The 144,179-nt window shown below is 35.5% G+C and overlaps 1 protein-coding gene across 6 annotated transcripts; it reads right to left on the bottom strand.

The window, feature by feature from the left end:
* Window positions 1-230: 230 nt before the first annotated feature.
* CNOT2 (CCR4-NOT transcription complex subunit 2) lies at window positions 231-111,955 on the bottom strand. 6 transcript variants are annotated; one of them, XM_032645842.1, is made up of 17 exons: window positions 111,824-111,866; window positions 69,866-70,008; window positions 55,973-56,030; window positions 45,677-45,799; window positions 33,998-34,064; window positions 22,966-23,113; window positions 22,034-22,216; window positions 19,697-19,776; window positions 16,942-17,067; window positions 15,045-15,169; window positions 13,910-14,030; window positions 13,661-13,817; window positions 11,161-11,222; window positions 11,022-11,071; window positions 8,954-9,054; window positions 7,255-7,399; window positions 231-1,374 (listed from the first exon to the last, which is right to left on the bottom strand). In XM_032645842.1, exons 3-17 carry the CDS (start codon window positions 55,991-55,993, stop codon window positions 1,288-1,290), a joined length of 1,596 nt encoding a protein of 531 aa, XP_032501733.1. In that variant the 5' UTR covers window positions 55,994-56,030; window positions 69,866-70,008; window positions 111,824-111,866; the 3' UTR covers window positions 231-1,287. The 6 variants fall into 6 exon arrangements, with proteins under 6 accessions (XP_032501733.1, XP_032501734.1, XP_032501731.1 ...); XM_032645843.1 differs by having other exon boundaries at window positions 69,866-69,938; window positions 111,824-111,863; XM_032645840.1 differs by lacking the exon at window positions 55,973-56,030 and having other exon boundaries at window positions 111,824-111,955.
* Between the last annotated feature and the right edge of the window lie 32,224 nt (window positions 111,956-144,179).

The raw sequence follows: 144,179 nt of genomic DNA on the forward strand, positions 1-144,179 counted from the left end.
TCATTTAAAAAATAGTTTTCTCTGTTCTGAACTTGGTTAATACTAAGAATGTCTACATTTTTAACCTACAAGTGAAACGGTATATGGTTCCATTAAATAAGCTGTCAAAAGCTGGAAAAAAAAGACTACGTTTTAAATTGTTTAGTCACACTGTTCAGTTGTAAAACTTTAGGTTGTTTTTCCTGTTGAAGAAATAATTTCACAATTTCAAATCAAAGTCAACACTGCAGTGAGGAGAGCTTTTCTACTTTATTACAAAGAGAAGAAGCCTTTATGTGGTCAGAAAATACAAGATTGATCTTTTTTTCTCTTCCTATGAAACGCTGCTGTTCAAACAGCCAGAGTGAATTGTCTCAGTTCACTTCTTTAAGTCCCATCACATTCACTTGGGTATGGATGTCCTTGGCTGCTGAAAATCTGGCCCTTTAGTGCACAGGGCGACAAAGTCCCCTGACCAGCAGTTCCAGAATGTCCCATTTTCATATATTGCATCCATGCACACCTCCTAAAAATGAGGTACAGCAGGGCAAACATTTTCCAAAATAGATGTCATATATATAATATATACACATTCGTACATACATACCTTTATTCATGTGATGTCCAAAAATTTAAAAAAAATGTACACATTTATTACAAAATCGTAACAAAGACTGGACAGTGTTTTGCTCATTCTGGAAAGATGAAGCTCAGTAATAACACAACCCTGGAAACCATCCAGAGATTGTGGCAATATCTTTCTTCTAAACAGTCATATATTCTTGCGTTAAGCTTGGCGAAACTGCCTTTCAAAAACAGAAGGGGAAGTAAAATGAAGGAAGCAGACCTTGCTCATCTTTCCAAATGAAATACGAGAAGGATCTTCACATAAAAATGCACAAACATTTGTTATTTTATTACCAATAGTGCTACAATGAACAATGCAAATTTTGTGGTCTAATTCTGTTGAGTCTTTTGTGGGTTTTCTTTTTTACATTTTAGAAACTAAATGGTAAACTTCTTTCAGTGTACTTGCTTGTCTTTACAGACCCAAGTCTGTCTGCTGGCAAAAAAGAAAATAAATGAAAAAATTCAGACCCTGCTCGAACTAGAGAAAAACAAATTACAAATTTAGTTGTTGGGCAGCACATAATTAGTAAGGCAGGACCTCAAATGGTGACCCTTTGCGTAAGCCAATTGCCAGATCCTCAAGGAATTAAAACCAGGGTGCCTGAGCCACATCAGTTCTGCAGTTATGTTGAGTATTGTGCTGAGACAGCCATACCCCAAGAAAAGGGAAGTCTTTTTTTAGAAGGCTTGCTGAGCAGGGTTGTAGTTGAAGGTGGATGGCAGGTGAGGCCGTTCTTCTAATTTGTCATATTCCAGATGGAACTCCTATAAAACCAAATTTAAAAATTTAGATGATTTCCTTTCATTTGATCTCACATTTTTGTCAAAATATATTTACTATATGAACAAATAAAATAACTACAGGTATGAGAACGAACAGAGATATTAACAACTTTTTCCCGCTAAGTAAAATATAGCTTGAAGAAAGATAATATGCTGTAGTTTCTATCTGATAAGTACAAAAATGTAGACTTTCTGCATAAAAGCCAAAGACTAGTCATGAACATTTACTTTATGACACAAATTCTATGCATTTTTTTTTGCTCAAAAATAAAAGTTTGAAGGGAGCAATTACTATATCACTAATAAAAAGCATTGAAAATTATAGGATATTTAAAGTAAAGCTACCTTCAATGAAGTATAAAACTTAAAACTTTTCCATGAAAAAAGTTTAGAAATAAAGGCTTTTCCAATTTGTCTTATCACATGTTTTTTTTTTAAAAAAGCAAACAAAGTTACTCTAAACTTGCTATCTCGGGAAAACAATGAACTTAAAACTCACACATCTCCAGACTTCCCATTTCACAAACCCAAAAACCCTGAAAAGATGTAACTGCCACCCCAAACTAGACAGTGGTTTTGCTGTAGGCACATCTGAAGATGAACTATATAGCTCATTTTAATTAAACTTTCAAAACACTACATGAATTTTAAAATTTAAGAATGGTGAAGCAAATTCTTCATGATACTCCAAGATCAAGAGGTGCAGAATACGACTTTGTATATTAAAAAAAAAGCAAACAAAAACATACCTTTTTAAATCCAAAACCTAGAGGTTCGAAAATTATTAATTCTACAACCTGAATTCAAGTAGCACAAACTATCTCAGTTAATCCCATTTAAAACACTATGAACCATAATATGTATTATGTACTAAAGAAAGCCAACAAGTAATGTTAGTACCATGGCTTAACATATTTCACCTTATTTGTCTTATTTCAAATTAATCCCACAGTAGATGTTTCCATTATTAAATTAAGTGAAAATTTCATTATTAAATTAAAATGAAAACCTAGGTCATGATTAAATTTTGAGATATAAAACCAAGTATTTAGAATTTAAGGATATTACAATAACAATTACAGAAATAGCAGGTATAATTTATCAGAAGCCTAATATGTGTCAAAACTAGAGACAAAGCTAAGTTTATTCTCATCTTTGTAAGTCTGTAAAGTAGATATCGTTATCTTCATATTTGCATTGGAGGAAAATGAGGCTCACAAGTAACTTGCCCAAGTTATACAATAAATGGCAGATCTAGGATTAGGATCCAAATCTGTAGTACACCAAAGCACATGATTTTTCTAGTATAACACATTATTTTTAATATTTTTAGCCCAAGATCCAAAACCAAAACTACTTAATTACACCCCTATCCATAAATAATGTTGAAAAAATTCAGTCCACTGACAAATGTTGATAAAGAAGGCACCCTGTGATGACTTTTAAAAAGTTCACTTTAGAGTTAACTAAGGCACAGAGCTTCTTTGCTTATCAGTAAAAACTAGCAAACACCAGAATCACCATCACAATCACCACAGCCTCCTTAATGCATTGTGCAGGCACCTCTCCCTCTCTCCCTACTCTGTCCAGGCTTTGAAAGAATTTTATTGCCTGGCTGAAGATAAATATCTATATTAGTGGAGGAAGTATCTTCTTGCTGTAGCATTCTTTTATTAAAATTGGCTAATTTTAGTTCTAAAGTATGTGTAGTTATTGGGTAAAAAGTCTATTTGTAACTGACAAATCATATACTCCACTAAGTTATATTTATATAAATTAAAATTTTCTTCAATTGTTTTATCCTCATCATTGTGCACTGGTAAACTACACTGTATAATCAGAATTTAAACTAGAGTAACTTCATCAATGCACACATTTCCCCCCGCTACATATTAAAAAAAAAAAAAAAGATCAGTTTAAACCTAGGGAGCATAAATATTTTAATATGATAATTAAGAAAATCTCAGACCTTATATATCAGATTCAGAATCAAATTTTGTCTCCCATTTTTTTAAATCATTTTTTTCTCTTCTATGTCTTCTTAAAAGACATAAAGCTTACAATCTCTTTGTTCCCTAACTCTGATTACTGATAGCATCTTTTTTACATGTTTATGTTATATGTACACACACAACACATACCACACACACACACACCTTTGTAAAATCTGTAGGGGCAAGAAGTATGTCTGTTTTGTTTATCACTACCTACTACTGAGAATACTACTGAGCTTCCAGGCTCCCAGAGGGTGTGTAATTAATGGCTGATGAATCAATGAACCCAAGTTTTCTTCATTTGTTTTAGGAACAGAACATTAAAATTTTTTAAATATTCCAAGATCAGGTATTAGAAGTTCTATGTATGTATTTGCTTTAATGGAGAAAAGATTTTTAGATTACAGTTTAATCGTTTAAAGGCTAGAAAGAGTTCTAGGTATAAAAAATCACATTTATAGCAGGTTATGATATGATAAAGAATCCTAAGCATTAAAAATCCTATTCAGTGTTGGACCCACAAGGTGAAGTCAAACTGAAAGAGTTCTGAAACTTTTAAGTCTTTAGTTTGAGAAAGCTATTGATAATGGGGGGGGGGGGCCTTCTATCACCTAAAAATTCTCTGTGGATAAAATTATTTTAAAAATCTTACTCACTGAGACTATATATAACAAATTTTTAAGTTAATGGGATAGTGAATTATTCTAGCTAAATTACATATAGGATAGACCACACAGTCTGCTGACAAATCAAGATTATCTAAAAGAGAATAAGCAAATACAGTGTCAAAATTTTTATGTACATACAGGAAATTCTTTATATAAATAATGGGCTGAATCCTAGAACTCACAGAATTTTTAGGGGATAAGGAATACTTCTGATTTAAATAATCTAATCCCTTACTTAAAATTACACTTCTTCAATTCTCTGAAAATATTAAGTTATTTGCAAAAGTGAAAGAAAGAACCTCATAGAAGTGAGATTAAAGACCTGATTATGGTCTAGATCAGTTCAATACTTTTCAATGATACCATAACATCAAGTTATTACTTATAATACTAATTCATACTGAAGGCTTCTTATGAGTTGAAGCTATTAAATGCATGTTCTTTACCTGTGAATAATAAACCACAACCACTTTACAGATGGGGACTTTGACTTGGGACATGGCACGTCAATGGATTTTCTGTAGCTTGATGAAGTCTGTTAATAAATATACTATGGAACTAAATTTCTTAATTCCTAATCCAATTTCTGGAAAAACACTGAAAACATCCTTAAAAAACAAAACAAACAAAAACTCAGAAGCCTTTGTGAAAAGTTTATTCTGTGAATATAACACAACTTAAAAGTTTTAAGTCCATGAATTCTTTAAATATAATCAAAAGAAGTGAGCTGCATATTAATACTTGATAGAAACCAATATTTCTGCTTGCTTTCATCACTATGAAATGTTTGCTTTCATCACTATGAAGATAATTTTGTTGAAGAGTATCAGCACAAGTGGCCAGTAAATTACCTTAAGATTTTTCAAAAATAGTTTAATAATAATATTTCTCAAATTTTATTTTCCAACTTCACAGCTAAAAATTTTAAAGGTAAAAGTTAAGACAAAAGCTCAACTGTACATAGGAGAGATCAGATAAAATTAGGTAAAATTATTATTTTATGCACACACACACACACACACAAATAATTTTCTTTAACATGACATTTACCTGACTGAGGAATTGCTTTTGTGGGAAATCAGGGGCCTTACTGATGTTCAAGTTGTTTCTGAATATTTAATTTTATGGGGAGAACTTAGTTCTGGGAAATTGATTTTTTTCACTTAAGTTGATTTCTTCACAGATACCAAACTAAAATTCAACTAAAATTACACATCTATCTATTATTGCAAATACCTATTTCTTTTTGTACATATGTTTGGAATAATTGATGATATTGAGCAAAAAGCTTCAACTGAATAGAGAAAACTTCAGTCATTTACTATTAGAATTCTTCCCTTCCAAAGATACTCTTTCTCTCCTGAAGAACCAGGTTCTCAAACTATGAAGCCAAAGACCAGCATGATCACTGGCATCACTTGGGAAGTTGCTAGCAATGCAAATCCTCAGGTCCCATCCACAGACTTGCTGAACCAGAAACAATGCAGGTATGACCCAGCAATTTGCGTTTTAACATGGCCTCCAGGTAATTCTGATGCAAGCTAAAGTTTGAGAACTACTGACCTAACCTAACAATAATCAGAATTTTTCCATCTTGGAAGAACAGTAACAAGCTGTAATAATAATGATGATAAAAACAACAGCAACAAACTACCACAACTACTCTCCTATATCAAATACCCAATATATGCCAAGCACTGTACTCAGTGTATATGTGTGCCTGTGTAATATCAATTAAGCTACATGATAAATCAGGAGGCAAAAATCATTTTGACTTAAAAGATAAGGAAGCAGACATGGAAAGGAAACTTATACAAGGTCAAAGTATGAATAGCAGAAACAGGAGTTAATTTCAAATCCTGATACAAAAAACGAAGGTTTTCTACTTCACTACACTTCTTAAAGAACAGGTAACATACACAATGTCCTGTATACTATTTGTAATTAATTACTTATTACTTATTTCATGGATCTACCTTTTAAAGTCAAGACATGCATATTAATTAGAACTGTTAAAATAACTCAAATACAGTGTAGGGTGGTATACAGACTTGGTCTGAGAAGCAATGACATTTACCATTAGAGAAACATGCAAAAGTAGTAATAAAAAAAGATTTAACCTTTTGTATGTGTCTTCTTTTGGGCGTTTTTGCTGGGCTCATCCCTTCTATTTCATGTTTTATATGAAGTCTTCTTGTGATGTAAAATTTTGTAATAGTTATCTGGTAAGCATTTTACACTATCTTTTTATAATGTTTTACTCTTTTATCAGTTTTGTAAAGCTGATTTAAAAAAAACAAAAACCCCAAGCCAACAACTAAAAAATTACCCAATGAACTGTCAAGAAATATTTTTTTTCTGTTTAAACTTAATAAAACCAACAAAACTAACTCTTTAGTTTTTAATCCTAAGACCTATCAATGGAAAAGGCATTCAGAGAAATCCTGGAGTTATGAAATCTATGTGAGCTATATTTTCTTCTAGGTAGACTAAGTACATACATAAGGAACTAAACACAAATGTGTAATATGCTATGACACTGATGCAAACTGTTCACATGGGACAGTTAGAAAGGTGTTTTTGTGAGGAAAATTTGCAAACCAAAACAACTTTTTCCACTGGCCTCTTTCCCCAGATATTCAGCATACTAGTCAAAGGAACAATCATGATTAATGCTTGCGATTTTCTTTCTTTATATCACTTGCAAATAAAAACTCAAGCACATTTCCTGCGAAGAGTGCAAGTGTTTAAAAAGCCTATATACTGGTTTTATATGAAAAAAAATATATATTACATAAAAAATATATAAAAATATATTTATACTGGTTTTAGGACAAATCTCATATTTGCTTAAAGTAATAATAATATAAGAATACATGACCGGGATTGCAAGAGGGTATCTTTATTTTACAACTGAGTAGACACAAAAATATTTCAAGTGTTACCAAGGCTTGTGAAAAATTACAAAATTTCTTACCAAATTCAATCATTTTCCTAAACTACAGGTAAAATGAGCTGTTTCCAGATACTCTCCTAGAGTTTAAATCAAGCCAAGGAGGTGGAGACCTTTTAAAAGACTCAGCAAATATCTGGCACATTATTGGAATGGATGTACTGGTACATATAAACAGATAAAAGAGGACACTTCTTTTTAAAATCTAGATTTATAGTTACACATTTGCACATGGAAAAAAATATACCTTAGCTACTTTCCTCCAGTTAAGACAGTCAAAGAAGTAATATGTTCCCCTCTCATATGTATTGGTTTTCATTGTTGGCTCCATGCCTGGTGCCCTGGTAATCCATACTCGTTCTTCTTTGTGGTATCTCCAATCACGGTTAAAACTTCAATTTTTAAGAGAAAAAGACAATTAATTTTTTCCTGTGGCTCACATCAAACATTTTCTACATTTTGTAAAGCATTTTTCAGAAAATAGTCACACATAAAATACATAAATATTGATGCTTCTTTTCCCTGATTTTTATTGTTATTAAATACAACCTAGTAAAATAAATATAGGAAAAGACTTTCTTAATTTGCCCAAAAACCACACTCTTTAATTAACACACACATCTTTATTTAACTGAAGAATTTTTTTATGCAAACAAAACGAGATCTTAAAAGCTCTATGAGCAATGTGATAAAAACTTTGGCAGACCAAAGATCACTGTGTTCCAGAAACTTCACTCCTTTCTTGTTCTTCTTAATATTCAATAGAAATTAAGATACCTATTAAAACAAACAAAACCCCCAACTATTTGTATTATTTTGTAAGAAACTAAATACAAAGCCTATTTGAATTAACTACATAAATTCACATAAAATTTGTAACTATGCTGAAAAACCTCCATGCAAACAAATACCTCCCTATCAATACAACGAGGGGTTATTTTAGACATATATTTTATATATATTTATAGTCATAAATAAGATATGAGACAGAACTGCCAGTGATGAATGAATGAATGACTGATGAATTTATTTACTTATGAATAAATTAAAACGAACAGGTAACAATTGCTATCTTACAAAAAATGAGGGAAAACATGGAAAAAAACATTCTCAATTGAGAAATAAAAAATCAATTTATTAACAACACAGTGAATTTTACATTTTAAAGTATCTGATCCAAGGCCATTTATAGAAATACTATTAGGAATATTATAAAATACTTATTAAATCTATAAAAAGGTCTCCCAATCATTACATCGTAAGTTTTTAGTAACAATTCACTCTACAGTAAACATGATTAATAGAATAGTCTATTGGTAACAAAATGTTACCACCTGGACATATAAAAAATGACACAAAGTTTTTATTCTTAGAGCATTAGGTAAAAACAAAAATGCTCAGAAAAACAATGTATTCAATGGACCAATTTCTTAAGACTTAATTTATTTAAGTTGGCCAATAGGCTTCTGATAACGAATGTGGACTTTATCAGTATTTCAAAATACACAAGAAATATGCACACTGCCTTGCCCATACAATGCTTAATAAATATTTCTTAAATGATGAAATTCACTGTTATTAACATATGTGGTTCCACAAGGAGTAAGATGAACCACAGGTATGAACCACACCTTATACTTTATATTTATAAAAATTAGATTAATCATACCCATGAATCAAATTGATTCCGTCTTCTTATACATTTACAGTTATTTAAATTTGAAATTGTTTTTATGTATACAGTGATTATGAAGACATGGTAATATAAGGTTTCAATCTAAATTAATTTTTACTAAATATAAAAAACTTAGATTTCTTGATGAAGAAATAGTTCCATTTTAAAAACAAAGACAAAAACTACAGCCACCATCATTTTAAAAAAGAAGTTTTTAGAATAAACAATATCCACTATAATACAAAAGTTTTTAAAAATACTTTGAACATACAGCTCTACTGCAGCTAAAAGTTGTAATACGTCTCCTCCATTCATGTAATAGAGATAGAAGAGAAGGTCTTCTCCGTATCGACCAAGTTTTATTGCAGCCAGCTGGAAAAGAAATAAAATTATTCTGAAATGTAAAATGAGCTTGAAAATCCTAACATATAATTGATTGCACTAAAGTAAAAATGGAAAGATAAAACAGAAACCCCTCTTTGTAGCAGACAACTGTTATTACATGATTACAGAGGTATTAGTTATATAATTCTAAAGGGAAGTTTTATCATTTAAATGACTAAAGTCATTTAATAATTATTTCTGATACATTTATTTTAGGTACTAATAGGGGAAAAAAGCTAAATAAAAACTTCTAAGTAAGACCTAACACTGTCTTACTCGAGGTGTTTATTAATACTCAACGTGGCAATAGTGGAACACTGTGTTGCTCAGAAATGCAGGACTTACATTCAAGTCTTAGTTTCATTACTGACTAATATGACCATATCCAAGTTATTTAATGTCTCTGAACTTTCAGTTATAAAATGTAGTCAATGACACCTATAAGGATTACTAAAAATGTATATGAAATTAGGTGACAATGTGAATGCACCTTCTGTAGAGTGCCTCACAGAAGACTTAAAAGAAATAGTAACTGAATCTACATCTGACAGTGATTCACAAATCGATCATGTATTTTTAGCAAATCACAGTTAAGTACAAAAATCATAAAGGGATACTTCTTTGTTTAAATGGATGATGAAAAGATGACTGCTTTACATGTCGCTCCACAAAGCAGAAACAACTGCCTACCAAACTATCAAACACAAGTTCAATAGTCTCAAATTGTCACAGTAAGACAAATCTTTATTAAAAGCTCACTGAAATGAAAACATTCTTCTCTTTACCTAGTCCTGTATCTAAATGTTTAACTGTTGTTACACACTCTCTGAATGTTACTTTTCTCTCCATTCATATTATCCCCATTCAGGCAGCAGTCTTGAATGTGACAAATTCTCCTAAATTATTATTTCTTAAGCTGGCATAAGAAAAGGTTCTGGAACCCTCAGATAATTGGAGCAAAAAATGAGTGCTATAGTGGAGGTGGCAGCAAATCATACAGTCCACAGACAGAAAAAACTAGCTCTATCTCGTACTTCTTGTTTTCCATCTACTCAAGTATTAAAAGACATGTCGAGAAATACGTGTATCTCTTTAGTTGCCTGTCCACAACATCGACAACCGTTTGGCTACACAACTGCATGGCACAGACGCAGAACGCTGTCATTTATATATATTTATATTACACATATTTATGCACGTAAGTATAACACAAATATATCATTTTTAACAAACTGTATCTATCCTTTCACATAACCAAAATCTAGATACCATTCTAACAAAATTGAACTCTCAGTGCTTTCCCCTAAAGCAAAGGTGTTATTTTCTTTCTCAGGAAAAAAAAAAAAAAAAAACAAAAGATTAAAGTTCTAATCTGTTAATATTATTTTATAACTAGAAATTCAGTACATAGAAACATAGAAAAAGATTACACAAAAAAGTCAAAGATTACAGTTTTAAAACATGTATTTTTTCATTAAAAACATTTTATCTGTAAACATAAAACATAGAAAATTAAAACATAGAAATTAAACACAGAAAAAGATTACACAAAAAAGTCAAAGATTACAGTTTTAAAATATATATTTTTTCATTAAAAACATTTTATCTGTAAACATAAAATGAGAATATCAGAAGGAAATTCATCAAATTTTCCAAGTTACTTTATTCCCATGAACTGCGGTTATGATTGTACCGTTACTAATAACTATAAGAAAGATTTTACTGGTCCTAACATTGTTTTTAAAATATTTTTAAAATATAACCCAGACCTCATCAAAACACAGGATTATAAACAAAAATAGAAATTAAACTATTACATATAACTGAATGGACATACAAAAGCATACCCCTGAGACCACTGTTAAATATTTCAAAAATATTATGCTGTCTGAACTGCAAAACAGCACCTGAAAATAGATAAGTTCATGCTGAGTAGAATAATAAACTACACTCACCTTATCCCTAATGTGAATGTTCGTTAAGTACTCAGATGGAACATGGAAGTCTGGATAATAAAATGAAAAAAGCCTTATTAACTGATTCTCAGTTACAAATATATTTTTTAAAGGTCTGAACAAAAATAGATTCTCCTACCTATGTCTTGAGGTCGACAAGGTGAAGATGCCCAGGGTGATGCAAATTTGGGGTAGAGATTTCTGAATGAGGGAGAAAAAAACCATTCTGAAGTCCAAAGTAGGAAAAGAGATTTCTAATTTTATTTCAGCAAATCAGGAAAAACAATGACTTCAAATGTAAAATGAGCATCTTTAAATTACTAATATCTTTTCTTGGTTTTACTATGACTTATACAGCAGGAAACTGAAACAAGGTTAAAAATACATAAATACACACACATATCTGTATATGAATTATTACTTCAACTCAGAATGCTTTAAATTCATTAATACAATGAATTAAAGTACAATTACTTTCCTATTTATATGGCCAGAGAAAAAATACCAGCAATTATTAAAAACCAAAGCTCAAATTCAGCAAACATTTACTGAGTGTCTATTATTATATGCCTGGCACTAGCATGCTTATACATCAGCAAACATAACAATGATCACTGATAACGTGAAACTTACTTTCTGGTTGAAGATGGTGGATTGGGAGGGAGGCACACAAAAACAATTTACGTAATACATAAATAATATTCCATGTTAGTGGTGGGGTAGGGAGGGAAGATTAGTTGCATAATTAAATAGGGCAGTCAGGTTAGGGCACATTTAGAAGGTCACGTTTGAACAAAGATTTGAAGGATATGAGGGAGATAACCATATCTGTTATCTGGTAGAAAACTACTCTAGTCAGAGGGAACTGCTAGAGCAACTAATGCAGAGTTATGACTGACATGTCTGACGTACAGCAAGAAGGCCAGTGAAACTGGAACAGGGTGAACAAAGGGAGAAGCTGTTAAGGTGTAGGTAGAGGAGAGACACAGATCATGCCTGTACAGATTAGTAGGCCTATCAAGATTTTGGGTTTTTAATCATAATAAAACTGCAAAACCTAACTGTGTATTGAGCAGAGAATGACCTTATTCAAAAAGGATTGTCCTGGCTGTCATATGAACAAAAGATTATAAGCGGCAAAGGGAGAATCAGGGACACCTGGTGATTGGCTAATGGAGTAATCCAAGCAAGAGAAGATGGTGATTCAAACCAGGGTGGAAGCAGTTAAAGGTAGTGAGAAACAGGGAATTCCCTGGCAGTCCAGTGGTTAGGACTTGGTGCTCTCACTGCCAGGGCCCTCAGGTTCGATCCTTGGTGGGGAACTAAGATCCCACAAGCTGTGAAGTACAGCCAAAAAAAAAAAAAAAAAAAAAAGTGAGAAATAATGTAGCACTGAATAGGAGATACAAAGATGGCTCTCCTGAGGAGTTTTGCTCCAAAGGAGAATAAAGAAATTGGGGTGTGGGGGGGCAATAACTTATAGAATAAGCTGGATCAAGAGAAGGCATCTGTTAACATGGAAGAAGTAACAGCATATTTGTATGCTGATGGAAATGATGCAACAAAGTGCAGAAAATTGTTAGATCCATATCTTTGAGTTTTCAAAGGTTTTAGGTAGAAAGCATGGATCAGCTATGGTAACAGGGTGGAAGACAAGAGTAAGGTAGGTGCAGATGGTTGTAGGTGACTGATTTCGTGGCAGGACTACACTGACACTCTTCTGATTGCTTCCTTCGTTCTTAGTAAAGTAGAAATAAAAAGCAAGGTCACCATCTGACACTAAGCACAGGGGAAAAGGTATTAGAGGTTTGAAGAGGCAAGTGTAAAACAGTTGCAAAAGAGAACAAAAGAATGAATGGAGTAGGCATGCCAGCTTGATTATGGCTGGCAGAATTAAGGGCTCATTCTTGAGGTTCCTGGCCATGAATCTGAAGTGAGACCAGGCAGTGAAGTTGTGTATTTTTCTCTAGCCAGGCTTAGTAGCACAGGTCAAGAGTGGAACAGGCAGATATAACCAGGGTTGTAGTTTTTGCCATGCAAGTATGACAAAGCAAGAGAGGGGCAAAGCAGTCAGGGGTATATGTAAACAAGCAATCATGACTGACCACAGAATTTAACTGGAGAAGAAGGAAGTGAATTCATCTAAGGGGAAGAGAGACAGGGATGTTGAGGAACAGTAAAAAGGTACAAGAATCAGTGGGATGAAGGTCCCAATGGAATCTAATGATTACAGGAGCCCGTAGAAGAGGGAGAGAAATGGAAAACAGGAAGTGGCATAGCAGTACAATCTTACAGAGAAACTGAGGTCACCAAAAATGACGAAGTCAAAGGGATGACTAAAGAAGTGAGCAGCTGAGGTATGATGAAGGGTACGATTTTTGGAGGAGAGAAATTCAAGAAGCTAGGATTTCAGGATTTAGGAAAGACCATATATGTGTATATTGAAACTGCTAAATTATAAGAGGAATATTACTATAAAGTGAGAGTGATCCAGGAACTAATATAAGAGGGAATGACCCAAAGAGTCAGCAAATACCAGCAACAATGAGTGGCAGCAGGTGATATAATTTGCAGACATGAAATTAAAAACTGCAGGGAGGTACTATACACAAATGTAGGGAGAAAAGAAAGAAACTTACTCAGGAGAGTTCAGATTGAGGCCTAATGTTGTTAAGTCACTTCCTAATGCAAGATGTACCATTCCTGGGTCTGTCTCTGCTGCCCTGATAAATGTTAACAGGCCAATCATTCCAAACTGGTCTGTCACCATCCCTTGGGGAATGTTAGTAACCCGACCTGGATAAGAAAAACACAGTCATTTTTATCTTTGAGGAAAAAGTTAAAAAATGAATTCTATAATATCTTTGATATATTTTATAGAGTCCCACCATCAGGTAACACCTGGATCCCTTTTTTCTGCTGGTTATTATTTTGTGTTGTTGAACTTTTATCTCCAGGGAATTTGGGTCCATCTGTACTTGAAGTTGTCTTGCCAGATGTATTCAAATTCTAACATGAAAAAAATTAAATGTGACATTAAAATTTGTTATGTATAAAAATTTCAAGTTCATATACTAGTACTTTTCTATTCATTTTTTATTATATTTAAGTTGGTAGTAAATTATTACCTGTTTTTCAAGTTCTACATGAAATTTTTTGTTTCCACAACTGTGCCATGGTATACAAATAAATCCTGTATTGTACATATTTGAGTACTTAAAGGACAAGAAATATATGGAAAATATTCTTATTTATCTCAGATCTTCAGTCACAGACAAAAAAAGCCTCTCTATCTCAGAACTTTTCATTTTGGGATACTCTTGAGTTACACTCCTCAATACTTTATTAGTATTTTTACAAGTATATTTTAGAAGTATATTTAGAAGACAAACTAAATATAGTACATTACCTAAAACATCACCATAAAAACCTCCAAGTTAGAAAATACGAACTTTTTATTTTTTAAATTTTAATTATGAACTTTTAAAATTCATATTTATTTTAATTCTTACCCAATAATCTTCTTTTATCAATTATTTTAACAATATACAACTCCCATCACACACACAAAAAGCTATTTTCAGTGAAATGTGGAAGAAATAAACACACTCGTTAAGTCAGAAAGAGGAAGCTGGGTTGGCTGAATCAACACAGGAATAAAAATGTGTATAAAGATTCTTCAAGGAGAAAACTTACTCAAGAAAAACACAGCTCCTTAGAAGGCTATAATATCAAACTTCATGGGATCCAGCTGACAGGGACTACAATAAAAGTCTAAATTAACTCTGAGAAGTTCAACAGAAATTTGCAAACCTATATGAAATAGGGAAAAAAATAGGCTATCTTCTAAGTTATAAAGGTTTTCCACATTCTTCAGAAGTTAGGTTATTACAGATATTCAAGACAAACAATTTCATAATAGTACTTAATAAGTCCTTAATATAGTGTACAAAACTGTTAATATAACAGAAATCTGAAGGGAAAAAACGATATAACTCACATACATAATTCTCAGTTACTTACAGATTTACTGTCATCATTACTTGATGTTGGATCTTTATAACTGGAACCAGGTAACGCGGGAAAATCTTCGTTGTGTATTGAGAAGTCCTGGGATTGCTCATTTGCTGGTTTTGTTACCATTCCAACTATGTAATGAAAATAATCCAGAGAATTGCAATTGATATTTATGATATTTTGCTACAAATTATAAAAAGTTAACTTTTCTCACAATAATATACCAAAAGGATTTTTAAATTACGCTATGAAAGCACACTTCAAAAAACTGGTGTTCTGGGTAACAATGAATAACTAAATTCTTATATACTGATTAATAGCTAAATATACAAAATAATACAAGGGAAATAAGTGGTAATCTTATAATTCTAATCTAATGTCATATACAGATGCTGAAAAAACATAATTTGATATTGGTAATAATTATGAAAATTTTTGGTTTAAAAACTTGCTTTAAATATTTGACTAGTTATTATAAATGCCAGTTAATTGTCAAATACAAATGAACAAAATAAATTTTAAAGAACATGTCAGTATTCTACTTGAAAGTGACTTACAGAGTGAGCAAATTGCAATCAATTATAAAACAACTCCATATCATATTATTTCAGATTTTCTTGGACTCCATGTAATAGATGTAAAACATGCAAGAACTGGGAAGTAATCCTCCCACTATACTTGGCATTAGTCAGGCCCTTATTGGAGAACAATATCCAGTTTGGGGCTCCACAATTCAAGAACGATATGGAGAAACTAGAGATGGTCCAAGGAGAGCAACGGGAATGATTAAAGGGATGAAAAAATGGACCTATGAGGAAAGGTTAAAAACATTAGAGTCTGAACTGAGAATCAAGTAGCTAGGTACTCAACTTCCAGGGCAGATCATTTTTGTTTTTTTCTGGGGGGGAAGGCTAATTAGGAAACTCTTAATGTGTATAATAATAAATTTTTCCCTTCTTCACATGTTGTTATTTGTATTCATATTTTGAAAGTCACAGAAATCCCTCTTGGTTGAAAATGGGAAAAATGGTTATCTTAGAAAAGTGATGAAATGATCCCTCTAAGTTCATTGTTTCTGCTACTGGTCTGTATCTGATTCTACCAAAAGCAAACAAGTATGTGCAAGGGATAAAAAGAATATGGTTATATTCCTGTTATATAATTTTCATGTCTAGTTCATTTAGCATCTATTAGCCAACTCTCTTATTTATTAAAGACAGTGAAAAAGGGTATTAATGGTGACCAAGAGTCTACATAAACTATACATGACCCACGGCAGTTCTCAACAGGAGGTAATTTTTTTCCCCATGAGACATTTGTCAAAATCTGGAGAGATCTGTGGTTGTCACAATGCGGGGGTGGGTGGGTGGTGCTACTGGCAGCGAGTAGGCAGAGGCCAGGGATGTTGCTAAATATTCTACAATGCACAGGACAGCCCCTCATTTACAAGAAACTACCTACTCAAATGTCAGTAGTGTGGAGGTTGAGAAACTGGCTTAGAAAAAATTGTTAATATATGGTTAGTCATTATTAATCATTAGGAATGTGGGAATGTATTCTTTTAAAAAATGTGTGATGAATTGAGAAGAGGCAGACCATAGAATCATTATTAAGGTGAATTAAGGCAGAAATGCCAGAAGAAAATAACTTCTGAATACCAATGAAGACTTCCTTTTGGGATTTCTATACAAATTAAGTTTTCCCATTTAACTTTGCTATCATGGTATCCTGGGAGAAAAAAGCACCTTGCATTTATCAACTCTGACAACATTACACTACTCTGATTAGAAAACACATAAATACATGTGTGTACACACACATGCATATACGTACACATATATATGTGTAAGTGCGTGCAACAGAAAGTTTTCACTGGCCATAATTAAAAAGCTTAATTAATTACCATAAGGAGCTCTTCCAGCCAAGGGGTTTATTAATGGAGTTGGGTTACCACTTCCTTCCCTTCTATTTCGGTCTGCTAATGCTGGAAAATCTGAAAGGTCCAATCCTGTTACATTTTCACTTCCATCTAAATAATAAGAAAAAACACTAGTTACTGATTCTACAAACATTTTAAAGAGGTTATTAAAGACCAACTATAATAAAGTTTGAAATAACAGTGCCTTCTTCCTAAACAATGTACAGCACTGTACTTGACATATGTAAATGTACAATAAATATTTGTGGATTGACTTCATGTGAAAGAATTTTATGAACAATACAGCAAAGCAATATGTACTTATTAGCATAATAAATCCCAAATCCTAGAGACTTAACAGAGAATAAGGAGTAAGGTGATACACTATTTCCCCTGTGAAAGATGGTACTCAAGTTATACGTTGTTAGTTAGCAAGAGGGGAGACTGTTGCGATAAAACTACTCTTTCATTGTATCCAAAAGCAGAGGTTGTATCTGGAATGCTTGGAGCTTCATTCATAACATAGGTGTGATAATGACACTGCCTCCTGCAGATAGCCTGAATCATATTTGAGGCATAGGGAATGGAAGCAGAAGCCCTAAGGACTTCTTTTTTCCTGTGGCCTATTAGTCCCATACACAAATGTGTATGCACGTGAGTGTGTGAAATGTGTGTGCGTGTGCACGCGCACGTGTTTTGCAGCTGAGGGTATAAAGTAGGGTGGAGAGCGTAGGTCAATGTAGGGTTCCCATGTCTAGTGAGTGAATTGTATGAGAATATGATACAAAGCCCAGAAGTTTATATTACCTATTACACAGTAGGCGCTCAATAAATATATAAGGAATGAATAAAATTTATTTTTGTTCATTTTGAATTTTAAAAAATCAGTTTCTTTCCTTTTAAAAAATAAATTTAACCCAACATTTCTACTTTGTCTATTTTAATCGTCACCTTGATCTCTTCTCAACATTTATTATTCTATTATTCTTAAAATCTTATACTCTTAATTTTTGAAGAACTTATTTTCTAGCTTAGCTTTACCCTGCACTATACTTTTTCTTTAATCTGTTTCATCTAGTTTATTATAACCATTTTCAATTTATTTTGCCCCCTTTTCCAGTTAATTTTTCTCTAAGTTTCATAATTAGAAGAATCTCAGAAAGAAACTATTAACTCAAGATTACTTTGTTGATAGGAAATAGTTACATTCCAAGTCAGGTGACAATTTAAATTTATGAAGGGTAAAAGATAAAATCATTCATACCCATTGTTTTTAAAGAAATTGCAGTTCATGAATTCTGAATTTTAAAAAGGTATTACTATATAAAAGGGCAACAATAGACATTAACAATTTATATAGTGCTTTAATTTAAAAAGCAATCTCTTGAATTACTTGATTACAAATTAACTAAAAACTTTCAATAAGTATTAACTTTTAACACACTTCTTCAGGTCCTCTAAGATGGAGTTTAAAACTACCATATGTTATTTCAGAATAATTTTAACCTAAAAATAGTATTAACTCACAAATTTTTATTTTTAGGGTTAAGACTTGGAAACAATTTTCCTAGTGTAAAATATACTTAGTTAAAAATGACTTAAAAATAATTCTAAAATTTACAGAAGTGTATAAACCATAATTCAGAATATAAGATGGCACTGTGAGACACACTGTTACTTTATGGTTCATTTAGGGGGAAAAAACCTCGCTAATTAAACTATGATATGCAGCCTAATTTCAGAGATATTAAAATATGAAAAAAATCTGCATTTGAGGAACAATGAAATAGGGTATTTCCCATTAGAACGCAAAACTTTAAATGCTAAAATTTGACATTTTAAAGTCTCACTTGGTCAATCTATGCTACTATACATACAATAACACTGAAAAATTAAAAGCCGATAGCCAGAAATGTCATTTCAATTACTAAATCTTCTCGTGCTTTCACGTATGCCCCATTTCATTGATCATTCTTTCACCTTCCACTTCCTTCACGTGTATTTCTCTCTCAACAATCATATTCATCTTTGCTCCTATGACCATAAAACATCCTTTATTTCCTTTCTCAGGAAAGGGTTTGGAGGCAAGGGTGGAAGAAGGTGAAACCTGAAGCAGAATAGCAACAAAGCCTCCTGTTCTCTTCTGTCTGAAGCAGCTGATAAAAGAAATAAACCAACAGACTGCAAGAATTCTTTACTGTCAAAATCAGAATTGGTTTTCCATGTAATTAAATTCTGAATTTTACACATAAAACTAGATTAAAAATTTGTAAGAGTTAAATGCCAAAATTAGTATTATTAAAACTATTAAGAAAAAATTGTAAGTGCTCCATATAATTTTAAAGGTTTCTTCAATCTGGGTCTCTATAGCCAGAATGCCATACCACTCAACCTAGTTTAGACTGTAGTGACAGGACTGAGATAGGAAAAGCTCTTGAAGCAAAAAAGATTCTGAGGCACAAGTACAGACTAAGTAAATGTTTACGCTTTCTCCAGATGTTAAGGAAATAAATCTGATGTTATAACACTGTGCTATTAACATGCCAAGTGAAAAAAATATATTTAACTATCTTTCAACTGTTCACTGAATTAAATCCTATTTCCTGTCAAATTCTCCCTATATTAAGTTCTATCATCTTAACACAAAAATTCCTTTAATATTTTGACTAGTATGTTGAATTGCTTTATATTTCAAGATCTATCGTATTTTTATAGGGTACTGGCTCCAGAATAAGCTTACCTGTTCCATTAAAAATGTTACTTGATAAGGAGTTATTCATTCCAAATGCCTGATTCCTGTTCATTCCAAATCCAGACATACTGGGTACATAGAAAATAATTTTAGATATACAGTAAGAACACTAACTTTCAGATGAAGAAAAACAAAAGTGTTTACTTTTGATCTCCTCATATAAAACAACATGTTTAAAAACAAATACTAATTTTTTTTTGAGTTGAATCTTTATTGTTACTTAAAGCTTCCCTAAAGTCCTTTCATGAACAACTGAGAACCAAAACATCTTAAACAGATGAATTAAAAAACAAAAAGCAAAGAATTTATATACGCCTTGAGGAAAATAGAGATTAAGGGTATAGTTTTGTATACTTGGAGAGCCAACTTACTGGATATAATGGAAGAAGTAATAAACCTCAAAAATAGGCAAATTAGTTTAAGACTACTGTTCCTGAATACCTGTTTTTCTTCCACTACTGGTAAAATGTGCTATTATTACTTTTCATAAAAGATCTTTCATACAGTCTGTCTTTCCCAACTAGAACATAAACTCCTCATGGACAGGGTTCATGTCATATACTTCTTTGCATCTCCTGCCCTTAGCATTCAGGAGGCTACAAAAGGCACTCAGTAAATGTTCAGCTGACGTGAATTAAATGGTGCTTTTCTTTAACTGAATTCAGTGTTCTAAAACACATCATCTAGTTTATCTTTTAGCTACTTAAAAATAAAAATCTCTCCATAGTGCTCTTAATTCTAAAGTAAGGTACTTGGTAAATAGTTACCACAGCTTCCCTTTTTTGCACAAGCCTAAACATGGGAAAACAAACAAACAAAAAATAAGGCTGAATTTAAAGCAAGGGCCAGAGTAATTAAGCATGTCAACAAGAATCGTTAATGCAAATTCTAAAATGAAAGTATGCAACTTTCACATCAAATAATCTGATAAAAGACAGTGTATTACTGTTATGAGTAAGGTTAAACTATTTGAAGATGACTGGGTTTTTAATTTTTTGCCTAGATTTATAAAACTAACTATGGCCAAACAATATTTTAATAAAATAATGCAGTTGGTGAAACACTCTAGAGAAGAGCAGAAAAGTCAACAGAAACTTCTGTTTAATAGCATGTTAGAACTGCTGATGATATAGGTATCCTCAAACACTGAATAAGTAGTAAGAGATGAAAACATTCCATAATACATACAACTTATCAATAATAATAAGCAGGGCTTTAGAGACCCATACTTCACTGACAATTTATAAGCAAAGTATTTTTTAAAAACTAGAATGTGAAAAAATATGGAAAGGCAAAAAATTTAAACATACATTCAATGAACGATACTACAAGAATGCAGAAAGATGTGTTAAAGCCCAAGAAGTATTATATCATTAGGAAACGTCAAGGAGATGAGAATTTTGATAACCCTTTACAAAAATAACTTCTGTAAAAATTAAAAGAGCAAATTATAAAAGAAGTACTCATAAGTCTAAATAAAAGTAAGAATTGGAGGTTATGGGATGAAGATTTAAAAGGAAATGTGCTAATAACCTATTTTAATTCAGAATTTACGAGTATTAGATAAAAGAAAGTGAATTAAATGGCTCTGATGATAGCAACATCCTTTCTCCCCATATTCCCCATTAAAAAAAATGAACAATTAAACTAAAATGCTTTTTTTTTACAGTAAAGAAAGCCCTATTGTAGACATAACTCTCATATAAATTACCTGAATAGCTTTAAAATCCTAACAAAATGGGTAACTGTTTTTCATATTGTTAACTATTATTTGCATAGCAGTATATGCAATGACCAGTGCAAAAAGGAGTGAAAAGCGCAAATTCATCTTTTTAAATCCCAGGACATGACACTATTTTCAAATACTACAGATGTAGTCTTCAAAAAGTCTGTCATTAAGTCTCCAAAGAACAAAACTGAAATTCAGTTGAAAAGCAACTTAACCAAAGCATAAATGAAGCAAGGCAGTAATAGTCAAATATGTCTCCAGTCCTATTCATAGGTATGAAGTTCTTACCACACAAGTGACCAGCCTCATTTAATAGAGGAAGGACATAACAAAAATTTGCCGGTTGGCAGCCTAAGAACAATCCTTTTCTAACAACAGTAACAAAAAAGCAAACTGATTTTCAAAAGAACATGTCTTTAGTTTGGGAGGTTAAAGTTGTGATATGTAACAGAAAGAGCAGCTTTGGTCAAAATATATGATGAAACACACTTATGAAACGGAAGCCAAGACTCAAGAACAGAACGTTGAATATGAAAAGGCAAATTTGAAAATACCCAGAAAGAACAATTAATACACAGTATCAATAAACATCTTACCTGTTCACAGTAAAAGGCTGTCGAGAAGGCTGCTGCTTTGGCATACATATTATGCTTGGCGAGCTTCTGTTGGGGCTACCTAACCCTGAACTGCTCATGCTATTTGTCCTGCTAGGAATTCCAATGCCCTGACCAACCTGGGAGTGGTTCATCATATTCCTAGGATTCATAGGCAAAATACCCCTGAAAAAGAAGTCCATTATACTAAATAAGCTCTCTACAATCACTCATTAAAATTCTCTGTAAATAATCAATTGGCCTAATCCTAGAATCTCAAATATACTTTCAAATTGCATTGCTAATTTTTATTCATTTAACTCTTTTGTCTGGTCATTTGAAAAGAAAAAAAGCTCTTTGAAAAGCCAAAGTAAACAAACCAACAAGAAAGGGCAAATCACAGAAGAATATATGGTGATATCGAAGATGAGAGAACTATTGGTGTGACTATGACATAAAATACAAATGCATTTCACATATATATTCAGAATAATTTCATTCCAAATGTATGTCATTCTAGCTTCTTCAAACTAATATGCACCATTTTTGTAAATCTGTTTTGTTTTATTCTCACTAGAGCAATGGATGTGTGGTGAGGGAGCAATAAACAGAATTATCTGAGGAGTGATCTGAAATTGCACGTCCTCCTTTGAGGAGGAGAGCATGCTTTTGAAAAAAGCCCCCCAGGTGGTGATTAATCCTTGATACCCATCCCAGCTAATAACCAATACCCTAGCTGCAAGATAAAAGCATCTTACACTATACTTATCAATTTGCAATGAAATAAAATGAGCACAGGGTATCAACTTTCTTTTCCTCAGTGAAAGGCACTGAACCAGAAAATCAAATAATTAGTTACCTTATTAAAAAACTAAAAAGCTTGCTTAATCTACAAAGATACATTTTGAGAAAAATTCTGGTCCATCAATAAATACCTGCTTGGAGATGGAGGCGTGTGAAGTGACATTGTTGGTACCCCTGTTGTTGGCGTGACGTGGCTCGGTAACTGAGTGCCTTGTGATAAGCTGCGATTTAACTGAGGGGTATTGTTGCTCATCCCCCTCATTGGAAGGCCTAGTGCACCTATTAAAAAAATTCAGAAGAAGGAAATTCATTGCCATCAGGAATGAAATTGTTATCCATCTTCTGGAGTTGGTAATTTAAAACATTAAAAACTGATCTAACGTTAATATAATATGCAAATTTTAAATGGAAATATTCATTTCACTCCAAATGGACTCTGATTTTAACAAAAATGTATGTCTGAAATTTAATATTATGAATTTTCATATTGCTTCCATTATTCTTTCGTATTTCTTCTTTGCTTTCATATTTCTATCTTCTTTGCATATTTCTATTTTACAATAAACTGTCTACCAATGACTATAACAAATTAGATGACTTATGTTTCAGAATAAAAACATTTTGTACAAATATGCCTTTAAGAAATTTGCAATCTTGTGTGTTTTTATGTTTTAAATCATAACTGAGGTACGCAGACATTTAATCCCCACTTTGCTGAAGGAGCTTTAATTTTTATATGATCCTTTTCAAATGCATTTAAGAAGAAGTCTCTTTATTACTATTTACACATACATACTTCTCAACATTACAATTTTTTACAAACCCAACATAAAATGTCAGCAACTGTTAAAAACTCAACCTGATATAGCTATAAGAGACAAGAATATATAACATTTTAAAAGATTTCAAAGTACAATGAATGACCTTTATTTGTCTAGTATTTCTGGGGCCAGATGTGGGAATGGATGTGTTCCAATATGTGTATTTTTCAAAACCTACTGAGGAATTTACTATTCAGAAACAAAACATTAAAAAGAAAAATTAACCATCTGGGATAAACTTATTGTTTCCTGCCTTGTGTTAATATGAAATATAAATTATTATTTTGTTAATGATTCAGAATAATTATTGTGGATATTTAATGTTCTGGATGTTTTTTCCCCCTTTTATCCCTCAAAGCAAGTTTGTTCAGCTATCACTTATTTTGTCATCACACCTGCCTATGGATGTCAATATGCCTCCTTGCCTCCATCTTCCTTACTCACACATTTTGGTGCCTTCTGTTACTAGTCTGTTGTGGAATGGCACATCAGTCAACCAAACATTCTGAACTGGAGGTTAAATAAAAGTGGTAAGATAGAATGAGAGTTAGTGAATAAGTAGAGGACTTTTACCGATAGGGATTTAAAGTTACTCCCTCCCTACTTTTTGGTCTAGTTTTAGGCCCAAGAATTTCAAAGACCTGAATATTCTGAAACTATGACTTCCAAAAATTGGAATATATATATTATGTTCTGAATATTTTCCTTAAAATATCTCTGCAAATTTATCTTTTTGCATAACAGTAACCTGTTTGTAACAGTAACGCTTTGTAACCTAGGGATAACAGTGAATCACAAAGATTTCACTGGAATCTGCCAGCTTCAGTACTCAGCTTGCAGCCTAACTGCTTCTCAACTGAACAAAGCCAATAAATCCAACTCAATATAGCTGTTATAGTCTATGTGTACTCATATACCATGAAGACCTGAGCTTGGTTCTGCATTTCTTTAAGTCACACAAAAGGAATTGATCTAGATCATATGTTGGTTTAGTCATTATATGTATGTCTGGTCACTACAAGTTTTGTGACCACGAGTATAGCGCTAGCTACAGCCACCTTCTCTGAATTTGGGACAAGATAAGGAAGAACAAGAGATTAAAAACCAGCCTATGTAAGATTTCTTCAGAAGATACCAGTCTTTTCCTTTTCTCAAGCACACTAGTTTTCCTCTAGGCCCTCTAGATGCTCCCGTAATGAACCACCAACATGACACTTTTCACATCACTTACTCAACAAACATTTATTGTGTGCCTACCATGCATCAAGCACTGTGTTAGCTGCTGGGGATACAACAGTGAATAAGATAGAAAAAGCTCCTACCCTCAGGGAGCTTACATCCTTTTCCCTAAATATGCTGTTCTAAAGTCAGCTATAGCTGCAAATTTCCCATAGGAATGTTTCTCACAGTTACTGACAACCAAGAAACCTAATCCAATGTTCACATTTTACAGATGCCTGAGCCTCAGATAAGTTAACTGACTTCTCCAAGGTGACACAAAGAACCAAGACTCCTAGTGTTCTTAATGGCAGCCCTATGGGAGCCCAATAAAACACTAAATGAGCACCCTTGTGAGTACCTACTGACTTGTAACACCTTTTATCTATTCTTTTTTTTCTCTTGCTTTCTTTTTCTGAATATGTTTACCTCAAACTTTTTCTAAACCAACATCTCTTATCTCTTCCCTCCATTTTCTTTCTCTTCTTCTCTATACCTGTCAAGTTTTCTTTTCCTCCACATTTACTTTGCCTTCCCATTCACTCTCTACACCTTCAACATTATAAACCATACATGTTCCAAAAAATTGCACCCTTTGGCTCTTCAATAAGCCCTTCTAAAGACTCATGAGATTTGTTTACTTCAACCCTTCATATACTTATTATTCTATGCTGTATTATGAAAATATATAACTTCAGAAATATTTTAGAGACTGGAGATTATCTGAACATCAGCAAAAAAATTTTTGGAGAAGGAAACAAGAATGCGTAAGGTAACATTTAGTCAATTAAGGATTGGCACACTTAATTTATAGTAAGGAGAGTAGAGGAAGACAATATGAAATAAAGAACTCAAAGATTAGCATTTACTTTTATTTTTCCTTTTAAAAAACACTTGATTTCATAAAAACAGCTAATAAATTCAAAAGCTCTGAGTTGCATTTTATTGAACCTGGTGGGTAGGAAAAAAAAAGATCAAAAGAGAAGAGAGGAATGCATCAATTTCAAACTGGATCATCAACCCTTGAATACTTCATAATTTAGTTATTTTAAATTTAATTTAAAAACTGAATTCCTTTAAAACATATAGAATTAATACCACTGAGTAGGAACAGAGAAAGATTTATTTCTAGGAAACAAAAATACATGGTCATTAAATTTGAGTTGCTTGAGTCAAACTATTACAACTGGGTACGGTCAAGGGAGGGAAAATTTTACTTTTACTAGTATAATTAGAAACATGATAGAAAATTATCTAAAATGTTATACCAAGAAGAAGACATGTAAGCTGAAAGGGGGAAGAGGGGGAATAAAAAAATTAGCTTAAAAAAAATGACATGAAATAACTACAAGTAGAAAAACATAAATATGTATGCCTGAGCTTGTGCACTGGAAGGGCAGCAGAATTAAATTTTATCAAAGCACCTAAGAAATATGTGAAGCACTATGCTACTTCATCTCCTTATAAAATATTATAGAGAAGGTATTTATCCCCTTTTTATAGACAAGGAATAAAAGAATGATCCAAAAAAACAGTTATAAGGCAGTTTAAAAGGTTACAGTTTTGAAGCAAAGTTTCCTTTCTATTTGACAAAGTGATAATAAAGGATAATACCATATTAGAAGGAATACATGAACATATTCTAAGTAGATTCCTATTTTCTATTTGGCAGGGTGCTAAACAAAGAATGAACTGAATTCTTTATTGATCATTTTTCAGAAATCCAAAAGAATGACCTAAGAAACGTTTCCATGAATTACTTCCACTGCACAAACTGATTAACAGCACATTCCTTAAATAGTTATGGCATGATATGCCATGCTTTATTCAATCTTTTGCTAAAGATTAACAATATTAATAATAATACAAGCTATAAGAAAAAAAATACCAGCAACCAAATCCTTGAATACTTAAATGAAGTCTCCTGAAATTTTTAAGGAGAAGGGAGACAATTTTTAATTGATGCAAGAGGGCTTAAAGTATCCCCCATTCCATTCCCAAAGCAACTACCTTCCCTAAACTCACTGTCTTGCCCACACATAAAGGGCAACCATTTTCTTACCTCCAACCTGTCCCCATGTCTTCTTACCTCCAACTTGTCCTGAACCTAGCTGGTTAATCTTCCCTGTAACACTATTTCATTATACAATTTCCTTCATTAAAATCAAAGTATTTTAGAGACAGAAAAGTCTCCAGAGAGCATCCAACCAAGTTACAGATGAAGATCATTTCAACTTAATTATAGATGAACTAACATCAGGCATTAAGTGATTTGCCCAAGATCACAAAAAATGAAGAATAAAAACCATGATCCAGGGACTTCCCTGGTGGTCCAGTGGTTAAGACTCTGCGCTTCCACTGCAGGGGGCATGGGATTGATCCCTGGTCAGGGAACTAAGATCCTGCATGCTGCTGATACAGCAAAAAAACCCAAAAAAACAAAAAATACAAAGCAAAAAACCACACACACAAAAACAAACAAACAAAAAAAACCATGATCCAATTTCTTGACTCTCATTTCAATACCTTTTTTCAACCAATCACACTTTCCGCTTCTTGAAGTAGTTGCTAACCTTCACATCACGTGGGAAACTTTAATATCTGGGTCCCACACCCAGAAACTGTGACTTAGTCAGGGTCTGGGAAATTCATGGGCAGTGGGATTTTTTAAACTCTTTAGGTGTTTCTAGAAGGGCAGTCAGGGTTGAGAATCACTGTTCTAAAATTAAATCCAATCACAGTGTAGTCTTTAATATGCTCTGTCAAGACCCAAAAGATTCTTCTAATCTTTATTTTTCCCAGCTTTATTGAGATATAACTGACATAATACTCTTCTAATCAATTTTAATACTTTACTCACCCTGATACAAACTCTTTTTAGATACCACATACTTGACTGACAATCTTCTTTGTAATTTCCCTAGTCCCCTCCCCAAAATATGCCCCAGTATCTTTACTCATATCCTTCTCCCAACCTAGAATACTTTCCCTCCTCTTGTTCTACAGAGATATACAAGACTATTTAAAAAACAAAACAAAACAAAAAAAAAACCCAAAAAACAAACTGCTATGATCAAAGTGTTTACATGCAGTACATGTACACTGTACTTGGTGTATATGTGGGGCAACGCTCAGACATGAAAGCAGAATGAATCTGGGATCAGAACATGTTTCCTAGACAATACTGTACATGAACTGAATAATGAAAGAGACCTAGCCAGGCATTTGGTGGTGGTGATGAGGAGTCAGGGGAATAAAGATGTCACACCAGTTTGGTCTGAGAAAACTGCAAGATATATGAAAATGAGGACAAGTAATATGCCTGGAGGAAGAGTGGGCTTACCTTCTGGGTAGTAAGGATGTATGAGACAAGCCTGGATGGAGCTAACCTGGCTTCAAAATCCTCAACTATGAGAGGTTGCTGCTGTGTTAGAACCAGCCGGGAGTCCCAAACATCTGGCTGGATCTTTACAGCAGGTGGCACTCCATCTGTAGAACAGCTGTGTGAATCTCCTACATATACTTTGCACTCCTCCTCCTTAACCTAAGTTTGCATGATACATTAGCAGCACCCTTTCACAAAGTAATGCAGGTCTCTAACCTTAGAGATCATCCTTGATCCCTCCTCTTGCTTTCATATCCCACATCCCCAACTCATATTAGCTCTATGTCCAAAATATCCCAAATCTAACCATTTCTCAACACCTCCAGCACTAGTCCAAAGCCACCCTACTTTCCTGCCTGGACTACTGCACTAATTGTCTTTCTCTTTTTCTTGTCACTTGTCCCTCCTCCACTCAGTCCATTTTCTACACAGCAAGGTGATCTTTTAAAAATGAAACTGTATCTTAAAATCCTTCCCATTAAACTTAGAATAAATCCAAATGCTTTACCAAATCTTTACAAGACTCCATGACCTGACACCTGCTACCCATTAACCTTTCACTTTCTTTGTTCATTATACTGGCCCTCTCATTCATCCTTTAACACATGAAGTTCATTCTTACATTCTCATGAGTAAGACCATTTGTATTTGCTGTTGTTTGTACCTGAAAAGCTCTTCCCCAGATCTTTCCAAGGGCTTCCACTTCTCAACAGACTGGTTTCCATTCAAATACTACTGCCTCAGAGACAGCTTCTTTGTCTGCTCGAAAACTATTGATCCCATCCACTCATCCATTAACCTGACAATTTTTTATAGTACTTATTATCAGAATATTATTTATTTACTAAGTAAATAAATTTATTTGCATGCTTATTCTCTGTCTTCCTTCATTAAAATATAAGCTCCATGAAAGCAGGAACATTGTTATTTGCCATACTCTTCAATCCTGGAATAATTCTTCACTCATGGTAGGTACTAGATAAATAACACAATAAATCCTATCATAATGCCTTAGTCAGCAGACTCTTGGAATCTGTGGATTTAACATATGCAGTTTCTACTGTGTGCAAACTGCTTTCTAGGGTCATGACATTCAGTAAGTAATATGTAGCATCTAGGTTTCAAAGAAACTGCTGTTCTCAACTCATGTTCACATAGTAAAACTTACAAAGTAAGGCAATCCTGGCTCTACTACTTACTCCCTAGGCAAGTCCCTTAACCTTTAATCGGGTTGTTGTGAAGATTATATGGGTTTATATTTATATCAAGTACTTAACATAGCACCTGACAGAAAATATTAGCTTTTGGGGAGTGAGGGTTGGGTGGGGGGATGAAACATGCCTATGGAAAGAAAATCAACAGGTGGTCCTAAAGGTAAGATAAAATGAGATAGTCTAATGAAGTAATAATGGTTTTCACCTATAAATAGGTGTTTTCTGGGGGAAAAGAGTATGTTATAGCTGTGTTCTTGAACTTGAAAAGCAGCAAATATCTTGAGATAGATTCCATAAAATTGTGAAGATTTGTACTTCTTGACTGAAACCAATGTAACAGCCTAATAGATTTCCCTTGTCGTGATAAAGCAAACCACTCAAAAATTTATCCCATGCTGCAGATTTTGTTCCCACTACTAAAACAACCTTACTCATAGTCTCTTCAAGGACAATGTTAAACATGATCTCATCTGTAAATCCTGTCCTGATCATTTAAGGTATGTGATTACTCCTACCTTTCAAGTACCCAGAAAACTCTGTACTTCTTCCTCTATTTTGTAGGAAAAATAACTTGTGTATTTATCCTACTAGATTATATATAAGGACCATATCTTGTTCATCATGCATTCAACAAACATTTAGTGAGTGCCTATCGTGTACAGAGTATTGAGGATACAAAGGCAATGAAGATGTGCAATAAATAAACACAGCAACACCGAAGGCGTATCTACACTGTACAGAGATGGCATAAAAGAGAATGCTCTCTTCTACAACACATCTGCAGTCTCTAGCATGATGCAATATATATGGTAGGCACTCAAAAATATCTGTTAAACTCAATTCCTACCTCCTTTTTGAACCTTTCCCGTACCACTGTAGCTTACTGTGCTTTTCTCTCCAATCTGCAAGTCTGTCCGTATCATTCAACATGATACCTTTTAACCTATGGTATTTAACACTCTGCATATAAATATGTCTTTACCTCCCCAACTATAAAATGCTTCTAGAGACCAAGAACTCCCAGGGCATTCATTATTAATTCAAGTATCTGTTAAATGATCCTATTTCCTGAAAGCTACCAAAATGTGTCACATGCCTAACTATACTGTCAACAGCATTATTTCTGAACCATTCCACCTGTGCTCTGGTTCTCCACAAAACAAGTAGCTTTCATATATGTATTCTTAAAATAGGAGGCCAAAGGGATGTTGTTGAAAGCATAAGGCTATGCCACTGCTTTTAAGCCAGGAGTCTGGATCCCAGAAAGAGAAGTTTATTTCCTTTCCCAGCTAGTGGTCTGGGTCCTCTGAGAATTCAGATACAAATGTATATAATGGATTCATTCAGACAGCTAGCTAACCTATGTGGCTAGATTATAGGCATATAAGAAGTACTCCTTTGGGCTTCCGTGGTGGCGCAGTGGTTGAGAGTCCGCCTGCCGATGCAGGGGACACGGGTTCGTGCCCCGGTCTGGGAGGATCCCACGTGCTGCGGAGCGGCTGGGCCCGTGGGCCATGGCCGCTGAGCCTGCGCGTCCGGGGCCTGTGCTCCGCGGCGGGAGAGGCCACAACAGTGAGAGGCCCGTGTACCGCCAAAAAAAAAAAAAAAAAAAAAGTACTCCTTTTTCTCAAATCCTCCAAGGCCCTAAATCCTGTTGGTAAGAAAGAAAAAGTCACACCAACGATACTACCACTTAATTTCAATGCATTGACTATCCAGGGAAATTAATTCCTGGCTCCCTGTTCATTCTCATCTAGTACACAGCTTCAGGGAGTCCAGGGGACTTTAAACCTAGACAGTGTACTTAAAATCTTACGCAAAAGTAGAGAACAAGTAGAGAATATCATGCAACTTGAATACAAGATTCCATTCACCAGCTTCTACAGTTACCACTTGATGCACAGTAGTCACATAAACCCTTGATGAAAAGTTACATATTTGGATACAAGTATACTGTACTAGAACCCATGATCACACAAGCTCCTAATCCAGCATTTTCTGGGTACCCTTGTGTACTATACAATCACTTCCACCCAAATCTGGCGAAAAGTCGCTTTAAGCAGCTCGGTATCCATTCCAAGAGGAATTCCTTCCCTTGTTTTAAACTCAGTGAGTCTCAGTTTTGGAGAGGGCACTCTTCCTTCTCCACCTCTAATCTCTCTAATCATCAAGAACACAAAACAGATAGTAAACCTCCATTTTAATGGCTCAAATTCCTACTGAACTTTGCCAATCTGAATACAGAGTTAATGGTGGTACTCAATACACTTGGGGGGCAAAAGAACTTTGTAATGTCAAGCCTAATGCACAATTAAAGTTAGCTGCCATAAGAATAACATCATGAATCTATTCCCACCTACTTATTCTATCTCCCCATCCTTTATTAAATAAGGTCAGCCCCTCAAGTTTTATCTTTCTGACTTACTTATACTACCGAAGCCCTGACCCTCAAGTCCTACATGGTAGCTGGTGTTCTCCTCTCTGAGGTGTGTGTTCAAACTACTTACCAGCTGAGAGACTTATCTGGCCCTGTCAGTTCTATCCTAACAGACAGTGACTAGGAATTCAGGCTCTGTTTTATTTTATTTTACTAGTTGTAGCTTCTAGATCTGTGCACTAGAAAGGAATAATTGTACCCTGACTTGAGACATTTCAGTTTCAGTTGATCTAAGGTTCACTTTTTAAAATAAGTTAATACCTACAATGTCAGTTAAAAGAGTGAGCCATGAATTGAAAATGCTGGTTCATCAATGCTACAATAATAAAGCCATTTATTACACTAAACTCCAACAGGAAATATCTGTCATATGTAACTTCTTTTTAAATTACTGAACTTCAACAGGAAATATTTGTCATATGTAACTTCTTTTTAAATTACTAAGTACCTTAAAATACTTTTCCTAATGAAAATAACTTTCTTCATTTATTAATCTTTGTATATCCTTAACCATCAGCACAATCATGTACACAAATTAAGTCAATAAATGTCTACCTTACCAATGAAATAACTATATTCCAAACCTAATCCATTCTATAACTTAGCCCAATTATAACTTCACATTTGTAGGTTATTATATTGTAAAATAATTACCATTCTCCTTCATTAAATAACCTTGGCTTCTCAAATGTAACTTTTCTCTATTCCACTATCTACTTTCTGCTGTGATAAATTGTGGGCTTTAAAAAGAAAGGAATGTAAGTTCTTTGCATAGAAATAAAGGGTAGCTTTAAAATTTAACTAGATATTTCGAACGTAAGGGTTACCAGAAAGGTGAAAGTAGTAGGCTTCAAACAAAAACAGTCCAAACGAAACAAACTGCTAGCTAATAATATTCCCTCAATAACTAGAATGAACATTTGCTGATAAATAAGCAACATCTTTTTTGTGTAATAAAAGGCTTAAAAATGTTTTCTACTTAACTAGAGGAAAGCTAGTATCTGTAATTAATAATTTTCCTTACTAATTCTGTACTAACAAAATTGTGTTTCATAGCAAAAAGAATGCCACAAGAGGTAGAGAGAAAAAAAATAGATGGAAACTATATTTGTCTAACAAAATAAGTTTCTTCCCCTTACTAAATTTCAAAATAAAATTGAAGGGTAAAGTGGTATGACAAACTACTCTTATATCTATCAAAACTTTGCCTTTTATTATACTGGGAAACAGTTCCAAATCACATAACTGATTTTTATTTGAAGGTGGTTAAATTATTTGGTCATCAGATTGTCTGCTTCAGTTACCCTATTATTCTGTAATCTTTGATGGGAATTTACATCCCTTTTAGCACTCCCCTCCCACTACAGAGATGAGAGATCAGCAGCCTCTGACATTAAAATATATGACAAATCTTATTAATATATAAAAGTTTGGAAAATTAATTTAAAAAAGGAAAATTTTATAATTTAGTTTTATAAAAATTATGTCATAATGATAGTTAACATTTATTGAGCGCTTACTATGCGCCAGGCACTGTGCTGAGAGCTATAAAAGTATTACAACACATAAAAGAAATAAAATCTTGTATATGGAAAAAGCTTTGAACTGTTAGTGAAAAACAGAGATTGTATACCCAGACTGAGCCAACGTAAAAGAAGTATTTGCTAAACAAAGAGAACATTTCACAAACTGCTAGGTAATGGGCTTACATTAATAAGACCAAAAAACACAAACAAAACAACCTACTTAACTGACCAGTCAAAAAACCTTTAACTTCCTCCAACTGAAAACATAGAGAATGTCTATTTTTAATTTGTTTAGCAAATCTTCTTCAAAAATACTGCAAAGGAACATACACATACAAAAGATGAAGAAATAAATTTTGATCTACCCTGTATCCAAATAATCTTGAATTAGAAAGGTCTGAAATAATGAGGTTTTTCGCTAAGTAAAATAAGAAAAACTGAAAATTAAATACCTTTCCTTTTAAACCCTAGAATAAACCCACAAGGGCAGCATTATTCTTTATTTGGTAGGTATTTTTTTTTCTTTAAATAAAGTATCCCAGAATAAATACAAAATTCTTACTTTGTTGCCCGTATAAACTTGCCCCAAACTGAGACAGCTGACCTGATGTAGATGGTGATGCCAGCATCTAGAAACAAATTAATTATATTAGAGCATAAAGAAAGTACACAGAACATTGCACTGACACTTTACAAATCTGTACAACATATCATAATATGTGAGAATCAAATCCATATTTCCCAATCTTCAGAAAAACAAAAACATTGCATAATAAATTCCATGTTACTTAAGAGCGTATCACAATTGCATGACATCAAACTATGCAAATAAAATTAATTTTTGATCGCTACAAAGTTTTTTTTCCCCAGTTACTCTAAATGAAACTATGACAGCATCATTACCTCACTTTAAAAAAAAGCAAACTAGGCTAACAAATACATGAAGACAGTACTTCAAAAAGTCTAAATTTAAGTAAAATTACTTGATTCTTAAATAATATATTAAGCTAAATTCTAAATTCAGTTTATTAAAGTTGAAAATAAAATTACCTAAATAAAAAAGTTTTGTATTTTGTAATAGTTACTGATTTTTATATAGAAATGTGTATCAAATGGGTAGAAAACTCTAACAAACATACACACAACCAGGTACGTGGAGAGGTGATACAATACCAAAGGACAAACCCAAAATACTTACAAATATGTATAGACATGGTATATAATGTACATTGCATGTACATTCATGGCACTTGTGTACAATGCCTTTCAATTTTTTGCATCATCTTTTTTTCCTAGAATAAAAATTCTTTGAAGCCATGTTATATTCATTTTTTACTTCTTCATAGAGACTAGCACTGCATGTGGCAGTGCTATAAAAAACTAGATACTTAAACTGAGTAAATGAAAATGTGTACGTGTAAGTGCATGTCTGTGTATTCCCTGTCTTATATTAAGCAACCATCAAAACACCGTAATTAAATAAGATGAGCTACGTCATCAAAAGGGTTATAATCTAGTGGAAGGACAGAATGAATTACACAACTAATTATGTTCCAAGGCACAGTGTGGTAAGTGCTCTTAAGGAAGTATAAAGTATCACTGGAGGAAGATATTTCTAAAAAAGGGTGAGGTAACAGGAATACTTTGTAGAATGGTAACATCTGATGTGGGTACAGATGAGGGGTCTTCCAGTGTGAGACTATGCAATGAGTGCGATAAAAGTTAGTGACATGATTAGAATACAAACAAAATAAGAAACATCAGTGACCGAACAAAGGGTAATTAGGGAAGGGAGATAAGGCCTACCCTGCGCACACTGGGGAATAGAAGAATGGGAAATAAGAGAGTGATGGGACCAGATGCAAAAGGTCTTCTTAAATGTTATGCAAAGCCGGCTCTAACTATGGCGATAAAGAGAAAAAATAATTTTAAGCCAAGAAGTGACATGATCAAACTGTGCTTTGGGAAGATAATTCCAACAGCAAAACTGGATGGAAATGGTAAGATACTAAGCTAGAACAGGAGAACTGCGACTATGAAGTTCTATTGAAATGGTTGAGATATAGGGGAAAAGAGATGGGTGGAGAATCACCAGACAGGGAACTATCAGAGGCCTCTCTGGTTTCCAGTGAAGAACTGGGCTGACATTCACCGCAGTAGGAAAGCCAGGGGGAAAAATATTTAAACAGTAGAGGTTTATACAATACACATTTCATGCTATTTTCATGTCAAAATTCTAAATTGTTTTAATTATTCTGAAATTCACAGAAGTTTTTATACAACAGTAGCTTTAAACTAATGACATACACCAGACTCTTCTGGGGTTGGGCTAAGTTACTAAACACAGCAGTATTTAAATATAGTAACAAATTTTCTAAAAAAGCATCAAACCTTATAAATATTCCTTCTGAAATCTGGAGGGTATACAATATAAACAGTTAAATTGAAAGAATACACATTTTATGCCTGACCAAGTTATTTTGTTAGGTACAATTATCGTTAGTATTACCACATAACCGCAAATATTTTAAGCACATTAAAGGTTCATTTCTAAATTGCAAGAACAAGATCAAAGAACATATGTAACATACAATGAAGCTTTAGTTGGTGACAGAAAGTAAAATGTTTATAATAAAATCCCTTAACAATCATGATTTTCTGTTATCATTATAAGCTATAAACAAAAGTAAAGGAGTATAGTTTCCAAAGGCTTCACATAAAAGATGCTGGCCAGCATGAATCCATGACTTAGAATGATCCATAATGTGAACATTCTAGAATGGACCACTAAAAATTTTACTTTTCCCAGAAATGTGTATGTTTATTGAGCACATAACTCCAAAGAACAGACATTTTATAGTCTACTTTCTCACAAAGGTTATACATCCACAAGTGAGTTCTGGTATGCCAACATATCACTCCTCTCAGCACTGGGAGATAAAGTAGAGAAGATGACACAACATGAAGGTAAAGGGGGAATGGCTTCCTGGGCCAAATATTTGAGTCGAAGAGCAGCAGGGTGACCCATTTACCAGTATGACATATTAAATATTATCATTCTCTCTATGTGTGAGTACATGAAGGTTAGTAAACAATGCTTTACAGAAACATGAAAGCAGTTTGTTTAATGGTTTATAACCTTCAAACCATCCAAGTAAAATAAGCATTGATCAGCTATACAAACCAATGTCAAAATGACTGCTTCAAAATGTGTCAAAATGCAAATATATAATTTCTTATAAAATCAATCCTAGTGGTATATATTTTTAAACTCTGAAAGCATGATTCATGAAATATATCAGTGCTAAAAATGGATTTTAAAATGGATTTAACATACAATGAAGGATTATGGGGTAGAAATGCTATTTACAAGCGCAGAGAAAATACACAAGAAATGTACTCTGGCACAGAAATAACTACAATTAACAGACGATAGAAAATTTATATAAGTTTTTACCTGCTGAAAGTTAACTGTATAAAGGTAAATTTCTTAGAAAAATATAGAACTTTAGATCAAGAGATGTATTAGAGTAGGGAATATAAGCATAAGTGGAAAGAGCCCGGCTTTGAGTCAGAAAAAAAATCTAGGTTTGAATCCTGATTCTGCCTCTTACCTATGGGAGAGCCGAGCCTCTGTTTCCTTCCTGTAAGATGCAAATAACACTACCTACCTTATAGAGTTGAAGTAAAGATTAAATTAGATAAGATATACACATATTAAGTGTTCAATAAATGGTAGCAGCTGCTGCTAGTAATCTAATCTTCCTCCCAATGCAGGACTCTCATCAATAGCAATCAGAGGGGCAGCCTTAGGGGAATTTATTGAATAGTACCCTAATTTTATATTCATTTTTGCTTAAGAAGCTAAAGAAAGAAGTTTATCAAATGAATTCTAGATAAAATAAGGAGTAGAACTTGTGTTCTTAGAGGGGGAAAATAGTAGAAAAAGATTAAATGTCACACAATCAGTAGAATGCTGAAACCAATAAGCAGGTTACTGTGTTCCCAGTCTAAAACCGTTATAACAACTACATTCTTCCTCATTTCTCAAACAGTCTATAATACAACACTTCATTCAAACAACAATAAAGCAACTAGAAGAAACACTAATGTAATACAAGTTATTTTCCTGACTCAACAAAGAGCTCCTTTATCCTTTTGCTTAATATACAGAATATCAAGGAAATCAACAAGTTAGAAACTGTACTTCTAAAATATTTCCACTGTTACTAGATATAATTCTGAAATCCATGACCAAAAAAACTCTAAAATTATTTTGTTTTACAAAATGTATATTTGAAAAACTTAATAATAGGACAATCTGGCTCCTTCCAGCAATCCATTACAGGAAAGAAGTGTTAATTATTCTATCCCCCTCATGGTTCCCAATTGTGATCACCTCTCGCAATTATTCCCTCCAATAAAATGTACCTTCAATCACAAAATCTATTTCAAGAAACATTAAAATCAGTATGGTCAAGAAATAATTTTCTACATAAAAAATGACTTCAAAATGCAACAAAGTTTTATTAAATAAAAATTCCCTGACCACAAAAGCAATTTAAAAATGAAATATATAAGTTTTTAAGTGTTCCTTAAAAATTCATTGTACAATATACTTAAAGGTGGTGATAATATAATTCCTAGCATTCTGTTATTTATTCCAGGATGAAAACAACAAAGAAATACGATTTTGACTATATCATATCTACAAACAGAAAAAAAAACAAAGAAAGTTTTAAATCTAGACAGAATCTGAAAAACATTTAAAAATTAAAAACAGGGGACTTCCCTGGTGGCACAGAGGTTAAGAATCTGCCTGCCAATGGAGGGGACATGGGTTCGAGGCCTTGTCTGGGAAGATCCCACATGGCGCGGAGCAACTAAGCCTGTGAGCCATAACTACTGAGCCTGCTCACCTAGAGCCCGTGCTCTGCAACAAGAGAAGCCACCTCAATGAGAAGCCCGTGCACCACAATGAAGAGTAGCCCCCGCTCGCCGCAACTAAAGAAAGGCCATGCGTGGCAGCAAAGACCAAACACAGCCAAAAATAAATAAATAAATAATTAAAAAAAAAACCAAAACAGTATGGTTAATAAAATAAGAAACCACTGAAGTCAGAATGCAATCTAGTAAACAAAAAGAAAGACTATTAGAAGATAATATATTAAAAAGACCAAAAGAAGAAAGGGACAAGAGAGGAAGCAGGCAGAAAAACAAAATAGTAAGTCATAGGACCTGGTAGCTTATGAATCAGAAATCAATAACAAATTATGAGTTTACCAGATATTTCAAGTAATTTTGATTAAAACATTAAGTTTTCAAAAATAACATTTTCAGAAAGTATAATATATGTTGAAATAGTCAATGTAATTAATTCCTATAGAACATTTAACATTCAGAACATACTAAAGAAAGTATGGCAACGAAGATCTCTATATTATATTGTGTGAATCTTACGTTAGAGCCAAAGCACAAATTTAAAGGTATATTAAAGGCTCTTGATATGCATTACTAAACTGTTTTCTACAAAGTTTGTATTAATTATGCTTCCACAGCAGTTACTTCAATGTTCCCTCACAGATAATGGCTACTCTTCCACTTAAAAACAAAAACCAAAAAACCAACCAACAACAACAAAAACCCTCTTTGCTAGTATGAGAGGAATAAAATGGTATTTTCTGACTATGATTTTTTATGATTGTTATTACTGGATGAAAAATTTTCTAATTATTTTTGTAGATGTATCAAAATTTGTTATATCTTTTAAGTATATCATTTTAACTCCCTTTATAAATAGTTTATAAAAACTCCCTTTTTATCTTTAAAATACAGAGTTTGAAGATTATTTAAATGGCAATGAATTTAAGAGATTTTAGAACACTGCCTTCAAATCGTTTGACATTTAATTCTAATTTCTTTAAAGTCTGATTTATTTACATTTAACTCTATTAGGTTATTGTTGCCATATAAGATTTTGACATACTTACATACATTCAAATTAAAAGTTTTAAAGGTTATTTTTGAGTTTTTTAGGTAAACAATTGTATCTGCAAATAATATTAATTTTGTTATTTTCAACATCGATTCATTTCCTTCCCTTTCTCTAACAAAAAGACTCAGTAAGAGTCCACTATCTCCTACACCTTATAATAAGCTCTAAGAACACAGCAGTAAACTAGAGAGGCAAGGTCCTTGCCTTTGTTAAACGTAAATTCTAGTGTAGTACACAGGAGAATAAATAATTAATAAATACATACTTCAGGAAGAGATAGTTGCTGTAACTGTTAAAATGCAAGAAAGAAGTTAGGATATAGTAGTAGTAGTACTGATAGTATATACAAGCTACTTAGGAAAAGAGTGATCAGAAAGGCTTCTCGGGTAAGATAGATTAACAGATACCTGGATGTAGTGAGAGAGAATACCATGTGAAGATCTGAAAAAACTAAGCGCAAGGTCCTGAGACAGAAACAAATTCAATGAGCCAGAGAGTCAGCCAGGATGACTATGTAGTTAAACACTAATCATGAGGATGACAACAATAATGGTGATAGAAGGTATCCTTATTTTATACTAGATTTTAACAAAATATTTATTATAAATTGGCCTGAGAGAAATCCTAGTTGCCATAATTGCTGTAGGCTAACACAAGTATGAAAGTTAGGTACGAGCTGAAAATGGTTGCCATTTGTCAAAACAAGGAAGTAGTCTACTCTAATCAGTTTCATGAGTTTTTTTTTTTTTTTTAAAGTAAGGATAGGTGCTACATTTCATGTCTTTATAGCACATACTAAAACAAGGGAAAAGAGGTTCCCACAAGTTTGTGTGTCTAAAATGATTATGCTTAAGAATCACCAAATGAGTGCAACAAAGACTCAAAAGACTAGAAAATACATTAGCAATCAAAATACAGATATAGTTTTTAAGAAAACCCTAAAATTGCTTAGATTATACCGCTCCCAAAGAGTTGTCTATTGTGTCTTATATGAATGTTTTTCATTTTCTATAAGTCTCCAAAAAAAGATTATAATTAAAAATCACACAATTACATGATACACGAACTATCAGTATCCATGCTTTACATATAGATAAGGAAACCAAGGCACAGAAGAGGTCATATAACTTTCCCAAAGCCACAGAGCTAATAAATGACAGTGCTAAGATTCAAAAAAGGAAAAGGGAAAGGGAGAAATCAAGCCCACATCTGCCTACGATTTACTTAATCTTGTGAAAACATTTAAGTAATATATCTGTAATTTATATTACTTTTATACCTCAAAAACAGCAAATTCAGCATTCTTTTGAAAGACACATACATGTACAGGCATCTCTTGAAATAAAAGGCCTTGGAAAATATGAAGTAGCCCTAAAGAAATACTTAGCAATTTAATCCACACAATCTTATAAAGAACAGTTTACCAAATACTTCTACAACCATGCATATGATGAAGAAACAATTACGTTTTATGCTCTATGGTTAGTGTAAATCAGGAATTGGTTAGGTTTTGGGGGTCTTTTTGCTTTTGGGGTTTTTTTTTTTGATAGTTGGCTTAAAGATTCACTCAACTACTGGCCAGTTGTCCTTTATCGTAAATTACAATTTAAAATAATTTTCTCACTGTTGCCAGGAAGGAAAAGAATACAAAATTAACCCAGTCATTTTATTATATTTAAATTTTTTCTCTTTAAAAGCCTTATAAAGCACAATATAATCATTATCTGCAGATGATATACATAACTACTAAAAAAACCAAAAGAATCCATGGCATAATGTTATTATTATTCATTATAGTAGCAACATTTAATACTTACTATTTGGTCTTCTATTAGTTTTGCATACAGTTATCATTCAGTCCTTAAAACCACCACCCATTAGACATGTACTATTTTTATTTTATAGATGAGAAAACTGAGACATACAGAGACTGAGTAACCTGCCCAAGGACACAGCTAGTAAACCATGTGACTGAGATATAAACTCATAAAACAGGATGTCCAGAGCCCATACTCCCAATCAACAAAAACTAATAAAAAGAGTTTTGTAAGGTAGTTATAAAATAAATATATACACATACAAACTATTTCATATATCAGTAAAAACCAATTAGAAAAATGTAATGAAAACGGCAACCATAAAACCCTACTTCTTAAACGGCATAAAGAACAGAAACAGAAGAGAGACGTACTCTTCTGAAAGAAGGTAAACATCAGTATAAATGTGCAACAGTCAAAAACATTTTTGTAAAGGATGTGAAAGACCTTACCTAAGATGTGAAAATTGCCTATAAAGCTACAGCTATTCAACTATGTTGTAGTTCTTCCAAAGAATCAATATGATATACAGAACAAGAGTTAAGAAACAGGCCAAAAAAATCAGACATTAGTATATATATAAGGGAGAATTCCAATTAGCCATAAATGAATGGTCTAACTCAGGGGTGGGCAATTTACTGAATGCAGGCCAAATCCAGCACACTGCTTATATTTGTAGGGTACATAAATTAAGAATGATTTTTCACATTTTAAATGGTTATATAAGTACCTACATATTATCCTTTATTTAGCCTCTTGGCCCACAAAGTCTAAAATATTTACTATCTGGTTCTTTATGGAAAAGTCTTCTAACCTGTGATCTAAACTATAAAAAAAGTGTTGGGACAACTGGATACCAGATAACCTTATGGGGGTGGGGGGGTGGCACGAGGAGGGTAATCTGGCACCACAAAATTCACACCTTAATCCAAAACACACATCTAATGAATGTAAGTTATATGTGTAGAATTAAGCACAAAAATGCTAGAAGAAAGTAGGTGGGGAAAGTCTTCCTAGGTATGATCTCAAAAACTGAAAACATTAAAACCAAAAAACCCACACAAAACTGATAAGTCAAATTCAATAAAAATGATAATTTTATATTAAAAAAACCTAAAAGCAAAAAACTGAAAAACTACTTATGACAAGAGGTTATTAACCTTAATATATGGAAAACACAGACAAATAAACAAGACATCAGCTCAAAAGAGAAATAGAAAATGGCACAAAAACAGTAATCCACAAAGGAAGAAATAAAAATGCATATATGCAATGGAATATTACTGAGCCATAAAAAGAAACGAAATTGAGCTATTTGTAATGAGGTGTATGGACCTAGAGTCTGTCATACAGAGTGAAGTAAGTCAGAAAGAGAAAGACAAATACCGTATGCTAACACATATATATGGAATTTAAGAAAAAAAAAATGTCATGAAGAACCTAGGGGTAAGACAGGAATAAAGACACAGACCTAATAGAGAATGGACTTGAGGATATGGGGAAGGGGAAGGGTAAACTGTGACAAAGCGAGAGAGTTGCATGGACATATATACACTACCAAACGTAAGGTAGATAGCTAGCGGGAAGCAGCCGCATAGCACAGGGAGATCAGCTCGATGCTTTGTGACCGCCTGGAGGGGTGGGATAGGGAGGGTGGGACGGAGGGAGATGCAAGAGGGAAGAGATATGGGAACATATGTATAACTGATTCACTTTGTTATAAAGCAGAAACTAACACACCATCGTAAAGCAATTATACTCCAATAAAGATGTTAAAAAAAGAGGGGAAAAACAGATGATAGTAATTTTACTAATTACTAAGTTGAAATTAAGTATATTAACAATTCTTATAAATATATATGCACACATTATTAGATGTATGCAATATATTATATATAGTATTAGCATATATAGTATATAATGGTTTAGGTTACATGTAAAATTGTTCATTAAATGATCCTGAGGTATGTGTTGTTTGCTATTTATAAATAATATAATTGATTCTCACATAAATTAAGGGATTGAATCAAAAAAAAAAAAAGGCCATCTACACGGAAAAGACATATTGCCGTGTGTGTGTGTGTGTGTGTGTGTGTGTGTGTGTGTGTGTGTGTAAATTAAGCAATGTTTTACTGCACATTAAAACAGTAAGTTTCTTTTGTCTATCTGTAAAAACTTAAAAGCTGGTATTCTCAAGGGCACAGAGAGTGCTGATGAGAGTAAAAATTGGTGCAAACTTTCTAGTGAAAGACATGTCAATATGGCCCAGAGATTTAACTACTAATATATTTTGAAATAAAAATATGTGAAGTATAGAATCAAAATTTTAGCCGTAAATTATTCCCGACTAGCATTATTGGTAATTTTCCCCCTCCCCGACCCCACACATATTTTCTAAAGTTTGTGCAATACCCCTTACTATTTTGTAATGAAAAAAGTACCAGCAACACAGAAATTTATAAGTAGCTACTATATTATTATTCCCATTTTCAGAAGAAAAAACTGAGGCTTGGAGAAGTTCTTGCTAATAGGCAAAGCCAAGATCCAAACCCATATCTGTCCTGTTTTAATCTCCATGTCTTACTACCTTATTAATTTAAAAAAAAAGTTTTGTGAAACAAATCATTCTGTTATTTCTGTGACAATTAATCTGGAATAGTAACCAACATATGTATATGAGTGTATGTAATAATTCTGACTAAAAAATTCTGACATATAATACAGTATTTCTGTTCCCTAGAAGACAGACATCTCTGTCATTCATTCTCTGCACATACTTTATAAAGAATTTCAGTTTGAAGGCTTTGTATCTTCCTGATAAGAATGAATGCTTTTCATCAATAAGTAATATTCCACTACCATTTTTGCATCAATCTTAACTTGCACTGTACAATCACAGTAACACACATGCACATTAGTTTCTGCAATGATGCTACCGGAAAGACATCCCAAATTATTTAACTATAACATCAAATCTTAAACTTAGAAATTTATGTAAAAAATAATTCAGTTATAATTTACATCAAATAGCAACTAGCTAGAAAGGCAGTAAGATAACAGAAAATTAATTAGATGACATTATTCTGTCAGCTATTCAACTGCACAAGAAAGCCACCAAACACAAAATTTGAAAAGAGTCCTAATAATGCACTTGATAGTTTGTTGCCAAAACGACACAATTTTCAAATAAAAATAAAGGGGAGGGCTTCCCTGGTGGCGCAGTAGTTGGGAGTCCGCCTGGTGATGCAGGGGGCACGGGTTTGTGCCCCAGTCCAGGAGGATCCTGCGTGCCGCGGAGTGGCTGGGCCCGTGGGCCATGGCCGCTGGGCCTGCGCGTCCGGAGCCTGCGCTCCGCGACGGGCGAGGCCACAGCAGTGAGGGGCCCGCGTACGGTGTGGGGGAGAAGGGGAATATCACCAAAACAGGAAAACAAAACAAAACAAAACCCCACCAAAATTCTAACTTAAACCTTGAGTAAGCCTATGTGTGAAATTCTAAGACACAGGAAGTAATTTACTAATGATCAACTTTAATGAAAAATGATAGCATTTGTTACAAAACTTAGAATTTTAAGTGTTTTAAAACATCAGAAAGAATCTCATTAGATTAATATCTAGAGTAAATTGCTGTATAGACAGGGAAATTAGGAATAGCAAATTTATAAAAGTTTGAAAGGGGAAAAAAAGTTGGGCAGGTACAAAGAACAAGAATGCAACTGGTTTGACTACAGTATATAGCGTATAATTTAAAGTGGCTTACCAGAATTTGAAAACAACAATGGAATTTATTTTAAAATATTTTATCTATTTGCTAATTATGACTTGGCTGTGTTCTAAATCCTTTCATTCCAAAAGGGATTACTGAACTACTAACCTTCCAAAGCATTTAACTCATACTTCTATAATATATCATCTTCCATGTTTTTGAATACAGTTCTTCAAAACTTTTCTATTGTAGCATACCTATAGCTAACAGAGGAGAGATGGTCTGCCTATCTGAGGTCTAGGATTATAACCAGAATAACAGAAAGCAAAGGAAAGGTTTCATTGCAGCCTGACATTATATCTTTAAATCTGTACAAATCAGCTTTCTGCTCTTTATAAAAGTATTGTTTTAATATAAAAACAAGTTATTTCACAAATTAAAAAAACAATCGATGTTCTAGAAGTAATACCTTGTTTACCCCATGTCTTTTGAGTACTTCCTACCACAGTATTACCATATCTCAACTTGAGAATCATACAGTATTTTGTCTCCAATAAGAATTTAAGAAAGCTCATCATCTTTGTATCCCCAGGGCCTAGCACTATGCCTAAAACACAGTCACTCAACCAAAGGTGGTACTCTACAGTTCATATACTGCTTTTCAGGAATCAGAAAGAGACAGACATATACTATTGAGTAAACACAGCTTAACGGGTTAACTTACATCTTTTTCTGACCGATGCGGAAACATAGAAGACTGGCTGTAGTACATGTTTTCATCATGGTAGTCACTGTCGACCCCCTCTACAAACTTCTTTCTTGAAGCACCAAACATGCTGTTTGTCACCTAAACAAAAATATTACTTTTATCAAGAATAATGTTTTGGAAAATGTCAGGCTTTATCTTACTCCTATGTGGAAAACATAAAATGAAGGGAGCATTGCTAAGATAAAGAAACAGATCAACTAAGAATTAATGATACAGGTGAGAAAGTCATAACAATGTAGTAGTAAATGTTTACTTTCAGGCCCTGAAATCAAGAGGAGAAACTTAAAGTCTGTCACATGCAATGATTCCAATTATTTTAAAAGAAAAAATATTACTTATTCTTGAAAATTGGCAACCCAATATAATTTTCCCATACAAAGATTTTTTTAAAATTAAGTTTGGGTTTAATTATTCAAAATTTTCACATGCATCTTCAACATTAGTGTCTTTGTCATTGTTATACCTACTTTTTAAATTATGCTTTCCAGAGCATATCATCTTCACTTACAATCTAAGTTTACTGAGATATAGCACTTTTTGAGTCCATGTATAATGGCACACTGGAAATCTTATCTCAAGCCACAAGCTCTCACTCATGTAATAGTAGGATAATTTTTTCACTCATCATCCTGGTATAAATTTATGATCTCTACTACATAACCTGCTTACTCTTTTGCTTTTTAAGTCTTTACCATATCCAACACGAGTAATTTTGAGCCCTCATCAAGATAATTACTAAATCTGTGCTAATTTTTATTTTATTTTTTTCCATAAGGTGACCTGTATAAAGCTTCCAAAACTATCAACTGACAGGTTATTTAATTAAGGTCAATGTGTCTTATCCCTAATAGTACTCTGTAGATCAAAGTAAACTGAAATGTCATGATAGACTTGTAAAGACTAGAATACACAGTGACTATATTTTTTCACAAAAAAAATGGGGAAAAACTCATCAAATTTGACATCTGTCTGGTACACTCATTATGAATAAGGGTATTTTCTTCCACTGTAAGAAAAAAGGAACTTTCTTTTACTTCTCATTTCAAAATGAAACACTGTAGTTACTGCTGTTAATCAGTAGACATGGTGAATTGGTATACTGCAGATTTTAAGGCTAAATTTGATGTGCAAGTTTGTTGAAAACACCTATGTTACTTAATAATTGCTTTATATTTTAAGTTCCTTGTTAAATCTGTAAGAAACTCAAATATTTAAGTATTCTTCCTGTTGAAGTCTGAGAAAAAGCTATTCAGTTAAATATGAATACCAGTCTGAAGACAACTTAACCACTGCTTTGCTGTATGTTTTTAGGCTATATATCTCTTTAGGTGTGAAATACAGAAAGATATTTTCAAGGATCTATTAATTTGTTAGAACATACTTTATCTTCTTTGGGCAGTGGGCTCCCTGGTGAATCTCAGGCAAGGACTTCTATAACTCTGAATGTAATTTTAGGGACTAGGTAGGATCCCTCATGCCTAGCCTCTAAGCCCCTCTAAGTAGTCCCTAATAGGAAAGAGAGGTTTTTTAGTGAGTTTTATTTCAGAAAAGTAACAGTGGAAAAAAGCACTTTAGAGTCTGCAAATTAAGACTCTTTACACATGAGATTTTAAAGGTTTGTTTTGTAAAAGGATACATTTAATTCTCTTTAAAGGACAATTACTACTGAGCTCTAATTCTAAAAAAGGATAAACATAGGAAAATGGCATGAAACTTGCAGAATTCACTAAAATTTCAGGAGCGTACCAAGATATCTCTCATCAAATTTTATGTACATAAGTTAAGTCAAATGGATGCAAAGTGAACTCTTAACAATTGTGATGTAACATTCATCATCAAAACCAATTACAGACTCTTAGAATCCTAAAATTGAAATTAATTGTACTGAATAAAAAAACTTCATTCTAATATTGTGCAAAGAGGTTTTACTGTTTTGAAAGCAAAACTAAACACGTGAAATGCCTCAGACAGAGGAAAACAGAAATGTTCTCTTTCACCAATACCAAATTTTCCCAGACTCACTGTGTGTGTGCCAGAGGGAGGGAGAGAAAACACAAACATGTAGAATTTCATTTTTGTTTTGTGTGCTTCGACACAAATTACACAACACTGAAAATACTAATTATTTTTACATGACTTCAGAAAAAAAAAAAAAAAAAGAGGTAAGAGTGTAATACTCTGCCTTCATTTAAATGCAAGCCCCAGTCCCAGGGATTGGTACTGGTATGAAACAAAGAATTCTCGGATCCATGGCAAAATCAGAAAGAAAAAGGAGGACAACATAGTAAGTTTTACAAAAAAGCTAATTTTGGGCTTCTCTGGTGGCGCAGTGGTTAAGAATCCACCTGCCAATGCAGGGGACACGGGTTTGAGCCCTGGTCCAGGAAGATCCCACATGCCGTGGAGCAACTAAGCCCTGTGCCACAACTACTGAGACTGCGTTCTAGAGCCCGTGAGCCACAACTACTGAGTCCACATGCCTACAGCCCGTGCGCCTAGAGCCCATGCTCTGCAACAAGAGAAGCCACTGCAATGAGAAGCCCACACACCACAAGGAAGAGTAGCCCCCGCTCGCTGCAGCTAGAGAAAGCCAGCGCACAGCAACAAAGACCCAACTCAGTCAAAAAAAAAAAAGATAGTTTTATTTAATTTTAAAGGGTGTGTCTTGTATTCCATACAGAATGATGGAATGGAGTAGAAAAGTATTTTAGACTAGCCAGGAAGGGTGAAACTAGGAAAGTAACAATGAAGCAGAGAAGTAAAGGAACTAACTAGCTAAAGACAGGAAGAGCAGTCAGTGCAAAAGTGAACAAGGTCCTCAGTGGTGCGGCTCAAACAGAATGAATTCAGTGGAAGATGGCAGGAACTGAAGTCAGAGATACTAGTGTGAGCAGATCATGTGTCTTGCAGGCCTGGGGAACTCTGGATTTTATTCTATGTGAAATGAGAAGTCAAGAGAGGATTTGGGGGAATTCCCTGGTGGTCCAGTGGTTAGGACTCGGTGCTTTCACTGCCATGGGCCCAGGTTCAACACCTGGTAGGGGAACTAAGATCTCACAAGCTGCACGATGCAGTCAAAAAAAAAAAGAGAGAGAGAGGATCTGTGGGCAGTTTAAGTGACATAATTTGGCATATTTTATTTATGTATATATTTAATATGAGTGTAGCTACTCTGTAAGGAATGGACAAAAGAGGGGACAAGAGTGGAAGCAGGGAAACAGGTTGGTGAGAGATGGTGGCTCAGACTACAGTGATAGTGGTAGGGGATATGTCAACACTGTACTGAAATATATTAAAATTACTGGTTATATCACATATATTAAAGTCAATTTGATAAACAGAAATTTAAAATACTAATTTAAAAACAAAATCATACTTCATTCTACATTACATATAAAATTTGTTCAGATATTTGGTATATACAATTTGTCAGCTTTCTTCAAGCAAACATATAAAGGGCTTATATCAATTCTGTTAACTGACCACCTTCTCTCTCAACTCTCGTATCACATGTTTTAACAAAGGAGAAGTAAAAACTGAGATTTCACCAAGAAAAATACATGAAATATGTTGTACCAAAAGCAATGTTTCTTAAGTCTTTTTTGAATACAGATCTAAAACATGTAACTAAGACATTTAACACTTGCTTTGATTCCATAAGAACTAATCAGGATACACACACACATGTTAGCTTACACTAATTCTTTCTATTAGCCTGACAACCCCCCGCCCCCCAAAAAAGAGTTGGCCTCAAAATGTAGTAGAGAGGAATTAAACTGACAAGCAGAATGGAAGCACTAAGTTGGCTGGCTGTTCCCAGTAAACACCTTCATTACTTAATTAGGACTGGCTATGAGTTCCTAAGGTCTAACATTCTTAATATATAAATATAATATTTCAAAGCCAAATGCAGTAACTCAGAATACTCACAGAGAATTCATAAAACCTCAAACTTGAGATAATCTTAACCAACAACTTCAAAGATGGGTAAAGTGGTCCCTGATCCAGGTGGGATGAACGGTAATTACAAAAGGGAAAGAATAAGAGGCAAGGCCTGGAGCTTTTTAAATGGTCACAGAAACAAAATAGGACACTTTACAAGTGAAACTTCAAAAATAAATTTAGATAGATAGATAAATAAGTAGATAGATAGGTAGACAGGAAAGGGTGAAAAATAGATCATATCCAAGGCAGGATGGGCGGTATATAATCTTGCACAATTTTCCTTTAGCAAGACCTCTGGAGAGGAACTTACTCTAAAATCATTTATTGTCTATCATGTGGCATGCTGGCCCAGGCATGGAATCCTATTCTCAGGGAACAGAAACACATCCCATAGCAGAGCGGTCCTTTTCCTGATAGCAAACAAATATAGTTTGATTTTGAAATCTATCTCCAGTCTTAACGTTCCAGCAGCATATTTTAAAGTGCTGCTAGACATTTCTGTATGAGAAGTGCATTTTAATAAATGAAATCAGTAATATTTAAAACTGACTTTCCGAGTTACTTTCTCCTGTTCTGTTCTGCATTATCATCACATTCTAACCTTTCTTCACAGTGGCTTTCACATTTGTTTTTTGCCATTCTACCTATCACCTTCTTAGTTTAAGCTATGGACTAGATTTTTTTTTAGCCCTTTGACTGATCTCCCTTCACATTTCAGTGAACATGCTGAGGGTTTCCTATATGAATTATGCCAAAAACTGTGCTAATGAACACAAAAGCTGAGTAACAGCCCCAAGTCTTGAACAAGCTCACAGCCTAGTTAGGAGAAACACCTGTAAATAAACAATTACAGTATGAAAATCTGTACAGGTGTTTTGGGAACACAAATAAGGGAATATCTAACTCTATCTGAGGGAAACAACTGAAAGGTCTTATAAAGTAATATTTGAACAAATATTTAAATTTGTTAAAAAATTTTTTTTAAAAAAGAAGAAGAGTGTAGGGTGGGAGATGAAGCAAACTTTGGCATAAGAAACAGCAGGCATAAGTTCAGAAACACAAAACTTTTAATACAGCCAACAAGGAGGATGTCTGGAAGGACAATGATAGGTGGTAAGGATAGGTGGTAAGGAAAAATAGGCTAAATTTCAATGCCAGGTTAAGAGGGCAAGGATATAGACGGGAAAGCCAGGTACAAAAATCTAGGTGAAGACTTCCCTCAACTAACACTTTACTATGATGTCATATTCATAACCACTACAATGACTTTGACACTTTCCTACTCTCGTATCTCTTGTTAATTTCCCCTAAAGGATGCAGACCAATATTCCTGAGATCATGACCTTAACATAATTTTGCAGCAGTAATTATCTCAAAATCCAACAACAACCTTATGCCTCAGCTTAGTTTGGGTTATTCACAGTTGTTCCTGTACATGATAATCTCTGGAAAATGCCATCTGTAACCCCTGACATCTTCAACAATTAAAACTCAAGCTGAGCAGATTAACTCTAAATATTTATTGAAATCATCCATATCTTTCCATCTCTGTCATTTCTGAGAACAAGCATTTCCAATATCCTTCAATCAGGTCTTTATTAATCCATTCTCATTCCCCTCAAATTTACTCTCCCACATCAGCCAAGTAAATTTTTAAAATAAAAATTTAACAGCCATGGCTCTGCTGACTGAAATGCCTCATCAGCTTTCCAAATCAGTAATAAGGCTTATTAAGGCCCTATGTAACCTCTCTGACCTTAACTGTCTCCACAGGTCCCCTGCCACCACTAAACTACTGCCACACCTTCAGTTACTCAAACACAAGTTCTCTTCCACCTCCAGACCTTTGCATAGACTGATACCTCTACTTAGAATGCTCTTTCTCCCACTCTTTGAAACTTTCATACTGAATCAGGACCCCTGGCTTGCAGTCATTGAAAATACTTTATCATAACTATAATTATACAATAATAAGAAAAAACTTTTATTAACCACTTACTATGCCAGGCAATATACTCCAAATGTTTCAAAATGTATTTATATAATCTTCATAATTTACTTAGTAATAACTATATAAACATGTATGTAATCCTCATGTATTTACTTATTTAGTCTTCATTTTTAGATGAGAAAACTGAGAACTGGAGAAGTTGGGTAACTTGCCCAAGGTCACATATCTAATGTGCCCAAGATTCCACATCTGATAATTGACAGAGACAGGATATGATCCCAGACAATCTGTTAGAGTCCCTACTTTTAGCCACGATAGTACACTGACTCTCAGAGATACAACTAATAGTTTAATGTTTGTATTCTCCCCAAACTGTAAGCTTCATGACGGAAGAAGCAGTAAAGGGCAAAAAGGGGTACGGGGCTTACTTTGCAGTAAACAATGGTAAGCAGAGGGTGCCACATGAAATATTTGCGCATGTCAAAAAAAGATCTCTTTAGCGGAAGAATGAGAATGAACTGCCTGGACAGAGGTATGTGAAACAAAAGCTAGTCTCTACCAGACTGATCATATCTATTTTAGAGAAAGCAAAATTAATTTTAGAATAAAATTATGCTTAAAAGAAAGAACACCACCACTACACCAATTAAAAAGTAATTACTATTTCCATGTTCCAAATTAACTAATATTTTTACTTTCAAAATACAGTGAACATAATTTAATCATTCAAGGAATTAGAATGGTTATTACAAAACTCTAAAATTTTTGTTGTAAGCTACTGAAATAGACACTGTAGCATTAAACGAGTAGAATATGTTTACCAATTGGGTTAAAACAAGACCAAATCCCTGATGGCAACTTTTTCTTGTGATTCTATTTCTAAAGTAGCCAGGAGTTTTACTGTTAACATGCTGATACACGTGTCCCATCATAAAATCAACTCTTTCACAACACTGAAGTACGAAGACTTTTCTATAGCCAGCAACTTTTCATCTTTAGGAACAGAGTATGCATCCACCTTGTATTATAAAGGGTAAAGAGAACCAAATGTAGGTGGGGGTTGGGGGTGACAGGACTGCTCTTTTACTACTGTTTCCCTAATGGAGATTTTACTATTTCACTCTGATTGCTGAATACAAAATTTGACTTCTTACTTTTCCCTCCCAATTTCATATTCACTATCAGCAAACACTTCACACCCATACATATACACACAAGTTCTCTGTTGTTTATAAAGCAGGCAGAAAATTAATAAAAATCACAATTTCCATTAACATTTATCTGCCTTTATCAAGATGTAGTCAATCAAAATTGAAACCAATCATGAGAAGCCATAATACCTGAAGATACTCTGGTTATCTTTATTACTGACTTTTAGAGGGAAAAGCTGATAGGTCAAATCCACTGAAACACTGCCCAAAATCTATGGAACTAGAATACTGTACACCTATATCAAATATGATATACTACCACCTAGAAATATTTATAACCCAAGGAATTTGTTTTAGTGGTATTTTTTGGTAATAGGATTCTGAGCTACCAATCCTACTTCACAACTGTTATAAATAATCCTAATTTTATTTCGTTCCGGAAAACACTAAAAAAAAAAAAAGAAAGAAAAGAAAAGAAATGGGATTAAATAAAGGAGAGAAAGGCACTTACATTAGAAAATAAATCTAGCTCCTCAAAGAACAAAGAATTTAATATCTGGAAGTCTTTAGGAAAAGAATGATCTTTCCTCCTATTAAAAAACATACTACTCTTGAAGTCCTACTAGTTCTAGAATACTGTGGCTTGATATAATATAAATAAATGTATAATGAATAGTTTACTAATCTACTTAGTATGGATCTAAAAAAAGTGAAGATTTAGGTACATTTTAAATTGATAATTTCTAAATTCATCAACTTAAATTGATACGGAAATAAAAGCAATTCATTTCATAGTTTTAGTAAATGCAGACTGCCTGATAAATGAGCAATAAAAGGCTTAATGAATACTGAAAAGGCAGTTAACAGGTAGATGCAAAGGAAACTGACCGGAAATGTGATTCAGCAGGAAACTAGGGGCTTATAGGAACATATCAACAATCATTATTTTGGAGAGTAGTTAAATATTTTGGCACAGAGTTCTGTACAGGGGTTACAGGAATACTTCATAAGAGATATCATCCCCCACAAAACAGGGTAGCTCCCATTTGATAAAAAGATAGAGAGGGCATGCCAGGAGAGCGATGAAAACACATCACTCTTCCTAATCCAAAAACTGTTTACTGAAATCTGGTACCTGAAGCTGCTTTACTGAGATGACATTCCCCAAACCATGTACACCATACCTTAGGGTGTGCCCCCACCAAATCTACAAACCCTCTAAAGAGTATTACCAAAAGGCCTATCAGCGCTCCTGATCAGTCTGACTTTGATCTAGGGAGAATATGTTGTGCATGCTTCAACTTGAAGAAACAGATTTTGTGGTTTTTCAAATTTTTAAAGTTGCCTGTATCAATATGCCTCATACAGATTCAAACTTATAACCACCAACATATAAGCTTTAAAAGACACGTACATCATCCTAAAATCAAAACACTAATAACTCAAAAAGTGCTAACCGTAAAAAAAGCACACCATCATATATTAACTGAAGAACCAACTATAAATGGTATGCCTTATGACCAATAAGTTAGATTTGAGAACTCACACAATAGGGCCTAAAATTAAAATAAGCAATATTTTATCCTTAAATATTAAGATATAAATTTATAAATTACAAGTGGAAGAACATATAACAGTAGAAAGCCCATAAGTTTAGAATATAAAACAAATCCTCTAAGTATGAAGGAAATGTTTTTAATGAGGTTGACTATCTTACGCCAGTGTCAGAGGTGGGGGTGGGGAGCGCTCCCTAATGCAGAGGACAGAGGGCGGGAATCCATAAGAAACTGATGGATGGTCTGCTTTGCTGGGGGATATGGATTTCTACAAGCCTCCCAATAAATTTAAGAAATGCTCGAACTTAGAGGAAAGGAGAGAGAAACTGCTGAGGATTCTGTATTTTGAGGCCCTGCTTTGAGACTTGAAATGCCAAATATTTGGTGCCCCAATCTCTTTAATCCTGACATACTTTCTCTGAAGAAATGTTAGCCATCACAGGCTATATTCTATTTTTCCTGGGTATAATTTTGAATGTCTTGTTATGTGCAAAAGAATCTAGAAATAACGTGAATAAGAATTACATGGGATAGATCTGGGAGAACTAAAGAAACAAATTTTTTTTTTTGCGGTACAGGGGCCCCTCACTGCTGTGGCCTCTCCCGTTGTGGAGCACAGGCTCCAGACGCGCAGGCTCAGTGGCCACGGCTCACGGGCCCAGCTGCTCCGCGGCACATGGGATCCTCCCGGACCAGGGCACGAACCCGCGGCCCCAGCATCGGCAGGCGGACTCTCAACCACTGCGCCACCAGGGAAGCCCAAGAAACAATTTTTGAAGTCTTTCTGAGAAGAACCTAAAATGATAGTATTTATTTGTGAGCAAAGTAGTGCAGACCCAGGGCTACACTGCTATAGAACTATTTCTAAAAATTCTGCATTAAGAAAAAAAAATCTGTATTGTTAGATCATGATTTCGGATACAAGGAACACAAGCAGAAAACGACAGGAGTGTTAGCATTTTACACACACACACACACACACACACACAATTTGGGTGAGCTTGTTCACTCAACAAATGTTTGCTGAACTTTGTACCAGATATTGTGCCTTCACCGCTTCTATACTTATCTTTGTTAACCTCAAATCTAGAGATGGGTAGAAATGTTCTAGTCTTCCTGTCTAGATTTCAAGGAAAAAGATGTTTGAAATTTCTATTCTTTCAAATTTTAAAAATATAGCTACTTGCCTGAAACTTTGGGAAAGGGAAGAACAGCATGTCTAAAGCTAGTGGAAGGAAACTAAAATATGCCTCCTTCTGATACCAAGTTAAACGTAGCAAAATTTTTAGTCTATGGATTTATGCTTTCCCTGACTTTTTCTCTTAGCTTCTTTTCTGAACATGAGTTTTCTGGTCCTGCTATACTCTGTGGAGAATATGAAGTTTTAAAAAAATCTAACAAACTTCCTTTGTATTACAACATTAATGGTTTATTCAGTTTAAGGTTTTCCCTCTTTCACATCTAACTAATAAGAAATGAAATTATTTCTTAGAACACTAGGACTTTAATAATTTATGAGATAATTTTATGAAAAAAATAATTTATAAGAAACACTATACTTTTAAACTAACAAAATGGCCCAACATCCACCCTTAAAATACTGATGACAGCACCATTTTTCCCCCGGTCTTTCCCACCACCTACTTACCTGTGCAATTTCTTTCAACATTGGCTACTCTGGGGATTGGAAAGCTCAGGGCTGGAGGCTGAAGTGAAGAAGGAAAGGTTGGAGGGTGAGCCATGGCACCAGCCCCACACTAGAAGCGCCCCTGAGATACTACAGCAGGGTTGACACCATAGCTCTGAAGTTCAAACTCCAGCAAACGATAAGAAAGGAGTCCAACCAGAACATGATAAACGATGGGATTCTTCCGCTCTTTGAAAAATAAGGAAATCATGCTATAAAGATCTGAATGTCCAGTTTCAACATTATGACTCCCTGTTCACCTCTTCATCATTCCCCAACCCCAGATTCACCTCAGACTGATTCAAAGTGCTAATCAAAACAAAGAGGGTGGGGGGTGAATCACACAAGTAGAGCTTTCTATAAACTTGCACACAGAAAATGAGGATAGGGCTCACCTGGCCACCATAAAAACGTGCAAGACAATTATGTTAAAATACTCTGCCTATCTGCCCCTTGAATACTTTCTTGCTCTCCTAAGCACTCAACATTAAATCTAAGGCTCTCATACGCATTAACATTAATACCATCAGCCAGCAAAATGCCAGCTGGACTATTTGGATGTATTGATATTTAAATTCCTACAAGTGGGCCAATGAGCTTTTCAAAACCCAGGGATAACTTTCGGTATAAGGATATTCCTTGGGGGAATTTCCTGTCAAGTCCAGCGGTTAGGACTCCGCACTTCTGCTGGGGGCCGGGGTTTGATCCCTGGTCAGGGAACTAAGATCTTGCAAGCTGTGCAGCATGGCCAAAAAAAAAAAAAAAAAGTATATTCCTTGGGAGGAAACTAATTTTTCAAAAGTGTTCCACTCTGATAAAAGCAAATAAGGACCCCCTCAACTAAAATAACGTTAATCAAACTAGATGATAAAAAAATCATAGACTTTTAAAGAAATAAATCTAAATACAGGACTTAAACTGTGACTTTTATGAGAATGTGAATCCTCACTTTATAATATAAAAAGTAAATTACTGATTCAGAGGAAACTAGACTCTGATTATTATGACTACTAAAGCTAATAAAAATAGATGCTCATTTAAGTTATTTAAAGATAACATCTACTCAATAACAAATATTATTGGAGGTGGCAAATGTTTTAAAACAGTAAATTACATATAGTGAAGTATCAGAATCCTAAATTATGTTATATGAAGCAATTAAAAATAAAAAGTATTCCTTTAGCAAGGGAACACAGGACTTTTAAAATACTTCTAAACAGCTTGCCATATAAATTAACTCAGTAAACATTATTCAGTGAGCATCTACAATGTAATGCGCTAAATATATTTACATTTATACCCTTATGTACTTTATCCATTTGATGCTCAGAATAAAGAACATCACAAATCAAAAGAAGTAAAGAAGAAAACACACTTACAATGCTCCTGCACCATTACTCTGGCCTCCAGGCCTTAGTGAACTTACCCTTCATTACCTGCAATCTCCTACCATTTCCCCCTTCTCTTATTGTGTTCCTGCCCGACTGCCCCACTCCCCTGGCTATTCCTCAAACACAAAAGGCATACTCCTGTCTTCAGACCTTTGTACTTCTTGTACCATTCAAGAATGCTTTCTTTTTAGGTATCTACATGGCTTCACCTCACCATACTCATATATTGAGCCATCCTAGTGAGGACTTCACTGTTTATTCTATTTAAAAGTATACTGTCCTTTTCCCCAACCCCTTAGACACTCTCTATCCCCTTTCCTGTTTTAATTTTTCCTCCATAGCATGTATCAAAATATAATACACAATGCATTTTATTTATTTTATTTAATGTCCTCATATACTCTAAAACATCAGCTCCACGAGAACAGAATTTATTTATTTATTTCGTCTCTTTGTTCACTTCTGTCTCCACAGAATCTGGAACAGTGCCTGGCACTGAGTAGGCCCATAACATGAACGTGTCCTCCTCTTACTCCACACATGCTGTTACTTGAGCGTTATTTGACAGTAACCCATCACTGCAGTGCTTACAGTACATGTGAAAATTTTATGAGCATAACAATTATTTTAAAAATTAATGGAATTATGTCAAAAATTAATGTTAATTTTTGCATTTCTGAAACATATGAATAAAGTTGTTTTATGCCTTTTCCCACTGAAATTGACAACCACTTCCAAAATACCTAATAGACTAACAGACACCTTCAGTGGTTAGAATGTCATGCCACGAGAAGTACCAAATAAGGATTTGGAGATGAAAATTTTTTTTTCTATTTCCCAAACTTTTTCTCAAGTTAGATTACCTTTATAAAAAAAGTTATTTCACGAGTATTTCAGACTTAACAGTTTAATATGATGAGACAACACACATCTCTTTTCTATCAAAAAATCCCACTAGAAGAATTATACTACTTAGAGCCACTGGGTTGCACTGTAGTCCATGGGAATATGCACTCCTTGAGAACAGTGTACTACTAGAGCAGCCTAACACAGTGGGCCTGGTACAAATAAGCACTAATATGTGTTGAGAGTTTATCAAATGATAGGTACTACTCAAAGCACTTTATATATATTACCTCACTTAATCATAACAAAACCCCTGTAAGATGTACTTTTACCTCAAATTGAGGCACAGAAGGGTAGGGCCTATGGACTCTCATTAGATTGAAAATATTTCTCTATCACAGTTATCATGAAGAATACCCAGTCCCTGCAACCCCAGTAAGATACTAAAGATTTAATCTCCACAAAAACCCAAGTGGATAGACTCCAAATTTTAGAAGTTAGCCGAAGCATAGGTGAGGGTGAGGCATGGGCTTGAAAATTGAGAGGTGAAGACCTACATTCTGAGCTGTGGGATCCTCCGCTTTCTTTCCTTAACCTGCTTACAGAACACTGTCAGTCAGACTTAAGAACCACCCCTCTACCCTACCTCTCTACCTGTGGAAAAACTGAATTGCTCCGGAGAAACAAATGTCACACACTATCATATTTTTTTATCTTAGGTATTGGAATATCCCAAAGACCTGTCCTATTCTAGGATGTGATAGTTTAGGGTGAATATGACTTGACTTATGTTTAGAGGGCATGTGAAATTGAGAACCAGGTAGATTCATCTACTCTAACCCTAAAAGTGGCCCTAAAGTAAAGTGCTTGAAGAAACTAGATCCTAAAGATTATAGGTGGGGAATTTTTGAAGTATGTCATCAGTATGCCCATATTCAAGCAGAGATAAAAGAAGCTCAACTAAAAGAACTGTGGACTGGGACTTCCCTGGCGGTCCAGTGGTTAAGACTCCATGCTTCCACTGCGGGGGGCGGAGGTTTGATCCCAGGCTGGGGAACTGGGATCCCACGTGCCACGCAGCACGGCCAAAAAAAAAAAAAAAGAACTGTGGATTGACATGACAATTGTGGGTTAGGTAAACTTTCTTTTTTTATTTTTATTTTTTTATTTTTTTGCAGTACGCGGGCCTCTCACTGTTGTGGCCTCTCCCGTCGCGGAGCACAGGCTCTGGACACGCAGGCTCAGCGGCCATGGCTCACAGGCCCAGCCGCTCCGTGGCATGTGGGATCTTCCCGGACCGGGGCATGAACCCGCCTCCCCTGCATCGGCAGGCGGACTCTCAACCACTGCGCCACCAGGGAAGCCCAACTTTCTTTTTAAAGGGGCTATCTTGAAGATCATGACTCAGACTTTCAAGGAACTAAGGTAAGGTGACAGGCAGTGAAAGGAATCACAAAACGCAAAATTCTTAAATAAAAATTTAATGATTTTAATGTTGTCTATGTTACACATAACATAAAAAGCTTTAAAAAAATTTAAAGTCCTTCAAGTAGAAGGAAAATGATACTATAAAGAAAGAAGGGAAGGAAGGAAAAAAAAACAACCTCCTGGATTGGTAGTGTCTTAGGCACTGGCAAAAGCAAACACAAATCCCCTTGGGAAAAATGTCTTTTCATCTAGTCCTCAAAGAAGTCACACAGATTTCTAAGAAACATAAAATGGTAACTTACACACCTACAAGGAATCAAGGTATCATAAGTGAGAACCAGAAGAAGCAAAAGACATGAGAATGATCTGTGGCAACTTTCAGCTGCTGGATTTATCACATATTAAACATAAGCATGTATAAAATGATTAAATAAATAAAAGAAGATATATTAGAGTCGAAATCTAAACAAAATCATGGTAAAAATGTGAAAAATAATGATAAATATGTGGGTATAGAAGACAGACAAGATTAACGAACTTGATCTAATGGAAACAGAGCAATACACCTGCCAACTGGTCAATATGCATTTTGTTCAAGTAAGTAAACAAATAATTGATATCATACTGATCACATTCTCTAGCTACAGCAGAATATGTGAGAAGTCAGCAATATGAAGATAATTAGAAAAGCCTCATAAGTTTGGAAAATTAAAAACACTTAAGACTAAAGAACAGTAAAACAAACCCTAAGGAATAAAAGGAAATATCAATAACTTAAAGAGTATAAATTGATGAGTATAAAACAAAAAATAAATTTAAAGCAAGGGTGACAAATAAGATGAAAAGGCACACAGTCAACAATCTTACGGATGAAAAAAGATGCTAAAAAATATTTAAATATTATTAATATTTAAATATAAATATTTAATATAAATATTTAAATAGGTAGCATTATGAATAATTTCTTAATCCTGATAAAGAATATCTACAAAAAAAACCCAAAACCTGCATCAAACATCATATTTACTGGTGATAAAGTTTGTAAGACAAGTAACAAGAGAAAGATTCCTACTACTAACACTTCTACTCAACCTTGTATCAGAAATGAGTGCGTTCTGAAAAGAAACGCAAGTTATAAAAATTGTAAAGTATCAAAACTGGAATTTCCAGATGATATATTTATTTACATGAAAGAACCTACCCCACAAATAACCTACAGATAAATTATAAGAATAAAAATTTAGGGACTTCCCTGGTGGTCCAGTGGTAAAGAATCCATGTTCCAATGAAGGGGACACGGGTTTGATCCCTGGTTGGGGAACTAAGATCCCACATGCCGCGAGGCAACTAAGCCCGAGCACAACTACTTAGCTCACGCCCCTCAACCAGAGAGCCTTATAACCGCAAACTACAGAGCCCACGTACTCTGGACCCCGTGTGCCCTGGAGCCCGCGCACCACAACTAGAGAGAAGCCCGCACCCCTCGACAAAGAGCCCACACCACAACGGAAGATCCTGCATGCCTCAACGAAGACCCCGTGTGCCGCAACTAAGACCCGATGCAGCCAAAAAAACAGTAATCAAGTTTAAAAGTCAACTGTATGTCAATATAACAGTAACATCTATAAAATATAATTTTAAAAATACAATTTACCAAAAAAAGCAACAAAAGTACTTATGTATAACTCTGACTAAGATTTATAATTCCATTATTAAAAAAAGACAACTTTATTGAGAGAAAATACAGAAGACCTCAGTGTATGAATTCAGGGAGAGGAAGAATAACATAAACATATCATTTCTTCCCCAAATAAAAATGAAGTCAATAAAATTCCACTTGTAAACACAATGACTTTTTTTTTTTTCAAATTCTAAATCTGTCACTGAACAAAAGGCCAAGAAAGTGAAGACAATAATAAAGACCAAGGTGGAGAGACAGACATGAAGATTTAACACAAAGCTATATTAGTTGAGAATGTGGGACACTGGTGCAGGCAGAGACAAACACATCAAAGTAATAAAATAGATATAAGAAACAGACCCACAAATATAAACGAACTGATTTATAACAGAGCACTGCTGATTAGGAGGAAGAAAGAACAAAATCAATACATGAGGCTAATATAATTGATTATCTTTATGCCAAGAAAAGGAATTTGGTCTCCTCAAACCATATACAAAAATCAATCTCAGAAAGATTTAAACATGAAAAGACAAAATTAAAAATCTTTAAAAAGACATGAGAATATCTTCTTTTAATTTCAATAGGGAAATATGTCTCAAACAACCTCAATAAATTTGAAAATTTTTAAATTTGACATTATTAAATTTCAGATCAATATGAACACTGTTGATGGGACTCAAAATTGGTATAAACACACCTAAACATATTCCTAGAAGACCTTTTGTGAATTTAATTTTCATAAAATTTGAGACTACGACATGGTTCAGAAAACTTCTCTAACTTCATAAAGCTCCTTCTTCTGTTGTTTTCATGCAGTCTCTAAAAGTACAATGGCAAGTTTGCTGAGGTTTTCTTGGCTCTGTTCCCCTCTCCCACTTTAATCTGCTCCTTCTCTTTCCTCTGTCCCTGTTGTCCCTATCCTGCTCAATTTTGATTCCACTCCCAGAAACTTCTCAACAGGGTCTTGGAAGGGAGCACTGGTGGGTCAGTCTTGAGAGTTCAGAGCTAGGCAGCTCAAGTCACTTTAGGCCTCACCACAGGTCCCTTAACCCTGATCTAATAAAGTGGGCAAAACCTCCCCAATTTCAAATTGGTTAATCACACTTACCACTTTCAAAATGTCTCTTCACCACTTTGAGGTGCTTCTATGCCCAGGTCCATACACCCCAATGCTTCTATGTTCTCATGCATAAAAACTGATAAATTTAGGTCTTTTGTTAGACTTTCACCTGCTTATATTTTGAGGTTCATGGAGATATTTCATCCCCAGTTTTTGTTACAAATGTTTTCATGGGTTTTGGTTTTCTATCTAGTTGTTCTATTTTTATATGGGAATTCAGAAAAATTAAAAAAACAAAGAACTAAGCTGTCACCATCAGTGCAATCATCCCAGAATCTAAGTAAGGCCTGAGATTATATTTTAAAAGGTAACTATGCACCAGTGTTTTCTTAGGTCAGTCTCCCAAAGCAATAGAAATAAAAGCAAAAATAAACAAATGGGACCTAATCAAGCTTACAAGCTTTTGCACAGCAAAGGAAACCATAAACAAAATGAAAAGACAACCTAGGGACTGTGAGAAAATATTTGTAAATGATGCAACCGACAAGGGCTTAATTTCCAAAATATACAAACAGCTCATACAATTCAATAACAACAAAATCAAATCAAAAAATGGGCAGAAGACCTAAATAGACATTTCTCCGAAGAAGACATACAGATGGCCAATATGCACATGAAAAGATACTCATCATTGCTGATTACTAGAGTAATGCAAATCAAAACTACAGTGAGGTACTACCTCACACCAATCAGAATAGCCATCATTAAAAAGTCTACAAATAATAAATGCTGGAGAGGGTGTGGAGAAAAGGGAACACTCTCACACTGTGGTGGTAATATAAATTGGTGCAGCCACTATGGAAAACACTATGGAGGTTCCTCAAGTTGCCATATGATCCAGGAATCCTACTCCTGGGCATATACCCTGACAAAACTGTAATTCAAGAAGACACATGCACCCCCATGTTCATAGTAGCACTATTTACAATAGCCAAGACATGGAAACATCTGTCCATCAACAGATGAATGGATAAAGAAGATGTGGTACATATATGCAATGGAATACTACTCAGCCATAAAAAAGACTGAAATAATACCATTTGCAGCAACATGGATGCAACTAGAGATCATCATACTAAGTCAGGCAGAAAGAGAAAGACAAATACCATATGATATCACTTAAATGTGGAATCTAAAATATGACACAAATGAACCTGTCTATGAAAAAGAATCACAGACACAGAGAACAGACTGGTGGTTACCAAGGGGGCAGGGGCTGGGGGAGGGATGGAGTGGGAGGTTGGGGTTAGCAGATGTAAGCTTTTATATATATCGACATATACATTGATATATAGGTATATATCCAATAGGATGAATAAACATCAAGGTCCTACTGTATAGCAGAGAGAATAATATTCAATATCCTATGATAAACTATAACGGAAAAGAGTATTTTTTTTTTTTTGGAAAAGAGTATTTTTAAAAAAGTATATATATGTATAACTGAATCACTTTGCTGTACAGCAGTAATTAACACAACACTGTAAATCAACTATACTTCAATTAAAAAAATAGTAACTTTGCTTCTATATTTTCTGATTGATAGAAGTATCTACACTAATGTTTTAACTTTCTATTTAATGATGAACACATTCCATATTCATGATTGGGGCAAATTATTTAAATATAAAATGTATTTCTGAAAGAGAAAACAATATTTCACATGTAAAAGCCTAGAGCTAAGTTCCCAAAGGAGTACCACAGTGAAGACAAAAGGATGCCGCCAGATATTTTAAATCTTCTCAGGGAACACGTCAGATATCAGATATCTGTCAGATATCAGATACCACCTGAACTACGTAAGTGGTTTAGACCTAATTACTTAATTTAACAAAACTGTTAACATTTCTGTTGGCTCAGGGGCACTGTGAAAAAATTACTAAGATACTAAGGGTGCCGTAGAACCATGTACCTTAGTGAAACCTGCTTTGTGGAAAACAAATGTCATCTCATTTGATAATTTCAGAAGATGAGTAAAAAAGTATCAGAACATATAATGCACTCAAAGAAAGACCAACATTGTTAGCATCACGTAATAAACCAACCAACGAGGAACTTGGGAATTCATTTAATTTGATGTTTTTGGTTGGCCAGAGGAAGAAGAAAAAGATGAGCCATGGATGACAAATAAACGTCAAAATTTATTTGAAACAAATATTTAGGTCATGGAGTCAAAATAACTTTTGCAGCTGATAATACGATCGTGACATGAGCAGAAGCATCACATTTAAAGTGCAATTACAAAAGCGATCTCATTTTAGCAGGAATTGTATAACTGCGAGTGAAGACAACTTAACAGTCACCAATTTGAGTTTTTTTATTCCCCTTCCTTCATCCTGTGGCTACAGCCATGTTTCCAAGAGTTTCAAGAGCAATAAACTGTGAACCAGTTCACTGATTTCAGGTACTTATTTTTGAACAAATTCCTTCCTCAGCTCACTCTTGCTCACCTTAACCCAGGGCCAAACAGCAAGGATGTCTAAAGCCTCCGTCTCTCTGTTCTACGCGCTAGACCTATTCTGACAACTCTTGAATTGCTAAGTATTCATTTTTCAAAAATTCTTTTCCATTTTAAGTTTTCTTTTTATTATGCATCTTTAATGTACGTAATATATCAGATTCCAAGTGCTTTGATGCTGGTGCTGTTTTCAATCATACTAGAAGCTATCAAGAAAAGGTTATAAGCTATGTTACAACTATGACTCTAAGATACCATCAGTTGTAAAATACATCCTGATAGCAGAAAGATAAAAATTTTCAACAATGTGTTGTCACTTATAATAAAAGAAATGGGGTACTTCATTGCTTGTTTAAATTTTTACTGCAGTACAAAAGAAAAAAATGTAATTTGTATACAGTATTGTACAATACTCTTGCATACTGAATGGAAGCACACGTACCAGATGAATTTGTATGTGCACCACTGATTGTTAAATAATTAGGAAACTTGTGTTTTAAATGCTTTACATTATGCAGAATTGTCAGATATCTGAAATGTCAGATAGGTGTTGAGTGTTTTAGCAATATCTGGGAAATTGTTTACGGTTTGGGGTGGGCTGGAAAGTCATTATTTTTTTTCCTATTCAAAATAACAGAATATAGGGAACCACTTTTCAAAAAATTGCCACATGATACATAAAGATGCACCTATATACTGAAATATATATGTAATAAAAATATAAAAACAAAAAGAATAAAACAAAATTCAAACAACAGAGTACTTCTGGGGAAGGAGGCAGTGGAAGGGTAGGTAGGACATGGAAATACCTCCATTAAGTACAATACTCAAGCTGTAGAAAAACGCGTATTTGTTAAAAACAAAGACAACAAATCACATTTGCACCTATATAATCACTAGAAAAGATACACACTAAACTGTTAAAAGTAAAATTGTGAAGGTAAACTTTCACATTCTATAGCTCTGTAATTTAAAAAAACTAATAGAAAGGAAATAAAATAGTTAATGGCAGGGGGAGAGAGGAGGAAATAGCAATACAATCACTGCCATCATTCTCTGACAGGATACATTCCACAAAGTTAACGTGGTATTCTAGATAATGAGGTATTCTTAAGGAACATACAGACTAGGATGCATTAGATCTAGTTTATAAATAACATACACTGAACTAGCTAGCATATGATGTGATGACCTCAAAGTAGCATTCTAAAAATCTTGGAGATATATATATATGAGTGGCATTTTCCCCAGCACACTTTGCAGTTTCTTCCTGTCACCTCTTTCTTTGTTTTAATTTTATTGAAACAACATGCATTTGAACACCTATTATGTAACTGAAACCATGCTAGGTACAGGCAGTACCAAAATAAATATGGCTCCAGTTTTCAAGACACTTGTAACATACAGTAGCACTGTCTAATACAACTCTGTGCAATAAAGGAAAAGTTCTATATCTGCACTGTTCAATATGGTGGCCATTAACAGCATGTAACTATTGAGCATTTGAAATGTGGTCGATGTGACTGAGAAATTAAATTATTTTATTTTGTTTAAATGAATTTAAATACCACTATGGCTAGTGCCTACGGTACTGGACAGCACGGGGCTACAGCAAGACAAGGAAAAATAAACATAACTACATTGTATCATGGTACACACTAAACTAGAAGTATGCACAAAAGCTACAAAAGCAAGGAGAAGGAATGCTGAAGCCCATCACAGAATGGCTTCTGAAAGTATTGATACCTAATTCTTGCATCATGGAAGAAAGGTGAGGCATTACATGAAGAGGAACCCAAACAAGTAAAGGCTTAAAGTGTAAAAGTGCATAGCATAGAGATTTAAAAGCAGTTTTATATTACTCAATGGAAAAACTTTTCCATTTATATTACTCAATAAGCAAACAGAGGAGACAATGGAAATAAAAGTATGCGGGGTCAGAATGTGCAGAGATTATATGTAATGTTTAGGAGCTCGTCTGCATTATATAAGAGAGGGGAAGAAGGCACTGGTAAGTTAACTGGTAATTAATATGGTTAAATTTGTGCATGTTCATAGTTGGAATAAATTAGTGTAAATTAGAGAAAGAAAAGAAAATTCTAGCTAAAAACTGGAGTTACATTTCCTTGGAAGAAGCTTGACAATCTTTCTAAAAGAATAAACTATAAACCATTTACATAATTAAATTATCTCACCTGAACTAATATACCAGTCTGTCTATGTAAATAAACTTCAACTACTCTAGTCATACTCAAAAAACTTTTAACTGGGCTTAAATTCGTAGTGACAAATGAAACACACAAAGTAGATACCAATAGAAAAATCAATACTTCAACCAACACCCATTTGAAAGTCATTAGGTTTTAGCACAAAGCTGAGGGAATGCACCTTTCCAAATGAGTTCCTAAGTCTTTAATCAAGTCCACAATGAAAGGAGAACTGGGGAAATTTTATCCTTTTTATTAAACTCTGGACTATTAGCTTATTATTATCAGAATGCTTAAATAACACTATAAGACATCAAGTAACCTCCAAAAACAAAAGGCCTCAAAGATAAATTAATTAGTATAAACACAGCTACAAAGAAATCCTACTTTGTCCGTGAAAAACAACAAATAAAATTCCTCCAAAATGGAACTGTTAAAAATCCAGATCATTTCATCTCAGCATATACAAACTCTTAGTGCTACCAATATAAATATTAGTAATTTACCTACTACTCCTTTGAATTTCCCATATGCTCTTAATATACTCATCATAATTATCAGACAGGAAATTATATTTCTATACATGTATTTTTCAAAAGAGGTTTTCACAAATAATTTTACAATGGCAATTTAAACAAGTGTTTCCAAGAATATTTCAACATGCACTAACTGTAACTAAGTAACAAGAAAAGAGAAAAGGGAAAATATTTTCAGGCAGAAGAACCCTAACCAAGAATGCATTTTCAGGTAAGCTAAAAGACCTGGATTATTTGTAAATAATGTGACCGAAACAGTGTGACTCTAAACCATTTTTTTAGAGTAGAATGAACAGGAATTAGGAAATCTCTTCATGTATAAAATATAATCTCCTTTTATTCCTTTCTTAAGTGTAAAATTTGGAATTCTTTATTAATATGATTCCATAAAGTAAATTAATCATACTGTCTGGTCATACAAAAGTTCTGCTTACGCTTTACAAACTGGATTATAAACACTGAAAAGCCACACAATATAGAATCACGACATTCTTAAAATAATTTAGCAGAATCTATCAAAAGATACAACAACCCAAGTAGTGTAACCAATTAAAATCCTGAGTCAAGGTAGTTGGAAGTGGTTGTGAGGCAGGAGTTACAGCAAGTATAAGTAATGAACAGAGGCCATGTTGATTAATTCTATAAAAACAATTCAGAACAGAAAAGGTCACAGGGAGAACTGATTCTGCATAGCCACAGCTTACTCTGGCTTATTAAAATTATAAAAATCTGGCAAGAAACTTCAGACATAAAATTAGGTCAAATTCTAGAAAGGTTAAATATGACACCACTTTTCATTATGGACAGTGCCCAAACCAGAACCTAAGTCTTGTGTTCAAAGGCTCTTTGTTATCTCACCATGAAGACCCATTTACAATTTTCTCCAATGTTCACTGTTCCAATCTGAGGGAAGAAAAGACTAACTGGGCTAAAATAAATGATTAGAAGATAAATGGTTAGTTAACAAAAGCTGCTGCTATCACACTAGTTGCCTTCACAGCCTGGAGGGAACAAAACTTTTGGGTGGAAGGGAGAGAGGGAGGCTGGATATATATTTGTGAAAGAAGCCTAAAGCTTATTCCTACTTAACTATGAACTACTGTGTATTCTGAGTCATTACATAATTTGATATTAAATTATTATCAAATGAATAAAGCAGATTTTCTTTGAAAAAATTAAATTCAAATGTAAGAGTTTTTAAAATCACTATTTAATAGCACTATCTTTATTTTTTTTGTTTTTTGTTTTTTTTTTTTTTTTTTTTTTTTTTTTTTTTTTGCGATACGCGGGCCTCTCACTGTTGTGGCCTCTCCCGTTGTGGAGCACAGGCTCCGGACGTGCAGGCTCAGCGGCCATGGCCCACGGGCCCAGCCGCTCCGCGGCATGTGGGATCCTCCCAGACCGGGACACGAACCCGCGTCCCCTGCATCGGCAGGCAGACTCTCAACCACTGCGCCACCAGGGAAGCCCAATAGCACTATCTTTAAAATTCACCTTCTTTTAAAAGCTCAGAAAGAAAACAGGAATATTACACCTCAACCATCCTTTCAGCATCCTTACATATTTCATAGGGGATGGATATTATTAACTAACTTAATAAATGAGAAAACAAGAATCTAACATTATAAGGACAGCAAGCTAATGACAAATTCAATAGAATTGGGGTCTCTGAGTACCCTGGGATTTTCATTTCTATTTTTTCTATACTCTAACCAACTTTGTCTACATTCCTGTGATGCTCTAGTACCCCGAATAGATCCTAAGACTTCAGATTTAGTCTTCCAGAAATAATATGTATAAAAGCAATCAACATTTTGTTTTATGGAATACTAGCTTTGAATCCAGCCATGAAGTCATAAATTGTGTTTTAGATAATCTAAGTTTTGACACAGATATATACACCAGAAAAATTATGTTCTGACACTAAAAGAATATACATTTATTATAATAATATATATACATTATTTATAAGAATAAATATACATTTATATTATAAGCATGCTTTATTCTGAAAAATGTTCCCACTATTTCAACTGTCAAACCCAACATATGTATTTTTAAAATTATAACCCCAATTTTTCAAACTCAGGTGTATCCAACCTGATTCCAATTAAATACAACATGTTAAACAGTTCATGTAACTATATGACCAACAGAAAAAAGGAAAAAAATTTTTGATCTTACCTGGTAGTTTCTTTTCTCAGATAATGTATGTCCATCAGTCCTCACCATAGAGTCGTGTCCTTTCCTCACAGTACTGGAGGCAATCAAATAGAACTGTCACTCAAGGGTCGTGTCACAGGAAGGACCGCCCACCAGTTCTCCCTCTAGAGTGGAATTATCCAAAAGCCGTCAAAATTACTAACATGTAAACATATGAACAGCAGCAAAAATATCCAATACGATACATAGAAAACAAAACCAAAAAGTACTCTTTTTATATCTTAATTGATCTTCCTCTTAACCATCCAGGGAGGGCTAGACTGGCAGACATTTTATTTGAGATAGAAGTTATTAAATATGAAAACCTTTCCCTTCCAATTAAAACTGTCTGCCAGACCTCACACATAGAAAGAAACTTACAGTGAATAAAAATGGAGTGGACAAAAAAGTTCAGCCCTGAATTGACACATTTTTTTCCTTTTAAATAAACATCCTCCTGTTAGTCTCAGAAATGTTCAATTAATTCAGATTCAGTCATCTAATTTCAAATCCCTCCCCTCAAAATGCTTATTTATACAGCCGCTATTCATTCAGTTTATGAGGTTTATTCCTATGCCATAAGATGGGAATTCATCCTATAATGTTAGGATGATTAACAGATGAAAACCTAACTCAATATTCTATTAAAATTTACTCCAATGAAGAGTAGCAACACATGTCAACTTTCTGGAAGCCTTTGTCCTTCAATCCTCCAATTTCATGCATGCTCTAATAGAATGTGCTTTTTTACATTAGGGCAGAAAAATAATGGGGCTTATTTCTTAACCTGGACAGAGCTAAATGAGTCCAAAATGACTAGGCACTGTAAACTTCAGGTACAAAAAAAAAACAATCACCGAAGCAGAGGTAATAGTCTCTAGAGATGCTAACTCAAGAACGTAAATTGAAAATGAAAGACCAAAAATTCAAAAGTGGTATCTACAAAGAATTTGTAAATAGTCGTTTTTAAGACTAAAGTCTTACTTTTACTTTTACCTAACTTTTAGTAAAATGTTTACCCCAGGAAAGTAGTAAGTTAGTATACCTACTGAACTAACAATAGTTGCTAACCACTAAAAATTACATTCAAATTTAGAGCAATTATTTAATATTAGACAAAATTTACTTTCAGAGAGGATAATAAAAACATCTAATTTAATTTCATAAGAAGTATGAATCAATTTTACTAAAACCAACAAACATGCACATACACATACACATGGATTACGTCTAAAAAGCAATCTAGTAAGAAGGTCAGAAAATTTTTCAAGGAAAACATTAAAAATTATTAGATTTAAATTTTAAAAAGAATTCATGTACTGAAAACCTACACTCCACCTCCTCTCTTATGCCTGATCACAAGTTAGTGGGTGCTATATACTTTTACCTAATTTTGACCATCTTGCATTGTAAATGTTTGGCTGAAATACTTCAGAGATGCCTGGCTCTATGGCAAAAATGTAAATGTGCATTACCAAATTTATATGTACTACTGGAATTAAATACATCTCTCTCAAAAGTAACAAAGGAGAAAGGTTTTTTAAAGCATAAGTATATTTACTGCTATAAGTATAATCTAGCAAGGAATTAGGTTATTCATAAAGAAAAACTATCTACTGAATTGGATGTTCAAGAATCGTTAAGTGACATACATTTAGCTCCAACTTAAATGTTCATGACTGTCACAAAATGAGAACAAACCTATTTATTATGCATCCTCTGAACAACATTAACCCTGTTTTAATGTATTTCATAATATTAAGAGAGTTTAAAACAGTATTTGCTTCACTATTAACATGTTCATGACAAGTCTGAATTCAATGGACAGTAAGTGTAAAATTTCAGTTTTTTCTTAGAAAATAAGCATGTTTTCCTTCCTAAATAAGTTTAAGAATAAGTTTAAAGTCCATGCACTATCTTCCATTTGTACCAGTTTCATCAAAAGATATATTAGAAATCTAAAATCAGGCAAGGCTATTCTATTTTCAACAGCGTAACATTATATATATATATATATATATATATATATATGAGATAATTAGGACTGTATATGCTAAATAATATAATTAAAAATATTTAATCTGTACATTTACCAGATTAAAAAAATATTAACTTTGGAATACTATGGATTTAGTACAAAAGTAAAGCTTGTTTTGTTTCTTTTGTTTCCCCATCTTGGGATAACTTCAAGTATTTCATGGCTTAGGGTTTCAAACAACAGCCACTATAGGCATACCTCCAAGATATTGCAGGTTCAGTTCCAGATCACAGCAATAAAGCAAATACCACAATAAAGCAAGTCATACAAACTTTTTCGTTTCCCAACGCATATAAGTTATGTTTACACTATACTGTAGTCTATTAAGTATACAATAGCATCATGTCTAAAAAAACAATGTACGTCCCTTAACTAAAAAACACTTTTTTGTTAAAAAATGTTAACCGTCACTGGAGCCTCCAGTGAGTCATCACCTTTTTGCAATACTAACATCAAAGATCACCGATCACAGATCACCAAAACAAATATTAGAAAATGAAAAAGTCTGTAATATTTCAAGAGTTCCAAAATGTGATGGAGATGCGAAGTGAGCAAATGCTGTTGGGAAAACAACACCCGCAGACCTGTCTGATGTAGGGTTACCACAAACCTTCCATTTGTAAAAACACAATAGAATAATAAAGCACAATAAAGCAAAGTGCGGTTGTTAAGGGAACCACCAACAGAAACCGCCTGCCCTGGCCAGACACGACAGTAACCACTTGCTTGAGTTATCTTACAACAGGAGGTCCTGGTAAGGAACACAGAACTAACAAGCTACCACCAACCGGAAGAATTCGGAAAAGGTCAAAAGGAGAGGAGACACCAGTCCATATGTCCTACCAACCTCCCAGAATCCTCGCTGGAATCCATCTTGGCTGAACGACGCGTGCACCACCAGGAAGAACCCTGAGTCAGAATGATTGGCCAGAGACAACCCGGAAGCTAACCCCATCACCATAAAACCCAGAGACTGCGAGCCACGTGGTAGAGCAGTTCTCCTGGGTTCCCTTACCCTGCTGCTCTCCACATGGGCGCCCCTTCCCAATAAAGCCTCTTGCTTTGTCAGCCCATGTGTCTCCTCGGACAATTCATTTCCGAGTGTTAGACAAGAGTCCACTCTCGGGCCCTGGAAGGGAAGGGGTCCCCCTTCCTGCAACACAATGAAACAAGATGTATGCCTGTATGTGTTCTAACCAATATAGGAATCAACATTCTATACTGAACAATAACTAAAAATCATTATCTCCTTTCAGTAAACAAAGGGAAAAAGAAATTAAGGCACTCTTATTTTCTTCTGGGTAAACATGAAAAGCTAACATTTGTCACCACTATCTTATATTAAACAAAGATGTTCAATAACAGATTGTGTTGATACTCATATTAGGAATGAAAGGACAGTGAATAGATAAAGAAGGACGTGAATATATGTGTGACACAGAGAATATGTGAAAAGAAGAAAACATGAGAGAGAACATGCACCCTAGGTACCTAAATTTATTAAAGTTTATGCACTGCTTTTCCCACAAAGTCCTATAAATATTTAAAAACTCAGAAAAGCCAAATATTTATAAAACTAAAATGAAATTTTCTATAAGGCAGGGATACCTTCCAAGACAGAAAAACAGAGACTGTATTTACCTTCCTACCTTAGACAACTAGAAAACTAGAAAAAAGTGTATGAAACAATGATTTTCAGACATTGAACACCATCTCAGGACAGAGATCATTAAGAGGTTAGGCGATGGAACCCAACTGGAGCACAACAGTCTCACTGAGTTAAGGAAAAAGAGTTCAGAGTTAGGGGAAACACCAAAACACCTAGAATTTGCAGGGCAAATGGGGAGAAGGAAGCTGCAAAGAGCGCCAAAGATATGGAGAGAGATTCCCCTCAAGGTTTTAGCTAAGCAATGATCTGTGCATGCATGTGAAAAAACTACTGAATCTGAAGAAAAAGCCTCTGAAAAGGAGTAGTCAGAACAATCCCCAGAGCTCATGTTCCCATCAACGAGAGTGGGACCTTTTAACACACAGGGTACTGAATAGAGTTCAGAAGGTAATGAAAACCTCAGTAATGAAACCAAATAAGCTTTAAACTGAAGTATGTTCTTGACCAGCACTAACAGAGCTTAAAACCAAGCCTCAAAAAGATCAAAAGAATTCTAAGTACCATAACTGTACCCCTAAACAAAGCCCAACAATATTTAAAACAATACAACAAAACCATCATTAACTAATGTAAAATTAAATGTTTGGCATCCAATCAGAAACACTAGCCATGCAAAGAAGCAGGAAACACAACCCATAACAAGGTGAAATATAATAAATGGAAATAAACCTGCAATTATACAGATGATAGAATTAGTGGCTTAAGGAGGTATTGTAAATGTATTCTATACATTCAAGCAAATAAAGAAAACTATGAATATAGTACCAGAAAGGTAAGGTATCCACCTGCCAATGCAGGGGACACAGGTTCCAGCCCTGGTCTGGGAAGATCCCACATGCCACGGAGCAACTAAGCCCGTGCGCCGCAACTACTTAGCCTATGCTCTAAGAGCCCGTGAGCCACAACTACTAAGCCCACGTGCCACAACTACTGAAGCCCGTGCACCTAGAGCCCATGCTCCACAACAAGAGAAGCCACCGCAATAAGAAGCCCATGCACTGCAAGGAAGAGTAGCCTCCTCTCGCCGCAACTAGAGAAAGCCCTGAGCAGCAACAAAGACCCAACTCAGCCATAAATAAATAAATAAATATTTAAATTTTTTAAAAAATTAAAAGAAAAAAATTTCAAGGTATCAAAAATACCTAAGTTGGTAGAAAGAGGCATTTTTTTTTATGGTGACAGAAAGGTTCTGTATCTTGCTTTTGGTGGTGGTGGTTATACGACTCTACACATGTGAAAAATACCACAGAATGATAAAAACATACAAAAAAGTAAATGCATGCAGAAATGGGTAAAGTGAATTAATTTGCAGTCTAATAAGTTATACCGATTTCTGGTTTTGATAATGCACTACAGTTATGTAAGATGACATCACTGGAGGAAGATAGGTGATGGGCATATGGGACCTCCTTGTACAGTTTTTGCATCTTATGAATTTATAATTATTTGAAAGTTAAAACATTTTTTAAAGGCTCAAACTGATCATCTAGAGATAAAAATTCAATATCTCTAATTAAACATGCATTGGATAGGATTAACAGCAGATTAGATACTCCAAAAGAAAAGCTTAATGAATTGAAGACATAGCAATAAACTCCAAAATTAAACACTGTGAGAAAAGAGCCTAGAAAAAAAAAAAGGAATCATGGGACAATGAACAGTGAGATATCATCACTAGGGACAGTGAACTGTTGGGCAATATCAAGCAGTCTAAAATTAATGTAATTAGTATCCCAGAAAGAGTAAAAGAGCAGGAGGACAGGAAAAAAAGGCCAAACTTTCTCTAAATTTGTTGAGAACTATAAACTCACAGATCCAATAACTTCAACAACCTCTAAGGAGAACAAAAAAACACACTTCATCATTTGACAGTCAAACTACTGAGAAACAGTGATAGAGAAATCATATAGCAGCCAGAAGGGGAAAAAAGAATACATAGAGAATAAGAGATAGAAATGATGGCAAACTTGTCACCTAAAACAATGCAAATCAGGGGAGAGGTAATCAAGTTTTTTTCTGGCCGTGAGGAGTGTGGGGTCTCAGTTCCCAGACCAGGAGGGATTGAACCCGGGGCCATGGCAGTGAAAGCCCAGAATACTAACCTGTAGGCCATCAGGGAACTCCCCTCAACATTTTTAAACTATAGAAAAAAAATTTAAAAAACTATTAACCAAGAATTCTAAATCTAGCTAAAATATCTTTAAAAAATGAAAGCAAATACATTTGGAAGGGTTTGGCAGTTTTTTATAAAGTTAAACATAGGCTTAACATACAACCCAGTAATTGTGCCCCTAGGTATTTACCAAAGTGTACTGAAAACTTACGCTCATACCAACACCTATATGTGAATGTTTATACCATGGAAGATGTTCTTCAAAAGGTGAATGGATAAATAAAACACCACATCTACACAACAGAATTCTATTCAACAATTTAAAAAAAACCAAGCTATTAATTTATGCAACATGGATGAATCTTAAATGCACTTGCTAAGGCAAAGAATCCAGACCAAAAAGGCCATATAGTGTTTCCATTCATGACATTCTGGAAAGGCAAAACTGTAGAGAGAGAAAATAGATCAATGGTTGCCAGGGAACTGGAGGAGTGACTGACTACAAAGGGGACACAGAGGGAACTTTTAAAGAGACTGAATTATTCTATATGGTACTGGAGTGGACACAGATGCTATGCATGTCCTGAAATCCATAGAACTTCACAACATGAAGAGTAAAGCTGAATGTATGCAAATCTTAAAAATCAACTAGGAGGTTAGAAATACAGAACTGGCAAAAGAGTAACTGTATTACAAATGTATGACACAGCCACACTGAAGGGGGTATGGAAAATGGTGCTGGCCTAAATAACTTTGGAAGATGGTATTGTGACTGGTAACTGTAACAGAAAAAAAGAACTCTATATAAACACTGTGTTCTGGTTGGTAAAGTGATTCCTTACAAGGCTGTGGATTAGTAATGCTGAAACAACTATACATGTCTACTGAAGATAAACAATAAGTAAAATAGATGGTGGTTGGTGGGAGCCAGATTTCCCACTTCAGGAAAGTTACAGGTAAGCAAGGAGGAAAGGCTAGAACGAACTATGTAGTACCTCTGTTGGTATCAGTTTGTTCTCAACTACAAGACACTTTAAATATGGTAACCATTCAGATTATTAGAGAATGGATCATTTCACTGGTATGTTGTATGTTGCTTGAAAACAAAAATTTATAAAATACTAGGTGATTAACAGGTATGTCAAAATTATATTTTAAAAGACAGGCTTGATGAAGTAATATTTAAAAGATTTTTAAGCAATGTAAACAAAGCTAATGTTTTAAAGCCTCCAAATTGTATTGAATATTTGCAAATAACTAAGTCAAAAAACTTTAAACTTTTTAACAGACTGGTAACAGAATTAAATTTCAAGAACGCAAAGTAATTCATGTAACACATGTATCACTAGTGTCTACTCATGCAATAACTTCTCTCAAATTCAAGATACTTTTAGAATAAAGTTACTGAATATACCAGTATAAATGATAAAAGAATAAACATTTTACACCTTTTCTGCTGAAAACCCGTGAAACAGATTTAGTCATGCTATCAGCTTAAAATCTGACAAGAAGCCAGTAAGAGGGAAAATATAAACCAAATCTTAATTAATATAAGATAAGCAGGCTTATTCATCCTAGGTGTTTCCCTAAATCAGAGGCTAATAAAAATTCAGCACCTAATATTATCTAAACAAATGGTAACTGAACCCCAATTTTTCTTTCAAAAAAAGACTTCTCAAAATAAGAGATTAATGAGTAACATTTCTAGAAAATCACTGGAGAGAAAAAAAATTAACTTTATTCTCCAAATTCTATTAAATTTTGGATGTCACCATCATACAAAAATATACACCTTGAATGGAACAATAACCAGGAAATCTGAATTCTAGTTAGTATTAGCCTGATCAGTTTCTCCTCTCTCGCTTCAGTTTCTTAATCTGTAAAATAAAGTGATCAATTTAGATGAATTTTTTTAATGTGTGCAGCTCCAAAATTTTATATTTTAAATGTTTTGTGTCAAAGTAATCCATTTAGGAAAGTGGACAATTACAGTTGATTTTTTTCCATGTTTTCTTTTTTCCTCCCACTTTATTGCTCAATAGTACTTTAAAACATGGCCCAAATATTTTGGAGGTTGGGAATGGTATCTAAATAAAAGATTTTAGGGACTTCCCTGGTGGTCCAGGGGTTAAGACTTCGCCTTCCAATGCAGGGGGTGAGGTTCGAACCCTGGTCAGGGAGCTAAGATCCCACATGCCTCAGGGCCAAAAAACCAAAACATAGAACAGAAACAATATTGTAACAAATTCAATAAAGACTTAAAAAAAAAAGGTCCACATCAAAGAAAAAAAAAGATTTTAATTTGGTAGTCTTTACGAAGCTCAACTTTAAGCTACAATGTGAATTTGGTCAGGTTAAGAGAGTTGAACCCGTTGGGCAGGTTTTATTTTCTGATATAGAGGACATTATATTCCAAGTTGGCTATTAATTAAAACACACTACCAAATGTGACCAATTTCATTAGAGCTCAATAAAAGCTGAAGCAAATGCACTTAACATCATCTTTAAAACCTTAGGGTTTCTCAAATTCCAGAACTATGTTAAGCAACATTTTCTTGTTAGTAGGTAGGCTGCAGTTACAAGTATTTTCTGAACTATTTTCTGAACTAATTTTTGGTTCGATCACATAGATAAATGTTTTCAAAATTCTGAGTTGATGACTTGGTTACATATAAGAAACGTGGGCAGACAAAATAAAAATAAATAAAACTCAGGAATTTCTGTTTTATACCAAACTTAGTCTGGGAAAAATGCCACATCAACTAAAATTAGTTTTTCTGAATGTTTTAATAATACATGTTTCAAGAGTCTATGATTAACATGTAAAATGAAAAGTTGCCTACATTTACAAAGGAAAACAAATAAAAATAAATCAACACTATGCTTTTGAAATCAATTTACTCTCTGTTTGTCATAATTTAATGTTTTGTAGCTTAATTTTGTGTGTCTTCTATTTTCTGTACTGGTAGCGTTCCTGATGCACTATTTCTTACATATCTGTGTAGTTCTGTCACATGTTATTTCAAGGAGGCTTCTAGGTACCTGACACATGGAATTTACTGTGAGTAATAGACAGTAGATCTATCTGTCTAAAAGGCCCAGCATCTCGAACCATAATTCAAAACGAGTCATGTACCAAAATGTTCATTGCAGCTCTATTTACAATAGCCTGGACATGGAAGCAACCTACGTGTCCATCATCAGATGAATGGGTAAAGATGTGGCACATACATACAATGGAATATTACCCAGCTATAAAAAGAAACGAAATTGAGTTATTTGTAGTGAGGTGGATGCACCTAGAGTCTGTCATACAGAGTGAAGTCAGAAAGAGAAAAACAAATACCGTATGCTAACACATATATATGGAATCTAAAAAAGAAAAAAGAAATAAAATGGTCAGAAGAACCTAGGGGCAAGACAGGAATAAAGATGCAGACCTACTAGAAAATGGACTTGAGGATACGGGGAGGGGGAAGGGTAAGCTGTGACAAAGTGAGAGAGTGGCATGGACATATATACACTACCAAACGTAAAATAGATAGCTAGTGGGAAGCAGCCGCATAGCACAGGGAGATCAGCTCTGTGCTTTGTGACCACCTAGAGGGGTGGGATAGGGAGGGAGGGAGATGCAAGAGGGAACATATGTATATGTATAACTGGTTCACTTTGTTATAAAGCAGAAATTAACACACCATTGTAAAGCAATTATACTCCAATAAAGATGTTAAAAAAAAGAAAAAGAAAAAAGAAATAAAATAAAAGGCCCAGCATCTCAAGACAGAAAATTTCTACTACCAAGTCTAAAAAGTTCCAAGTAAAATGAAATACAGGGCTTCCCTGGTGGCACAGTGGTTGAGAGTCCGCCTGCCGATGCAGGGGACACGGGTTCATGTCTCGGTCTGGGAAGATCCCACATGCCGCGGAGCGGCCGGGCCCGTGAGCCATGGCCGCTGAGCCTGTGTGTCCGGAGCCTGTGCTCCGCAACGGGAGAGGCCACAACAGTGAGAGGCCCGCGTACCGCAAAAATAAATAAATAAAATAAAATAAAATAAAATAAAATAAAATAAAATAAAGCTTAAGGCCTTCCCTGGTGGTGTAGTGGTTAAGAATCCACCTGCCAATGTAGGGGACGTGGGTTCGAGCCCTGGTCCAGGAAGATCCCACATGCCGCGGAGCAACTAAGCCCATGCACCACAACTACTGAGCCTGCACTACAGAGCCCACAAGCCACAACTACTGAGCCCGTGTGCCACAACTACTGAAGCCCAAGTGCCTAGAGCCTATGCTCCGCAACAAGAGAAGCCACAGCAATGAGAAGCCTGCACACCGCAACGAAGACCCAACGCAGCCAAAAATAAATAAATTAAATTTAAAAAGATAATAAAGCTTAAGTAAAAAGGAGAAAAGAATAATTACACCCCTCCATTTAAAGAAGATAACATAGTGAACACTAACTAAGTAGACATTCTCCCAACTTCTCAAAGTTTACTTTTTGTAAAACACAAAGGGGCAACTTCTGGTACACTGTTTCTGGCGTGAAAGTCAAGGGAATAGCCACAGATGCTCTGCAAAGCACTGACACATGACTGTTTAGGGCACTAACACAGAGAGGAAGAGGCAATAGGCATATTTATAAAGGACAGAAATAGGCTAAAGGATTTACACTGTTTTTAATCATAGGATGCACATCAGAATCACCGAAGGTTATTTTTTTTTTTAAGAAATATTAATGTCCCCTCCCTTGCCCCTACTTTAATTAATTTGTCAGGGATGGAACCTGGTCAGCAGGTGCTTTTTAAAGTGCTCCAGGGCTTCCTTGGTGGCGCAGTGGTTGAGAGTCCACCTGCCGATGCAGGGGACACGAGTTTGTGCCCGGTCCGGGAGGATCCCACATGCCACGGAGCGGCTGGGCCTGTGAGCTATGGCCGCTGAGCCTGCGCGTCCGGAGCCTGTGCTCCGCAACGGGAGAGGCCGCAACAGTGAGAGGCCCGCGTACCACACACAAAAAAAAGAAAGGCTTAAAGTGCTCCAGGTGATTCGAATGTACAGCCAAGGTTAAGGCTGTCGGGTTAAGACTTTATAAGAAAGTGAAATTCAAAAATGTTTTCATCTCAGTGTAAGTACTAAGCAAAAAGAAACATTATATAAATTGAAGGTAGTATATAAGAGACTGTACAGATCCTATGCATGCCAATGCACCCTTTCCTTGCCTCTTACTGTACCTCTGAGAAATAATGCTGGGCCTTAAACATTAATTTTTACACTGTTTTTTAAGCACAAGATTTCTTTTGTTGAAATACATACATTGTAAGTGCAGAAGCAGATAATCAGAAGAAGTAGATTACAGCAAAACTTCCTTATTACAAGAAATTTCTAGTAAAAAAAGTTCCTCTAATATATTCAATACTTAGGTTTTAAAAATATGTCCACTATCTTAACATTTCTTCCTAGAAATGTAATATTAACTATCATTTGCCAAGCATTAGTCACTGTGCACTACTTTATGTATAATTTCTTTCAACCCTCAAAATAATTCTATAAGGTAGATATTACTGTCCCTTTTTTACAGATGAGAAAACAAACTCTAACAATAAGGAAATAACACAAGGTCAAGAGGTAGTTAACTAAGCTGGAAGTAACAGGGCCAGAATTTGAGCTCCTGTTCACTTAACTTGAATTCAATCTTTACATACATATATGTATATGTATATATACACATGCACACACATATATCTCATACCAATTATCGTTTCATGAAGAAAATGTGATATATATATTTCTTCATGAAACCGTAATTGGTAATAAATATCATAGATATATCATATACATATATCATACCAATTATGGTTTCAAAAAAAATGAAATCATTTCTGGAAATTCCAGCTGTCAAATAATACATCTATTCAGAAGTCTCACTATTCTTCTATAAGAAGGAAATCAGCAATGGGGTGACAAGTAACAGACATTAATCAGCTGGAGATTCAAAGTTCAGAAAGACCCCTATCAGGAAATAAAGTACCCACAATATCCTTTCACACTGAGCTTTAGACCCTAAGCAGAGAAAAAACAGGCACTGTGTCACAAGGCAAACAGCGAAATTGTTTTGTTAAAGTTTTAAGGCTACCAGATTACTATCGTCAACCAAGGTCTCTGTGTCTATCCCAGTCACAGAAATGAATACATTCAATGTACCTTATCTTTATACAATTCTCTAAGAAGGAAGCTTCAAAATTCCTTAAAGAAGTCCAGTTTCTACATCCTTCTGAATTTTTGCATGTTTTCTACTTTTTAAATTGTCTCTCTACAATAGACACTCCTGGTGGACTCCCTAACAGTCCAGTCCTTCTCCCTGTGACTGCCATAGTTGTTCAGTGGTTCAAGCTTTCCCACATGACTTAAGAGGAAATGTTGATTGATTTAAGTAAATATGATAATGCTACCCAACCACCCCCATGCCCCTGTCAGTAAATGATTTGTGTAAGGGCATTTGAACCAACTCTGGCCAGTGAGATACTAGGAGAAAGAGGAGAGGAGAAATCTGATTGCAGGATTTTAGGAAAGGAGAGAGAGACAGCCCCCTTTGTTCCCCTAGATGTTGTTATATCAGACTATCACATTTAGAACTACCTACTATAGCCATCTGTCAACCGCAAGAGAGCTAGCTTGGGGAATTCCCTAGCGGTCCAGTAGTTAGGACTGCGCTCTCACTGCCGAGGGCCCAGGGTTCAATCCCTGGGCAGGGAACTAAGATCCCACAAGCCGCACATGTGGCCAAAACAAACAAACTAAATCTGTGGAGAGTTAGCTTAAGGAGAATCTCACACTCTAATAATGGCAGAACAGAAAGATGAAAAGAATTTGGCTCTGGCCTTAATCACTTAGCTGTTGCATTAACCAACACACAAATGACCATTCCTCCAGAGAGACGAGAAAATAAATTTTAGTCAGTCGAACCAAAAGCTTCCTAAACCTTTAGGCTTATCCACACCTAATCCTAATAGTAATTTTTAAACTATTTTACGTAAAGTCTTTCCAAGGCATCTACCTCACTTTTCCAAAGCATATACAAACACCTTAAAACAATAGTTCTTTCTATACTCATATTTCATTAGCTTAGATCATACTTAAACTAAAAATTGTATTAACACCAGCATAAAAACAGCTGATTCTTAGGGTACATGAGTAAGCTAGAGTAGTTCACTAGCTGTAAGTGCTCAGAATACTCTGGAACTACAGGAATTGAAAGCAATGGTTTAAGAGCATGTCACTTCAGTGGAGGCTTGTTAATAAGGACACACGTCACCAACACATCTCTGCATGTGACAGATTCTGTATATAACAAACATATATTCTTCCTCTATGGGAGGTGGGGTGGTGGTGCGGGGGAGGCAGTTAAAAAGTCCTACAAAAAAGCCTAGGACATATGTTTCCAGGAGAGAAGATGAGAGTAAACCTAGAGTCAAAGAAGTAGGAGTACGAGTCTACTCAGTCTCAACTCCGGCCAGGTAGCACTGTAATAAGAGAACACAGAAACTATAAAGAACCTTTACAACCTTTAGTTGTTTTACTGCTAATGAATTAAGAATAATGACAAAACCCCACAATTCAAAAATTTCAGGCAATACAGACAAAATGTACTATTTGCTTAATATGCATAACAGCCAAGTTCCATTTTATCATACATCCTATTAAGAATAACTATAGTAGTGTGCCATTGATAAGAGGTATTTGTATTCCCTTTTAAGAAATACTAGCTAGACAAATTATTTCAAGTAGAAATTTACCAGACATTCTGGAACAATTATTCAGTATTAAAACAGCCAAATATCCTTGATACTAATAATCATATTGTTTTCTAACTTCCTACCAAAATTATTTAAGGAGCTTTACTATATCCCAGGTAGTAAATACAGACTCAATTAGAAATGCCCATAAGAAACAAAGAACAAGAGAATTTATTTCTGTAATAAAAACTCCATTTGTACAGACCCTGGGGTCAGAAACCATGTTTCCAAATTATTCTCCACAGAGTTATAAAGCAATGAGTAACACAAAGTTACAGTAACATTCACATCTTTAATAGTAATATTCATTCATTGAGAAATGTATTTAATATTTATTAAACACAAATTACGTTTACCTAACACACAGTAGACACTAAATTAAATGTCTTTGCAGACTGGGACTTCCCTGGGGGTGCAGTGGTTAAGAATCTGCCTGCCAATGCAGGGGATGCGGGTTCGAGCCCTGGTCCAGGAAGATCCCACATGCCACAGAGCAACTAAGCCTGTGCACCACAACTACTGAGCCTGTGCTCTAGAGCCCGCAAGCCACAACTACTGAAGCACGTGCACCTAGAGCCCGAGCTCCGCAACAAGAGAAGCTACTGCAATGAGAAGCCCGCGCACCGCAACCAAGAGTAGCCCCCACTCTCCGCAACTAGAGAAAGCCCACGCGCAGCAACGAAGACCCAACGCAGCCATAAATAAATAAATTGATAAAAAAAGAAAATGTCTTGCCAGACTGATAAGAAGAGGAGTTTTTAACCTGGGTTCTAAAAATATTCAGTTTGGGCTTCCCTGGTGGCGCAGTGGTTGAGCGTCCACTTGCCAGTGCAGGGGACACGGCTTCGTGCCCCGGTCCGGGAAGATCCTGCGTGCTGTGGAGCAGCTGGGCCCGTGAGCCACGGCCGCTGAGCCTGCGCGTCCGGAGCCTGTGCTCCGCAATGGGAGAGGCCACAACAGTGAGAGGCCAGTGTACCACAAAAAATAAATAAATAAATAAACAAACAAAAACATTCAGTTTGTTGGGAATTCCCTGGCAGTCCAGTGGTTAGGACTCGGCACTTTCACTGCCATGGCCCAGCTTCAATCTCTGGTGGGAGAACTAAGATCCTGCAAGCCATGCGGTGCGGCCAAAAAAAAATAAAAAAAAAAAATTCAGAGTTTGTTGATCGAACACAGAGGGTATGAACTTGGATGGAAAAAAGTTACATCCTTATTCTACTAACCTCTAATTGAAATTTGGTATATCTTTAATTAAAAATGTAAGTAATACGGGGGTGGTGGTGGTGGGATGAATTGGGAGGTTGGGATTGACATATATACACTAGTATGTATGAAATAGATAACTAACAAGAACCTGCTGTATAAAAAATAAATAACATTCAAAAAAAAAAAGTAAGTGATAATCATCAAAAAGACCACAAATAAAGGATGTAGAGAAAAGGGAAGTCTTGTAGTCTGTTGATGGGAATGTAAATTGGACAGCCACTGTGGAAAACAGTATGGACATTCCTCAGAAAACTAAAAACAGAACTACCAATGATCCAGCAATTCCATTCCTGGGTATTTATCTGAAGAAAATAAAAACACTAATTTGAATAGATACACACACCCCCATGTTTATAGCAGCATTACTTACAATAGCCAAGATAAGGAAGCAACCAAAGTGTCCATCAACAGATGAATGGATAAAGTACAAGTGGTGTGTGTACGTGTACACACACACACACACACACACACACACACACACACACACACACACACCAGAATACTACTCAGCCATAAAAAAAGGATGAAATGTTGCCACTGGCGACAACATGAAAAATGAACCTGGAGGGTATTATGCTTAGTGAAATAAGTCAGACAGAGAAAAGACAAATGCTGTATGTTATCACTTATTGTGGAATCTAAAAATAAAACAAAGGAATGAATATAACAAAACAAAAACAGACACGGAGAAGAAACTAGTGGTTACCATGTAATTCTATAGGGAGAGGGAAGAGGAGAGAACAAGAAAAGGATAGGGAATTAAAAGGTACAAACTAGTAGGTATAAAATAAATAAGCTACAAGGATATATTGTACAGCATAGGAAATATAACCAATATTTTAGAGTATCTTTAAATGAAGTATAATCTAGAAAAACTTGGAATCAGTATGTTGTACAACTGAAACTAATATATTATAAATCGACTATACCCCAATTTTAAAAAGTGTTAAAAAAAAAAAAGTAGGGCTTCCCTGCTGGCACAGTGGTTGAGAGTCCACATGCCAGTGCAGGGGACACGGGTTCATGCCCGGGTCCGGGAAGATCCCACATGCCGCGGAGCAGCTGGGCCCGTGAGCCATGGCCACTGAGCCTGCGCATCCGGAGCCTGTGTTTCGCAACAGGAGAGGCCACAACAGTGAGAGGCCCGCGTACCACAAAAAAAAAAAAAAGTTAAAAAAAAAAAAAAGTAATCAACAAGCCACAGTGGTATTACCTGTGATTTTGTTACCATTAGAAACTACAGATATTTTCAAAACACTTTAGTTGCTTCAAATCTCAAATTTTCATTTATGCTCATTACTAGCCTAAAAATTACTATACACCACTGGACATTGTTGATATGCACATTACTGAATTTATTTATTTGATATTTTAAAAACCATATTCTAATATAACTGGTGTCCTCATAAGCATGTATATTTAATTTTGCACACCTAAAATATTGAAAAAGGGTCGACATGTGTCACCAGAGAGCCAAAGGGGTTCATGGCCCAAAAAAGGATAAGAACACCTGGGTCAGACTTTCAGGGCAAGAAGAATAAGGTTGTTTGCAGAGGATAACAGAAAGCACAGCAAATTAAGAAAAAGAAAAGGCCTCAGAGCATATTCAGTTGAAACTTCTTGTTTTAAAGATAAAGAAATTGTGGTCTGGTGGGAGTGTTGAAGGTCACACACACAGCTAATTAGTGACAGAGCCAGAGAAAACAGAATCCAGGTTTTCTGGCTCAGGATCCAAGGCTAAATGAACTTTGATGTGACCTGGCTATAACAGCAAGACAGGGCAAAGACAACTCTGCACAAGACACAATTCCTTGCACTGAATGCATAGAAATAGCCCAAATACCTGAATATTCCAAATGTTATTAAAATATATTGTTTCTCCCACTTTTCCTGAAACATGTACTTCTTGGTCTATTTTCCCACTTTATAGAGAGACATGCGTAAAGTGAAATTTTTACTTCCCTCCTGATCTATGTTAAGTACAACAGCATAAGCACAACAGTGGATATCAAATAACAGCTAGTATCAATATCAAGGAAACAATAGAAAGCAGAGACTGTGACAAACTGGAGAGTCTGTGAACCACCTAAAGAAGGTAGCTACTACTATTCAACTCTAGCTAAATGCTATCAAGAAAAGAACTGTCAACTCAGAAATGTAGATGGAACAAAAGTATCCTTCAAAAAATAAAGGTGAAATAAATACATTTTCAGATGAAAGAAAACTAAGATAAATCATCATGAGCCAACCTGCTCTAAAAACAGGAAGTTTCTTTGGACAAAGGTAAATAACGAAGCTTAGAATTTCCTGAATGAAGAACAACAAAAATGGCAAATATGTGGGAATGTATACTAGACCAGGAAACAGCAAACTTTTCTGTAAAGGGCCAGCCTGATGATAAATACTTTAGGCTTTGCAGGCCCAAAAGTCTCTTGTGATTAATTAGTTCTGCACTTACAGCACAAGAGAACCCACAGAAAATACATAAACTAAGAGCTGTGGCTGTATTCCAATAAAATTTTATTTATAAAAGCAGGTGGAAAAAAAAAAAAAGCAGGTGGCACGCTGCATTTAGCCGATAGTCATAGTTTGCCAATCCCTATTCTTTTCTTCTTAAATTCTTTAAAATATGTGTGATAATTTAAAGGAAAATTTACATCACTGTCTGAAGGGGTATATGAACCATGTAGATATAATATGACAATTACAGCATAGATTGATGCAAGGAACGGGAACTACATGGTGACAAGATTATAAACTGTAATAACCGTAGTGCATTGAGTTGTGTACCAATAAAGATATATTCAGGTTCTAATCCTTGGTATCTCTGAATGTAACCATATTTGGAAATAAAGTCTTTGCAGATGCGGTCAAATTAAGAGGAGGTAATACTCAATTTGCGTGGGCCCAAATCTAATGACAACTATATCTTTCTAAGAAAAAAGGAGGACTTCCCTGGTGGCGCAGTGGTTAAGAATCCGCCTGCCAATGCAGGGGACACAGGTTTGAGCCCTGGTCCGGGAAGATCCTACATGCCACGGAGCAACTAAGCCTGTGTGCCACAACCACTGAGCCTGTACTCTAGAGCCTGCAAACCACAACTACTGAGCCCGTGCGCCACAACTAATGAAGCCCGCAAGCCTAGAGCCCATGCTCTGCAACGAGAAGCCACCACAATGAGAAGCCCGCGCACCACAACGAAGAGTAGCCCCTGCTCGCCGCAACTAGAGAAAGCCCGCGTGCAGCAATGAAGACCCAACGCAGCCAAAAAATAAATAAATTTATTTAAAAAAAAAAGGAAATAGAGAAATAGAGACATACACAGAGGAAAGATAACCAAGTGAAAATGAAGGCAGAAATAGAAGTGATGCAGCTGTAAGCCAAGGAACATCAAGGACTGCTGACAACAACCAGAAGGCAGAAAAAGCAATAAAGGATTCTTCCCCAGAGCCTTGAAAAGAAGCATGGCCCAGCTGGTACCTTGATTTCAGACTTCTAATGTCCGAAACTAAGACACAACATGAATAGTCTTAAATCTGCTGAAAAAATTTAATTCACACAGTTATCCTCCAGGTCAAGATGGCTTCACTAGTGAATTCTTCCAAACATTTCTAAAAAAGAAATAGTGCCAATCTGACACAATGTCTTCCAGAAAATAGAATGGGAGGGATTATTTTGTAAGTCACTTTTATGAAGTTAACATTACATTGATACCAAAACCAAAGAGTATACAAGAAAAAAAAATCTTAAACACCAATCTTCCTCATTTTTTGCAAAAATCCTCAACAAAATATTAGCAAATCAAATTCAACAAAATATCCAAAGATTAATAAATGATGAATGAATAAGCCTTATTCTGGGAATATACTTGCTCTCCCTTCTTTTCTGAGTTTCTTTAAGTAAGATAAAATCATATGAAATAACAATAACATATTGCTGGGTTTATAAAATATTCAGCTGCAATATGTACAACAATAACAGCACAAAAAGGGAGAAGAGGGAATAGAGCTATACAGGAATAAAATTTCTGTATCTCACTGGAATTAAATTAGTACATCTGAAGTAAATCCTAATAAGAATACAATAAGCCCTAGTGCAACAACTAAAAAAATAATATAAAAGAATATAGTGTAAATAACATTAAAGGAACTAAAATGTTATTTTAGTAGTAGAAAGAAAAAGTAGTAGAAAAACACCACTTGATGCAAAAGAAAGCAGTAAAGGAGGAACAAAACAACAAGACATGAAAACATACAGAAAATATAGCAACATGGGAGACATATATTCCACTACACCAATACCAATATTAAATGTATCAATAAATGATTAAAGAATCCAATCAAACTGCAGACTGTCAGACTGCAAATATAAAAATAACACAACCTAGATGTCCATCAACACATGAATGGATAGACAATGTGGTGTATATACATACATACATATATATGGGTGTGTATGTATTCTTACATATATATAGGAATATATATATATATGACTATTACTCAGTCATAAAAAAGAATGAAATAATGCCATTTGCAGCAACATGGATGGACCCAGAGATTATCATACTAAGTGACGTAAGCCAGACAGAGAAAGACAAATATCATATGATATCACTTATATGTGGAATCTAAAAAAATGATACAAATAAACTTACTTACAAAACAGAAGTAGACTCACAGACATAGAAAACAAACTTACCCTTTGATTACCAAAGGGGAAGAGGGGGATAAATTAGGAGATTGGGATTAACAGATACACACTACAAAAAAATAAAATAGATAAATAAGGTCCTACTATATATCACAGGGAACTATATTCAGTATCTTGTAATAACCTATAATGGAGCAGAATCTGAAAAATACACACACACACACACACACACACACCCTACCTGAATCACTTTGCTGTATACCAGAAATTAATACATTGTAAATCAACTCTACTTCAATTAAAATAATAATAAATTAAGAAATACTTTATTGCTAAAAATTGCTAACCATCATCAGAGCCTTCAGCAAGTCATAATCTTTTTGCAACAGTAACATCAAAGCTCACTGATCACACACAAAATAATAATGAAAAGGTTTAAAATATTGCAAGAATTAACAAAATGTGACACAGAGACACAAAGTGAGCAAATGCTGTTGGAAAAACTGGCACCAACAGATGTGCTCAAGGCAGAGTTGCAACAAACCTTCAATTTGTAAAAAACAAAATATCTCCGAAGCACAATAAAAAAAAGGTATGCCTGTATTGGTTGTTTCCCCTCATGATCACGTGGCTGACTGGGAGCTTGTGGCTTGCTGCTGCTGCTGCCCAGCATCACTAGAGAGTTTCCTACCATATATCGCTAGCCTGGGAAAAGATCAAAATTCAAAATTGTAAGTACAGTTTCTACTTAATGCATATCACTTTTGTACCACTGTAAAGTTGAAAATTCAAGTCAAACAATCATAAGTTGGGGACCGCCTGTAATAGATTTTATAATAGTTTAATAAAAGACTTCAGCAGGGCTTCCCTGGTGGCACAGTGGTTAAGAATCCGCCTGTTAATGCAGGGGACACGGGTTCAAGTCCTGGTCCAGGAAGATCCCACATGCTGCGGAGCATCTAAGCCCGTGAGCCACAACTACTGAGCCCACGTGCCGCGTCTACTGAAGCCTGTGCACTCTACAGCCTGTGCTCCACAACAAGAGAAGCCACCGCAATGAGAAGGCCGCGCACTGCAACGAAGAGTAGTCCCCCACTCGCTACAGCTAGAGAAAGCCCACGCATAGCAACAAAGACCCAACACAGCCAAAAATAATAAATAAATTTATTTTAAAAAAAAAAGTTCAGCAAGTTTGCAGAGTATAAAACAAATATGCAAAAATCAACTGCATTTTTATATACTAACAATGAACAATCTGAAGACGAAATTAAGAAAACAATTCCAGTTATGAAGCATCAAAGAGAATGAAGTACTTGGGAATACATTTAACAAAAGAACTACAAAATTTATCTTCTGAAAACTATAAAACATTGTTGAAAAACCTAAAGATCAATCATATAAATGGAAAAGACAGTACAAAGACCAGAATACATAGATGGCAATACTCCCCAAACTGATCTACTGACTCAAAACAATCTGGCTTCTTTGAAGAAACTGACAAGTTATTCCAAAAATTCAAGGCACTCAGACTAATAAAAACAATCTTGAAAAAGAACAAAGTTAAAGGATTCATTCTTCCAGACTTGAAAATAGATATAGCAACAAAAAAGAATTGAAAGTCTAGAAATAAACCCTGACATTTTATGGTCATTTCATTTTAGACAGGATGCCAAGATAATTCCATGGGCGAAAGTATAGTCTTTTCAACAAATGGTGCTGGGACAACTTAATACCCACATGCAGAAGAATCAAGCTGGACCCCTTTTCTCACATCACATACAAAAATTAATTCACATGGGCTGTAAACATAAATGCATGAGCTAAAACTATAACACTCTTAGAAAACAGAGGGATAAATCTTCGTGACCTTAGGTTCTTCAACATGACGGCATGAGTAACAACAAGATAACATGCTGGATTTAATCAAAATTAAAAACGTTTGTGATGAAAATATACCATTAAAAAAGTAAAAATAAAACCCAGAGAATGGGAGAAAATATTTGAAAATTACATATCTAGATAAAAATCTGTACCTAGAGTATACAAGGAACTCTTACAACTGGTTAATAAAAAGACAAACTAGTTTAGTTTAAAACTAGTTTAAAACTAAACAAAGGATCTGGATCCAAATAGACATGTTTCCAAAGAAGATAACACATATTTGTAGCCAAATATGTACACAAAAAAATGTTCATGTCATTAACCACCAGGGTAATGTAACTCAGGTATCTACAACATACACAGGAGGATGACAACAATAAAAATTACAAATAATAACAAGTATTAGCCAGGATTTGGAGAAATTGAAACTCTCACACACTGCTGGTGGAAATAAAAATGGTACAGCTGCTTTGGATAACAGTCTGGCAGTTGAAGAGGTTAAACACAGTATCATCATTTGACCAAACAATTCTACTATGTATGCAACCACGAGAAATGAAAACATACACAAAATGAAAATCTACACAAAAACTTGTACACAATATCCATAACATCATTATTCATAATAGTCAAAAAGTAGAAACAACGGAAATGTCCATCAACTGATAAATGAATAAATGGGATATATCCATACTGCAGCATATTCTTCAGCAATAAACGGATTAAGATATTGCTAAATGCTTCAACATGTATGATCTTTGAAAACATTATGCCAAGTGAAAGAAGCCAGTCTCAAAAGACCATGTATTCCACTTACATGAAATGTGTAGGATAGGGAAGTGCGTAGAGACAGAAAGTAGATCTGTGGCTGCCTGAAGCTGGGCGGAGGTGGGAGTTGAAAGAAAAGGGGAGGGCCCGCTAAAGGGTATAGGAGTTCTTCCTGAGGTGAGAAAAATGTTCTAAAATTAACTGTGGTGGTGTTTGCAAAGCTCTGTGAAAATACTAAAAACCACTGAACTGCACATCTTAGATGGGTGAGTTAAAACATGGTATGTGAATTATAACTTTAAAAAGCTGTTAACACTTTAAGACTGCAAATCAGGCAAGGATGTCCCAGGCAGTACAATTATGCAAGAAAAAGAAATGAACAAACAAAAAAACACAGATTGGAAAAACAGAAAAAATAAATCTTCCCTATCTGAAGATGGCACGGACTGCCTGCGTAAAATATGCTAAACCATTTACAAAAAAACTCCTAGAACTACTATGTAAGTTTTGCAAGGTCAAAAGCAAGATCAAGATATGAACAAAATCCTACTTCTGTATGCTAGGAATAGCTAGTACAGCTCCAAATAGTTTCCTCAAAATTAGACATTCAGGCATAAATATGAGATACATAGTTATAAATCTAACAAAACATGTGCAGGTTCTGTATGGTGAAAACAATGAAACACTGATGAGATAAAAGACATACTATGTCTAAGAATTGGAAAGCAATATAATTAAGATGTCAACTCTCTTCTAATTGATCTATAGATCAATTAAATACAATGCCAATCAAAATCCCAACAGGATTTTTTAAACAGATTAACAGATTTCCATTAGTCATTAGGGAAATCCAAATAAAAACCACAATGAGATCAAACACACAAGAATGGCTACATTCACAAAAGTAGACAAGTATTAGAGAGGAAATGGAAAAACTGGATCCTTCATACATCGCTGGTGGGATGTAACATTGCTCTAGGTGCTGGAGATACAGTCAAGATACTAAGTAAAAATAAGACAGGAAAGATACCTGCTCTCATGGAATTTTCACGTAGCTAGAAAATAATGAACAGAAATGATTTTTGATAGTGATAAATGTTAAGCCAGACAAAGTATTGTGATATTGCAAAAGGTATACTGGATAAAAGTAATAGGAATTACTTTCTGAGATTACAATTGATAAGTCATCATTCACAAGGATGAGATGTGTGTATATGTGTGTGTGTGTGCGTGTGTGTGTGTGTGTTTATGTATAAAAAGGCTCACCTGTTCAATAAGGACTCAAAAGTATTTTCTCCTATTTATCATCTTATTAAATAAAATAGTTTTTCTCTCTTTATTAAACACATGTAACTAACCAAGGGATTTTAATCTACAGAAAATGACCACTATTACTATAAACTGATATACTGTTTACAAAAAGCCAAGAATACTAATTTTAATTAGGTTTGATTTTTGAAATACTGAAATAACGAACACATTCCTATCTTCATTGATCCCTTGGGGTATAAAGCACTCAGGATTAACCTAAATGAAGATATTTCTAGTCTATCTGAATGCCTAAAAACTGAATACTAGTTTTTAAGAATCTTAACTCATTTTTTCTATCTTCAAAGGCACAATTTACTCTATTATCTGTCCCACTTTTTTACCACGTATAACCCCACTTAATTTCCACTTTGTACTTGTTCTATTAACTTTTCTTCTACATTACACATTGTCAGACTGAACCATCCTTTGTCCTGTTTTCAACTAATAACTTTTTCCTACTGATTGTGCAGTTAAACAGTTATCAATATTTGGTTTAAACAGTTATCAATAAGACAACAAATCAATTAGACTTATCCTGTAAAAACTTTAAAAAAATGTGACATACTGGCAAACTAAAATTTTGTAGTGAAAAAAACAACTAAAAGATATCCTTCAAAATTTGGTGTCCTTATTCTCAAATTTCTACATACCATACACAAGCAGCAAAACCTACTATTATTCCCCTAACATTTAAATTTGTTCTTTCCAAAGGTCAAGTCCAATTTGATACAAGCACAATCAATGTTTATGGTCAAAATATAAAATTTAATAACCTTTTAGTTATTTAGATAAGTTTAAAACTATCTTCTGGCCACAAGTACACACTGCTGATTTAATCTGCTAAAACCCACATTAACTCTCCTCAGTTCCAAGGCCAAATAAAAATATTACTGCACTCAACAAACATACAGAGGATTTAAAATAATCACCATCATCATCATCAATCTCAAAAGTCCACAAAAGTGAGGTGGAAAAGTATGTCCTAGAAAAGTATCTGCTACCTAGCAGGCATTAATTAAACTTTGCTGAATGAATAAACGGTATGAGAAAAGCACCTACTACAGAAAGTAACTGAAAAAAACGTTAGTTTCCTGGTTGCTTACTCCCCACTAGCATATTACTCTGAAATAATTAACCACCAATAACGAAGAGTTGATATTATTGGTCTTTTTCCCCCTTTGTTATAATTTACTAAGCCTTCCAAGCTGTTAAAAAAGTTTTATAACTTATTATTTTTATTAGAATTTTACTTAGCAGAAATTTTGTGACCTAAAGCAGCGGTCCCCAACCTTTCTGGCACCAGCCACCAGTTTGTGGAAGATAATTTTCCTACGGACCAGCAGGGGACGGGGGTGGGGGTGGGGGACGAGGGGGCGCGGGGAGATGGTTCGGGCAGTAATGCGAGCGATGGGGATAGAGCGATGGGGATCAGCAGATGAAGCTTCGCTCACTCACCTGTTGCTCACCTCCTGCTGTGCGACCTGGTTCCTAACAGGCAGAGGACCAGTACCAGTCCGCAGCCCAGGGGTTGGGGACCCCAGACTAAAGTAAACTAATCAAGACCTTAATCACTTTCATTAGATGAAACTTTTAGTAAGCATAAACATGTGTTTCTTCAAACTACTAATGAATACTAATAAAAATACGAAACTGCAGCTACATGGGTAGGCACAATTTTGTTAAGTAGGTAAAAAGGAGATGCTAGACACCACCACCCAAAAAACACCATTGAATTACACTCCTATTTTTTACAAGAGCCTAGTATGTTTGCTTTACATACAATGTTTATACACAACACCTTTAATACTTCAACAATATTCAAGTTAAGTATAATTACCTCCAATTTAGAAAAAAGGAAACTAAGCTTCAGAAATGTTAAGTAACTTGCCTGTATGTATAGGATGGTAGAACAAGGACAAGGTTTCATGTCAAGGTCATTTAGCTGTAAACCTTTAACATTTTTTACTATTAAATCACACCTTCACATAATTGATACATAAATTTAAGTCTAGCAACACACAATCTGGAAGAGGATCATCCTCATGATAGAGGAAGAAATGCACCAAAACTGTGGAGGGAGGGACACTCACTGTACCAAATACGCATTCATTCAACCAACATGTTTTTAGGCCCAGTTAGAAGAGCACAACAAAAAACTATCCAAAAGAAATGAGTGATTGGTACATGAAACAACCCTGAGGAAGCAAAAATATTACGTTGAGCAAAAGATGTCAGGCACAAAAGAATGCATACTGTACAATTCCATTTGTTCAAACCGCTAAAAAAAATTCTAATCTACAGTGACAGAAAGCAAGTCAGAGGTTTGACTGTGGCTACAAATGAAGACTGCCTGGAATAAGAACTCTGGGTGTGATGGGAATGTTTCTATCTGGATTGTGGTGATGGTTACATGGTACATAAATTTGTCAAAACTCTTGTTAAAAAAACTTAAATGGCTGTCTTGTATTATACATAAACTTACTTAACAAAGTTGATTTAAAAATAAGAATGGTAAGGGCTTCCCCGGTGGCGCAGTGGTTGAGAGTCCGCCTGCCGATGCAGGGGACATGGGTTTATGCCCCAGTCCAGAAAGATCCACATGCCGTGGAGCAGCTGGGCCCGTGAGCCACGGCCACTGAGCCTGTGCTCCGCAACGGGAGAGGCCACAACAGTGAGAGGCCCGTGTACCGCAAAAAAAAAAAAAAAAAAAAAAAAGAATGGTAAGAAAAAGCCTTGAGAAAAAGAAAAAGAATGGCATTATTTCCTATAGATATCAAAATGAAAATGGGTCCTGCCCTGAGAAAGCAAAATCTTAATAGGAGATACATGTAGATATATTTTAAATCTTCCTAAAATATTTAAGTAACATATTAATGAGCTTTAAAAAAAATCTTAGTATAATAAACATTTGACAGAAATCAGTAATAGTAGTACTAGCAGCATTAGCTTCCTTGTTCTTAACTGCCCTGTCCTCTTACTACAAGATTTAATTCAGCCAACTAAAGTTTCCTTACTAAGTTACAGTTTTTCCTGCAAGGAATTTAAATCATATATGAATCTTCAAATGTTACATATACATTTTTGTAATCTACTAATTGCATTACACTTGCTTCCCAATTTAAGAGCTAGTTCTATAGATATAAGAAATGCTTTTTAAGTAAACATAGAAGCCACACTTAGCATAATTCAGAGCCATAGATAAATATGGAACTTCTGGTATTCCAGAAGAAACAGTGCAGTGATTTTCAAAATACAGACTCCAACAGTGGGCCATGAAATCAAGTGAGTCAAAACTACCATGATGTATAATAGAAAACATCTGAATGCATCTTGCAGTAAGGAAACTGTTTTCTGAGGTTTTTTTTTTTTTCTTTCAGTCACACACGTGTGCATCGACACTCAACCTGAATCCACACTATGGATCCTGGTTTAAGGGGGAAAAAAAAAAAAGTGAATGCCTCCAGAAATATACTAGAGCAAGAAGAATAACAGTGTAAAGAAAAGTCATAAGCTTTGAAGTCAAAGACCTAAGTTTTTATCTTAGTTCTGTCACTCATTAGCTATATGAACTTAGGGAAGTTAATTATAGGCTGTCCTACAGAACCTTTATTTAATCAACTGAAAAATGAGAAGCATTCAACAAACTTTGCATAACAACTGTGAAGAGTGTATGTAAGATCATTTTACATAAAGTAAAAGCCAAAGACCTTATGATGGCTTTACAAAATCTTTCCTAACTTACCTCTAGTCCCTACCTTTTCTTCACCCATCTACCATTCTCCTCCCTTCCCACCACACTCCAGCCACATAGACTTCCGGCAATTTTTCAATCATAATACATCAAATCATAAAACATCCTCTCCCAGGGCATTTGCTCTTGTTTTTGTCCATTCCTGGAACCCCTTTCTCCTGAATATGCACGGGATTGCTCCCTCACCACAGGCTCACTCAATCACTTTCTAGGGGAGGACTTCCATGACCAATTTAAATCTGAATCCCATACATACATCGTACTCCTTTGGTCTCTTTCTCTCCATACCCACACCACCATCTGCCAAACCATGTTTTATTTTTTATTTTGTACACTATAATTCCCTTAGAACAGTGCCTGACACATAACAGGAGTTAAACATTTGTCAAATGAATGAATAAATAACACACAAAGTATCTAATAAAGTACCTAAATCTTACTTTGCATACTCTCCACTAGCAAACCACTTAATCTTTTCAAATTTATCCATGGATATCAAATTGCCCTCCAGACAGCATAAGCTTAAGAAAACAGTAAAAATATAATCTGATTTTTGCATTAACATAACATCTTAGTTACATTTTTAGTGTTGCTACAGTATATTAGACAAAAATCTCCTTAAACTTTCACATTGTCACTTTAACCTGTTTAAGCCACTTTGTCGTCAATTTTGGTACAGTACCACTATGTTTGCTAACTTCATTTATTTGTGTAATATTAATTATTAGTTACTTTTTCCCACAGGAAATATTACTTACTTTTCCCCACAGGATGCCTAGGAAGGGACCACCAACAGGATTATAATTATTTTACTCTTATTCTTATTTTTATTCTTATTATTACTGACAATAAAGAATATGAACAGAAAACAGGTAAAACACAAATTACACAATAAAAAGATTCACTCTTCAGAAAAACAAAACAATTCAACTTTTTTTAAATTATAAGCTTACACCTTCAAAATTTAGGACTATTTTTTTTTTACACAACCATACTATACTCAGTTTCACTGACAATAAAGTAAAAAAGATAATTCACACATAGCTGGTGAGAATGTAAACTGGCACAGCCTTGCTGTAAGGCAAGTAAATATTAAAAGCTTTGGAAAATAACTTTTCATACATTCAACAAATATTTGTCAGGCCCTATATGAGGCTTCAAATACACATTAGTAAATAAAACTGACTTGATCCCTTCTCATCCTCTAGTGGTGGAATAAGACAAACTGTTAAATAATGATTAATTGTAAGAGATGCTACAGGAGGAGGGGCCTACTTAAGAAAGGGCAGTTGAGGAAAGTCTCTCTAAGAGGTATCCTTTATGCTACAGGCCGAGCTAAACACTGTGCATATACTGTCATTCACTCTTAACAATCCTGAGATAAATATCATTATTATACCTATTTTACAGGAGAGGGCACTAAAGCTTGAAAAGTAATTCGACTAAGGACACAGCATTACATAATAAGCACTGAAAGTACCTCTAGTACTTTAAAATAATAATTATACTTACAGAAGTGTTTTCTAAAGAAATAACCAAATATGTAAACAAAAATTCAGATACAAAACTATTCATCACAGTGCTACTTATATAAGTGGAGAATCAAAATAAAATTAAATGTTCAATAATAAGGAATCATTAGGTCAGTTATGCTCTGGCCATTAAGAATCATATTTTGGGTAAATACTAAATGACACTGGAAAATGCTTATGATGTAAATTTTAAAAAAACACAGAGATGATAAATCAGTAAGTATAGCCCAATTTCCCTATTACAAAAATGAAAAGACTGGTTGTCTGTGGATGTTTTATCTCTTTTATTTTTTTAAATAAATTTATTTATTTATTTTATTTTTGGCCGTGTTGGGTCATCATTGCTGCGCGCGGGCTTTCTCTAGTTGCGGTGGGCGGGGGCTACTCTTCATTGCAGTGCATGCGCTTCTCATTTCAGTGGCTTCTCTTGTTGCGGAGCACAGGCACTAGGTGCGCGGGCTTCAGTATCTGTGGCTCGCGGGCTCTAGAGCACAGGCTCAGTAGCTGTGGCACAAGGGCTTAGTTGCTCCGGGGCATGTGGGATCTTCCTGGACCAAGGCTCGAACCCGTGTCCCCTGCATTGGCAGGCAGATTCTTAACCACTGTGCCAACAGGGAAATCCCTCCTCTTATTTTATACTTCTCTTAATTTTCCAAATTTTCCACATTCATTTTTGTTACTTTAATATCAGGGAGAAAAACCAAAAGAGACTGGAGTGCTTTTAAACATACACACACACACAAACAGTGGAAACAACAAATAATGTTTGCCCAGGTTAACTGTCTTCTAGTTTGCAGCACTGCAAGTCATTTGTATTTTCTTCTTTTCCTCATCTTTATTTTCCACTTTTTCTGTAATAAGTATATGCCATTATTACTACTTTTTTTAAACCACAGTCTCCTTCAGCACATAACCTCGCATTTGCTTCAGCCACTCAATAACAGTATTACTTCCTTGGTATGCTGCAATAATATATATCTGTATTCAAGAATCCAAAACTACAAAATAGGTATAGGTTATAAGAAAATCATTTCTGGGACTTCCCTGGTGGTGCAGTGGTTAAGAATCCACCTGCCAATGCAGGGAACACGGGTTTGAGCCCTGGTCCAGGAAGATCCCACATGCCCTGGAGCAATTAAGCCCATGTGCTACAACTACTGAGCCCGCGAGCCACAACTACTGAAGCCCGTGCGCTTAGAGCCTGTGCTCCACAAGAGAAGCCACGGCAATGACAAGCCTGTGCACCGCAACGAAGAGTAACCCCTACTTGCTGCAACTAGAGAAAGCCTGTGCACAGCAACAAAGACCCAATGCAGCCAAAAATAAATAAATAAATTTATATTAAAAAAAAGAACATCATTTCTATTACAAGAGTCTTCCCTTTAAAAAATTCAAATCTCCATACATTAATTTGAATAATGTTAGAAATCAAAGGAACGTAACTGTCCTTTTTCTGTGCCAACTGATAAATCAGAAATAAACACTATTTCTGAAATACTGTTAAAACTGACAGTCTAATTTTGCAAAAGCAAAAATACATATCTTTACCATGTCTTGGGATTTTGGCATGTACATTATTTGCCCAAGGCTGGCATATACAATAAAAATAAAATCTATTTAACCATGTACTTCAGGTTGTAGACTATTCTGAAGAATGAATTCTCTAATGACTTCTACTTAATTGCAGCAAATTAAGTAAAAAGACTTTGGCTTTGTAAACTTTTCTAAAATGTGCTAACAAATCATCTTCTTCTTAGAATAATAAACACAGTGGACATAAATCAATATTTGATGCCTGAGCATACTGCTGTACCTGACAATCATTATTCATTATTACAACCATCAAAAATTATAAAGGGGCATATCTTGTTCAGGATCTGAAGATACGGAGGAGTTTATTTTATACGTTTTATAAGTTATATATGTAAGTTTTAGATAGGAGAGAGTTGTCTTTGCTCCATTTAAAATTATTTGCCTTAGATATATGAAAAATGGAGGAGCAACCTGAGAATTGGGGGTGGCAAGTTTCCAGTTTCTAGAGTTTTACTATATGTTTTTAGAAGGAAAATATATTTTACTTGAAAGCAACTTTTTAAAATAACAGTACGAGATTAATCACAATCAGCAGAACTCACAAGCACATATCATCACTAACTAGATTTTTAGAAGGGTGACATGAAAAGCAATGCCTTTCCCTTCAATACACAATCATTTTCCAAATTCATTACTCTGTGATTCACTTTCCTTACTTTGCTACTGCAGCTACTTAGTACTATTCTACTTTCCTTATATGGTATTTATTTTAGTGCTTCAAAAGGCTCAGACCCAAAAGATCTTTAAAATTATTCATACACATTAAACAATGCAAAGAATATACAACCGTTTCAAACTACTGCACTGACTTCTCAATGCTCTAATTATAAATTACAAATGAATTTTATTTGTAGGGAAAAAAGGCATGCATGATGTTCACAAAAATATGTCTGGCTAACAATAATAAGGAGAAAGAACACAGGTTACAAAAACGAGGAATAAACCAGAATATTCAAAATCTTTCACGCTTAATGAAGAGGGAATGAAGACAAGGTAGACCTCCTGTTATATACACTTACACAGAAAGTATCAGGACCTCATCATGCAAAAAAATATGCAAGTATTAACTGCCTACTCTGAGACATAGCAGAATCATTTTTTCCCCACACTCTTCCACGCTCCCCACTCCAATAGCCAAGTATTTAATTAAATAAAAATGAAGGGCAAACCACATGAATGCAGCAGTACCACAAGGTAAATTGAATGAGTGAATGAATAAATGAACCACACAACTTAAGAAACTACTAGTTTCATTACAACCACTAATAATCAGGACTCATTACTGTAATTTCACATGCTTTACAGTTAGCCAAACAATTTTGCTTTCAATACCTCAGTTCTCATCAGCAACATTAGGAGGTATAAATGACTAAAAAGCTGAGGTTCTCCAATACTAATTTGCCCAGCCACACAGCTAATAAATTCATGGAGCCCAGACTAGAACCCATCTTCTGAATCCAAGTGTGGTAGTCTTCCAAAATAATATATTATCCTTCCATTAAAGATGAGCACACGCTCAAAGGTAAATAAGTGACCTTTCTCAACTTCCAAAAAGTAAATTATAGGTGCTATATTAAATATTTCCTCTGAACTTCCTCCAGAATTCTGAAATATTTACTCTGTATAAAGGAAAAGAGGAACCAACATTGCTAAGAACCTATTGTCAGGTGTTTTGCACTGTATTTGATCCTCTAAATAAGCCTAAGAGAAGATATTTTATTAATTTTAAGGAAATGGAAACTAAGGCATAGAGAAGTAACTTGCTATAGATAACCTAACTCAGGCTGTAAGTGGTAGACACAGTCCGAGTCCTAAGTCAACGCTCTCCCATTAGATTTATCCCATTTAACAAAGGAATTATTAAATGCCTATTAGGTGCCATGCACCATGCCAAATGCTTCAGATAGAGCAATGCTAAAATGTATCTATGCTGGGCTTCCCTGGTGGCGCAGTGGTTGAGAATCTGCCTGCTAATGCAGGGGACATGGGTTTGAGCCCTGGTCTGGGAGGATCCCACATGCCGTGGAGCAACTGGGCCCGTTGAGCCACACTGCTGAGCCTGCGCTCCGCAACAAGACAGGCCGCGATAGTAAGAGGCCCGTGCACCGCGATGAAGAGTGGCCCCCGCTTGCCACAGCTGGAGAAAGCCCTCGCACAGAAATGAAGACCCAACACAGCAAAAATAAATAAATTAATTAAACCACATTAGAGAATGGCTGAAAACACTTAAAAAAAAAGCTCCTTCCTGAAATAAAAATGTTAAAAAAAAATGTATCTATGCTACCCAAAATATTACACATAATACTTAACACCGTCTAAACAAAATTCCTCGTAGGAAAAACATGTCTAGACTGTAAGAACAAAATTGCACTCTTCTTGTTTACATTTATAAATTTGATACAAAAAAAAAGCATGGTGTACTCTATGAAACAAATTGTGGCTAATTCTCATTTGCCTCAGAAGCTCATATTTAAGTGGCAAGTCCCACTCCAAAAACAAAAGCAAAAAACAAACAAAAACACCCACAAGAGTCTTTATTCCTAATATCAACCTTATGAGGTAAACACAGTTACCTATCCACATTTTTCGAGTGAGAAAACTGAAGTTTAGAGAGGATTAAGTTACACGGCTAATTAAAAGCATAATTGGTGATTCCAACTCAGGCTGGTTAGTACCAGAGACTTTAACAAAATCATGTAAAATTCCAGCAAAATATAACTCCCTTTAATAGGAAATAGTTATAGTGAGCTCCATTTTATTTAGTCAAAAATGAACTAAACAATTAGGCAACTTGGGCAGCTCCAAGTCATCATGTAGAATCATTAACTTTTGCTATGAAAAAGTAGTATATAATGCATACTATCAAAGTAGTAATTTGCTCAAACTGCATTCTTAGGGAATCAATTCTTTTTATTTAAAAACATTCATTTGGGCTCTTTTTTTTTCAATGTCATAATAAATAATGCTAGCAACCTAAAATAAATGCACAGCTGTTATGTACAGTATTTTGAAGAACACACACACTTCAGCATTGTAAAATATGCACTGCTAGCAATATATTATAGGTATAAGCTCCTATGAATGATTATATTGCTAATTTAGATTTTTTTGGTATTACTCTAATTTACTAATGTTAAATCTCATGCCTGTAAATAATGTCAAATAACAACATTCAAACTCTGTCTGCCCTAAAACTTACATAACAAATTCCATCCATTAATATAAAACTTTTCATTATGGACATTGGTTTATATGTATAACAAGTTCTCTGGAAGATAAACTACAGAATTTCAAAGTTCTTAATAATTAAAAATCCTGCCAATATGAATACAGAATAACTCTATAATTTCTCTAACAGAGAGAAAAAAATCCTTCAAAAACTTTAGAAATACACTAAAGCATCAAGCTTGTAAATTTAATTATAAATCGTCTGTGGAATCTAAAATTTCCTCCTGAAGCACAAATCTGATTTTCACTCGCATTGTCAAAAAGAAATGGGTTATTTATTCCTCATCATGTAAAAAAGTCTCTCACACTATGGCAAATTCATTCCCTCAGTCAACTTCTCATGAGGTCGCAGAACTGCATCAAGAACGATAGATTACTGTGCCATTCTCTAAATCCAGCCTAGTCTTCCAGACTTTTTGTATTTGCAATGCTGATTCTGCATCCTCCCCTACCTAAGTGAACTCCAAATCACCCTTCAGAACCCAGTTCAAACATCACTGAGCAGAAACCAACTCTTTAACTCCCTCAAACAAGGTTGTTCTACTCTAGCATGTACCCATAACATGTGCCACAAAAAGTGAACTTCAAGAATTATTCACTGCATCTCTAACAGTGTATGGCACATAGTAATATTTATTGGACTGTACAAGGAAATCTAAGTAAACATGAAAATCATTACTGATTAACTTCTTAGAAAAATCTATCTAAAATATTGCAAAAACAAAATCTTTTAGAGGTTTTGATAATTCTATGCAAACACAAAGAAAGTTTTAAGTTTACTCTCTTTTATAATTTCCACTAGTACAGAGATACCCCCCCACACCTGATCCAGAAAACATCATGGCCTCTTAAATGAAAAATAATTCTTCCTCCCTATAACTCTTCATAAAATGTATTATAAATTACTGGGTCCATCACAACATTTTCAGCAGTTGAAAGACAAAGATTTACATCTTAATCATCTTTTTCTTTTTCCCTTTAGAGTTTACCCCTATTTATGCAGAAAGCACTAAGTAACTACTGATGAAATTCCTGTTTTCATCAAACATGAAAAACTTGACTCCATCTCAGGGTCTTCTATTCTTTCTGCCTGGAAACACACTGACCCAGATTTTTGCATGGCTTTCTCCTTTCTCAGTTTCTGCTCAAAAGCCACCTCCAGAGAGGTCTTGCCCTCATCATCCTACTTAGTCTCCTCCTTCCATCCCTAACCAATTACTGTACCCGTATCCCCCTTTTCTTCATCACAGTTGCCACCCTCTGAAATTGTGTTTACTTGTTTATTATCCGTCTCCCCCTCTAACACGTTAGCTCCATGAAGGCGGAAACTTGTCTTGTTCACCATCATATATACCCAGCACTTACAGCAATGTCTAGAAGAAAATAAACACTCAAATTAAAGGATTTAGTTGAAAGTGTCTACTCAAAAACAAGCAAGTTCTATGAACTTTCCATCTGCAGAGAGAAGAAAAAGTCTTCACTTTCAAACTATGCTCTGAAACATCTTAATAGCAGTCAGAGGTCAAATTCCCTGAAGCACTGGACTATATATAATTGTTTTATACATACATATCTATTTTAGATGTGTAATTCACAATCATACGTAACACAAAAGTGCATCATATATCAAATTTAAAATTTGGAGACTGCTATCTCTTCCATCAGGTTAAATAGTTTTGCTACAGACCTCAAAGTTTGGCCTGACATGTCTATGAATATATGTACAATTTCTCTTAAGTGTGCATAGATTAGAAAGTTTCTATAGCTCTGAATTTTTTCTAATCTAAAGCCAGACATACTCACATAAAATTATAAAAACGACACCCCTAAAGCACTATTCCATGCACTACTAAATCAAGAAAAAGTTAGCACATGACTTCAAAGTATAATTGTGCAATAAGTAAATGTGTAAAATGTAGTACCTGTAATATAATATTATTACTTACTCTCACTATAACACAGGATTATTACTAAATGTTTTGGTGTTTCTTGATGAATATGTTTATCATTTTAAAATATGTGAGCAGCTGTTGCATTCTCCCAGAAAGTCAAACTTGAAACACAAATTTCCTAATACTTCTCTTTCAAATTTCCATATTCAATTAAATGATCCTGAATCTTCAGAATGATCAATTAAAAACAAAAAACAAACCTTCTACTTACATCTACTTAATGTGATAAATCAGGATTTTCCCTATAGAGTAGCATTAAATTAAGTGAGAAAGACACTAGATGATGAGTCCAATCCAAGGATAAAATGGCCTTCAAAATTCCCATTTACTAATTTTCATACTAATCAAAACAGTTTGATTGTTCTAACTTTATGTTAATGTTAAAACTTAACCTTATTTTAAAACTTAACATCAAAATGACAACCACAGGGCTTCTCTGGTGGCGCAGTGGTTGAGAGTCTGCCTGCCGATGTAGGGGACGCGGGTTTGGGAGAGGCTGTAACAGTGAGAGGCCCGCTTACCGCAAAAAAAAAAAAAAAAAAAAATAAGCATCGTAATTTACAATGTAAAAAGTAACACAAAAACACATTCCTGCCAGATATGACACAAAACCAAATGTTCCTCTCGGAAACACACTGTATTACATAATCTGTCATTACATTTTGTCCAGATGCTGATACAAGATGAAGTAATGTTTCAACATCCAAATATATAAATGGAAAAATGGTACATCAATAGGTTTGAAAAAATCCAAGTGTACTCATTGTTACCTAAAGTGCCAGAACACAAAACTCCCTCTTGCTTATTTTATCATTCCTTGGCAAAGTAAATATGTACTGTATGTGCATTCTCATCTACTTTCATATAAGGAGAGACCTTTCAATTCACTAAAAGCAGAGAAAAAACTGATGTTCCCAGTACTAGAACAAACTCTCTTTTAAAATAATATACTCTCTGTATCTTCAGTAGCTTTTAGTCATTAAAGTCAATGGAAAAAAAAGAAAAAATAGTCAATGAAAAATACGTAGGCAAATGAGACATTTCTAAGATCTCAAGTCAAATGTTTAGCATCTTGGGACTTCCCTGGTGGCTCAGTGGTTAAGAATCCGCCTGCCAATGCAGGAAACAAGGGTTTGATCCCTGGTCCAGGAAGATCCCACGTGCCACGGAGCAACTAAGCCCTTGTGCCACAGCTACTGAGCCTGCGCTCTACAGCCCGCGAGCCACAACTACTGAAGCCCACACACCTAGAGCCCATGCTCCACAACAAAGAGAAGCAAAGGCAAAGAGAACAAAGAGAAGCTGGAGCACTGCAACCAAGAGTAGCCCCCCCACACACACACCACTGCAAATAGAGCAGCAAGGAAGACCCAACGCAGCCATAAATAAATAAATAAATAAATTCATTAAAAAAAAGTTAGCCTCTCCACTAAATGCAATTCTTTAAGTCATTTACTGTTTTGATTTCTATAGTTTAAAAAAGGGACACAAAACTGGTGCACAATCTCTTATTCAAGCCCTTAAAGGCCACGTATTTCTCAGAATTGGAATTTGTCAGATTTTAGAAAGTTAAGATAGCGTATATATTACGTATGACCTAACACCTCCCAGGGTGGCCTAGACAGCACTTGCCATCAAATATATTAATATTTCTGCATCAAAACAGAAAATCAGGTTAACACAGATAGACCATGAGTAGGCTACCAATTTCAGTTGGAATTTGCCTTCACACTTGCTTTTTTAAAAAGTCAGTTTTTAGAGCTTTTGGAAATTTGGACAGCCAATAAAAATACATTAAATCATCTCATCCAGTTTTCACAAGGAGAATGGTATTCAAAACCTAGAGAACTCCTACTTTGTACTAGGCACTAGGTCAGGCACTGAGAGTAAAAAGGTGGGGGCTAAGGAGGAGGACATAGAATCTAACGTCAAAAAGCCCAAATCTAATAGAAGCTCACTTTAAGCAACTGTAAATATATTATGGGGTAAACACAAAGTATCTCCTTCAACCAATGACCTTAGCCATACAAAATACAGCAAGAAATACAGACCTTAACACTGCCAGAAACACTTTGTTACTTACATCCTTCCCTCAGTCCTGTACTCACTCCACACACATTTTTCTAAGAAGCTGGTTATCTAGTTTCCCATAGGTAATTAAGAAGCAGAACTGTAAAAAACGATTCAAGGAAGTTAAGGATGCCCTTCTACCCATACCCTTCTCCAATCTGTTGTTTCCCACCCGTGGACTGGGCAACAACACGTGACTGCACTGTCAAATGACAATTTGGCACCAGTTCAGTTGACTGCATATTTATTGATAACCTACTATGTATTATGCACTTAGAAGGTACCAGAAATGTAAATATAAATGACAAAGCCCTACCTCTCAGGTGCTTACAATCCAGTGGAGGTTAAGGTGGACGGTGGGGATGGACAGTAAATTACAATACCATGTGACACATTCAATAATAGAAATTTGAAGAATAAAAAGCAGTACAGCAGAAGGATTTGGGAAATCAGGAAAGGTTTCTTTAAGAAAGTGACACCAGAGTAGTTCTGAACGATAAGAAATTTGTCAAACAACAGAGAAGTGATACTAAAAATACCACCACCATCCCCTCCAAGCCCCACATAAAAACATATGCATGAAAGCAAAAAAAGGGAAAACTTTCAGGGTAAGTGGCAGATATGTCCAAAATATCTAGCTATATCTAAACAGACTTAGGTCCCTGGTGTAATCATATACAAAATATTAAAGTGTGTCCAGAAAAGGAAAATTATGTTTTTTTCCTCTTAGGTAATTCATGATTATATAAGCTATGTGGCCTTACCAAAAAATAAACATTATAAACCATTTTATTAATGCATAATGTAGCATATCCCCAAGTGATAATACCAAGAGATTATCATCTGTATTTCAGAGAACAAGATGTCAGAAAAAAAATATTAGGAATTCTTTTTTCCAAGTCATTTCTAATAGTATAGACAAAGTAAATAAATAAACAAGCCATATCAGCATGACTTGTCATGAAAGGAGTTTTAAGAGTTTAAAAAAGGATGTCAAACAGAAAAACTAAAGCAACAAGAAAAAAAAATATATATATAGTATTTAAGTTGAAGAAGGAAAAGTTCAACGCACAAAACCAAGTTAAAAATTACAAAATAATTTTAAAACCTTAAAACCCTAGTGTTCATTCTATTTGTTTTCAAAGGTAGACGTTCTACAACAGACACCAATTTTAGTATAGATCTTTCCAAAAATACCTAGTAAAAGTCACAATGAAATTCAACTCCTCTAAGTATTATGGGTAGAAATCATCATAGTAAGGAAGAACAATCACATGCATCATCAACCAGAATGATTCCTGTCACAGCACTAGATCCTTTGATATCAATATTGTGATACCAATATTGCATGTAATTCTATTCAAACATTACAGTGCAACTCAGATTAACTCTGCCTCTAAAACTGCCCTACCTGGTACCTTGGTTTCTTTTGCTTCTTTGTGCTACGAAATCCACTAGAAGTCTAGGTAACAAAATCTTATTTAGTAGTATCTTTTCTGAAGATTGTATCACTGTTTGCATAAATTGTCCTCAAATGCCTATTAAGCAAGCACATGGAAAGTTTGTCTTTAAATATGTAATCATCACAAATGAACTTCCTACAGTTAAAAATGTTGACAATTAAAAAATACTGTTTAACACTGCTTTTTAAAGAGCAAAGAATAGTTACCTTATTTTTACCAATCTAATAATGTCTAGTCATTATTTCATATTTAGGTGTGAAGCATACCTTTTCTTTATTTTTCTGTATTATTAGAAAATCTTATGAAGCATATTTGTGAGTAAAAAGGGTAAAACTCTAACTTCCCACGGGTTGCAAAAAATTCTGTAAAGGTCTTTCAAAATACAAATACTTTTAATACCAGTATCTGCTGAAGAGATAAGAACCAAAACAACTGGGTTAGAAGCACTTCTAATGAAATCTACTCATAAATCTAAGTATTTATTTACTTTTGAACAAAGAGAATTTTCAGATTATAACTAACTGTGAAGTACCTATGAAAAATCAAAAAGTAAATTAAATATTCAAGGTTATTAAGTAAAAACACAGGTAACTAATTCTCTTGGGGAGGAATATCATTCTGAGGTTTATCTTCTAAGATCAAGTAGTACTTCAAAATGAAAGGGAATATAAATCACTCATGCATTTTGTCCTCATTTTTCTGCCATATAAATTTACTTTAAAACTAAAGTATTGTAGAAACTAAAAATCTTTAAAAGGTTGTATTTCTTGCTTGGTTAAATGTACAGGCAATTCTAATTCCCCAAGAGTATCAGATTAGGCTACAGATATCGCTATACAGTATACTTAGAACAAAAGCGTTCTGCCAACAAATGATGCTTACATTAATTAGAATGCCAAAAAATGTGAAAGTTTCTCAATTCCTATCTAAAATACAATACAAAGTAATCACAGAAGTCACTGCAATTCAAGCCCTCAGGAAAAAAAAAATGAGAGTAAAGAACCTTTTTAAAATTAAATGAGGATCTTACAAAGTCAAGAAAGAAGTGGAGAAGTTTTGTCTTTTTTTTTTTACATGCACTTTGTATTTTTCCTTTAGATTTAATATTACACGAGAACTACAAACTGAAGCGGAGTTCAACATACAAAGTTAACTAAAGATCTTGGTCCATTAAGAAGTATTCCAATGAAAAGAGATCTGAATGTACACATCAAACCACCTGAATGTAGCCATTTAGCCATTTCAGTCCACTGTGATTCTTAAGCAACCCTTTAAATCTGGGATAAAGTTATCTTCCAAAATTGCAAAAGAGATGTCTTCACTGGCGTTTGGGAAATAACTTGTCAAATATACCAAGTATTCCCAAACAACAACATAAACCCGGTATGTAAAGAGATATTTTCAAATTTCTAAGCCCCGCCCCCCTACTTTATTACTTCCACTTATGTTGTTTTAAGAGGCAAATAACGCTGTACTTATGATTCTAGAGGTCTAGAAATTCCTAAAATCAAGCATGACAGAAAATCTGTTTAACTTTGAACTCTAAATTCAAGCATGGCCTCCCTCGTGAACAGATTCTAACTAGGTACTTCCTACCATTTCGCCAAGAATCTAAGGGTTGATATCACTGTATTTAATTATTAGAAACCGTCCAGAAGATTAAGAAAGGAGTAGGATTCTTTGACCAAGAGTTTTGAAACAAAATGTGTTGCATTCGGTCTTCTGGATGTTGAAAAGTGAAGGCATCTCTTAGGATTCGAAGGAAGCTGATGTTTAGGTTCCTTCCAAGAGGTTGGTACCCGTATGTAAGACTTTTGTAGTTGTAATATACCCATAGTGCCTGGAATAAACGCAAATTCTAAGACCTTGGAAATGTTCTCATAAAAGGAAAAAACTCGTATTCGCCAAGGCCCATAGTTACCAAGAGTTAGAGGCTGTCTCTCCTAGACGGACCACAGAGCCTAAACTAAGAACTAGGAGCGCCTCTTTCAACCCCAGTCACTTGTTCCGCGAAACTTTTAAGTTAGACCCAAGACAGCAAAAGGTGGAGAGGCCCCGGCGGAAGTAGAAACCTAGGGCTAGCAACTTCACAGACAGAGGCGCCTCGGGTTCCTCCGCCGCCCCAGGATTCTCCGGACTAAGTCTCTACCAGACCACGGAAGCTTCACCCTCCGGGTACGGAAGCAGAGGAAGCATCCCAGTTGCACTCTTTCTCTTCCACCACCCATAGCCTTCTGTACCCAAGGGCCTGGCAGCTCCTGAGGCCCGTTAGCCACTCCAGTGTCCCCCACCTTTTACGTGTACATACACAGAAACACACATAAGTTGCAGATGATGTGCGTGTATTGAGAGAATGTGAAGGGCCAGAGACCGCGGCAGCTGCCAGGAAGGCGGCAGCGCCGTCTAAAGCGGGCCCGGGGTCCTTGGCCACCGCCGCTGCCGCCTTCTCTTCTTCCCCAGGAAGCAGCGCGGCGAAGGCTCCTCCGCGCTGGAGGGAGCCCGGGGGAGAGGAGTCTGGGGGAAACCCCAGCGCCAGCTGAAGGGACCCGGCCTAGGATCCAGAACTGCCGCTGCAGCGACCCGACTACAGCGACGCTTTACGTCCCGTCCACCACCCTCCCCATACACACCCCCTCCCTCCCTCCACCGCCACCACCCCCCCTCCCCGCCCGCTCCGCTCTCCCTCTCTCGATTGGAGCCGAGACAAAAGCAACGGGAAGCGGCGGGCCGGGACGCTGCCCGCGGACCCCGGGCGCGACCGGCCCGGCCCCGAGGCATTCCCCCGCCTTGCGGGGGCCCCGAATCCGCCGCCCCCGCCGCGCGCCCCACTGCCAGACTTCCGAAAATTTGCCAAAAACTCACCGCATGAATTTTCTTGTCCCGCGGATCCAAGATGGCGACGTATCCACCGCGGAGGCTGCTGGGAGCAAGACCTTTACCCTCTGACCCCCGCCGTGACCCCCGTCGTTCCGACTTCCCTCGAGGCGGCGGCGGAAGGTGGGAGCGGCGATTGCCTACGGGACAGAGTTGGGGGTGGTAGACCGCTTCCTGCGCGTTCGAGACGGGTTGGGGAGGAGCGTTTCACTCCCTCACCTTCCTCCCTGCGGCCTCCACCGTTTCTCTCACCGACTCGTGGGGAGGTTCGTAGCTTCTCCGCAGTCGTTACAGCGAGCAGGGCCTCTGCGGCCCCTACGGCTCCCCTGGGGCCGGGTTGCTTCGCAAGGACCACGGGCCCTAGGTCCGAGGAGGACCGCGGGCTCCAGGGGCGGGGAATGATGAGGTGGCGTCGGTCCGCCCTCCCTGGGGACGCGAAACGTGTTTGTGTTTGTGTTTGTGTCGGACACCCCGCCCCCCTCCACGTCCGCCTCGTCCCGGCCCCACCTCGCTCCAGCCACCTGAAACTGATCTGATCACTATCCCCTTGTCTTCCCTCAGCCCCCGAAACCTCCGGTGCTTGTTCACGCACTTCCAGGGACTGGCAGCACATCACCATCACCTCTTGAGAAGTGAGTTCCCCTCAGCCAAAAACCCTTGGTATTTTCTACTCACCCCCCTTTCTTTTTTGTTGTTGTTTTTTAACTTGTCGGGAGGGAGCATATTGGAGAGCAGGTTTTTAAAATACTGTTGGGTGAGCTTTGCTGAGTTAGATTTATAGCACTTTTCTCGCTCCCACTCCCCAGTCCCCACGTAAGCTGGAGTGACTGCCTGCGCTGTCACCAAGACCGTTTGAAATTATGGTGGCTTAGGGGGAAACTTCAGGAGAGTGAAGTCTCTGCTTCCCAGAAAAATAATTGTCAAAGTGAAATTAATTTTATTTTCTTTGAAATAATAAATTTCTGTCTATCCCTTTGTGTATTGATCAACACTTCCCTTTTTACTTGACATTTTTGGACCTAAAAAGAGCCTCTGCATGCGTGTTTAGGAATTGTGTAGTTCATTGTTCATTCCTTTCTACTTGAGTAATAGAATTCGCTACTGTAAAGTACAATTCATTTGGAGTAAGTAAAATTTCTACTTCCCTTGTTTTGTTTCTTTTATAAAATCATCCTTTCCTTCCAAAAATTTACTGTGGTTCAATTTAAAATTTATCACTGAAGGGCAAGAGGCATCTGTCAGTCATAAATAGCAAGAAAAATAAGCATACTACAAAATAATAGGTGACTTTGTTGTGTTTACAGAGTACAAGGTATTTTGATAAATTAGCTGATGTAGCCAGTAGAAAATGTTTTGCCTGGTTATTCATTTCATTAAACATTCTGCTTCATTGTGTATTTTTACTTAAGGAAAATTCAAGGAGGAGCAACACTATGTTCTTCCTTCCCTTTTTCTTCCCCTTCCCCCAACAGTTCCTTCCTGCCTCTTCAGCTTTCTCTTCTACTATGTAAGATGGTGTGTTAAAATGTTGACTATACCTCTAAGTATATGTCATACATATAGGTATATTAATACATATATCTGTGTATTATTGAGCATTTTAATCTATTAATAACTTGAAAGTTTAACTATTAATATTTGGAATTGTAAGATGAAATGATAAAAGTGGGGTATGCGTCTATGTATATAGTAACATCAAGTATTACTTACCATTCTAATCTATTAGTTTGACTTATATAGAGCATAGGACTTTGTTAAAGCCAAAATATGACCCTTATTTTTATCCCCATGTTTACTCAGAGCACAAATTTTTGGAGGGGGTGTTTGTTTGTTTGTTTGTTTTTAATGGTGCCTCGGGTCTCTCAACACCCAATTCTGTGAATTTTATTTTATTTTTTTATTTCTTGGCCACACCACATGGCATGTGGGATCTAGTTCCCTGACCAGGGATCGAACCTGTGCCCCTTGCATTGGGAGCGCGGAGTCTTAACCGCTGGACTGCCAGGGAAGTCCCACAAGTTTTAAATTGTATGAACTTTGGTAAAATTGGAGAAATCACTTCCAAAAGGAGACAGGTCTAATTTGAGGGTTTTGTTCCCTTGGGTATTTTACTGGAAAAGAGCAGCAAACATTTTCATGGTAAATGTGTAGCATAGCAGTGTTGGGGGAAAAATACACTGATACTGTTGTATCTTGAGAATGCTATTTGTTTAGGATAAATTTACTTTAAGCCTTGTTGAGAACAAGTTTAAAATAGTTCTATTAGTGGTGCCCAATCTTTCATAAGTTTGTGAAATTTGTTTAATACCTACCTTAGAGGTAGCTTCTAGGTATTAAATAAACCAACATTTCTTAGATTTATGGCTTTTTAATAAGCACTCTAAGTAGTACATTTTTAATATTGTCCTGTTGCTTCTAAAAGTTCGTCTTTATTGCTAATATTGATAAAATTTGCCCATTTGGTAGGTTGTGAGTTTTTTCTTTAAACTATTCATTTTGATAGATTGTCTTACTTGAAAAATAGGCCATACTGAGTATGTGTTTTGTGTGTGTTTGAAATGTAAGATGCATCTTATAGAAAAATGACCGATTTAGATTGAGAAAAAAATTCTTTATTAAGGGAAGAATGACTTTGTACATAACTAGTTGTAGAAAAGGGAGGCCTCCCATTTTTTAAAAGGTATAGACAATCCTGAAAATCTTACCATGCCAAGGAATAAAAAAGAGGCGTCTCAAAATTAGCATATGCTGAAACAGAATATTTGAATCCAAATTGTCTTTCTGTAGTCTTTATGATTTCCGTAAACAGTACTGCCAACAGTTCACTCACTTGCTTAGGCAAAAAAGTAGGAATCTTCTGTGATTCCTCACACTCTCGGTTCAATTCATCAGCTCTTCCTTGTGTTTATTCTGCATTCAACCACTTCTCATCACCTCTGATGCTACCACCCTGTCCAAGCCACCATCATCACTTGCACAGCAATATCTATACTATCTCTGCTTCCACTTTTCCCTGCACCCCTTTTAAACCATTCTCTCCATACCAGCCAGGGTGATCATTTAAACAACTTGATGAGGTTATGTTACTTGTTTAAAAGCCTGCAGTGGTTTCCTCGAAATCGAATAAAATCCAATTTCCTTACCATGGCCTTTAAAACTGCATAATCTGACTCCTGCCTTCCTCTCCAACCTCATCTTACTCTTACCCTTCTCATTGCCTCCTTTCTGTTTCTGTCACGTACCAAGCTTTTTCCAGTCTGTAGCAAACAACGACTGTTAGTTATCCCCTAAAATTTCTCCATTTTTTTCATAGTAATAGACATGGACATATGGCTGTCCAGAATAAAGACTGTATTTTCTAGCCTCCCTGTGGCCATGTGATAGTTCTGGCCAATGCGTTATAAGCAGATATGTGGCTTCTTTCCAGAACCAACCTTAAAAGATAGCTGGTGCACATCTTCAGTCCTTTGCTTCTTTTCTTCTTATATCCTGCACCCTGGAATATAGATGTGATGGCCTAGGACTCTAGCTGCCAATTTGGGTCATATGCAAGCTCCCCCATCCTAGGGGTGGCAAAACCTCAACCTGGTGAAAATATGCGTCCTTGACTTTTCTAGAGTACCATATCAGCCCCGCACTCCTTACATACAGATTTTGGTGTGAGGAAAATGTAAACTTCTGTCTTGCTAAAGCCACTATTTTTAGGGCATCTTATTCTCAATTGAACTTAACTGATTCTCCATCTCAGGACCTTTGCTCTCCAATTTTTTTTTTCTGCCTGGGATGTGGTTTCTCTATGTCTGTATGGCTAACTCATTCTCATCCTTCAGTTCTTAATTCAGATATCATTTCTGACTAGCCTTCCCTGGCAACCATATCTAAAGTAGCTCCTTTTCCCATTTACTTTCTTTTACATGACCCTCTGTTTCCTGAATAGCATTTGTAATTGTATCATTATCTTCTTTATTGTTGATTGTTTCCCTACTAAAAATGAAAGTTCCATGGGAGCAGAGACTACATCTGTTTGGTTCACTACTTTATCCCCACACATAGTATACATTAGATAAGTACTGTCGAATGAATGAGACAGTGAATAAATGAACCATTGAATGAATGAAGTAGAGCCTTATCCAAGATTAGGTACACTTTTTAAAAATAAAAAGTCTTAAGTTTTCCTTCAACACATAATGTATAAAATCCAGGGTAGGAATCAGCTAGGAGAAATAGTGCTAAACTAATGGTATATGCCTAACTTCCAGGCCTTGATGATGAAGATGTATACCTTTTTCTGGTATATATAATAAGAAGGTTATTACAGGAAAAAAGCTTAATTAGTGAAGCAAACTGGCAAATCAGAAAGCACTGCAAAATAATACCTAGGGCAGAAACTCCACTATGTAGAAGGAGTGATTATGTAACTTACTGGATCTCAGATTCTTCACCTAAAATATACGTAAGACTCTTAAACTTTGAATGGTAGTGTTATAAAGGTTTAATAGTAAGTCCAACTTACGAGTGACCTAACATGTTAAACATTAATTTGTTCTTCCGGTATTATTTTAACAGGTGATTATGTCTTGATAATACTGGCAAGGGTTCAAAGAAACAGGGCTTCTTATACTGCTCCGAGTATAAAATTGGCACATTTCTAGTATGCAGTTTGGCAATATGTATCAAAAGCCTTGAGCATATACATTTGACCCTGCAATTCCTCTTCTAGAAATGTATCATAGGAAGTAAGGATATGTGTAACAATTTAATTACAAGAGTGTTCATTATTGCATTGTTTGTTAGGATTCTGGTAAATAAATCAAGCTACATCCATACAACAGAACAATATTCAGCCATTAAAAATTATATGGAAGAAGTTTTATTGACATATATTAAGTGCAAAGGGAAAGGTTTAAAATATAATTCCAATTTTGTGAAAAAGTTTGTGTCACAAAGGTCTAACAGGATATGTGCAAGTTATTAATTCAAAACTGCAGAAATAACTGTTGCAGGTATTTTTGTTTCATTAGTTCTATTTCATAGTTTTTAAAAAATTTTTCATAGAATTTTTATTTATTTATTTTTGGCTGTGTTGGGTCTTTGTTTCTGTGCGAGGGCTTTCCCTAGTTGCAGCGAGCGGGGGCCACTCTTCATTGCCGTGCGCGGACCTCTCACTGTCGCGGCCTCTCGTTGCAGAGCACAGGCTCCAGATGCGCAGGCTCAGTAGTTGTGGCTCACGGGCCCAGTTGTTCCGCAGCATGTGGGATCTTCCCAGACCAGAGCTCGAACCTGTGTCCCCTGCATTGGCAGGCAGATTCTCAACTACTGAGCCACCAGGGAAGCCCAGAATAAATTTTTATACTGATTAAAATTCTACCTTTACTTTAAAGAAAAAAGTGGATAATTTGGGGAAATAGTATCATATACTCAGTTGCCAAGCCTGATGTCTTTTATCCTTTCTTCTTCCCATGCCCCACAACTAATTACCATTTCTTGTTTTACGTTCTAAATACTTCTAGGATCCTCCCATACGTCTCCATTCCTTCAACCATTCTCGTAATCATTCCCTCATAATCTCTCATCTGAACTTTGAAAGAGATTTTTTTAAAAAACTGTTCTTTCTTCATGAAGTTTTATGTCTCTCCAGTCTTCAAGACTACCACCAGATTTTACAGTACACATTTTCGGAGACCCCTGCCCCCTCCACCCCCCACATAAAATCTTTATAATGATGCCTCATCCACTACAGGATAAAAGTGCAAACTCCTTTCCATGAGGTAGAAAGCCCTTCATGTTATAACACCTTCCTACATTTGTAGCCTTAGGTACTACTTGGGGTTCTAGCCTAATACTCGATGCTGCTTCATACTTCAAACCTTGCAGTTTTCTTCCCTCTGCTTTGAGTGACCTCCTCCTCCCCCCAAAATGTCTTAAACCAGCACAGTCTCCTATGCTGGTTTAAAAAATATGTCCACAAGGGAATTCCCTGTCGGTCCAGTAGTTAGGACTCCACACCTTCACTGCCGAGGGCATGGGTTCAATCCCTGGTAGGGGTACTAAGATCCCGCAAGCCATGCGGCACAGCCAAAAAAAAAATGTCCGCAAAATCTTTGATATTTCATTCTTCAAGAAGTGGAACTACTTAATTCACCTCCTTCTGAGTGCACGTTGAACTTTGTGACTTTCTTCTAGTAAATAGAATAAGAAGTGACCATGACTCTCGAGACTAGGTCATAAGAGGCATTGAGACTTCTTCCTCTTGCATATTCTCTTGAATCACTCCAAGGGAAGCCAGCTGCCATGTCATAGGACACTCAGGCAGCCTGTAGAGAAGCCTATGTGCCAAGGAAATGAAATCTAACAGCTGACAAGGAACCAAAGCCTGCCAACAACTGTGTGAGTGAACTTAGAAGCAAATCCTTGGTCCTCCTTGAGATGCTTCCAGCCCCAGCCAATAGCTTGACTGCAACTTCATAAGAGACCCTGAACCAGAACCAGCTAGCTAAGCCCCTCCTGAATCTGATAAAATTTGCCCGAAGCTGCTATGGTTTGGGTTAATTTGTTATTCGGTAATAGAACCAAAACATCTTCCTTCAGGACTCGTGTGAAATTTTTCTGAACCCACTTTTTTCTTCACTTCCTATGGAATTGGGTTTTGCCCAACTAGACAATGAGCTGTTTACAGGCAAGAGCTATGTCTCCTTTATCTTTTTTCCCCATTTCTAGCACAGTATTGACAGATGTTAAGTCCTCAGAAATATTTTGCCAGAAGGAAGTGAAAAATTCTTTGACCAATTGTAAGCAACTTGAGGGTAGAGACCCTGTATTTTTATCATTTTATCTTCCTTTACACAGAATAGGAAAGAAGATAAGCAGATGCTCCAGAGAGATCTATGTGATAAATAAGGTTAGACCTAAGTGTTTTATACATCAAAAAGTGTTTTTAGCGCTGATATGCTCAGCATTGCACTAAAAAGAGTTGTGAGCAACATGATTTGATTAGAGAAAAATAGAATCAGGAAATAGTAATAGCAGCAACAGATAAAGCAAACACTTAGACCCACCACATACCGGACACTGTTTTAAGCATTTTTCCTGTATTAACTCATGAAATCCTTACATCTACTTTTATGTGCTAGAAATTGTTAAAAATCTGTGGTACGGACTATAAATTCTCTGCTAGATCAGAAAAGGGAAGGGAGATCAGACTGGTGTGTCTGTCAGGGATAACTTCACCACGTGGCTGTTTAAGTTCCATGTTCAGTGACATAGTTTGGATAGATGTGGATGAAAGGAAGAGACATTTTCAGTGAGGGGAATAACATGAGGAAAGGCAGCTTGTATTAGTTTGCCAGAGCTGCCATAACAGAGTACCACCAACTGGATGGCTTAAACAAACAAATTTATTTCCTCACAGTTCTGGAGGCCAGAAGTCCAAGAAAGGTTTGGTTTCTTCCAAAGGCCTCTGTCCTTGACTTATAGATGTCTGTTTCATGTTCATGTGGTGTTTTCCCTGTAAGTGAGTCTGTCCCTTTTTTATAAAAACACTAGTCATATTGGATTAGGGCATACCTGTATGACCTCATTTAACCTTCATTACCTTCTTAGATGTCCTGTCTCCAAATACAGTCATATTGTGAGCTACTGGGGATAAGTACCTCATAAATTTGGGAGCCGGGGGACAATTCAGGCTAACTCAGAAGCAGAAATGAGCATAGGCCAGAGACTAGAAGCGGCCTAAGATAAGCAGAGGGGGCTAGTGGAATTTATGTATCAAGAGAATAAGGTTGCCGGATTTGGGAGTATTTTAAATGTCAGGCGGAAAGAGTTGATATGGATGACTTTCGCTAAGTCATTGCTAATCAATCCATTCCCAAGGTTTAGTCAGCACTTTAAAAAAAAAAGTTAAATATTATAGAATCCTTTATAGTACTTGTTTTTATCATATCCACTTTTATCACCTAACATCACTGCTCTAATCTTACCAAGATAATTAAATTATCTGTGAATCATCTCAAAACTAATGAAATATAAGTTTTTACCTGTTCAAATGAATATCATAAAATAAATATTGATTCTTTTGCAGGATGTTTCCCCAGAAGAATCAACAAAATGCACTTGGCCCTTGAGATACAGTTCAGCCCTGAAAGGGTTAAATATAAATTTTAACATTGTTTCTAACTATCCATTTCACATTACAGCGTTTGATAACAGTCAAAAGTCTGGCACAAAAAATTATACACATTTGTGCAATGCATGCTAGAAACAGCAGCTTTGAAATCGGGAGTAAGCATTTGTTTCAAAAAGGAACCCTCTGTTAATTATCTGGTTAAACGTGAATAGTTAATTTAGTCCACAAAGACTGCATTGGTAATAATCTGTGAGGACATATGATACCAGTTTCATTTAAACAAAACAGTTAACCACAAATAAGTCTGTGCAGTAAGAGTGACAAATATTTCAGTAATACATATACCAAGATGCCTTAAAGTTGCCAAGGTTTAAGAAAAGTCAGCAACACGTTAAATATACTAGTGTTCAACTCTGAAATCTTTCAAAATATGAAGGGAATAAAGCCTTTAGCTTGCCTTCCCAGTCTGACAAATTCAGTAGGACTAATAAAAAGTGTCACTGGATCACAGACTCAGTTTCTATGTATATTTTAAGAAATTGCATAGAATCGTAAGAGCATAAGATCTAAAACAAAATTTTTTCAAAAACAGCATACTGTTTACATGAAGCATTCACCATTCTAAAATGAGAGTCATTATGACGGTAAATGACCAGCATCTCTAAGAATGGTATCATTTGGGGGAGGGGGACATGTTCCATGGTACTGTTCTTCTTAAGATCACTTTTTATGATCTTCCACACAGATTGAGGTTACTGTTTACTTTTAGAAAAGCATTTTATAATGCTTGAGAATCTTTATTAAACTTCATTTTGTTTTAATCTCATAATGATGACAACAGTGACACTGTGTCACACACATGACCAAAATATTCTTATCTTCAACCTGTCACCTATACATTTCATGCAATATTTGTTGCTTAAAAATACCACAATGACAATGAAAGTAAAATAAGAAAATCTGGACAGTTCCTTAGTTTGTCATATAAGGATTTCTCCTATAATGAGCTTCCAAAGCTTTGCATTATTTTCATGGCATTTTTCCTGAACTCTTTGTAAATTTTCTGTATCCTTTTTGAGTTGTTTTCCAGATATGAACATAAAAGTATGTTTTTAATATAACCAGTTTTGAGAATAGTAGAATAAATGCTTCCTCATCTTAATATGATGTTCTATTCTGACTTGGTATTCATTTCTCATTTGTTATTCAAATGTGACTGGTTCTCAATTTTGTACCCCACCTTGTGTCTTATTATTTAGTTCTCAAGAAAGCTACATAACTTCCTCCATATTCTTGTATGCCATATGTATGTGGCAGATCCCCAGTTTAAACTTGTGAGCCATATCTTGCCCTTCAAGTATCCAGTTCTTGTAGAGAATTGCTCTCATTTTATTTCTCATCACCTTTGGAATTGATGACAGCAATATTAAAGCCACTTAATATTCTCAGCCGAACATTAAAGATGTTATTACTCTCTAGTGCTTTCATGGGTCACTATCACCTAAAAAATAGGTAGCCTGAAAGTAAAAGCCAAATTAATGAGGCAACTAGTGAGAAGAATATGAGATCCTTGGTAACCATAGAGTGGCTGCCACAAACCAATCAGCACAAGAAAACCTCAACAACAGCAGTTCGACGTAAAATAGGTGGTCAATATTGGCCTGATAATAATTAACAACTACGACTTAATTTGGCATCTACTAAATTGCAAGCACCATAGTTACATAATTCCACTCAATCTGCATAACATGAGATAGGTAGTATTTGCACTTTTCAGATGGAGAAATGGAAGCTTTAAGAGGCTTTAAGAGAGGTCTTAGATTACACAGATTGTTTCTAACTTCAGAGCCTGTTCTCTTTTATTGTTAGTGTATATAATTTTTTTAAATATTGTGTATAATGTTTTTATATATACATTTTCATGGAGTGAGGGTTCTTAGATTTCATAAGATTCTCTAAGGGGTCCCTACTGAAAAATAAGTCTGAGAACCACTAAAACTCATTATGAGTTCAGTGCCATTATTGTGAGGAAGAAAGTAATGCTGAGATAGTTTGGCTGAGTCATTCAAATGAATAAATGTGGAGAAGCTAGGTAGATTATTAAAATTCTGGCTCAGCTAACATTGAGTTTCAATTTTGCATCAGCCATACGGATTATACAGTACTGTTTCTCAATCTTGAATATATAGGAACACCTTGTAAGAATTGTGTATACCCAATGTGACAAATTATTTTTATTATACAGGAGGAAACTTGGTTTAAGCCTATGCTGATAGCTCTTTTTAACTATTAATCTGGAAAAAATCGAAATTAAACTAAAATATTTTCAATTAATTACATTAATTTTAATGTAACAAAGAATATTGTTTTACTGAGCCTAAATCATCACTGGAAATCAATACAGCACAGATTTGTTTTATTTCAGGATACCTATATTGCTATATGGTAACTCAATTTTCCCGCCAGTTTTCTCTATTATAATTTTTTTAAAGCCTTTGTTCAAGAAACAAGCAATCACAGCTTTTGGCCTTTACCTGGCATGTATGCATCCTTCATTTGTTTGTTTCTCTTCTTTACTGTAGCTCAGGTCAATTTAAGTCTTATAGCTTGGTTCCAATTTATAAAAACAAACAAGAACATGGCATTCAAATCAGGCAAAAGTATTTTATATAGTGGTCTTCCCTGTGATCCAAAGTATAGTTTTTAATTTTTAAATTATTTTTGAAATGAAATTTCAAAACTAAAGATGAGAAATCAGAGATATTTGATGAGAAATCAGAGATATTCAAGAATATGTTAGTGAATCACCAGGGATTTGAGAAGCAAAGGTTAAGAGCTTAGGATTTCAGAATAGCTCAGACTTGGAGTTATATCCAACTAAAACACAGGCAAGCTGAGTGCCCTTAGGCAAGATGCTTAACCTCCCCAAGCCTCAGTTTTGTTACTTGAAAATTGTATGCAGAAATATTATCATGCCTTCCAGAGTTAAAATTTGTATGAGATGATCTATGTAAATGCTTAGCATAATATATATAGAATGACCCAAACACTCAAAAAATAGTAGTTGCTATGATGATAATATTTTTATGTGAACTACCATTATAATCTAAGAATTTTAAATAAAGAGAGAAACATAATTATTAAGGGAACATCTGAAAGGGAAAATGCAAGAAAATGATAGACTGTAAAAATGGCCACTTACATTTGCAGCAACATGGATGCAACTAGAGATTCTAATACTAAAAGTCAGAAAGAGAAAGACAAATACCATATGATATCACTTATATGTGGAATCTAAAATATGGCACAGGGACGTCCCTGGTGGTCTAGTGGTTAAAAATCTGTGCTCCCACTGCAGGTGGCACGGGTTTGTTCCCTGGTCAAGGAACTAAGATCCCACATGCCGAGCGGTGCTGCCAAATAAAAAATAAATAAAATAAGGTACAAATGACCCTATCTACAAAACAGAAATAGCCTCACAGACACAGAGATCAGACTTGTGGTTGCCTGGGGGGTCGGGGAGGGGGCAGACTGGGAGTTTGGGGTTGGTGGATGCAAACTATTACATGGACAAACAACAAGGTTGTTTACATAGAATGGATAAACAACAAGGTCCTATTGTATCTCACAGGGAACTATATCCAATCTCCTGGGATAAACCATAATGGAAAAGACTTAAAACATGTCTCTGTGTATAACTGAGTCACTTTGCTGTACAGCAGAGATTGGCACAGCCTTGTAAATTATACTTCAGTTAAAAAAATTTTTTTAAAAGACCACTTAAAAAACACAAATATAAATGTGCTAGCTGACTGACATATTTTCTGTTAAGAAATAAAAATAAATCAGGTAAAGTAAGTGAAACATTCTTAAATGATTACATTTCATAGCATTAACTAGTTATGTTTTATTCTTGTAAGAATATTTTTTAATAGGGGTTTTTTTTTTTTTTTTTTTTTTTGGTACGCGGGCCTCTCACTGTTGTACCCTCTCCCGTTGTGGAGCACAGGCTCCGGATGTGCAGGCTCAGCGGCCATGGCTCACGGGCTCATGGCTCACACTCCGCGGCATGTGGGATCTTCCCGGACCGGGGCAAGAACCCGCGTCCCCTGCATCGGCAGGCGGACTCTCAACCACTGCGCCACCAGGGAAGCCCAATAGGGGGTTTTTAAAAGTAAATCGTTAGCTAATCTTTTTCACTTCTTGTGATACTGAATATATATTCCTTCCATAGTTACAGAATTTTAAAAGAACCATCGCTTTTAAAAGATAGTTTACAAGAAGATAATTACTAAATATTTACAATAATTCTCAAATAACTTTACATTTTTACTGTAGTGTCCAATTCTAAATGAAGTAGTTAGAACCTTTAGTCATAATCAATTAAGGTGTTTTAAAAACACTACCTAAAATAGAGGTAACCACAGTATTTCGTAAAACACTTATATTTTGGTATGAGTAAAGTTAGTTCCTGTTGGCTTCTAGATTTTAAAAGTTGCTACATCTGCTATACCTTTGACTGGTAAAGGTGGTCCTGAAGGAATATTATCCTCAAAACCTTCTCTTATCCTTTTAATGAAGCAGCCTACAATTAGGAAATAACTCTTCGTAAGCATAACCTACGTAAGTGGGCACAGAACAGTTAAATGGCAAAACCCAGAAAAACAGCCAATTGATCACTTACAAACTCAGCAGCTGCCCCTGAGGAGATGTTTAATAGTATATCACAAAAAGAAATCATAAAACATAATGCTTCTAATAGTAAGGAAGACCTTTTCTGGTAGCCTTATCCCAATAGCTAGTTTTTCCTGCTAAAAGCCAAGGAATCTTATTTTTAAAAAACAAAACAAAAACCTCTTAACTATAGTAGCAGAGGGAAGAGAAGGCCTCTATTTTGAATGAACCAACACCACACATATTATTATACTTTAAGATGAAGAACTTGCATGTATCTATGTCATTCCTTATGGAAACAAAAATTACAAAAAGGAGAAAGAAGGGAGGGAGGGAGGATCCAAACGAGGTTTCTCAGACTAGTCCTGTGAGATTTTGGTAAATATTCTGTGAAAAAAAGGATTCCATTGTAAAGTAAGCGTAGGAGTTAAACCAAGTAAAAGAAGTTTCATTATTGCAATGTTTGTTGGGATTTTTAATATGCAAATATGTGTTCTAAGTGCCTTACGTTTTTTTAAATTGAAGACTTCAGTTAATAATACCTCACAAAACCATGAACCATCTAACTACATTTAAGAAAATACTGTACCTGAAAGGCTGAATTTTGAGTTCCTGTAAACAGAGATAGAGGATTCTCTACCATCAACTTTGTTGTAAGGAATTGGCATGGGATTTGAATGGGCTGTCATAGATGTTTCGAACAGGATCAAATAAGAGATATTTCTTTTATCCACCTAAGAGTAAGATTTACCAGTACCTTAAGCAGGGACTGGCAACATTTAACATCACAACAATACTATGCTTATAGCTGAATATTTTTATAGACACATTTAGACACATCGCATATTGAATGGGAGTTTTCCCATTGCCCTATAATTGTGATTATGCCCCCAAAATGAAAATTCATTGTGTAAATTAAAATAACTTTAATCTCAATATTAAATGAGTAGTGTCACAACCAGCCCTATCACCACTACCACCACCACTCCTGTCCACTCTTAGTCAAAAAAAATGAGAGATTGAGAGGAGGCATGTTAGAGAAAGCAGTCTTCATAGACAAGCTATTTCAAATATGCAATATGGGGTGTAAAGTGCTCAAAGAGACTCATTTCTAAAGATGGGATTTATAAAGAAGGGAGACATTTCTCTGTTGGATGTTTGCTTGGCCACGGAACTTGCTTATCTCCTGAAGCTGAGCAGGGGAAAGAGAATTTGAACGATGATAGACTGAGAGAGGCCAGGACCACAGGGAAATAGCCGTCATGCCCATCATTTAATGTGGCAAGAATAATGGAGTTCCCATGGGTGGTGTGAATACCAGGGAAGGTAAATGGGCTTGAGCCATTTTGTCCTATGAGGGCTGACAACAAAAAGAGGGAAGTGTTGCAGGGAGAGGAATGAAAAGAGGTTCAGTAAGCTGGAGCCAGATAACCACCATCAGGAAAGTAGATAGTGGTAAACCTCTGCAGGCTCCCTCGAAGAAGCCTCACTGAAGATCCAGCTTTTGGACAGTGTCACATAAAGGTATCAGTATCCAGTCAATGAAGATTGCATCCTCACCCAGTCAAATAAGGAAACATTTGCCCTTTTCTCTTTCGAGTAAGGAGGTGTTTACCATTTTTTCTCTCCCTTCCCTCTGCCACAAGCCATGGGCACTGAGCCTGAAAATGGGAGGAAAAGGAGTTGTCTGAGAGCCAGATTTTGCCCCACCTCCAAGTGCTAGAGCTTTACCTGTACTGGGGATGGGTAGGTGGGAGGAGCAGGGGAAAAGAGTTTTGAACTGAGCTAGAGACCGAAGCTTCCAAGTTGACTGATTTTTTTTTCTTTTTTTAAAGACTGATTCTTTAATCTTAGATTGTTACTGTTCTAATAAAGTGACTGTAAATCATAGAGTATATGTAAGAAATCATTAAAGGAGCCACCATTCTGAAAATAGGAAGTTCTACCTGATGTTATTGGGGATAGTTATTGAAAAAAACATAAGGATATTTCTTGTCTCTCAACAGTTTGAAACATTTTAGTAAAGAAGACAGAAATACTTTAAAACATATATGCTTAAATTATCTAGTTCATTTATTTTTCTTTTTTTTTAATTTTGGCCGGGCCGCATGGCTTATGGGATCTCAGTTCCCTGACCAGGGATTGACTAGGGCCACGGAAGTGAAAGCACTGAATCCTAACCACTAGACTACCAGGGAACTCCCTCTCGTTCATTTAAAAGTGGGGTTTCATAGTTAATCAGTTTCTTTTGTGAGCTTTATACAGTTCTGAAATTTAAAACATCCTTGCAATTATTTTAGAGGTATATCTGTAACTGACAGTTGTGAAGATTTGGGGGCCCAAAGTAAGCAACACCCTTTACAGAATAGTATTCTTACAAGTCCTCCTTTTTACACTTGCCACCCATCACAATGACAAGCAGCCCTGTCATTCAATCCTGATATTGTCATCCAGTCCAGATTTTAAACATAAAAGCAGAATTTAAGAGCAAAGGAGTATGAACTACCTCTACTTTTCACATTTTGTCTTGCTTAAGTATTTAGATCAAAAAAATTTCACAGAATTTTAGATGTCTTTACTTCTAACTGAATAAAATTATAGTTTCATCCAGATAAGAGCAGAGAGTAAATCTAAAACTTTAATATGATTTAAGCTTTAATCTTCCAGGTCAATATTAAATTTCATTAGTATTTGGTGGAATAATATCTAGCATATATCTCTCAAACCTTTTAACCATCTTACTTGATGTGGTATAAAGCATGAAGAACAATTGCTGTTCGTTTGTTTATTAGTGAGGGAATAATACAAGTGATTGCTGGGCAGCATTAGATCTGGAGATAAACAATTGGATCATTCTCATATGAAGAACAATATGAATGCATGCAAATTCCCAGTGCCTTCAATGCTGACAAGTATTTACTATGTGCTAGGCAGTGATCCAAACAGCAGGGAAATATAGAGCAGTAAGGAGGCAGATAAGGTCCCTGTTTTCCTGGAGGAGATAGACAATAAACACATAAATATTCAACATAATATTATGCAGTGATAAGAATTATGAAGGAAATGAAGCAAGATAAGGGCTAGAGAATGACTAGGGGATGGGATGCTCTTTTAGATAAGGTGGTCAGTTGACAACTAAGGAGGATAACATTAGAGCAAGATATCTGCAGGAAATGAAGTTGCATCAAGTTTATGTGATTTAGATGTCAGGCTATGAATTTAATGTCCCTTAGAGACAGATTTTTTATTATTATTATCAACAACCCCATCCAAGAAACACAGTTAACTTGGCTTTACAAAAGTAGCATAGGGACTTCCCTGGCAGTCCAGTGGTTAAGACTCCACGGTTTCCTAAGATCCCACATGCCACTCGGTAGGGCCAAAACACAAAAAATACAAAAAGTGGCATGTTGCCATGTACAGTTATATTTTCATAGAAACTGGTTTTTGTTGTTTGTTGTTGCTTCTGGTCTCATTCATTTCATTTTAATTCAGCAAATCTTCATTGCATGATTACTATGTTTCAGGCTTCATTCTAGGCTCTTACCATATGCCAGTGAATAAAACACATAAAGATCCCTGACTATGTGGAGATTACATTCTAGCAGGAAGAGACAGACAATAAATAATAAACATAATAAATAAATTATATACTGTGATAGAAGGTGATTTGTGATATAGAAGAAAAAGTAAACCAGAGACAGGGAGATTATAAGTACTGGGAAGATAGGTTTCATTAGTAAATAGGCTAGTCAGAGTGGGTCTCAATGAGTTAAGACCAGAGCAAACATCTGAAGAGATGAGGGAGTTAGCTAAGTGCCTATCTGAGGGAACAGCTCTCATTGACACACACATACATACATACATAACATACACACATGACACACATGCATATGCTTTTGCCTTCAAGGAAGTTACTGTCTTCAAGACTTATTTTTTTAGCTTATAAAAATAGAATAGCTATATTTAACTACTTAAAGGTGTGAATGTTATCCTTTACTTACTTAAAAGATAGCCACTATTATAGATAGATACATGGGTTTTTTTGTCATCAGATTATGAGTCACTACCATTTTAAAAAGCACTGAAAAATAGCATGATTAAAAATGTATATATTTTTGGACTTCCTTGTCAGTCCAGTGGTTAAGACTCCGTGCTTCCAATGCAGGGGGCGAGGGTTCGATCCCTGTTCAGGGAACTAAGAGCCCACATGCCGCGTGGTACGGCCAAATAAAGAAAAAAAGAAAAGTATATATTTTTATGAACTGGCATGTGTAGGTCACACAGCAAATATACTATATCATTTTTATTTTGTTAATTGAAGTATAGTTGATATACAATATTTGTTTTAGGTATACAAATAGTGATTCAGCGTTTAAATACATTACAAAATGATCAATAAGTCTGGTAATCTGTTTTCATACAGTTATTACAGTACTATTGACCATATTCCTTATACTATATAGTATATCCCTGTGACTTATTTATTTTATGACTGGAAATTTATACTTCTTAATCCCCTTCACCTATTTTGCCCAAGCTCCCACCCCCCCTCCCCTCTGGCAACTACCTGTTCTCTGTATTTGTCAATCTATTTTCATTATTTTGTTTGTTCATTTGTTTTGTTTTTTAGATTCCACATATAACTGAGATGATATAGTATTTGTCTTTCTCTTTCTGACTTATTTCACTTAGGTTAATACCCTCTAGATCCATCCATGCTCTCACTAATGGCAAGACTTCATTCTTTTTTGTGGCTAAGTAATATTCCATTGTGTGGAAAATGGAATATTACATTTTACATGTAATATAACATACATGTATACATATACATGTATATATTACATGTATATATATGCCAAATTATATGTGTGTATGTGCACATATATATATATTCCACATTCTTTATCCATTTATCTATCTATGGACACTAAGATTGTTTCTGTATCTTAGCTGTTGTAAATAATGCTGCAATAAACATAAGAATGCAAATATCTTTTCAAATTAGTGTTTCTGTTTTCTTAGGGTAAATACCCAGAAGTGGAATTGCTGGATGGTATGCTAGTTCTGTTTTTAATTTTTTGAAGAACTTCCATACTGTTTTTAATAGTGGCAACACTACTATATCCTTTCTCTCTTGTTCGAGGGTAGTGGTGTTGTCAAAGTTATATTAGAAATACAAAAAACTTAAATTGGAAAACATGATAGATTACTTACTTCATGCTGTAAATTGAGTGCAGGACTAACAAGCAAAATAATTTGTCAGTATGAGTAGCTAGAAAAATGGACTTTTATGAGTTCTTTCAATGAAATTAGAATAATTTAGATTCTTTTATTTTTGCTTCATTCTGTGTTTTCCATTTATTGCTAACTTTATTATAAATTTGTTTAAAGTCAACCCTAAATTTACATGTAGTATCTGTTATTCTGCAGAGTTAAATAAAATCTTATAATTCTTATGTTTTTAAGACATAACTTTTTAAAAAAGTAACTAGACAGTTACAACTCTTTTCCATTTTAAAATTGCTTTCTGTTTTAATTTTGTAAGGACAAAATTACATTTCACCTCCTTGGTTTGTACCTTTGAATCAATATTGAATAACAGGCAACTTTTTGTTTTTATTATTTTTATTTTTTATTTTTGGCTGAACTGTGCAAATTGGGATCTTTGTTCCCCGACCAGGAATGGAACCCGCACCCTCAGCAGTGAAAGTGCAGAGTCCTAACCACTGGACCACCAGGGAATTCCCAACAGGCAACTTTTTATAACCTTAGATACAGTATCTTATTGAAAAGGTCACAAGTGCTTTATAAACTTAAACATTTTATATACTTCTTTTACTAATATGAAATAATATGTTTGATTTGCTAAAATTTTTTTTTTTCGTAAAATTCTTCCCTTCCAGTCCTGTCTACAGTGTTCCTCTCACTCTTCAGAACTGATTTTTCTTTACCACTTATTTAACAACAAATACAAGCTGTCTTGTGTCTGTTTTAGCTTCCAGAAATAGACTATACATTTTCCAAGGACAAAGATCCAGTTCTTATTAGTTAGCATAATGTGTTTTCAAAAAGTAACTGTATCATTAACATTTTTTGTTCAGTAGATACAAGTATAACTTACATAACTCAAAGTTAAACTGTACTATTGTGATATCGTAGTTTCTAATCAGAAATATAATTTGGTTTCAATCCCCATTACTGGCACAGATTTTTTAAAACCTTAGACTTCCCTGAGTGATAAGAGAGAGAAAAAGATGTAATTCATAACAAACTCCAGTCAACCATACCTGAGTTTATGTTAATTACATGACTTTTGGAAAGCCACTAAGGGTGGAGGCTGGTTGCCAAGAGAACCAACCACATTATTAGAGGACTGAAGTTTTCAGCCCTACCACCCAGGCTGGAGGTTCAATCAATCACCAATCAATCACGCCTACTATAATGAAACCTCCATAAAACTCAAAAGACAGGATTTGAAGAGCTTTCTGGTCGGTAAACATGTGCTGGGAGGCTGGTACACGTGGAGAGGCATGGAAGCTCCATGCTTCTTCCCCCATATCGTGCTGTTCCTGAGTCATGTATTCTTCTATGACAAACCAGTAATCTGTTAAGTAAACTGTTTTCCTGAGTGCTGTGAGCCATTCTAGCATATTAATTGAACCTGAGGAAGGGCTTGTGGTGACTTCTAATTTATAGCCAGTTGGTAACAACCTGGGCTTCTTATTGGCATCTGAAGTAGGGCAGTCTTATGGGACTGAGGCCTTAACCTGTGGGATCTGATGTTGTGTCCAGGTAGATAGTGTCAGAACTGAATTGAATTGTAGGATACCCAGCTTGTGTTTGGAGAGAATTGGAGACTTGCTTGGTGTGGGGGAAAACCCCACACATTTGGTGAGTAGAATTGTCAGAAATGAACTGTGAGTGAAAATATATGACATACTGTAGTATACAAAGTTATACCCAAATTGGAATCTCTTTGAGTTCGGAAGGATTTATATAGTATGCCTCCCTAGTTAAGAAAGGAGTCAGGCTTTCCACCATTCCTCCTTTCTCTGTGGCAGTTAGAATTCTATTATCAAAAAAATTGTGTAGCCAAACTGGCAGTCACCAGCTTTTAGATATAAAAAGTTGGTCATGAGCAGTATTAGGTAGAAATAAAGTTTAGCCCCCAAATGTTTTTGTTTTATAGTGACACCAGTGTTTTTCTTTTATATCAGCACAGTGTGAAGATTTAAAAGATAAGCAAATGGAAGGGCAGAGTTCCATTATTTTCCCCTTCTAATCTGCACAATGTTAAATATAGCAGTGGAAACATTCAGGCCATGAAAATATGAGCATTGTATTTTAAAACCAGCCATGAGAATCCTGCCGTCTGATAGATTTAATCTTTGAATAACTAAGGTGACATGTTCCCTGGTTCTACCCAACTATACATGTCCTCAGCTACTGATGCTAAACTAGATCATGTGTCAGAATCAGTTTTGTCTGAGATGTCCTTACGAAAACAAGTTAATCTTTGACACCTAGCTCTTACTCACTTTAGATCCTTATCCCTAAAGAGTACTTTTTTCCCCCACAGCAGTGCTCCAATTCCAGAGTAGATTGGGAGTAGGGGAAGACAGACTCCAATCTTAGAAAAATCAGGCACTGCACAAGTTATCAAGGCCTAGGAGCCCAATTACTTTTACTAGAAAGTTGGAGAGAACCCAACTACTTTTACTGGAAAGTTGGAGAACAATTAGCCAGTTAACCTGATGCAGAGTAAAATGAGCTATGGACGTTATGGGCCCTAAGTTTTCCTGACAAAGGACAACTTTGACCTGTTAGGTTAGGGCAAAGCTGAAGCTTCATGTGAACTTTTAAGTTCACATCTGTAGGTAGTGGAAAGATTGAGCAGTCCACACTGGCTTGGTTTCCCAGAATTTTTTGCTGCCATATTTCTCCTCACCCTACCTTCCCTCTACCTATACACATTCTCCATGGAAATCTACTTGATCTATGTATGATCTTCTCAGTCAAAGGATCTCTGCTTTTAAAAGGGTATCAAGTAGTTAATCTGATAATACAACCAAGCACAGAACCCTATGCTCCTGCACAGAATGCATGTCCATGAAGCTGACCCTCTACATCAGTAGAAGATATATAGTGAAAATCCTAGAAGTCTGCTGCAACTAACACACCTTCTAATCCTGTCTTCTGTAAGAGCTCTTAAGAATACCTGTGCTTAGGGCTTCCCTGGTGGCACAGTGGTTAAGAATCCGCCTGCCAATGCAGGGGACATGAGTTCTCAATCCCTGGTCCAGGAAGATCCCACATGCCATGGAGCAACTAAGCCCATGCGCCATAACTACTGAGCCTGCACTCTAGAGCCTGCGAACCCAACTACTGAAACCCATGCACCTAGAGCCTGTGCTCTGCAACAAGAGAAGCCACCGCAATGAGAAGCCCATGCACCGCAACGAAGAGTAGCTCCCACTCGCTGCAACTAGAGAAAGCCCACGCGCAGCAACGAAGACGCAATGCAGCCAAAAATAAATAAATAAAATAAATACATTTATTAAAAAAAAGAGTACCTGTGCTTATTAAGGTTTTATTTGGAAAATTATTTGATATCATAATTGTAAAGAGTTGTCATTAGCATATTTTCTCAGTCCAAATTAAAATGTTTAGTAATGTTAAAAATTCAGAAATCAGTATTGGTTAAACCATAATTTTTGTTATTTTTCTAAACAGATAAAAATTCTGATTTTCTAGGAGAAGTTATTTTTCAGTTCTGATAAAAGGATAAAATTTTAATAAGAAGTCTTAGGTCTTATTTTCTGTAAGTTAATGACATTAGCTTGAATTATCATAGTTTCAATAGAACATTCTTTTGGCCTCATTAATAAAAAGTTATGTTTGAGTGAAGGAACCCTAGTATTATGCCAAATAACTGCTTCATTAGCTTGATCATCAATAATCACTAGACAAATAGGGGGAAAAAATTCACATTTATCAGACAAGCTTATGACTTTAGAACTTAAAAAGTACAGCAGTTAAATTGCAATGTGCTTAATCAAGCTTGCTTAGTTTACATATTCTTATAATGTGGAAAGTGGAATTTGACCAAGAACCTTTCAGTTGTTGACTTGAAAAAATGCAAAACGTGAGAGTTGCGAGTTAAGTTTTATTTGGGGCAAAGTGAGGACTGCAGCCCGAGGAGGCCAGGAGAGGAGCCAGGATATATAGTTTTGCAACAAAGGGCAGGTAGTCCGGAACGTCAAAAGATGATTGCTAATTAAAAAAAACCGAGATATCTCAATTTAAGGAATTTAGCGCTTTTCTATGTATGGGAAGATGCTAGAGTCTGGGCTCACTGAATTCATTCATTTGATATGCACCTCAGCTATCTGGGGCCAGTATCCTGTATTTTCACATCCTGAGTTTCCTCAGGGCTCACTGCAGGGAGTGGCTGCAGTCTGATGGCTGCTAGATGGCAGGTATTCTTTTCAGCCCTGAGTTTCCTCAGGGGTCACAGGCTTATGTTGGAGGGCTGCAATCCTTGATGACTGTGACATCCTTTGTTTATTGATATGGCAGGAAATATCCCATTCCATTTATAAATATTCCATCTGTCACAACCTATTCTGTTACAACAGATTTAATACCCTTTCTCTCAAAAACTTTACAACAGTGTAGAAAGTCTAACTTTATTTTTTTTCAATTTCTTGCTGGGATTTTTAGAATGGCTACCTGATTAGTGGATGAAGTTGATGAACAGGCATTATTAATTCTCACTCTACAGTTCTTTGTAAAACAAATTAATGGCTATATAAATACAGAACAAGTTTCAACCCCCCTAAATTACTCTCTTAAATTTTACAACTTATTCTTGGCCTTGAGAAATTGGATCACTGAATGAATTTGTTACTGAGTCCGATCTCGCTCTGCTCACCGCATGACAGGTCAATAAATCGGGAGATGAGGTGTTCAGGCAAGGAATACGGCTTTATTTGGAAAGCCAGCAGACAGAGAAGATGGTGGACTAGAGTCCCCACAGAAAACATCCTTCGGGGGTCTGGATGCCAGTTTCTTTTATAGAATCAGACAGGGAAGTAAAGTAAAAAGGGCCTCAGTCTTGCAAAACATCTCCTGGAATGGCCAGTCTCGGGGAGGGGATGCGTTGATTCTTTCTTGCAGCCATTCACAGGTGGCTAGGGTTCCCTGAGACAGGCCATTATGTATGATTGTAGTAACAAAAGCAACGAAAAGCAAAGGCTAAAGTCAAAGAAACATCCAACGTGGAGTCAAAATTGGCTCTTCCCTGTTAACAAAATCTCTTCTCACACTACCCTCTCTCTAGCAATCTTCTGTATGCCAGATGGAGATAACACAGTTAGCAAAGCAGACCAAAATCCTTGCCTCATGAAACTTAAACAGTAGAGAGAATGAGGCAGGCAATAGACAAAAATATATAAGTAAAATTTTGGTATGTTAGGTGTGGTTAAGTACAAGGGAAAAAGAGAAAGCAGAGAAGAAATATAGGAAGTCCAGAGTAGGATTGGGGATAGAGAAGGATTGTAATGCTAAACAGGATGAAAGGAAGTCATCTCTGAAAAGATGACTAAAGAGAAACCTGGAGAAAGAGAAAGTATGAGCCATTGAATACCAGGGGAAGAGCATTCCAGGCGAGAGGGAACTGCAAATGCAAAGTCCTGGTGTGTTCAAGGTTCCTTAAGAAAACTGGAAGACTAGAAAGGAGTGAGCAGGTGGGAGTACAGTAGGAGACAAGGTGAAAGAAAGAATGAGGTGAGGGTGGAGAGAGTCCTGAGGAGAAGGGTACAGGTTTCAATCACATAGGTCATCGTAAGCTATTTTGGTTACTTTTACTCTAAGTGAGCTAACAATCCATTGGAGGATTTGGAGCAGAGGGGTGATGTGATTTATTAAGAGCTGACAGAAGTGGGGCAAGAAGCAGAAGCAGGAAGGCCAGATACCATGCAATAGCAATAGTTTGGTAAAAGATGATGACTTGGACAAGAGCAGTAGCAGAGGAGGTGATAAATGGTCAGATTCTGAATATAGAATAAAGAGCTCCTGAATGTATTTAGCTTGTCATTGATTGTTTTTTAAATAATCATTTGTGTTATACATTTCCATGGTAAAATACTATGATCAATTCTCATTTCTTTATCCTCCTACCACATAATGTTATTGGTTGCATACTACAGTTTGGATATAGCACAATTTAGCCATTGTATGTTTAGAACAATTTATTTAACCGTCCTCTGTTGGTAACTGTCTAAGCACTTTCCAGTTTTCCTCTATCATAAATACCACTAAAATGAGCATCTTCATTGTTCTATCTTTGCTAATATAATTACTACATAATTTAGGAATATCTGTTGATTTTAGGAATGACTCTGCTTAAGGAGAACTAGAAAGGAGAAACTACAAAGGCAGAAACTAGAAAAGCAGAGCTATTACTATAAACCAGCAACCTAGATTGGTATTTTTTCAGCCATAACCATAGAAAGATTATCTACATCAGATGCACATTGATAGTTCAAAGGACACCAAAAATATTTGAATATGAAATATTTATAAATTCTTGCTCAAGATTGAATAAATATTCTTGTATTTTGGAATTTGATTTCTGATAACCTTAATTATTACTAGGAACAGATGACCAGTTTCAAGAACTGTCACCATTTTAACATTCTACATGAACTGGCCAGGATGGATTTCTGGCACCTGAGCATTCACATCCATCTGTTTATAGGGCACTATGCCCATTCATGAGATTTATGCCAGTTTCAAAAAGTCATGTGTAAATCAAGATAGGCAATGTATATATTTTTTTTAATTAAAAAAAATTTTTTTTTGGCTGCATTGGGTCTTTGTTGCTGCGCATGGGCTTTCTCTAGTGGTGAGTGGGGGCTACTCTTGGTTGTGGTGTGTGGGCTTCTCATTGCGGTGGCTACTCTTGGTTGTGGTGTGTGGGCTTCTCATTGCCGTGGCTTCTCTTATTGCGGAGCATGGGCTCTAGGTGCGCAGGCTTCAGTAGTTGCAGCGTGCAGTCGCAGTAGTTGCAGCATGCGGACTCTAGAGCACACAGGCTTCAGTTGTTGGGGCGTGTGGGCTCAGTAGTTGCGGTGCGTAGGCTCTAGGGTGCGCGGGCTTTGGTAGTTGTGGCGCGCGGGCTAAATAGTTGTGGCTTGGGGGCTCTAGAGTGCAGGTTCAGTAGTTGTGGTGCATGGGCTTAGTTGCTCCGTGGCATGTGAGATCTTCCTGGACCAGGGATATAACCTGTGTCTCCTTCATCAGCAGGTGGATTCTTAACCACTGCGCCACCAGGGAAGTCCTGGCAATGTATATTTTTGAGATGTAAATCATCTATTGTTTAATCTCTTCGAGTTATGTTTTTAGAAAGAATTTAGCCACTTACTGATTTGAGATAACTTTAATTAGGCACGTGTAGAAAGCAAAATATAAGCAAAAATTTAACTTTGCTAAGTAATACTAGGCTTCTTCAGCATGAAAATGTTGAAATTAGAAAAAGCATTATAACAAATCCCTGAAAGAAGTTTTGAATATACCATTTGAGGGAGAGAAACTAACATTTATTTGGTACATGTTATGTGCAAGGTGCTTTTACATAATTTGTTTATATAACTCTCATAATAATCCTGTGGAATAGGGATCATTACCCCTATTTTACAGATAAGAAACTGAAAGAAATGACCTACCTAAGATCACACATAGGAAATACCAAGATCATTTCAAGCCAGTTCTATCTGACTCCTAAACTCATGTTTTCTCAGCTCTACACCCTATGTAAATGGTTGGAATCTAAATATTAGGGCAAATTTACAAATCTGTGATGTTGATTGAAGATGGTTTTTAGAAGTTAAAAAAATAACCAAACAACCAAATTATTGCTTTACTCTTAAAACTCAACTAAATATTCCAAAGTAAGTATGAGGTTGTAAATTAGCTCTCATTATCAGGAGGGCAATACCAAACAACAATTAGTTATTTTTGCTGTTAAAAGAATACTTAGACAAAATATTTAAGAGAAAAAAATAATCTGATGATCTGTTTGCTTGTCTGTAGATCAGTGATTTCCAAACTTAAAAAAAAAAAAATTTAGAATAGCTATTTCTCTTCCCCAAACTAAAGCTATGTAAAACAAATGAGAAGGGTTGAAGCAAGGGTGCAAGTGGGAGGTAGAGGCTGTTTGCTCCCTGCCCATTTTCCTCTCCCATTTCCCCTTGTAACCTCTAATGGAATACTTATAAATCACAGGACTTAGAATGACATTTAAAGCCCATGTTGTGGCTGGAACACTTGGTTAATTGGCTTACTTTTTCAATATTTAACTGATTTATTTTGGTTATCTACTGATCACAATAAAAATGTGACTTGAAAGTGATGGAAAATTTCCTGCAGCAATGGCTAAGAACTTTTTATTTTATACAAAAGTTTCTTTCTTTATTTCTCCCAGTCAGAATCAACTAATTCATCTTTGAAATGTATTTTGAACCTCAACTGAATGCTAGACACTAAGCTGGTTTCTACCTTCAGGAAGCTGAGATTCTATTTGAGAGAGACAGATAATAAAGAAGTGAAAAAAAATCGATTTGTGCCGTAAAGAAAATACATACTTTTAATAAAGAATGGTTATGGTCTATTGGACTACTTTATTTTTGTCTTATTGGTAAAAGTTATTTGTATTGGGTTGAATGTGTTCCCCAAAAGTTAATATGATATAGAAAAATGAGCATTGAAGTTGTCAAAAATTTGGGGTTCTGTTCCCTGCTCTGCAATTTACCAGCTCACTTAAATCACCGAATCTTTCTGAGTCAGTATAAAAACATTTGCCATGCCTGCGGGATTGGTGTGAAGATCAAATATGAAATAAGCTAATATATATTAGAGTGCTTTGTAAAGTCTCATATATGATACTTGCCATATATATATATATATATATATATATATATAAACTTTACAATCACACTTCCATAAAACATAATGGGTATATATAAAATCGAATATTTGGACCATCTGATGTAATAGGAAGTCATAGGGAAATTGTTTTTGAAGAAGTTTTAATAACCCAAACTGCTAATTACCTAGTTCAAGTTTGTCAGATCTCTACATGAACTGGTTCGGGAAAACGTAACAACTATTTGCTTTTTTATTTTCTTTGATCTTGTTTTTATAATTTACCTCTCCTCAGTTGTAAATTTTTTACTTTTAGCTCTTTCCTTAGAATTTCTTACATGTCACATATCTTTGTCTAGGGATTCTCCTTTAACAAGAATTATCTAAATGCCATGTTAAAGCGTAAAGAATTTATTAGAAAGAAAAATGTGGAAGGCTTTTCTCACCAATAACCACTTACTAATTACTCTGTAACCAATGGGAAAAAAGTTGTGGGGAGAGAGTGGGTAGTAATAGCCTTTTCAGCTTTACTTTGGAGTGCAACCTGCTGGTAAATTAAGTCCAGTAGTGTTTGGCAAACAAAAATAAGAATTATGTTGGGAGATTAGAACAATCAACTTGTTTTATATAAAGCAGATACTAGTTATTTGAATCATTGTAGAAAATGATTTGATTTAGTAACTGAATAATTCAATTATTAAAGAGATTTTTCTCAAAGCTTTTTTTGGGGGAATTTCTTTATTCTAAATACTGAACTCTAATCAGAAAAACCAAAAATATGTATTGAAGGTCCATTATGTTAGTTCATTAGTCAATTATTTAAGTGTTTAAGTATCATGCTGTGCTAGAGATGGGATGCAGTGGTAAAAGGAGCAGATAGAATCTCCCTTCATGGAACTTAGAGTTAAGACTAAAAAAGAAATAAAATGACAAACAGATTGCTAAAAGAAGCTATGAATAAAACAAGGAGGAGAGAGAGAGAGAGAGAATATTGGGTAGTCGAGGGAAGCAACTTTGGATGAGACTTTGAGGAAAGGCATTTCTGATAAGACCTTTAAGCACTTGTTCTTTGCTACATTCCCAGAGCTGAACACAATGCCTGGTACGTAGTGTTTAGTGAATGTTTGTTGAATAAAAGGATAGATGACACAGTATGATAACCTTGAACAGAGCTGAAACATCATTAGCTTTTCTTTTTGTTCTGGTCATAGGTACATGGGTCAGGCTGGCCTAATGATACAAAAATGTGGTAGGAAAGAGAGTGCAGAAAAACTACTGAAAAATGTGTATAGCATAATCTTTTTCCCTTTGAGCTGGGCCAGTTGATAAAATCCAATTCAGGTTCGAAGATTGGTGAGAATGGCAACTCAGTTCAAGGCTACTTTCACTTCAGTTTACTGCTAAACTACGAAACAGGCAGTGCTAGGGATACAAATAAGGATACAAATGTGTAGATGCCACTCCCTAATGCCTTACTTGTACTTCATAAATGCCCAAGTATGGTAACTGAAGCAGCCCATGAGGAATCAGATCAAAGAGTTTCAGAACTGCAGACCTTTGTAACATTAGACTGGGTAAAGGGTCATACTTAAGGATCTATTCCACTACCATAAAAATTTATTTTTACCCTACAGCAATATCTTTGTTTGTTTCCTGCTGCATCATCTACCTTACACTAGACCTGTAGGCCTACCAGACCTTCAGTAAAGTTAAAGCTAATTGGAGAGCTAAGAGTAAGAAGCAAGCTTACATAGAATAATTAAGTGCTAGCTTATAACTGTAATAAGAATTTAATGAGAAGGAAGGGAAACATCTGTTTGATGACCTAACTCTTGTGAAACTGGCTCCCATTGACAGCCTTTTGCTTTTCATTCAGTAGGCCCAGCTATCGTGCATATCTTTTTTCCACACATAACACATACAAATAACACGTCTACAAATACAACCTATAAGTATTGATAAGTCTCCTTTTTCAATAAGAGAATGCTGAATTTTAGTTGGGTGCATTATGGTCCAGCTAAAAGGCTACATTTCCTAGCTTAGAGCTCTGCTAAGAGTGGCCATATGATGAGTATTTGCCAATGAGATTTAAGAAGTATTGTGTGATATTTACAGAAACTCTTGAAAGAAGGAGTGTGTATCTATTCTTTCCCTTCTTTCACCACAATACAGTTGTGACTGATGCTCCAAAACTGGTATTGGACCAAGAGTTCAACAGCTATACCTAACAGCTATACCTAAGGCTATACAGCAGAAAACTGGAAGGATCTTTGTATGGTGTAGAGCTACCATACCAGCCTTGGACTGACTGTCTCTTGACTTTAATGAGCAAGAAAGAAGCATCTGTTTTGTTTATGATATTGCTATTCAGAGTTACTCTCTGCTGAACTTTATCCTAACCAGTTTGGTGAGTAATGTATATTTTGTTTTCATGATGGGTGGAGGAGAAGGCAACATTTCACACCACACAACAAACTTAATCTTTTCATTATACAAGTTCTCTCTCTAGTCTCTTCCCAAATCCAAATTCTCTTTAGACCCTCTCCCCCCACCCAAACCACCTGTAATATTTTTTTTTCCTTTCTTGGAGTCCCACTTCCATATCTCTTAAGAGAGATACATATATTACATATACTGTAATGACACTTGGGTGGGTATTCTGCTTGCTTCGGCCCTTCCTCAGGGGTTTTTTACCTGTGAAGAGGGACAACTATTTTACCTGAACCTTTGCTCAGTGAATACTTTGAGTATTGTGCAGTCTGCCATAAGATGATAGTAACATTAAGATCAACAACAACCCACTTGATTAAGTGCTCACTATGGGCAGTCACTTAATTCTCACAACCCTATAAAGTATTATCCTATTTTACAGAGAGGGTAAGTAATCTGCCTGTGGCAGAAATGGCTAGCTGTCTACCCAGAATTCATGCTCCTCCTCTAGAAATGGAGTTTTCATTGAGAATTTACCATCCATTATAGACTACATACATATTCATAACTGTTGTATCTTCCTAATATATTGATCCTTTATCATTATTGAAGTATCTCTTTTTGTCCCTAAGTAACACTCCTTTTCTTTTCTTTTCTTTTCTTTTTTTTGCGGTACACGGGCCTCTCACTGTTGTGGCCTCTCTTGTTCCGGAGCACAGGCTCCGGACGCGCAGGCTCAGCGGCCATGGCTCACGGGCTCAGCCGCTCCGCGGCATGTGGGATCTTCCCAGACCAGAGCACGAACCCGTGTCCCCTGCATCGGCAGGTGGACTCTCAACCACTGCGCCACCAGGGAAGCCCAACACTCCTTTTCTTGAAGTCTATTTTGTCTGATATTAATTAACAACTCCTGCTTTCTTGTGTTTACTGTTTGCGTGGGATACCTTTACCTTTTTTACTTTAAATCTATTTGTCTTTGTATTTAAAGTGCATCTCATGTAGCCAGTATATAGTTAGTACTTGATTTTTACCATTCTTGTAATCTCTGCCCTCTGATTGGGGTGTTTAGTTTGCTTTAATGTAATTGCTCATTTGGCTGTATTTAGGTCTGCCATTTTGCTGTTTTCTATTTATTTCATTGATTTGTTTTTATTCTTCTGTTCCTCATTTTCTTCCTTCTTTTGTGTTGACTGTTTAAAAATATTTCATTTTAATTCCTCTGTTGACTTTCTAACTACTATTCTTTTCATTATTTTTTAGTTTCTCTAGGGTTTAAAAAATGCATCTTTAACTTATCCTAATCTGCTTAGAGCTGTATTGAATTACTCCAGATAAAATATAGAAAACTTGCAGTAGTATAATTCCATTTATCTCTTTTCCTTAGTGCTATTACTGTCATGTATATTAAATTTATATTTGTTGTAAATACAACGATACACTGTCATAATTTTTTGCTTTAAAAAGTCATACAAAAAAAAAAAAGTCATACGTCTTTTAAATAAGGGAAGAAAAGAAAAAATTATATTTTTTTACACTTACACATATATTTACTGTTTCTGCTATTTAAGCATAACTTCACTATACTACCAAGAGTCTTGAAATATTTATATTTTTAAACCAGTAATTGCATAGGAATTTTTATGGCAATAATATAGATGGGGATAATTTTTTATAATCATTTTTTCTCACTGTTTCTTTTTTTTTTGTTTGTTTGTTTTTTTGTTTTTTTGTTTTTTTTTTTTGCGGTACGCGGGCCTCTCCCCGTTGCGGCCTCTCCTGTTGCGGAGCACAGGCTCCGGACGCGCAGGCTCAGCGGCCATGGCTCAGGGGCCCAACCGCTCCGCGGCATGTGGGATCTTCCCGGACCGGGGCACGAACCCGTGTCCCCTGCATCGGCAGGCGGACTCTCAACCACTGCGCCACCAGGGAAGCCCTCTCACTGTTTCTTATAATTAAAATTTGAAATAATTTAAATGTCTAAAAATAGGAAAATGGGGATTCCATGGTGGTGCAGTGGTTGAGAGTCCGCCTGCCGATTCAGGGGACACGGGTTCGTGCCCCGGTCCGGGAAGATCCCACATGCCGCGGAGCGGTTGGGCCCCTGAGCCATGGCCGCTGAGCCTGCGCGTCCGGAGCCTGTGCTCCGCAACAGGAGAGGCCGCAACGGGGAGAGGCCCGCGTACCGCAAAAAGAAAAACCAAAAAATAAAGGAAAATCATTACATAAACTATGCTACATACATAGGACGGATAAACACCTTTTTTTAGGATATTGGTTAACTGAGACACATATGTGTATATAATTAATATATAACATTGTTATAGTTTTTAGGGAAAAAATGACTGAAAAGAAATATACCTGCTTATTAACAGTGGTTCTCTCTGGCTCATAGATTATTTGTTTGGATTACTACCTTTTGCTTATTTATACTTTTATGTTTTTTCTAACTTTTTACAACAAATCTATGTTTTTTTAATAATCAGAAAAGAAGTACAATGAGAAAGAATTCAAGATTAGGGAGGTCATATTATAAACACTGGTCAGGATTGTTGAAACTAATTAATCATAGTATTAATAATAAATAATTTTCATAAATATATTTATCAACTTGAATTCAGGTTAATGTATGTCTTTAGTATGGCATAGAATGTAAGAAGGCAAATTGTGGCAAGGGGTATATGAATTTATATATTATTCAGTGTATTAAAGCTTATTCCATTGGTAGGCTTTCTTTAAAGGTGTGACTTAAAGATTGCTACAGGTCCCTAAGTGTCTCAAAGTATCTCCCTCACTGGTTGAATCAGCCCTTAAAATTCCTATGAAGCATCGTCTTTTGTTTAAAGTTCTTTTGTCTTTCTTCCTATGAAACCTACCTTATTTCATATAGAAAGTTAGCCTCCATTGACACATAAGCATCGGTTACTGTATGAGACTCAGGACATTCTGATGAAGAATATTTTGGCAGTTTTGGTAAAGACCTACATCTATAGAGATGACAAGAGCAGAGCAATTCTAGGCAGGATTCTGTGGTGGGTATCCTGGACAGTTCAGTGTAGTGAGTACTTTGTAAGGTTAGTAGGTAGATAGAAGGGAGAGAAAAAGGAGAGAGAATACAAAATGTGGATGCAAGAATCATTCAAAATGTATTTATTTAGTGGGCTTGTATTTAGTTATTAAGCTTGTATTCTC

Source organism: Phocoena sinus, chromosome 10 (assembly GCF_008692025.1).
Source record: "Phocoena sinus isolate mPhoSin1 chromosome 10, mPhoSin1.pri, whole genome shotgun sequence".
NCBI classification, from domain to species: domain Eukaryota; kingdom Metazoa; phylum Chordata; class Mammalia; order Artiodactyla; family Phocoenidae; genus Phocoena; species Phocoena sinus.

Coding starts and splice junctions, on each gene's coding strand:
- CNOT2 (XM_032645839.1), bottom strand. Junction 15,170..16,941: donor GGCTGGAAGAGCTCCTTATG/GTAATTAATTAA, acceptor TTCATTACATAG/TTGGAATGGTAACAAAACCA. Junction 7,400..8,953: donor CTTTTAGCTGCAGTAGAGCT/GTATGTTCAAAG, acceptor TAAAAATTGAAG/TTTTAACCGTGATTGGAGAT.